Genomic DNA, 144,179 nt, shown 5'->3' on the forward strand with positions numbered 1-144,179 from the left:
GCATTATCCCCTCTGAGAGCAGATGGCCCACTAAAGTAGTCAGACTCTTTGTAAACACTCTGGGGCATATTCACAAGGAAGTACCTCTGATTTATCTCCACCTTAGCGCACCAAAAGTGGAGATAGAACTAACACCCCATTCACAAGCTGGTGCAAACAGCAGACATCATCAGAATTCCCGCGATAACAGCCTCAAAACCTAACACCACGGCAGACACCACAAACTAACGCTAATGAGATGCAGAGTAGGCGTTCCCATGCAGAAACACACGAAAAAACAGCAACACCACTTTCACAATGTACTGACAGATCTGCGAAGCGAACCGAAAACACGCGATAAGCCGCTTTAGCAGCAGGTATTTTACACTAGCCTCAATCAGGTGTAAAGAAGGACGACTACCTGCAGTAGGCAACGGAGCCCCACACACAGTCACATCCGAAGAACGAACAACAACCATGGACCTACTCATTATGCAGCTCGGAGCCCCAACAGGGCCATAACACCCACCGCCACCACCCCCAGGACTGCAACCACCCTCTGGACCTCCCCCCACCTTCGGATCACCACAGAGGCAGTGCAGAGGAAGACAGCGGACCTACCCAAAACGCACCACTCTCACAGACCTAATGCCAGAGTAAGTCAATTCCCACTACAGGCTCAAAAGGACAACCATTGTCCGCATCATGACCCACATCGCCCACAGGCTGACGGTCCCAACACAGCGGAGAACAAACATCTCTCTTCAGACGAAGCTGCTGGCTGTGCTGCACCTGTTGGCCTCTGGTACCTTCCAACCAACAACTGCCAGAGTCAGAGGGGCCTCACAGCCAGCCTTATCAAAGTTCATCCCCCCTGTCCTGGATGACATCCTCATCTTCATACCCCAGTACCTTCACTTCCTCAACACTGCGCAGGAACAGCTGAAGATAAAGCGAGGCTTCTACTCCATAGCCAGGTTCCTGGCAGTGTTGGGGCAATCGACTGCACACATGTCCCACTTGTGCCCCCTGCCAATACAGCACACCACTACTGCAACAGAAAGCATACGCATTCCATCAATGTGCAGGCAATAGTGGACCACTGGGGACTCTTCACCTATGTCGTCGCCAACTACCCAGGCAGTGCGCATGATTCCTTTATCTTCCAAAAGTCCATCATCAACCAGTGCTTTCCATATGGCACATATGGGACAGGACTGCTCGTTGGTAAGTACAAAGTCACCACACCACACATCACAAGGCCTCCTAAGCACAATTCACAACTGTGGGGATGCACACGTGACTAAACCACATTCAACATGTCAAACTACACAAACACCTACCAGACACGACCACAACACTCCATGGTCATCTTGGCCTACCCCTGCACCCTATACAGACTGGTGGCGTGGTTGCCTGCATAAGCTACTCCCTGCGGGCTGGCGAACACTCACCCCACACACAGCCAGCATTGGAATGGTGGTCCAGCCATTACATTTTGCCCAACCAAGTATTGACTCTTTTCTACCTGTACTGTCAAAGGTGATCAAGAATATGCACTCTTCCCTTGGATGATGACACCCCTCCAAGATCCGATCAGACCCGACAAGAGGCAGTACAATACCGCCCACATACATACCAGGGGCATAGTTGAACGCACATTTGGCGTATTGAAGTCACGTTTCAGGTGTCTGGACGGCACAGGTGGAAAGCTCCTGTACAGCCTGGACATCGTTTGCAAGCTGATCGTTGCATGTTGTGTGTTGCACAACATCTGTGTTCGCACCAGGGCCCGATGGATCCCAGTTCCAGAGGTACCGGACCCTAATGGTGGTGATGGCGCAGGCGGCCCACATCCCACTGCAGCAGCAGCAGGAATGGCCCATAGGAATGCCATCATTGACACTTACTACTCATGAGCATGTCACATTGTGACCGTCCATGGCAATCAAGCAACAGTAGTGAATGTCCAAATGCACTGCATGTGTGAATAATACATTTTTGCAGGTCTCAGCTTATACTTGCATTTTGTGATGTTACGTTTTCCTGCGTTCCAGTTGTGATTTGTCAGGTTGTGCACATTTGCTAAACCAGTTGTGTCCTGTGTTCAAATGTGGTGTAGGTGCTGTTTGACCCAGTATGTTGTCACTGACGGGGTAAACTCCTGATTGTGTGCGTATGCTACACGGTTGGTGTGTCGCTCCTGAGGCTCTGCTATGTCTGCCACTGGTGTCTTTCGTGCAGTGTACCTGTCGGTTCTGTTCTTCCACGGTGCTTGGATGTTGTGGTGTACATGTTGTCTTCTGCAGTTGGCTAGGGTACATTTGTCGTACTCCGCTGTTGATGATTTTTATTCAGTGGCATTTTCCGTGTGCTGTTCTTGTACTATTTTCCTGCATTGCGCGTGAGTATTGCTGCCCTCGCGCTGGTTGTCACTGTTTTCTTATCACGCTTTTGACCATGGCAGGTTTTGTCGCGTTGGGGTTTGTGCTTCTATCTCCATTGAGGTGGTTGTTTTGCGGACTTTGTCTGCGGTGTCGACAAACTATTGCATTCTACCGCAGTGTTTTGAATTCCACGTTGTCAGGGGTTACTTTCCCTTGATGGGCTGCAATGCTGAAGTTCTGTTACACTACTCTTGCGGTAGTTATCACACGTTCTTGTGAATATACCTTTCTGTGTTAAAAGGAAGTACTGCAACTTTTAATGTTGTACGCACATGGTGAACTGGAGAAACGTAATGCAAGAAGGTCATATTGGACATGTAGATAAGCATATTGTCTACTGATTTCATCTTAAGGGATATATATAGACACTACACAGTCAGGCATTAGAGATCTTAGACTAAAAGAAAACCACCTGAGCTAATGATGCCTTATCCTCTTTTTGGAACCAGAATTACAGCTTTTTTGTCTACCAGTGCCTGCAACCCTTCCTGTTCCCATTCAGCAGGTGTGTTGATTGTGCGTGAAAAACAAATGTTAAAGGAATGCAAATTCTATTGTAGTCCAATGTATACCTCATCTGTAAAGCTCTTCTGTTCCCCTCTCTGATTATCACAACTCTTCTGACAACCAAAGCTGACTTATTTGCATCATATCAACCGTAATTTGGGGAGAGTTTGAATCAAATTGCAGATCAGGTTATGAATTGTCCCGAAACAATAATTCAGTCTATCATTGCAATACATCTCAGAGGGATATCCTGAAAGGTGTCTTCCGTCTCAGCATATGTGCATATCTCATAATCATTTTTCAGGAGATATATGTCAGATTTGGATATCTTGTGAGTGATCTATTTGCAGTCCGGATTCTAGCCGGGGACTAGGACACATTCGCTGAGGAGGGGGGAGGAATAGTTTCACAATACCTTCACCCAAGTGCATGATTCACACCAGTCCTTCTATTACCTCAAAGGTTCAGGTCCTTTGCAGAGTTTTGTAGCAAAGGGCATTTATAAGATTAGTACTTGCTTTCTGGCTTTGAGGAAGTTGGTTCCCATTTTTGCTAAATCTGGTCACACAGTTTGCTCGGATTCTACCTCTAGTTTTACCTCTTTCTCCAGGGCTAGGACTGAGCATTCTGACAATAACAGTTTGGAGATGGTAGCATGTGGGACCCAAGATGGCTACTATGCTTTCATCTCTGCGCTTACCTGCAGGTACGAAGGGGATTCCAGATTACTGGGTTGCCTGTTGTCAGCAGTTTCAGGTGTTGTGAAACAGTTGTTGATCCTGTTAATGTGCTGCTCCATTTTTCTTGCTGCAACTTCATGGCCCTCTGGTGGCTCTGGTGCCCTTCTCACAAGTCATTTTCGGAGCTGTGTGATAATTCAGGGACAGTGGAGGTCGTCTTTCCTCACAGAGTTTCTTCCCACTTCTTATTAAGGGGATTTTTCTGTGGTGCTAATCCTTGACTGAATGGAAGGCAATGTCTCTGCTGTTTATTAAATATGATCTAACGGACATTGTAAATGCTTATTCAGCAAAGCGACATATTATCAGCCTGCCTGAATTATTCATACATAGACGAATGTTTAAGCTTAATATATTATTTATTGCAACAATATTAACTGTGAAATTATTTCTTAGCAATGTGTCACAGTTAAGCCTCTAATATTTGTTTTATTTTAGTATTCATTTTATTTGAGATTACTAATACAATACAAAATTATGTTTAGATCTATGCCTCTCTGCAGAGTCTCCCCATACTTTTGCCTTCCTTCCCTACACCCATTTTTGTTGACTTTCAGGACTTATACATCCCTAGCAAATGGTACTACATGTACCCAGGGCCTTTAAAATTAATTCTACTGGTGGCCTGCAGCATTCATTGTGCCACCCACTAAAGTAGAACTGTAAAACATGTCTCAGCTCTGCCACTTCAGTCTGTAGTGCAGTTTGAAACTGCTATTTCGTCTTTGCAAAAAAATGTGTTTGCCAGGCCGAACCTGTTCCTTTTTAACACTTATAAGTCAGCCCTAAGGTAGGAACTAAGAGCTCATAGGACAGGGTGCATGCTATTGTAAAAATAAGACATGTATGTATACATTTTAAATGTCCTGTGAAGTAAAATTCTTAGAGTCAGTTTTCATTCATGTACGGCTATCTCTCCTTTAGACTAACACTGGTTACCATATTATACTTTATGAGTGCTAACTTCAGTTTTTGACCAGATTGAGAAATGCTGTTTACACTCAGATGATTTATGATACTCTTTGATGGTAAATGTCAGTTACGTTACTATTTCAAAATTGCCACTTTTAGAAAGGTTGGCATGTTTCTTCCTAATCCAACTGAGCCTTTAAACCAGTGTCACATCACTGTGAATGTGTCTCCTGCTATGGGTGTGTATTGTTTTGAAACACTGAGGCAAAAGAGGTATTCAGGGAAGAGGGTATTCCTGTCCGGATTGTTAGAGAGAAGTTGTGTCCTTCCCTTATTGCACTTCTAAAGGCCTTACCTGCAGCACACACAGATCCACATGTTGATCCTTTAGGCACTATTTTTCACTAAGATTTTCTCAAATTTTCTAAATTGGTTTGGGAGTTTTCTTGTGTTGGTATTACTGTTTGTGTGCTACGTAAATACTTTACACTGTGCCTTTAATGTAAGCCTGATTGCTTTTGTGCCAAAACTACCAGATGGTTAAGCACAAATTAATTTAGTGAATTTTATGGTTCATCCTGACAAGGGTTGTGGTAGTTGCTTGAGTAATATTTTCACTCCCTCAACCAATAACGCAGTTTCTTACAGTAACATTTCTTCAGGAGGAACCTGCTCCCTGTATCTGACCTTTGCTCCATCATGGTCAACCTGAAATTCTGACCGTGCCCTGGACGAGCGCAACCAGATAACCACGAGTGGCAATTTATGCATTTTGGCACTATTTTCACCTAAACATTTTAAAACATATATCACTGGTCCTACAGATTGGATAGATGTTGTTTATTTATTCATATGACCTCTATTTTTGTAAATTGGTTTCTTGTGCGTATTGAGCTCCAACTCTATGATAAAAAGTAATTTCAATGGTGAATGAGCTCCTGAAAGCTTACAAACAAAGGGGCTTTATGAGCCCCTTGCAACACTTTTGCTCTGCTGTTACGTCACTTTTCGTGTAGCAGCAGCAACGTAAATAATGCGCCGAGTTGCGCCATATTCCGAAGTGACGTATCTAGGCAGATGCATCACTTTGTCAACCTCTGTACCACGTTATACATTCCTCAAGTATAATATATGCAGGGTGGGCATTCCCCCGCAAGAAAGCTTCAAATAAGTGGTGCAGTGAAATCTATCAGATTTCACAGCGCCAATTCTAGGACGCTACTGTGTCAAACCCTTGCACCTGCCTCATAGAAGGTGTAAGGGAGATGCAGTGCAATTGGTATAGGCCTCTCCCATGCATTGCTGTAGTTACATCATGCTTACGACACAACTCCAGCAATGAGTGAGGATTCCTGACGCATCTGTCAATCCTTGCAACATGGACTGCCGTACAGTAAATATGATGCATCCATGGTGTGGCAAGGAGAGTGCAGTGAAAAATGTTGCATCGCTGTTTTATTGAAGCACTTTTCGTAAATGAGGCCCATAGGGGCTAGGGCAAATTAATCAAAAAGACGGCACACTACTTTGAAAGAATTCAAGAAACTGCAGCCTCACCCATAACATTCTGGGGACCCTGAAAGGTGGTAATATGGGGTACGGATATAAGGTCTGTCTCATTCCACAAAAAAGAAAAATTACATTTACTAAATTAGCTTGAGGAAGATGTTCTGAAAGCAGAACAGAAATACAGATTTAATGCCAGAGACAATAACCTAGATAAACTCCAACGTAAAAAACTTCATCACAAACCGTTTAGTCAGAATATGGCCCACTGAACCTGACTAACAAGCCAGAGTACACTATATGATCTGGGTGATTAAACGGACAAGCCAATTCATTGGTTTGCCTGTAGGGAACCATGACCTTGAAATACACATCATATGTGCGATAGTGATGGTAGAAACTTGTCCTGTTCTAATGAACTGATCACTATCTTCACCCAGTACTAGCAGGTGTTGTATCAGGAAAGTGCCGTCCACACATACTACACCAATACCTGACATTCATATCCATGCAAAAACCTTCAGTTTAAGTCAATACACCCACTAATGTAGATGAAATCAAAGGAGTAACAAATCAATTTTTTAGTGGCAAATCCCTGGAAGTTTTTCAGTGAACTTTTTTAAATGCTTTGCCACCCTGCTGTTATGAAATTTGCTGGACGTGTTTGAGAGGTCCAGAAAACAAAGAAGATTTCCTAGTGAACTTTGGGAGGTACACTTTGTCAATGTGTTAAACCATAAAAACCACTAGATGAGCCAAGCTCTTTTACTGCCCAATATCCTTACTCGACATTGAACGCAAAATTTTCTCTAAAAGTTTGGCACAGAGATTGGCCACGCCAATGCCTAGTCTCATCCAGCTCTATGCCCCACCGGGTGACCAGGCATAACTTTTGCTGATTGTTTAACATATCAGCAACGAGTCGTCGATTAAGTGGGCCAACTACCTTGTAATTTATAGATTTCAAAAAGGCATCTAACAGTGTTTCCTGGGACTATCGCTTCGCTCTGATGACCTATGTGGGACTTGACTCTCGTTATATTGCTTACACTTGCCCAATATATGTGGGATGGATGGTCTGGGATAGAGTAGGAAAGACTGTTCATTCTACTAGATCTCAGGTGGGCGGTGCAACAGGGATGTGCCCTCACCCCCTTATTGTTTGCTCTGACACTATAGCCCCCAGCCTGTCCAATCCGCCAGTCTGAGTCCAAGGCTTCAGGTGGTCAGAGCATCTGGAGGACAAGATATATCGATCTATGCCACTGATCTCCTTATATATTTGTGCCACCTCCCAACATCTCACCCTGTAGTGATATAATTGCTAGACAAATTCAGTAACTGTGAAAGGTACTGAGACCTGGGAGCACAGTGGCAGCATTCTCAGCAACCCCTGATAAAATTAGTTTTTGATCTCTACTGATGAAGGATAAAATTCAGAAACACGTGTCTAGAGATGAACAGCACTCCCTGCAACAACTTTGGTTAATTACTACTACTAATATGCAGTTAAGCACTAATTGAGAACTGAATTTGCCATAGAGATGAACTGTGCTAGCATGTGAATCAGTGTGCTCCCATCCCCTTTCTGTTTAAAAAGGCTCTTATAAGCCAATGAGTTGATGAACTTTTGGAGATGCACCTGTGTGCCTGTGAGAGGTACTGAGACCTGGGAGGACTGTGGCAGTATTCGTAGCAACCCCAGATAAAATTTGTTTTTGATTTCTACTGATGAAAGATAAAATCCAAATGCAAAGAAGAACGACAAAATACCACAAAGCACAGAGTAGAGCTAAGAAGGCTAATTTTATCCATAGAATTGAAGAGAAAAGTAGCTTACAATAATTATTTAAAATAGTGAAGGAATTAGCTCAGCCCACTTGCCACTCCCAATCAACTCTCTACACAGAGGCCAATTATGAGAAATTAGGGAATTATTTTTCACATAAAATTGATTAAATGTAGTTGTACTTGGAGATCCAATCATCACCATATGATTATTTCCAGGCTCTGTCAGATCCCTATCCTGATGTCAACATACATCTGGGAGCCTTTAAACAATGTTCAGAAACACATGTACAGCAGTTGATGTTGTAGGTCAAATCCGGCTCCCCTTTTGACCCCGTCCCCATTTTATCAGTTCTAGATTAGCTACTATTTTACGTCCCTATTTTACTCATATTTGTAACCAGCAGAGGCAACCTATCCTGAAATCTGGAAGGAAGCAGTACTGCTACCCATGGCCAAAAAATCTGGCATTGATGAGTCTATCCCCTCCAACTATCAGACTATATCACACTTTCCTTACATGTCAAAAAACTCCAAACAAAAGGGTGAATAGCCAATTAACTAACATTCTAGAAAGTAATACGCAAGTATTATCCAAAAACCAGTCTACTGCTTCATGCCTTGCACGAGATGGGAAAATAACCGTCCAAATCTTAAAATCTCAGTATGTGGGCCCGGTGTGTGTATCAATATACTCAGTCGTCCAAATTCCGTCTTAATAGACACTCCCAATAATCCGTTAGAATCCGGATCCCGGTGTTCAATCCAATTCTTCACACCGCTGCCTGCTACCAAACTATTTCTTCTCTGCCAAAATCTAGATTCCGTGCCCCTTCTCACCCGAGTACAGGCGTGATAAGTGGTGTGCTACAAACAGTATTCTTATACGGTACTCAACCGTAAGGTTGTATGTAGGGAAGTAGGGTGTTCTCTTCTCTCAATTGGTCTGTAAGCACCCAACAGAATTGTTTTGTTAACGTCCATATGTGTGATTTCTATATGAGCGCTAGTATCTCCTGTACACCCAGTGTTAAATAATTTAGAAAGTAATACGCCTTTGGATCTTTTCCAGGCAGACTTTTATGCCAACAATAGTACCAAGTCCATGCTAGTAGCTTTATTGGACAATATAGGGTCAAGAGTTGATCAGGGCAAGGGCACGACAATGCTCCTAATTGACTTGTCTCCAGCTTTTGATGCTGCCTCACACAGTGTGTTGGGCACTCATAGATCCCGCTCCTTCACATTCAACTTTGGAGTCCTCCAAGGATCCTCTTTGAGCCCTACCCTTTTTTATATGTATGCATCTTCTCTAGAAACAATGTGGGAAAAGTGTTTTGAAGTCGTCTCCAATGCAGACAACACCCAGTTGATTATATCACTGGGGGAGAATCTTGAGAAGACCCAAGGCAAATTACGAGAGTTCCTCATCAAAGTGGCTGAATGGAAGACAAATAAATGATTAAAACTAAATGCAGATACAACTGAGATCCTGCTATTCGGAGGGGTGCACTTGATTTGGGATGCGCTTGGTGGCCAGCCTCTTTAGGGGATATGCCCACTCCCATGAAATTGGCTGATCATTTTGGGATCATTATCAATGATCGTCTTCCCATGCAAGAACATGTCAGGCTCACTTGCGGTAAGTGCTTCGGCATTCTCAATCTTCTGAGAAGACTATTCATTTGGATTCCAAAGTATGGCATAAATCCATAGTCCAGGCTAAGATAACAAGTAGACTGGACTAAGGTAATTCCCTCTTTGTAGGCATGGTGGACCACCTGTTCTCGAGATTACAGGCAGTCCAAAATGCTGCTGCCAGGCCAATCTATAACATGGACAGATTTAGCTCCACATCGGTTTGGTTAGCTTCTTTGCTTTGGATTCCTATTTGAAAAATGTCAAACTCTAATGGAACATGTACAAAGTCCTACCTAATACAGAACCTGAGATCTTACAGGCCAGTGTGGAATGTCAAAGGCCCACTCATGATTTAAGACCCTGCAATCTAACCCTCACCAGAACCAAACGCATTAGAAAAAGCAGAACAGGTGGCCAACCATTTTATTTTTTGGCTGCTGTCTAGTGGATATCTCTATGTCTGGCTATTTGTCTCATTGAGGCTAATGCTAGGTTCAGAAAGAAGTTAAAAACCTATTTGTTTCCAGACAAAGGTTTCCTTTCTTTGTGTCCTAGCTCAGGAGTGATCTCTCAGTGGATGGGGTGGGTAGTTGCCTAGCACCATGTTATCCCCCAAGGGGAAATGTAATGTGCTCTACAAATAAGTAAATAATAATAAATAATCTAGAAACACATGTGTCTGGAGATGAACAGCACTACCTGCACCAACTTTGGTGAAATACTACTACTAATATTCAAGTAAGCCCTAATGGTGAACTGCATTCATTAGAATGTTAGGGGGCAAACAGTGCTAGGATGTGAGACAATGTGCTCCCATTCCTTTTCTTTTTAAAATCGCTCCCTTGAGCTGGTGAGCTGACAAGCTTTTGGAGATGTGCCTTTGTGCCTGTAAAAGGTACTGTGACCTGAGAGAACTGTGGCAGCCGTCTCCGCAACCCCTTAGAAAATGTTTTTTTGATCTCTACTAATGAAGGTTAAAATCCAGAAACAGGTGCCTAGAGATGGCAGCACTACCTGTACCAACTTTGCTGAAATACTACTACTAATAATTTAGTTTGCTCTAATTGTGAACTGCATTCACCATAAAGCAAAGGGGTAAACTGTGCTGGGATGTAAGGCAGTGTGCTCCCACCCCGCTTCTGCTTAAATTCAGCAACTATTCTAGCCTTAGAATTACCTAGAACAAAATAACCCAATTCCCAGTGTCTCGCCCAGATTATTGTCGATCATGGATTCACTAGAGAAGTATCCGCGTCAAAACCCTCTGCATTAAATATTTCAGGATTAACCTTACACACAGGAAGACATAGCCTGCACTAAAAATATAATTTCTCTGTTATAAGGAATGCGCAGAGACATACAGACTTGGATGATGTTGCCCTTGTCAATGATGGAGAAATCGCCCCGTTAAAAATGATTATCCTACCTAAGATTTTGTATAGCCTGAAAAACTATCCCTTCAACCCACCCTTTGACTATCTCCTGGGCCTGGCCTTTACTGGGAATCTTTATATGGAATTAGAGCTGTCCTAGGATATCCTTCCCAAAATACTGTTAATCGACCTATGACGGTGGGCTTGCAATTATTGATTCAGCGTCATATTATGCAGTGGGTGACTTGGTAGTAGTGAACAGGATCCACTCACTACATATGGGAACAATAATAAATCCTGTGTACGCTGTGGAGGTCTGGGTCCAGTGGGACACATCTCTGATCCACTTCCTCTATGGACGAAGATTACCCCTACATCCACCACCAGTAATACGTGTAGTTTATGAAACTCAGAAAGTCTCCTTGCAGGTCGGGTTTGTGCGTCAGATCACAAAACTGACCTCTATGTGGATGGGGATTATTCTTCCAGAGGTGGCCGCCCTTAAGGACTTTGTGAGCTGGGTAGTCTCTGCACTTCAAGGTTAGGTAATGCAACCTAGGAATGGCACATGAAAACATCTGCGAGATTAGGGAGGAACAGAGGTTAGTTGAGACCCAGTTTTATAGATACCTTTAACTTCAGCAAGCGATGACACCATGTATAACTAACCTAAATGAGATCCCTAAGCACAGTTTCCTGGAGGTGAACCTGGTGACGTCTTTCCTGCCCCCAAAAGGGAAAGTATCCCATGTTTGCAATTCACTTGCAATTAACTTACCTGTGAACTGCAACAACATCAGGAAGGCCTGAGAATCAGAAATAGGCCTTTTAGAAAATTAAGCTCTCATGCTTCCACAGTAAACATCAATCACAAACAGACGTTGCCTCATACACTGTAAATACCTCCATACAATGTACCTGATACGCTAATGCCTTTTGCCCTTCTCAAAGGATCTGTATGATCCTTACATGGCAATCATGACAGAGACTGAAGGGTGCATTCAGGTATGTTTATTTACTATTGTCGCAGCGCGCCCATACACGTCTTCTTCCTGGTCACTTCCTGTGCAACTGTCCTCTGTCCCTGCGCTCACCGGAACTCATGTCCGGTTTCCTGTCCCCTCCCCTTGCTCCTGTGTCGGGTCCTAGTGCCCCATGTCCAGGGCACGACATCTCCCCCCTTGTTGCAAACAAAACATAGTTGTGACAATTCTTTGTTGTTACTCACATAGAGAGAGAGAATAAAGAGAGGGAGAGAGAGAGAGAGAAGGGGAGAGAGAGAGAGAGAGATAGATAGAGACAAAAAACTCTTTACATCACATTTCTTCAATCAGTCTCTTTGGCCTTTTGCTTTCTCGTTTCTGCCGTGTTTCTCCTTTGCCCATCTGCGCACCTTCATCCTGTCTGTTTTCTCCCGAAGCTGTGGCCTGGCTGTCTTCTTCATCACCTTTCAATTCCTTGAAGTGTGAGCTATTTCTTGTGATGTGGTATCGCCCTGCTGATGCTGTTATCATGGGCCCTTTCACCTCAGTCACCGTCAACGGCTCCTTCGAGAATGGGCTGTCTGACTTCCTCAGCTGTCTTTGTCGCAGTACCACTTTGTCTCCTTGTTTTAGTTGCGCCGGAGTGGCGTGCCTCTTTGCATCAGCATATGCCTTCATTTTTGCTTTTGCTTCCTGATCTTTAGTGGCGATGCTGTGTCGCTCTGGCTTCGCTACCGCTTCTAGCTGCGGTATCCTCGTCCTGCTCAAACAGCCCAGCACCAGCTCAGCTGGGCACTGTCCTGTGGAGCTGTGGGGAGTGTTTCTGTAGTCCCTTAGTATTTGGCACAAAGCCTGCCCTATCGATATTTGTGTCAGCTTAGCTCGTTGTACGGCCTTCTTTATCGTTCCCATGAACCTTTCTGCCATGCCATTTGCCTGTGACCATAACGGTGTTATTTTCCAGTGGCGGATCCCTAGGTAGTCCATGAATTTTCTGAACTCCTCCCCTGAGAAGGGCGGACCATTCTCAGTCTTTAGAGTTTGTGGAGAGCCCCATGCCGCAAAAACATCGTCCATAGCCGGCAGCATCGCGCTTGCTGATGTTGACGCCACCTGCCATACAATGGGAAATCGGGAGAATTCATCAATTATCACAAGCAGATAGTTTCCTGTCTCCAGGGGCCCATAGAAATCGGCTGCCAACTCAGTCCACACTGCCTTCGGGAGCTCCGACATCTTTAGTGGTTCCGGTTTTGTCAGTTGTCCTGTCGCTTGACAGATGTGGCAGTGTGCGACTGCGGCTTCTACCATGCTGTCTAGTCCTGGGAACCACACTTTTTCCCTTAGCATCTTCTTTGTTGCTACTATGCCTCTGTGTGATTTGTGCGCTAAGTCCACCGTTTGTCTCCTCAGCGCTCTTGGCATTACTATTCTCGTTCCTCTAATCATTATTCCTTTTTGGTCTCTGAGAATTCTTCATGGATTTTTTTGAATGCCAACATTTCTTCTTTGATCACCCCTTGTTCCATGATGCTGTTGTTGTTGACATGCCTCCACCTCTGCTGTCTTGTCACTGTTTTGATCGCTTGCATTGTTGGATCCTTCTCTGTTTCTTGTTCCAGTTCTTCCATCTTTATCGATGCCGGAGTATTATGTTTTAGTATGAAGTTCAGGTATTCCTCCCCCATTGATGTTGCCTCTGGTGCATGCTGTAGAGGGTGCCTTAACATGTAGTCTGCTGGGTTGTGCCCTTTTCCAGGTTTGTCTATGATCTTGAAGTTGTAGTCCATTAGTCTTATTCCCCACCTCTCTATTCGGGGCGGTATCTTCGCATTAGGGTTTCCGTAGCTCGTCACCAGTGCCTGGTGATCCGTTATGATGGTAAAAGGTTTCCCATAGATGAACATGTGATAGTGCTTGCATGCCCATACTACTGCCTCTTTTTCCGGCTGAGAGTATGCCCTCTCGATGTCAGACAGGCTCTTGCTTCCGCAGGCCAATATGCACCTTGGTGAGTCTTTGCCTGGCTTATGTTGTGCCAGTATCGCTCCCAACCCCACCGGGCAGGCGTCCACCGTCAATTCCGTGCATAGCAGTGGGTCAAAATAGGCAAGGTGGTCTACTGTTATCACTGCTTTTCTAATCACTTCAAAATGCTTTCTTGCAGTCTTCGGTCCATGTGAAGGTCTGGCCTTGTTTGGTCAGATCTCTCAATGGCGTACTCACCGTGGCAAAATCTTTTATATATCTTGCGCAGTAGCTGGCAAGCCCGAGGAATGACCTTACCTCTGCAACATTGCTTGGGTGTTTTGCTTTTTCTGGCGTGTCCACTTTGCTGCGATCTGGTTGCATCCCTTTTTTGGAGAAAATGTGTCCAAAGAACACCAATTCGTCTCGCCCAATTTCGCACTTCTCCTCGTTTAGCGTCAGCCCTGCTTGTTCTAGCTGTGAGCATACATCACGCAGAGCTTTGTCATGTTCATCATCTGGTTTGCCGAACACCAGAATGTCATCACTGTAGTTCAGACTGTTTTTTACCGGCCTTATTACCTGACGTATTGTCTCTTGGAATATTTCAGCCGCCGATGAGATTCCAAAGCTCAAGCGCTTGTATCGCAAGAGACCCATGTGCATGGAAAATGTAGTGATGTATCTGGACTGTGGGTCAAGTTCCAGCTAATGATATCCTTTGCACAGGTCCAGCTTTGAGAATCGTCTTGTACCTGTCAAGCAGCTGATCATGTCGTCAAGGTGTGGTCCCGTGTGTCTTTCACGTTCAATCGCTGTGTTCGGTATTCTCATGTCAACACAGATGCGGATTTTGTATGTGTTCTTCTTGGGCACGCCACTATTGGTGATACCCATGGCATCGGTCCCTCTGCTGGCTCTCTGATGTCCTGATTTAGCAACGTTTCATTTTCTTCCTCTACTTGTGGTTGTAGATGTATCGGTACTCACCTATGGTGTTGAGCCACCGATTTTACTGCTTCATTGATGTGCAGTGTTATTTGTCGTCCTTTCAGCTTCCCTAGCCCCTGTAGGATTCCTGGATACTCTCGCAGGATGGTTTTCTTCTCTGACATGTGGTATGTCATTGCAAGGAGGCCCATTACCTGCGCTGTGACATTGCTCAGTAGGCATGGTGCCGGAAAGTTACCATTTAGTACGTGTATGTCTTCCTTGATTGTTTGGCCTTTATACGCCAGGTTCTCTGTGAACTTTCCCATGTTCATCACGGGTTTTCTTGATCCCCACGTGAAGACATCAACTCTGGATGGCACTAGTATCGGCTTTACTTCCATCATCTCATATTCTGATACACACATGATGTTGCATGTGGCTCCGCTGTCTAACACAAACCTTGTCTTGTGCGGCCCCACCTCTATGGTCACGCTCTCTGTTGTTTTTTACTTAATTTTTTTCCCATCAGGTGGATGCTTTCTCGACTCATGTCTTCTTCGGTGGACACGGCAACAGCATCAGTCATGAGGTATAGGCGTTCTACCGTTTCTTCTTCCTCTTCTTCCCCTGATTCAGCCGATGAGCTTCTGTTGGTCGTTTCCATGTGCCTGGCATGCCTGCTCGTCGACGTGCTTGGTTTTCCCGGTCTTCCTCTCTCGCTTCTGAACTACAGTCCCAGGCATGCACTGGTGAAGTGATTGCTCCTATTGCACTTCCTGCATATCTGGCCCATTGCCGGGCATGCCCCAATGTCTGATTGCTTCCTTGCCGCCTGTTCATGGTATCCTTTCTTCCAGGTGTTTGTGCGGTTGTGCGGTGTGCTTGTTCTATTCACCTTTCCTTGCCTCGCTCCATTGGTTTTGCTTGCACTGTTGCTCTTGCCTCGGCCCTTGCCAATGACAGCATTTTCTCCAGTGATGCTGGCTCCTTCAGAATCCTCACAAGGAATTCCGTGTCACGACATCCTTCAATGATGCGCAGGCAAATTGCTTGTTCATTGTCAAACTTGTCGAATTCACAGTGTGTCACCAGCTTGAGCAGCCGTGTCGCGAAGTCATCGCGATTCATCCGTGTGCTGAAATGCTATTGTGAAAGTGTACCTTTCAAAGTCAATGTTTCTTTGTGGATCAAAATGTCTGAGAGACACTTTATTAGCCATTTGTACGTCGACGTCACTCCTTCCGGTAGTGTTACTAACAGGATGTCAACTTCATCGCCTACCAGATTTAGAAACAGATCCATTTGCTTGGCATGTGTTACATCCGTGGCGCGCATGTACCGCTCAAACTTTCTAATCCATCGCTCCCATCTGATCCCTACTTGCGGCTCTGAAAGGTTGAATGGGGCACTCTGTTTCTCACTCCTTTGTTCAGTCATCTTTGGGCTTGCAGTGCCTCTTTCCCACTTCTTCAGGTATTGCTTTCCTAGTTCCCTTTTTTTTCTGTGCTTCTTTTCAGTTCTCTTTGTAGTCTGCTTGGCTCTTTTTCCAACTTGTTTTCTCTTTTATTTATTTCGTTATTCTTTTCTTGCTTGCTTTTGCATTTGCCTTTGCTTCTTTGTCTTTCTCGTGCTCCTATTTGCACTTCTACTTCTTTTCCCCTTTAATTCCTGGCCTTAAAATGGCCGACGGGCCTCTCCCGCTCCCTATTGGTCACAATTGCCTGATTTAAAGATGGCTGCCAAAATCTCGCAGGATTTCGGGGCCAATCTGGACTTTGCCTGACTTAAAGATGGCCATCCGTTCTTCTGCAGTGCTGATTGGCCGAGCCGCCTGATTTCAAAATGGCCACTCCTGCTCTCGCAAGAGCCCACGCTAGATTTCCTTTAGTTCCTCTCGCTCTTCTTTTGTTTATTTAGGGATGTCGGCGGCTTCTTACCGGCTCTCTACTGTTGCCGGTTGATCGTCGCTTTGAGGTCCTGTTGTGGCCGGGGTGGGCTCCCGCGTCGTCACGTCTTGCGGCTCACTCGAACCATGTGGGCTCCTGGCTTCGGTTTTTCCGTTCTGGGCACCGGACACACATGTGCTTCCTTCCCGTGTTTGTCGCCAGTTGTATAATCCTTACGTGGCAATCACGAAGGAGACCGAAGGGTGCATTCAGGTATGTTTATTTACTATTGTCACAGCGCACCCATACACGTCTTCTTCCTGGTTACTTCCTCTGCAACTATCCTCTGTCCCTGTGCTGACCGGAACCCCTGTCCGGTTTCCTGCCCCCTCCCTTTGCTACTGTGTCGGGTCCTAGTGCCCATGTCCAGGGCACGACAGGATTCATGTCTGGAATGCCTACGCTGCCAGAAACTGAGTTAAAATGTTATACATATTGTGTGGACCTGCCCACGTCTGGAGTCTTTTTGATCAGAAGTATTTTTTACACTCCAGTCGATTGTGGAAAGGCCAGCAGAATAGTGCCAAAATCAGCTTTACTTAATATGCTGGAAGTCAATGCCTACACAACTGCAGAGAAAATATTTTTGAGAATCTGCTTAGCAGTAGCGTAAAATGACATGGATCAAACCTGGAGCAGCAAAATGCCTCCTACTGCCTTGGTGTGGATATGGGGCATTGAGTGATGTTGAATCTTTGAACTTCCAAGATATATGGCTGAAGGCTGCCCAAAAAGCATAAAAAGATATGGAACAAATATGTAGATTACTACACGGACAAGAGAGGTACCTTAGTCTCAAATTGAGCAGGCACTGGTTAACTGAACATGCAATCAGACCTCAGGGCATCTAACCCGGGCCTGAGTTCTGGTTCTGGTTCTGGCTTTGGGACCTCAAAGTACTGATTGCCAGGAAGCGCAGCAATTGCTTAAAGAAAAGTAACAATAAGCACTGCACAGTTAAGTAGATGATGTCAGGAAGACCCAGGATGGTCGTCCCCTCCAGGACGGGGGGAGAAAAGGGAAGAAACGTAATGCAAGTGCCAAATCATATCCCACAACAACAATCTTGGATCAAACAAACACACTAGCATTGACCAGGCCCAAGCATGCAACAGATCCACATCAACCCAAAATCTACACTAAATTCAGTTTCTTAAGGGACACAGGAAATGTTCTCTGCTCAAGCAACACTACTCTCAAGGGCCTGCAAACCACCCAGCAACCACTGCAGTTGCTGCCAGCATCAAGCATATCGGCATTATTAGCGGAACCTTGGCTCAAGATCCCCAAAGGGCCCCTCCGAGCACGACACCACCATGGCAAACTTGACTGACAATCAACAAATCAAAACTTTCAGATCAACACTTATTGAGGAGAGTAGTAGCAACAGCTCAACGTGTACGGCTGGACTCAAACAACTGGATTTGCCATCCAATACGGATACCAATTTGGCGCTAATGCAGTCACTGGCCCCCCTAGGATATACGATTTGGATGGACCAGATGCATCCGCAGAAGGAGAAAAAAAAAACTAAGTCCCAATTTTTTATAAATCCAGTGCCGGAACAAGTAGTAACAACATCTCCTCAGGCTCCTGAAAGGGGGGGGGGGGGGGGTGTGTTCCGGCTCCCCCTCAACAATAACTAGCCCACAGCGGACCCCCACACAGGAAGAACTGGACCACAGACAAATAACGCAACATTTACTGCCTGGGGACAAAGCTAACATCAAAAAAAGGTGTAGGTGATGCCACTGGAGATACAGGAAGCATGACAGAGGAACAATCCAAGAATACCAACATCAACCTCAGTCCCATACAGAAAAGGTTGACCAGCACTTACACCAACCCTGTAACAACTTTACAGCAAGGAAATCCAAATTTACCAACTACCTCATCACCCCCTGCGCACAAGAGAGTTCATTCACTCAGCAAGAGGACTAAGCATGGGGCCCTTGGACTCAACACAGCAAGAGGAAGGAACGGTGATCATCTCCCATCTGAACACTCAAGAGTGGGAAGATATGCTCGTCAAATAGTCGCCAGATCAGCCACAAAGACAACCCCGGCCCGAGCACCTCAACAGGAACCAGCACCCGCATTACTAACTAAAAACTAGTCAAAACAAAGTGAGCCCTTGAATGAACAAACTACCAGTACTTGGGCCTCTCTTCTAAATACAATTTAACTGGCTGTGGAAGTGTTTCAATACCAGTCAGAAAAGATGGAGATCCAACTCTCATTGTTGAACACCTTGGCACTATTCAAGTCAGGCATTGATGAAAAATTAGGGGATTTGAATGGCCTGATAAAGAGAGCCCAATCTGACGTACGCGTCAGCTGCAGCTGCAACCATATTGTTGATAAGCTCCCCACCATTCCCACAATGCTGACCAGTGTCCTAAATGCAACAAAATCTGCAACTGCTGGTCCCACAAGCAATGTTTAGAACAACCCAAATACTATGGGGGACACGAGCCAGGGTCAATTTGCAAAACCACTAAACAGTAAGTTGCCCCAAGATAACTCACAAGAGAATACTGAGAAGTCAGGTGGGCCTGAAAATAGAGATGTAAACAGAGAAATGTTGACAATCCAATTAGAAGGGGATAAAACTTCGAACCTCAACGCCAAACAACGCAGAAAACAAAAATGGAAAGGACGCCAACAAAAGGCCACTGTAAACCCGACAGCCTTCTGACCCATTTTCTCTGGAAATTACAACAAACGGGACATCAACTCTGGGGAACCAAGCCCACCAAAACAAACCTCGCGGCTGCAGAACAGTCCTACTTAGCTAGTGGAACAAGGAGGTACTCCATCTTTTCCAAATACAGCTAGGGCCCACGCGGAAAATAGGGAAGAAAAAGGACAAAGAACCATAATTAATCCATCGACTAAAAAATCAAGTAACAGCTATGATCATCAGCCACAGCACTGCCAAACTCCAATAGCTGAGTCCTGCATACCTTCTAAAACTCCTGAATGCAACCAACAGACAAATGCAACTGGGGAGCAACTCGAGGCACAGACCTTGGCAGAAATAACAGGCACAGGGGTTAATAAGAAATCAAGTAATGGGCAAAATGGAGATCATCTGGGCATCAGAACGGGGCTAACCAAGGATCAGGCTTACACAGAGGATAAACATGCCATCTCACTTGCTAACAACTGTTCGAGCTGGAGAAACCCACACAAGGTGAACCACCAAAGTGCCAATGGACATACTCTCCATAGAGTTTATCAATACAGCAAACTCACTAAGGTCAGAGGCCACAAAGGAAATGTGGAAATCAGGTAAAATAGCTGAGAAAATCCTAGCAGAACAGGTGACCTTCCAAGACTGGGGAATTGATATTTCGCCTTTTTAAAAAATAGGGTATCCATTTCCCTTATTACCACGAAATTCCAGCATGGTACCAACACTGCATCAAGCACACACATGTTCTGTGCTCAGAGGAGCTCTGGGAAGCTCCCCACAAAAAAATGCTAGTGGTACACGGACTCTCAAGAAAGATCATGAATAGCATCAGCCGCCCAGAGCCAATCAGCACATAAAGACCGAATCATTGGAACTCTAACTATGCGCTAAGAGGAGTGCTGACGCTACTCACAGTAGGAGACAGAGCAAAGGGGAATCCATTTCAATTCTGCTCTTGGTATATCAAAGGATTATCAACAAAGGATCCGTATTTCTGGGGATACGTTAACACTTTTGACATCATCATGCTGCAAGAAACCTGGCTCATGGACCCACAGCATTTACAGGGGTTCATGTGCTTTGTCACACCAGCAACAATGGGCGGCAAATTTGGTCACCAGTCTGGAGGGCTTGCCACCTATGTGTTTACAACAAGTATACCATCAGCGGCACTCCTGGACTAAATCTCGGCTTCAACTTTAGCAGTAAAAATCTACCTCCTCCTCCAGGGCGAAGAAACAGAGGTGGTCCTAATTAATACGTATATCCATCCCAAAGGAAAAGTAAAAGACATACAGAGCTAGTGATAAAGTATGCAACAGGGGCGAAAAATGCAACAATGGTCTTGTCAGGAGACTTAAACCAAAACCTCCTTGTCACTACAGTGGGAGAGGAGGTCTGCATATAAATGTAAACCTACAACATCCTCACGCAATGCGCACAAACTCGGGACAGATTTCCAAAAATAGCTACCTCCAGGCCGACTTAGAACACCCACGAGCGTTGAATGGCAGATTCACCCACGATTCACCACCTGTTGACTCATACAACTTGGCAACGAGTTCCGTACTGGACTATATCTTTGTAAGTCTTTCACTGTTTCCATACATCAAGGGGTTCAGAATGGGGGACAAGGGGTAGAGCGATCACCGCCCACAAGAACTGCAGTTAATAACTTCAGCATGTAGCTCTATTACGCAAGTCCTATCCATGGGGCCCATACACACCTCCAATTTAGGAAGGGCCAAATGCACCATAAATAACTGTTCCTTGGGCGGAAGCTGCAATCAAACTTTTTAATTCTCTTGCGACAGATTCAATGGATCAAATAGCTCAATGGGGACAATTATTAGATCGCTTTGCTGCTATTCCAACCAAAAAAGCCACTCTCAGGCCATGCATCAGAAATACAGAATTCCGAAAGGCCAAAGAGACTGTCTCAAGTCCCTCAAAAAAGCATTAAATAAAACAATGCACAGACTTAAAAGATTCCCGGGCAATGTTAACACTCGCTCACTCCTGAGGGACCAACGGATATCACTTAAAAAACTGAAATGGGATATCACTAAAGACAAAGAAAATGCAACTTGGGCAAAGCTGTCACATGATCTAAACCATAATTACAGCGCCCATTTTTGGAAAACTGTGAACGGGATAATTCATCCACACCATGAAGGCATATCATCACATATCTCAGAAGAAAGCTGGGTGGAATTCCTAACCATTCATTTCAATAACCAAAGGGGAGATGCCGGAACAGAAGATCTGAATCAGTGGCTAATAGAAGAACACTCCGCAGCGAGTGACACAGAGATCCAGGATACGAACTTATCAATGACAGAATTCACAGCACATTGTGCAGCTGGCATCCCATTGCTTCCTTTAATAAAAAAGCAGGGGCACCAGGACCAAATGGAATTCCTCCTGCACTGTTCAAAGCGAAGTCGGAGGAATGGCGAGGTATCCTGCAACCTCTTTTTTTAGAAGTCAGGCTCCTGAACAGATTACCGGAATCATGGAAGGGCTTGACAATCGTGCCAATCTACAAAAAAGGAGACAAGGCAGAGGCAAGAAACTATTGGCTAGTAGCCTTGATAGATAACGAAGCAAAATACTTTGCAGGTACAATTCTAGAAGAACTTACAACTTGGGCAGAGGCAAACAAGAAAATACCGGTAAATCAAACTGGCTTTCGTAAAATTGCAGGCACATCAACTAACATTCTCGCAATCTCACTATTGATAGAAGCAGCAAAAACATCAAACCTCCCCTTATACTTATGTTTCATTGAATTTAGATAATGTGGAGAGGGGCAGACACTGGGGGAAGCTGGCACACTGGTGAATTCCGCAGTCTATCATAAACATCCTGTGTCTTCCCCACACAGACACCTGGGTGCAGGTGAAACTCACCTCCCCTCTAAAGTCCCCAAAACCAACGGTTTGAAACAGAGTTGTGTTCTTGCTCCCACCATGTTAATTTTATTCATGGCCGACCTCCCCAAGGCACTCAATGCCTGCAATTCACATTCCCCGAAGCTGGGCGGAAAAACACTGACCAATATTATGTATGTAGACGACATAGTTCTGCTCAGCCACACTAAAGTAGGTCTCTAACCGAAATGCAAAACTATACCACAGAAAACAACTTAAAAATCAATCTCAGTAAGACTCAGTCAATGACAATAAACAACAAAAGAATCGGCAGAGGAATTGGTTTCTGAATGTTAATCAACTTGAATCATCGCAAGACTATGAATATCTAGGAGTCATAATTGATAAGGAAGGAACCTTCAAACGCCAAAAGAGGAAATAAGAAGGAGAGGGTTGGCAATAGCACTTTCAGTAAAAAATCTTGCTAACAAACTGACGGGGCCGACACTGAGCCCACTGCTGAAGTTAGTTCAGACCAAACTACTGCTGACGATCACCTATGGCAGAGAAGCACTGTGGGGGACTAGATTGTACACTGGTTCATGCATATAGAATCATGTTTTGCCTCCCGCCTTATACCTCACCGGCTCAAATAAGGTTGTAGTTTGGCCTCCTACATCAATCCCTGGCCAAGCAGGTGTCTTATGTTATGTGCTGGCACACAATTAAAAATGCCACTTCAAATACGCTGAACCTGTTAAAGATTGCAGGGATTTGTTAGCATGAGCTGAAAGCCATTTTGTATTTTGGCAGCCATTTTAGGTAGCCATGTGTAAGCCATGTGCTGTTTCCCTCTTCAGAGCCTTACACATGCTCAGAAGGGCCTAGCTAGTAGAATGCACCTGCTCCTCTTATAGAACTGTCAGGCTATTTTTGCTGCTGTATGGAGAAGTAACTCTCCTCCCACTTTGTTGAGCAAGCAGATCTTGTATGTCCACATTAGTCATTTTGCATGCTTACATGTGCCAGGACCTCCCCTTGGTCTTATGCTGACTATGTAACCCTAAGCATATATAAGGCCCCTGTTTTCTCTTCTCCTTAGACTGCCTTTTTCATTTGCTAAGGCTTCTGTGAGACGTAGTCTCCCTCATCTGTGGTGAATAAATATATTCTTTTTATATTTCAGCTTCTGTGCCAATTTCTTCTTTGTTGGTTTAAATGGACCAAGTATGAGTTAGACCCCTGAGAAGGTTTTTATTTTCTACAAATCAACTGCTGTGGCATGAAATCGAGCACAGGGAAACCTGCCAAGCAAGGCAATTTCTTCAGACATCTCTGGAAAGTACCAAGCTCACGATTCTTTGGAGTACTTAACTTGGTCTTTCAGTTTTCAAGAAATTGGCATGGAAATGTGTAAAACAAATTGGGGTGGTAGAGGACAAGGCAACCTTTTCCGGCAGATCCCGTGCCTGGATGACCTTGAGCTCTTATAAATCACTTGCAACACAAAAGTACTTTAATCAGGACATTCCTAAAGCACGGACTGGGCATCCTCCCGTGCATCCAGCATCTTCCACCAAGACTGAGGACTACAACTCAAAACACGTGTAGGCTGTGCAAATCTAAGCAAGGAGACATCTTACACCTAATCTGCACCTGTAACAATCTAAACCAATTCAATTCAATAAGCTTCATTAGGTACATATAAAACAACCATAAAAGCACAGAAAGAAAATACATCAGCAAACATTTGTTTTAAAATAAAAAGGCCAATACTCTACAATAAATAAATAAAATCCAAACAGATGGTCAGTGCTACTTAAAACATCAAACTTTTCTTTGCATCAATGGATTTAAGATTAAAAGATGCAGTAAAAAACATATGTCAGGTTCTCGCAATGTAAAAATCATCCTTATAGCTTCCTCCGTAGTAAAGGTACAATATTTTATAAACAATGGTTTTAAAAATACAATACGAAAGTTCAGGTACAAATCACAAATAAGGAGAAAGTGCAAAGTGCTTTTTTAGTGTGGCCGTCACATGGACAAGGGGAAGCAGGATACTTTTTTGCACGTGGGAAGGCTACCAAATGATGAGCCAGACCAAGTCTCATTCTTGTGAGTACATAACGATGTGAAGATCTGGTTACCTGGCTCAGGTAAGTTTGGAAACCCTCAAAATCTGAATATAAGTTGTAGAATTGGCATGTAGTTTGCTGCCCAATGTTACTTAGACGCCTCTTTTTTCTGTGTAACAAGAACATATTCCACATTTCTGTTTTGGGCAGTTCGTCTACAGCATTAGGGTTATCCAAAATGTTTAATTTAAAAACATCCTTAAAACTATGTGTAATGTAGTTGAGCCAGGGAATCTTAGGACAATTATCTAATCTAAGACACTCTTTGATATTCATTCTATTGAAGGCAGTCTCTTCCTTCCGCCATACAGATCTCCAGATCAGTAGGGGTCTAAAGGCTATTAAGTCCATCAGGAAGCTAATTCCTATTTCCCCATGGGATAATTCGGTGGACGCCGAGGATGGCAAACAGAGCAACTTTTTCAGGAACATATTTTCTACTGTATGTAATTTGCAGTTAGAGTTGTGACCCCAAACCCCCGCACCATAAAGTTCAATCGAGGTACATCTTTATTGAAAAATATGTGCCATATCTTTAATTTGTCGGTCACCTAACTGAGCTGCAAACCTAAAAACTCCATGGACGCTTTTTGCCATCTTCGCCCGGACATTCGACATCTCTTGTGACCAGGTGCCGTCACCAGAGAATGTTATCCCTAAATAGCAAAACTTATCCACTGTTTGGATTTTCTGCCCCTCTATAAAAAAGGATTAGTCCTCTTTCGTCTCGGGCCACAAACCATAGTATATGTTTTGGTCTTATTAATCTGCAACTTGCTCCTTGTAATAAAATCAACAAACTTATCTATTTATCCCTGGAGGCCAATAGGTGTTTTAGATAATAGCACAGCATCATCTGCATAAAGCAGTACCGGCACATCTTGGCCATCAGCCTGTGGTGCATCCGATTTTACTAATTTAAGTGCTGCGTCAACTTCATTGATAAAAAGTGTGAAGAGCAATGGAGCAAGGACACAGCCTTGACAGATGCCACATCTAACTTTAAATTTAGGGGTGCATTCGCCCCTGTGCCCATACCGTAACGATGTTGACAATCTTTCATAAAGCCTGGCCAAAAAAAATTATAGGCTCTGGGGCTCCGAACTCTGAGAGAGTTGGCCAGAGAATGGTATGATCCACTAGATCAAATGCGCTACTGAGGTCAGCAAAGCATAGAAAAAGGGACCCCTTGTTTAGCACATGTGTATTTTCCTATTAATAATTCTAAATTAATACACTGTTCAATGGTTTCTCGCCCTTTCCTAAAGCCATATTGTGTCTTTGTTAAAATCCCACTATCCTCAGCCCATTCTTCTAGCCTGACAAGTAGAATCCTACTCATGATTTTAATAGAGGAATCTAAGAGAGAAATTGGCCAGTGGTTTTTGGCATCGGATTTGACCACCTTCTTAAAAATGGGGATGATGATTGACTCTCCCCAAGTAGGAGGAACTCCCTCAGTTACTTCAGCATTAAAGGCTCTGTTTAATAAAGGTCCCCATAGGGCAGGTACAGCTTTATAAACATCTACAGTAACCTCATCTGGGCCCGGGGCCTTTCCTCCTTTGCTGCTTTTGATACCTTGTTCCACCTCTTCTAAGGTAATATTTAATGGTAAAATAGGCCAGGTACATGAATTAGTAGGATCATTAATAATGAGATTTCTTGAGTTAAAAATGCTGGAAAAATGAGCAAACCATGCCTCACTGCTAACATGGGACATAAATTCAGGAACAACGTTGTCTTTTAAGAAAGGAGAATTAACAGTTTCCCAGAACAATTGGTGTGTCCGTGGCCAGAGTTTGTTTATTCCAGGCCTCCTGCTGTAACTCTCTCTTCCTTAATTTGAGTCTGGATTTATAGTCCAATCCTAATTTCTTTACAAGCATCAAATCTCTGGTACTACTGGACAGTGCCTGTTTTAACTGGTTAAGTGAAAGGGTACAGGCATGGTTAAACCATCCTCTGTTCTGGGTAAATTTCTTGTTGGATGTCGTAGTCAGGATTAAATCAATAGTATTATTTATTTTACAAAAATTTGTTAAAATCAGTGCAGGCTCACTTTAGACATCCACATTCTCAGAAATCTCGACAAAGCTGTCTGTAACAATATTTTTCAATATTTTTTAACACCCTATCTGGGTTAACCCCTTTCCATTTGATTCTTGTACCGTTAGGTCTACATGGGGCAATGTTTCCCACTGTAATTGGTGTTATTACAGGTCGGTTTTCCCATACAGCTACTTTCATTATAATACAATATTGTCGCTAAGTAGGGATTCTTCGATCCTGGAGGTGGTACATAAGGGGATAATATTGGAAGATACCAAAACATGGTCGATGACTGAGTTTGCATTTCTACCTGTAAAGGTGGGTACCGGTTTCCGCATCCCATCTCTAGCACACAGCATTATATCCAAATCCAAATTCGCCATAAAGATGTTAAGTGTATCTCCATACATGTTATAGGGGAAATGCATGCAGTCATCTCCTGTATCATTTCTATACCCACAGACCCAGTGTTGGACAAAGGACATATAGGTGTGTTAAAATCTCCAACCCAAATTATGTGAAAACTAGCATCCTCTTCTGAGCCCAATTTGCCAATAACATTCTCCAGCTCTATACCTACTTTGTGCCGTATACAACCAAAGAGATTATTGTAGAAATGAATTAGGAAAACATCCCGCCCATTTTTTTGGTGTAACCATAGTACCTGTAAATGACACCCGATGTTAATAAAATGTTTACCTTCTACAGGTAGATTGATTGACAAGAGAATTAAAAGCCCACCCTTTGCTCTACCGGCCAAAGAACACAGAGCAGGTAAATCATAAGAGACGAACCCCTAAAAATTAACAAGGTCTTTGCACCAAGTCTATTGGAGACAAATAATATCATGGGTATGGAGAAAGTCCATCCACCCTAGCATATTCCTTTTTTTAGTCAGCCCAGCAATGTTCCAAGTGGCTATAGAGAACCCGCTAGCTTGACATGCAGGTTCTATTTCTATTGGTTGGCCTATATTACCCTCAGGAACTGCCCCTTCCTCTATGCCAAGATCCCTTTCGTCAGAGGTATACGTTACTCCCCATAAACTTGCCTGGCCCACTAGTCCCTGTCCCACAAAGGTTTCAGCCCCTAGTTTGCCTATAAACCTATTATTCGCCATTCCCACTGTATGGCGGTCTGGATCCTGTCAATCAATCTCCTCAAGGGTACTGAGTGATTGAAATCGATTGTATATAGGTAGGGTAAAATGCGGCTGGAGTGGTAAAGCCCAGTTGATTCTTTGGTGTTCCTGAGTTGGCCCTTTATTGGGCATTTGTTTTAAATAGCTATAAAAGAAACCAAGTGGGTGTATTGAAGTACTAGAATCATTAGCTGGCAGGGCTACTACTCTATTCAGAGAGATCCTGGCATAATGTGTGTTCTTGAAGTTGATACTAACACAGTCACCCTGTATAGATTTATTTAAAGGGCCTATCCAGTTGACTCTTCTTGTAGTAAGAATCTGATCTACACAATTGACCGGGTAGCCACAGTTATGGTTAAGCCAATGCACCGTTTTGTTTTAAAGAGATGCATTTGATTCATTTTGGGACATACTAAGAGGGGGGACATTCATCAGGACTGCCACATACGGGGGGCATTACGGAGGGAGATTGATGGTACTACTACGTTTTCCCTCCTCTGATTCTTTCTCTACCCAGATGTCAGTCCTTGGAATACTCTCCTTACTACTTTTATCCATGTTTCATACATCACAGGTCCGGTTACTCCCTGTCAATTGCTTTGAGTAGCCGAGAGGAGCTATATTATCGCCCGTAACTGGGACTTGTGCATTAGGGTTAATACTGACCCTCCCATTCCTATGGGTATCAGACACGGCTCCTAAGGCAACTGCCTTTCTTAGATTACTACCATTTTGAGAGCATTCCTGCCGTCTAATTGTAGTTAGTTTAAGTAGCTCATTATGATGGTTCAGTTCCCTGCTAAGTCTATATACTTCCCCATTTAATTTGTCTATTTTATTGTGTAGTGGTTTGAGGTATGTTTCAATTTTAACAGCCAGGACATTGATGATCTGATTCAACCGTATATCATTCAGTGACCCATACTAGATGGTTGCTCCCCTGTACAAACGGGGGATGCAATTTTAGTACCTTTTCTAATCGTCCCCGTTTTGGCTGTGGATTCTTACAACTCCTTTTCTTTCTTGGGGTAGGCACCTCATTAGTTACCGGCATGCAATGGGCTTCTCTACTTTCCGAAGAATTCAGAACAGGGTCTAAATTTACACAATCCACAATAGGGGTAATATCTTGCTCATTAGTCACATGAGACTCCACTTGTGAATCTATCGAGCTTACTGGATCCGGCAAATTGCCTAATCCTAGTGAAAGGTGGCGTTCAGCCCTATCTATTTCGACACTGATGGCGCTAAACGCCTTTACAAGGTACGTGTCAATGGTAGAACCTGTGGGCACAACTATATTTTTGTTTCCTTTGCATTTCGACATATTATGTGGGGCGTATGTAGCAAAATACTACTTGTACTAATATCGACAAGATGAGCTCAGACACCCATGTGTAAAGAAATGGGGATTACAAAAGACCTGCACCTTAAAACAACCAGGGAATCAAGCTTTGTTTCCAGCTAATAAAACAAAAACGATGCAGGGAGAAATATATAAGATGGGCGTGGATATCCTATTCACAATATCACAATATGAAAGCTTATTGATTGATGTAAAAAACCGTTAAAAATAACACAGATTAATGTCCCAATTGTACGACATCTGGTAGCCGTGTTTACCTACTGAGAGATAGACTATGTTGATCTATACAAGTCTAATCATATCCAGCTACTCACAGTGTCTCCAGCAGTCCAAGCCAAATAATTTGACACAAAATAATCGGACGGGCTCAGACGGACCCGCCCTTGGTCTGGGCTTCGTCCGCGCGCACGTCCCATGATGCAGGAGTGTGCAGGGCGATTTGCTGTGCCCCTGGCGCTCTCTGGTGATGTTGCGGCCATGCGCGGCAGTTTGGGGGCTCTGGTAACTGAAGTCCGCCCAGCAGCAACCGGCAAAATCGGGACCCGCGATGTGGGAGTGTGCAGGACGATTTGTAGTGCCCCAGGCGCTCTCTGGTGACGTTGCGGCCGTGCGCGGCCGTTCGGGGGCTCTGGTAACTGAAGTTCGCCCCGCAGCAACCGGCAAAATAGAGACCCTATGAAGCGGTGTTGGCTTGTTTCAATCCGGGAAATACGCAGCTGAACTGCAGATTAGTAAAATTCTTAAAGTTGGCCGAACAAAAAACACTTAGGGGGCTCATTAGTATAGCTCCAGGAAATGGGACTGCCCGCAATGCATGCAGCGGTCCCGCACATATAATTAGGATGCGCCCGCCACACTGGTGGGCGCATCTGGCATTTTTAACATTGCGGCGGGCGGTGCTGAAAACACTGCCCGCCGCAATGCCAAAAATTAAAGTTGTGCATTTGAATGCACAAGGTGACAGGCACTGCACGGTGCCTGCCACATTGTACATGCAAATGCAGGGGGGTACCATAAGGGCCCCCAATGTTAAAGACTGCATGCCTTTTCGTGGCGGTGTTGCCACCAGAGAAAGACAAATCCCTGCATGCATCCTGATATGGATGGCAGTGTCTAACTGAAACCGCCACCAATTTAACAGCTTTTCCACCCGGTCAACTCATCGACCAGGCGGAAAACCAGCGGACAGTCTTTCCTTCGGTTGGGGTCCTCCCCGCCATAGTAATATGGTGGGGGGAAATTTGCATGCAGCGAGACAGAATATCGGGCGGATTGCCACCGACATACGGGCGGTGGCGATCCGTCTGACATCCTAATGGGCCCCTTGATATTGGAATAGCCATGTAAGTAAGCCACACAAGGAAGAAGCCCTAGAGATGCAACTAACTAATTTATAATCCGGGACTGGTCCCCTTTATACGACAGAGCATTAGCTCTTTTCTTAAACAAAAAAATTACTGAGCAAGAACAAACAACAAGAACAATACAGACTAAAGAGCTCGATCAACACGCCCACGTCCAGTACCAGCTAGGAACAGCGAATGCACTGCACTTTATTTTGCAAAAAATTGAACCTTGGCATACCCTGTATAGCAAAATTTCTCTGCATAGTAATTGTGGTCCCTGTTTTATGGTTTTTACTATCTTACAATAATAAATGTAACATATTTTTAGTTTTCTTTTTAAGCACATGTTGCAATGGTGTTAAATAACTACGGAAAGTAACCTAATCTTAAGCATGGAACAAAAAACAAAAAAACAGTTGGCACAGTACAGCTATGGCCTCCATGAACCAGTGGCTAAAAGGAAACAAATGGTTTATTGTCAGGACGCAACACACTGTCATCAACACTGGAACCAGGGTCTGGGTGCCATGAGCTATAGGTGAGAAGCTGGAATCCAAGAGAAGGCCCTTGACTGGACCACGTCCTTCCTCTCCGGCAGAACCCTGAGTGTCCGCCTCCTGCCATTCTGATCCGAGGCCACTGACATCATCTGCGGTGTCCCCCAGGGCTCATCCCTCAGCCCGACGCTGTTTAACGTCTACATGGCCCCCTTCGCAGTGGCCCGCCAACACGACCTCAACATCATCTCCTACGCCGATGACACCCAGCTCATCCTCTCCCTCACCAAGGACCCTCACACCGCCAAAATCAACCTCCATGAGGGAATGAAGGTTGTCGCCAACTGGATGAAGAACAGCCGTGTGAAGCTGAACTCGGAAAAGACCGCGGTACTCATCCTCGGACTCACCCCCTCAGCCTGGGACGACTCCTGGTGGCCGATCTCACTGGGAACTGCACCGACACCCACCGACCATGCACGCAACCTAGGATTCATCCTCGACTCCTCCCTCTCCATGTCTAAACAGGTCAACGCCGTCTCCTCCTTAACCTCCTCCTGCTACAACACCCTCCGCATGCAGTGGATCCCGACTGAAACAAGAAGAACAGTGCCACAGGCCCTCATCAGCAGCAGACTGGACTACGGTAACGCACTCTACGCAGGAATCCCAGCCAAACACCTATGACGACTACAATGTATCCAAAACACCTCCGGCGACTGATCGTCAACGTCCCCCGCCGCAGCCACCTCACCCCCCACCTGAGAGATCTACACTGGCTCCCCGTCGCCAAGAGGATCACCTTCAAGCTCCTCACCCACGCACACAAGGCACTCCACAACGCCGGACCAGCCTACCTGAACAGCAGACTCAGCTTCTACTCCCCCACCCGACAGCTCTGCTCCTCCAGCCTCGCCCTCGCCGCTGTCCCCCGCATCCAACAAACAACCTCGGGCAGCAGATCCTTCTCCTACCTCGCTGCCAAGACCTGGTATGCCCTCCCTACCCACTTACAGCAGACCCAAGACCTGCTCGCCTTCCGAAGACTCCTCAAGACCTGGCTCTTCGAGCAGTAGCGGCACCCCCTCCCCTCAGCGCCTTAAGACCCTCACGGGTGAGTAGCGCGCTTTACAAGTACTCTGATTGATTGATTGATTGATTGATTGATTGATTGATTTGGTAGGTTTCCCTAGCTGCCCGTTGAGCACGAGACCAGAAATCCAGGTGACCCGCCCCTTGTAAAACCAGGTCGTTTTGTGATAGGCAATTTCGATGTCGCTTCAATACGTTTTGGGCCCTTGCCTGTCACAGGTACTTGTGCCTTCCACACGAGTGAGGCACCATTTTTATAAGGAGTAGTGGGGGAATCTGGGTGGTAGGAAATTTGTGTGAGGCCACAACTTTCCCACACAAAAATGTGTGGAAAAAGTGATTTTAATAGCAAAATTTGAGGTTTGTTGGTGATTCCGGGTAAGAAAACGTCGCCGGTCGCCGGTACTTGTGCCTCCCACAAGAGTGAGGCACCTTTTTTATCGGGAGACTTGGGAGGATGCTGCGTGGTAGGAAATTTGTGTCAGCCCTGTGATGCAACAACTTTATCACACAAAAATGTGTGACAAAAGTGATTTTTTTCAGCTAAATTTCAGGTTTGTTGGGGATTCTGCGTAAGAAAACATTTCCGGGCGCTGGTACTTGTGCCTCCCCCAAGAGTGAGGCACCTTTTTTTATCAGGAAACCTGGGGGAACGCTGGGTGGGAGGAAATTTGTGTCAGCCTAGTGATGCCACAACTTTCCTACACAAAAATGTGTGGAAAAAGTGATTTTTTTTTCAGCTAAATTTGAGGTTTACAGGGGATTCTGGGTAAGAAAACTTCAGGGGATCCATGAAAGCCATACCTCCCTGGAATCCCCCAGGTGTCTACTTTTCAGAAATGTGTCAGTTTGGTAGGTTTCCCTAGCTGCCCGCTAAGCACGGGGCTAGAATTCCAGGTGACCCCCCCTTGTAAAACCAGGTCGTTTTGGGATAGGCAATCTCGATGTTGCTTCAAAACGTTTTGGGCCCTTGCCTGTTGCAGATACTTGTGCCTCCCACACGAGTGAGGCACCATTTTTATCAGGAGTAGTGGGGGAATGCTGGGTGGTAAGAAATTTGTGTCAGCCTGGTGAGGCCACAACTTTCCCACACAAACATTTGTGGAAAAAGTGATTTTGGTGTCTAGTTTTCGGAGATGTGTGGGTTTGGTAGGTTTTCCTAGGTGGCCACAAAACTTCGGGCCAAAAATTCATGAGACCCCCCTTGCAAAACCAGGTCATTTTGTGATTGGCAATTTTGATGTTGCCTCAATACGTTTTGGGCACTTGCCTGTTGCGGGTACTTGGGCTTCCCACATGAGTGATGCCAAAGGGGATGATGTACAGAGTGCTTGAGCTCACTCCACCACCACAGTTCAGACATGGACATATGCAAATAAGTCTGAGCCTGTGCCTCATGGGAACAGACCAGCCCGAACTGCCAAGCCATGTCTTCCCTGGACCGGAATCAAGCACCCTGGGACCGGTTTTGGGTTCATAACCCTCATCAGCCAGGCAAACTTGAATCCAGTGGCAAAGTGAGCAAGGGACCCATGTCTGGGCATACCCTGCCAACTTAGAATGAACAAAGCGATACAAAAGGGGATGATGGACGGGGCTCTTGAGCAAAAAAAACACTCACCCCCAGTCAACAGATCTGAGCTTAATCCATCATCATTCTTTAGCTCACTCCACCACCCCAGTTCAGACATGGCCATATGCAAATCAGTCTGAGCTTGTGTCTCATGGGAACAGTCCCGTCTAACTGCCCAGCCATGTCTCTCCTGGACTGGAGACAAGCATCCTGGGACCAGTTTCGGGTTCATAACCCTCATCATCCAGGATATCTTGAATCCATTAGCAAAGTGAGCAAATGACCCACGTCTGGGCATACCCTGCCAACTTAGGGCTAACAAAGTGATACCAAAGGGGATGATCGAGGGAGCTCTTGAGCAAATCAAACACTCACCTCTAGTAAACAGATCTGTGTTTAATCCATCATCATTCTTTAGCTCACTCCACCACCACAGTTCAGATATGGCCATATGCAAATCAGTCTGATTCTGTGCCTCATGGGAACAGTCCAGCCCGAACTGCCAAGCCATTTCTTTCCTGGACCGGAAACAAGCATCCTGGGACCGGTTTCAGGTTCTTAACCCTCATCAGCCTGGCTATCTTGAATCCAGTGGCAAAGTGAGCAAGGGACCCATGTTTGGGCATACCCTGCCAACTTAAGGCGAACAATGCGATACCAAAGGGGATGATGAACGGCGCGCTTGAGCAAATCAAACACTCACCCCCAGTCAACAGATCTGGGTTTAATCCATCATCATTCTTTAGCTCAATCCACCACCCCAGTTCGGACATGGCCATATGCAAATCAGTCTGAGCCTGTGCCTCATGGGAACAGACCAGCCCGAACTGCCAAGCCATGTCTTCCCTGGACCCGAAACAAGCATCCGGGGAATGGTTTTGGGTTCATAACCCTCATCAGCCAGACAAACTTGAATCCAGTGGCAAAGTGAGCAAGGGACCCATGTCTGGGCATACCCTGCCAACTTAAGGCGAATAAAGCGATACCAAAGGGGATGAGGGACGGAGTGGCTGAGCAAATGAAACACTCACCCCAGTCAACAGATCTGGGTTTAATCAATCATCATTCTTTAGCTCACTCCACCACCCCAGTTCAGACATGACCATATGCAAATCAGTCTAAGTCTGTGCCTCATGGGAACAGTCAAGCCCGAACTGCCAAGCCATGTCTTCCCTGGACCGGAAACAAGCATCCTGGGACCGGTTTTGGGTTCATAACCCTCATCAGCCAGGCAAACTTGAATCCAGTAGCAAAGTGAGCAAGGGACCCACGTCTGGACATACCCTGCCAACTTAGGGTGAACAAAGCGATACCAAAGGGGATGATGGACGGAGCGCTTAAGCAAATGAAACACTCAACTCAGTCAACAGATCTGGGATTAATCCATCATCATTCTTTAGCTCACTACACCACCCCAGTTCAGACACGCCCATATGCAAATCAGTCTGAGCCTGTGCCTCATGGTAACAGTCCAACCCAAACTGCCAAGCCATGTCTTCCCTGGACCAGAAATGAGCATCCTGGAACGGTTTTGGGTTCATAACCCTCATCAGCCAGGCTATCTTGAATCCAGTGTCAAAGTAAGCAGTGGACCCACGTCTGTGCATACCCTGCCAACTTAAGGCGAACAAAGCTATAGCAAAGGGGATGATGGACGGAGCGCTTGAGCAAATCAAACACTCACCCCCAGTCAACAGATCTGGGTTTAATCCATCATCATTCTTTAGCTCACTCCAACACCCCAGTTCAGACATGGCCATATGCAAATCAGTCTGAGCCTTTGCCTCATGGGAACAGTCCAGCCAGAACTTCCAAGCCATATCTTTCCTGCACTGGAGCAAGTATCCTGGGACCGGTTTCAGGTTTATAACCCTCATCAGCCTGGCTATCTTGAATCCAGTGGCAAAGTGAGCAAGGGACCCACGTCTGGGCATACCCTTCTAACTTAGAGCGAACAAAGCGATACCAAAGGTGATGATGGACGGAGCACTTGACAAATCAAAAACTCCCCCCCTGTCAACAGATCTGGGTTTAATCTATCATCATTCTTTAGCTCACTCCACCACTCCACATGAGTGAGGCACCATTTTTATCGGGAGTAAGTATGGGTGAATTTTGCAGATCTGCGATCCGCAAATCTGCTCGAAATCAGCAAAAAAATCTGCGAGTTTGCAGAAAAATGTGCGAGCTTGCAGATTTTTAGAGTAGAGTAGAGTACTTTCTACTGGCTAATCAGTAAGTGCTACCTCGTTGGGTTAATGTATGGTGCTTTTCCTACACTACAGCTGCGTAAAGTGCCAAAAGAGTTGTCTCCAGTGACCATGTGTCTGTTACTATGCCATCGTGCCAAAGGGCGCAGGGGTCCCTTCAGTGAGCTGTCCATCATAGTGGGAAAATGGTAGGAAAATGGTGCACACATCTAGTGTGTGGGCGGGGCCAAACGGGCAGGCTTCTATGCGAATTCACATCCCTCTTGTGTGTAAAAAACAGGTCAGAGACCGATCAGAGCAGCAGATGAGGAGAAAGAAGCTCCTGGACACAGGAATTGCACTGGGATTGCGCTCCTGAAAGTGAAGGATGCAGAGGCCTCTATTCAGCATCACAGCTAATTTCCGACGGTCGATATGGGGAGAAAGCACTTCTGCCCAGTGCAGTGGTCCCTTGAGTGAGCTGTTCATCACAGTGGGTCAGTGCGGGAAAAGGGTGCACACCACTAGTGTGTGGACGGGGCCACCGAGCGGGGATTCTATGCAAGTTCACATGCCTCTTGTGTGTAAAAAACAGTTCAGAGACCGATCAGAGCAGCAGATGAGGAGAAAGAAGCTCCTGGACACAGGAACTGCACGGGGATTGCGCTCGTGAAAGTGAAGGATGCAGAGGCCTCTATTCAGCACCACAGCTAATTTCCGACGGTCGATATGGGGAGAAAGCACATATGCTCAGTGCCGTGGTCCCTTGAGTGAGCTGTCCATCATAGTGGGTCAGGGTGGGAAAATGGTGCACACCACTAGTGTGTGGGCGGGGCCAAAGAGCGGGGCTTCTATGTGAGTTCACATGCATCTTGTGGGGAGAAAGCACACCTGCCCAGCCTCGACAAAGCTCACGATTGTTTTTGGGCTGATGAATGCGTTACTGAACTTGAGCTTCAACTCGGGCACCTGCTTTAATTATATCTGTAAGTGCTTCCTGTTGAGGTTGCATTTTTGTGACAGGAGCATCATGCCAGAATGAACCCTGCCCTTCATATTTATCCAAGAAGATGGCATCCTTTTTTGTTATACCTCTACTCATACTTTCTACTGGCTAATCAGTAAGCGCTACCTCGTTGGGTAAATGTATAATGCTTTTCCTACAATACAGCTGCATAAAGTGCCAGAAGAGTTGTCTCCAGTGACCATGTGTGTGTTACTATCCCATCGTACTGAAGGGCGCAAGGGTCCCTTGAGTGAGCTGGCTATAAAAAAAAAAAATTAAAACGCCCGCTCGCGAATTTGCGAATTTTCTGCAATTTCGCGAGATTCGCGGATAGCGAAATTGCCGAAAATCTGCAAATTTCATGAGCGTAACGGAATTTTGGCCCATGCTTAATTGGGAAACCTGGGTGAACGCTGGGTGGTGGGAAATTTGTGTCAGCCCTGTGACCCCACACCTTTCCCATGCAGAAATGTGTGACAAAAATGATTTTTTTCAGCTAAATTTCAGGTTTACAGGGGATTCTGGGTAAGAAAACGTTGAGGGATCCACGCAAGCCATACCTCCCTGGAATTCTCCAGGTGTTTACTTTTCAGAAATGTGTGGGTTTGGTAGGTTTCAATAGGTGGCCACTGAGCACGGGGCCAAAAACCCAGGTGACCCCCCTTGCAAAACCATGTTGTTTTGTGATAGGCAATTTTGATGTTGCCTCAATACGTTTTGGGCCCTTGCTTGTCGCGTGTACTTGGGCCTCCCACATGAGTGAGGTACCATTATGGCATCAGCCTGCTGATGCCACAACTTTCCCACACAAAAATGTGAGAAAAAAGTGATTTTTCAACTTAATTTCAGGTTTGCTGGGGATTCTGGATAAGAAAACATTGAGGGATCCACGCAAGCCATATCTCCCTGGAATCCCCCAGTTGTGTAGTTTTCAGATATGTGTGGGTTTGGTAGGGTTCCCTAGATTGCCGCCGAGTCCTGGGCCAAAATGTCATGGGAACCGCCCATGAAAACCAGGTCATTTTGTGATAGGCAATTTTGATGTCACCTCAATATGTTTTGGGCCCTTGCCTGTCGCAGGTACTTGGGACTCCCATGAAAGTGAGGCACAATTTTTACCGGGAGACCTGGATAAATGCTGGGTGGTATGAAATTTGTGTCAGCCCAGTGATGCCACAACTTTCTCACACAAAAATGTGTGAAAAAAAGTGATTTTTTTCTGCTAAATTTAAGGTTTGCTGAGAAATCTGGGTAAGAAAACGTTGAGGGATCCATGCAAGCCATACCTCCCTGGAATCCCCCTGGTGTATAATTTTCAGAGATGTGTGGGTTTGGTAGGTTTCCCTAGGTGGCCGCCAAACCCTGGGCCAAAAAGTCATGGGACCCCCCTTGCAAAACCAGGTCATTTTGTGATCGGCTATTTTGATGTCACCTCAATACGTTTTGGGCCCTTGCCTGTCACAGGTACTAGTGCCTCCCACACGAGTGAGGCACTATTTCTTTTGGGAGACCTGGGGGAATGCTGGATGGTAGGAAAATGCCTATCTCCATCAAAAATTTCCTTCATAGAAAATGCAGAGGAGAGCTTTGCTTTTTGAAAAAGTCCCTTCCAGTCCCTAACTTGGCATTTCCATGAGCCAGTGATGTTGGGGTCGTTCTTTTTCGTGTTATATACCCAAAATGTTATCAGGTGGTGGTCAGACCATTCCACCAGCAGGGTGTCTACCCCTCCAACAGCGTGTTCTTCTGCAAAATTAGGTCCAGTATGTGCCCTCCCTTATATGTAGGTTCTGTGGCCTGTTGTGTTAAGTTCAGGTTCTTACAGGAGTTGATAAGATAATTGTAGTTTAAATCCAGACTCCCGTTACAACATAGGTTGAAATCCCCCATGATAAATAATCTAGATTGGGTAAGTGCCATATTAGTGAAAACGTCAATAATCACCTGCAGCTGTGCATGGCTGACTGCTTCAGGACTAATCTTGTGCTTTCAAGTATAAAGTCAGCATTAGCACCTCTACACTCTACAGGTCCCAGGATGTTCCTAAAGACAACTATAGTATCATCCTGGGATATATTCGTGTAGAGGGCTTCAATATCTAGGGTTAACAATATCTGAGAGTTATTGTTAACCACTTGGATGCCAAGGTGTTTTATGGCTTCACATGTAATTTCCATTGAAGTCAATGGAAACTCCATGACGAGTTACCCTTGTCATTAGCAGCGAAGGGGTTAAAGGTGGTACCCTCGATAATATTGATCATATGTGATCATAGGCGATAGAGCGAGGTGGTGGCAGCTCCTTGTTAATCGTTATTTGTGAAGCGAGCAGACTGCAAGGACTTCTCCTCTGCTCCTAACTTCTACCCCTGTCGCTTATCTGATTTAAAAGATATTTAAAAATACTTGCACTTGTCGCTTATCTGATTTTAAAAATACTTGCACATCATTTTAAAATTGCACATCATTTTAAAACTGTGGGGTGTTATTGTGTTGCGCTCTGTGGCCACTAACTGTACCTGTATTTTTAAACTGTTTGTTCCCGGTGTCCCTGTGCTCCACTGAGGCTTCCCTTGTGCCATTTGTAGTGGAAGCCAGGTTTGGGCGCCATTTTGGGTGAGGACTGTTCCCCTGCTCGACCGGAGCTAGTGGTCTAGTTGGGGGAGGGTCTTGCGCGATAAATAGACTGAGAGTCCGGGGGCCGGGGCGATAGAGCGAGGTGGTGGCAGCTCCTTGTTAATCGTTCTTTGTGAAGCGAGCAGACTGCGAGGACTTCTCCTCTGCTCCTAACTTCTACCCCTGTCGCTTATCTGATTTAAAAGATATTTAAAAATACTTGCACTTGTCGCTTATCTGATTTTAAAAATACTTGCACATCAGTTTAAAATTGCACATCATTTTAAAACTGTGGGGTGTTATTGTGTTGCGCTCTGTGGCCACTAACTGTACCTGTATTTTTAAACTGTTTGTTCCCGGTGTCCCTGTGCTCCACTGCGGCTTCCCTTGTGCCGTTTGTAGTGGAAGCCAGGTTTGGGCGCCATTTTGGGTGAGGACTGTTCCCCTGCTCGACCGGAGCTAGCGGTCTAGTTGGGGGAGGGCCATGCGCGATAAATAGCAATGCCTCCAAGAGTGCGCAGCGGTCGCGCGCAGAGGGCGCGCCTTCTGCGTGCCAAAGGAGTGCCAAAGGAGGGCCCGTCTGTGCCCGTTCGTGTCCCGGTCGGGCCCCGGCCTGGGGGCCCTGGCGATTGCCCAAGGCGCCTCCATTCCTCTAGACACAGAATCAGGTATTCTCGTGAGGAGCTTATTTCCCTCATGTGTCCGGCTGTGGGGCTGGTGCCCAGTGGAAGGTAGCCGACTCACCTTCCAAGGTGTGCGCAGCTTGTGAATTCCGTTTCCATTCGGCGCTGAGTGGCGCGGTGGAAATGGGTAGGGTTTCTACGGAGATCAGGGCAGGTTTAATTAATGCCAGATCTCTGGCGAAACATACTGCAGAGGTCTTTGATATCTTGATTCATAATGACTTTGACCTTTTGTTTGTTACTGAAACCTGGATGAATGACACGTGTGCCCCGGCTGTTGAATTAGCTATCCCAAGGGGCTATAAAATATTGAGGGCTGATTGTCCGTCTGGGCGAGGGGGTGGTGTGGCAGCTATCTTCCGAGATAAGTGGACCCTCATATGCGAACACCTGGATGTGACGATGGATGCTGAGCTGTTCCATTTTTTAGTGGTGCTCAGCCCCCACTTTACTTTGGGGGGGACGCTGGTGTATCGTCCTCAGGGCAGTCTGGGAAATTTGTTTGGAGCCCTTGAGGAGATTATTGTGCCACGTGCCCTTAGGTTCTCAAGATTTCTCCTGCTTGGGGACTTTAACGTTCATGTTGACACCCAGGACTCTGCTGAGACCACTAGGCTTGGAGAGGCCTTAACGATGGCACAGCTGAAGCAATGGGTGGATGCTCCTATGCATGTAGGGGGGCACATTCTAGACCTAGTTTGTTCAAATTTTGATCTACGAACGGATTGCCCAGAGTGGGTCACTTGGTCGGATCATGGCCTCATTAAATTTAGTTGGGCGTTGGAAAAAGGGTCGGGCCCTCGGGGCACGCCTTTGCTTGTTCACTCACACTGGGTCAACTTGGCTAAGTTTGCGGTCTTCCTTGATCATAGCCGCCCTTTGCCCCTGCTTGATATTGAGGAGGCTGTGAACACTTTTAATAGCTGGCTGCAAGAGGGTGAGAGTGCTTCTACTAAGGATGGTGGTATCCGTAGGATGCGGTCTTCTCCCTCCCAACCATGGTTTACCCATACCCTCCGGGAAATGAAGGGGCGCTGTAAGAAATTAGAACAAGCATGGCGAACCGCATATCTCCCAGAGGCCAAAAAAGCTTTACAAGTATCGTAAAAAAACTAGTATGCGGCGATTCGCTCAGCCAAGAGCCAATATTTTGCGGGGAGAATCACCAAGGCCAAAAATAGTTGCAAAGAAATTTTCACTATTGTACAAAGCTTCCTTTCGCCATGTGCAGAGCAACCGAGGCTGCCTTCCTCCTCTGAGTGGTGCGAGGAGCTTTCCTCGTATTTTGTAGGAAAAATAGATAGGATACAGTTAGACCTCCAGGCTGTGTGCAACAGTTTTAATTCCCCCCCGTCACTGCCTCTGTTTTCAGGGGTTGTATCTACTGCTCAGTTCACGGCCTTTTCCCCCCCCGGCTGAACTGGACATCCGGGAGATACTTGACACATTAAAGTCAGGCTCCCCCGCCGACCCTTGTCCGGCTAGAGTCCTGGGTGGGGTGGCTGCTATGATCTATAAAGAGGTCACCCAGATTGTCAACCTTTCACTGTTTTCCGCATGCGTTCCGGCATACTGGAAACAGGCTAAACTGTTGCCCCTTTTGAAAAAGTCCCCTTGGCCCCATCCAGCTACAGACACATTTCACTACTTCCAGCTTTGACCAAAGTATGTGAGAAGGTGGTCTTTAAACAGCTGGATCATTTGATCGAGTCCTCCCAGCTACTACACCCGTCTCAGTCAGGGTTCCGCACTGCGTACAGCACAGAGACGGCGCTGGTTGAAGTGTCTGAGGCTATCCGCGAGTGCCTGGACGGAGGTGGCAGAGCGGTCCTGATATTACTTGACCTCTCTGCCGCCTTCGATACGGTGCCACATGCCCAGCTCCTTACCCAACTGTCTGCTGTGGGCATCGCGGGGCCAGCATTGGACTGGTTATCGTCCTTTCTACAGGATAGATCGCAGGAGGTTTGGATGCCTCCCTTTTCATGTACCCCAAAGAGGCTTACGACTGGCGTCCCGCAGGGGTCCACGTTAAGTCCCCTTCTTTTTAATGTTTATCTGACCCCTTTGATCTACCTTGCTGAACAACTAGGGGCCAAGACAATGGCCTACGCTGATGATACTCAGCTCCTCTTTACCTCGCCTAAGGACAATGTTGACACATCATCAGTCCACCATTGTCTATCTTCCATTTTTCACTGGTTAGCGCTTGCCCAGCTAAAATGTAACGAAGAAAAATCTGAGGTCCTCTTTTACGGATCATTTCCTGACAATTTTAGGGACCTCCTATGGCCTCCAGACTTGCCCTCTCCTAAAAACATGGGCCGCTGTGAGGATATACTGTTTATGTGCAATGTATCTTTAAGAGCACAGTGTTCTCCACGAGCACCATGACGCTCGTGGAGTCTCCTGTGTTCTCATGAATGGAACTCCCGGACGGCAGTTGCTGCCGGGAGAGCTGTTGTCAGGACCTGAATAAAGGACTGTGCTTTCATCACCATAGTGTATCGTCTTCCTTTCACTGGCGACGATGGTCCTGCACTTCAACTCTCTCAAGAGTTGTCCGTAACTCATCTAAGGAAAACGGAGCACCCGCGACGTCTGGCAAGAGAGAAAGCAGAGGAAAAGAATTCCAAACGGAAAGACGTCAAACCCGTATATCATTGTAACGTGAGTCTTTGAATCTGCTGTGGCAAAATTGTACTGTGCTGTCACCCTCGAATTAAAGCGCATTAACGCTGTTAATTAATTAAAGCGCACTAACGCTCCTAAAAGGATTAGCGCGAGCTCTGCTTTTGAAGTCCAGCGCGAGCGCTGCTTGTGGACATTCTTGGAATTGACGCGTTTTACAAACGCGAGCGCTGCTTCCAAATGCTCAGAGCGAACGTCAATACAAGACAATCTCAATTCCATGCGTCCTTACCCTGAACTGCGCTACCATGGCAACATAAGCGCATTGTGACGTGCACATCGTGATAACAAAACAAAGCAAAGCGAATAACTTATATTACAGCCTGTTTTTCAATTAACTATCTGTTTTTCAATTAATTATCAATTAACAAGGGAAAACAAGGAAAAACATTTCTGCTGTTTCTAAAAAAAAGAGAAATATTAAAGAAGAAAAAAAAAAGAGAGAGAAAAAGAAAAATTAAAGGAAGAACACAACACAACAAGCATTATCTCAAAATAAATAAACAATTGCACAGCAGACATTCTCACAAACCACTAAATACCTCAAATATTTAGTACACCTAAATATAGACTTGAGTTACGTTGTTTAATTTTGAGGCAGCAGCTCCCCACGCAAATGGAAAAGGTAGCCTCGCCACCTCCCTTTTTGCAATCTCCAGGTCCTCCCCCCATGCCCTGGAAACAGTGGAAAGCTACATTTGACGCATATATTGAAGCCATCGATGGTGATACCTTCACATCAAAAAAGAAGAAGGCCTTATTAGTATATAATTTGGGACCTGAAGGAAGATCCATTCTAGAAACGTTACCTCTTGAAGAAGTGAGAATATCTATTTCTAGTGATGATGGCGATGCGCAAATATTAGACGAATATGCTTCTCTAGTCAAGACATTGGACAAAAGATTCAGTCCTAAACGGAACACTGTGTTGGAACGTCACAAATTTTTGCAACGTGCACAACTACCCGGAGAGTCCATAGATGATTTCGTTGCAGCCTTAAGGATCCTAGCAATCAACTGCAACTATAGAGAATTCAGAGATGAAATCATTAGGGATCAACTCATTGAACGCACTCATGATAGAAAAGTGCGGGAAAAACTCTTATCGTCTGGTGACCCTGATCTAGAAACTGCTTTGACTCTGGCCAAATCTGTTGAGCATTCACAATATTGCCTAAAAGAAATGAGTACTCCTACATCACCCCTGGCAACCCCACCAGAATCTTCTGACATTAGTGCCATCAGCACCAAAGCACCAGTCAGAATTCCAGAACGGAGGACATCTAACCCGAATCGTTCTCAAATTCCTTCATTTTCCAGTTCCAACAAGCCTAGGAGTGATGCGCAAGGATTATCCTGTTATCGATGTGGGAGTAGATCTCACTTAGGAAATTTCAAATTTTGTTTCGCTTTTAATCAATCTTGTTTTAAATGTGGCAAGAAGGGTCATTTAGCACGTATGTGTAAGGCAACAGGAGTTCAGAAGGGTTCTTCGCAAATGGTCAAAAGTATTGATGAACGCTTACATGTAGATGAAGAGGATGAACATTATGAATTGCTAATGTTGTCTTCTTCTCCTATGAATGCTGATGGTGTTGTTGAGATAGCAACTATGAATGGATCTCATAGACGAAAATCCCCTGTGTGTTCCATTAATATGAATGGCGTATTGATCAAATTTCTAGCAGATTCGGGTTCTCCATTCTCCATAGTTAATGTTAAAGACTTAGACATGTTAGATAATATTCTACTATCAAAATCTTTTATCAAAATGTTTGCATATGGGGGAAAAAGAGTAGAAGTATTAGGCAAGTTTAGAGGAGAGATTGATTTCAAAGGAGATTTTACATCCGCCATCATTTATGTTGTAAAAGATGGTACCAATTTATTGGGTTGGCATGAACAAGGTGAGCTTGGTATGATCCTTGATCCCAATCATCACGACATGGTTTTATCAAGACGTGAGGCCAAGCAGTATTATGCCTCTTTGCCTGATTTTGAGTTAATAAATTCCCTAAGTGTTTCTGGTGAAAGTGAATGGGTGCAGGAATTTCCAGAAGTTTTCTGCGACAAATTAGGAAAACTCAAAGGTTTCCAGCACCAGATTATTTTAAAAGAAGGAGTTAAAGCAGTTGCACACAAAGTTCGCAAGGTACCCCTAAGTATGCGAAGTGAGCTAAAGGCTGAACTGGAGAGATTGTGTCTCTTAGGTATAATTGAACCTATAGAGGCATCAGAATGGTTATCTCCTGTAGTTTTAGCCCGCAAGGCTGACAAGTCTCTTAGAATGTGTGTGGACTTGCGCGACTTGAATGCCTGCATTTGGATAGATCGGCAACCACTACCTAATATTAATGAGATGTTATCTACATTGGAGGGTGCCAGCTATTTCACTACCCTAGACATTTTTTCGGCATATCACCAAGTTGTTTTAAGCAAGGATTCAAGACACCTAACGTCTTTTGTAACTCCAGAAGGTGCTTTCCGCTATTTGAGGATGCCGTTCGGTCTGGCGTCGGCTTCCGCAGTTTTTCAACGTCTTATGGGAAATTTGTTCAGAAACACTGCGGGAGTCGTCTTCTTTCAAGACGACATTCTCATTTATGGCAAGTCTGTGAGTGAACACAACAACAGGGTAAGAACAGTTTTGAGAATTTTAAAAGATTTTGGGTTGACATTAAGGAAAGACAAATGCAAGTTTCTCAGGGATAGTGTAGATTATTTGGGTCATCACATCTCAGCCAAAGGAGTGGAACCCAAAATGAAGTTGTTGGATGCCATTCAGAATGCACCAGAACCATCCAACAAGGATCAACTACGTTCTTTCTTAGGGCTGATCGAATATTACGCCAAATTTGTTAGAAATTTTTCTGACAAGACTGTGTCTCTGAGAAATTTATTGAAGAAGAATGTTAAATATGTTTGGTCACAAGAATGTGCAAATGATTTTACCTTACTGAAAAATGCCATTGTACAAGCACATCCCCTCAAACTTTTTAATGTTAATGATCAAAATATTGTAATTACTGACGCCAGCAATGTGGGTCTGGGGGCAGTTCTTTCTCAAAAAAGAGTAGATGGTAAAGTAGAAGTAATTGCTTTTGCTTCCAGAACCTTACGCGGAGCTGAAGGCACGTATTCCACCATCGAGAAGGAGGCGTTGGCCTTATGGTGGGGCGTGCAACATTTCAGGAATTTTCTTTGGGGTAACCACGTAACACTCAAAACTGACCACAAGCCTCTAGTTGATCTTTTCACTACGAAAGGTGGTGGAAGGGCTACTCCTCGCATTGCTAAATGGCAATACAGACTTAGTGAGTTCGATTATCACCTAGAATATGTTCCTGGAATTAGAAACAATGTGGCTGATTGTTTATCCAGATTGCCTCTTCCCCATGATAAATTAGAGCAGAGTGATGAAGATTTGGAGATGGTGTGTGCAGTGAGTTCTGTATCTGAGGTTGACATCACCTTGTCAGAAGATGAGTGGAAGTCAGCGGTAACTGAGGATAAGAATTTATGTTGTGTAATGAATTACCTGATCAATGGTTGGCCTGATGACAAGATCCTTTCTTCAAATTTATTGCCTTTTAGGAGAGTTCGTGATGAATTGTCTTTGATTGATGGCATTTTACGTAGGACTGGTTTACTGGTGGTTCCAGAAGCTCTTTATGGAAAAGTTTTGGAATTGGCTCACGTTGGGCATTTGGGCATTCGGGCTATGAAAAGGAGGGTGCGTGAAGATTTTTGGTGGCCTTGAGTAGACAAAGCGATTGAACATTGTGTGCGTGATTGTGGTGCTTGTGTCCTCAGTGACAAGTCTCAAGTTACAAGTCCTTCTCCTGTGACTCCTGTACAGGTTAAAGAGCTGCCTTGGCACAAATTGGCATTTGATATTGCGGGTCCGTTTTACGATTTAGGAGTAACTCCAAAGTATGCTTTAGTTTTAATTGACTACATGTCAAAGTGGCCAGAAGTCAAATTTGTTGAGTGCATAAATTCTACTAATGTTATTGAATTCTTCAAAACAAAAAATCTTGGGGTCTGGTTTGGGAGTAACCTAAAATTTGAAGAGCACATAATAAACTAACGGGCATTTGCTTTGGTACTCTCAGGGCTTTACGCAGGTTTTTTCCTCTCCTTCCGAGAGAAGCAAAGGAAACTGTTTTGCGAGCCTTGATTTTGTCAAGACTCGATTATGCGAATGCCCTCTATAGTGGCCTTCCTGCCTACCTAATTCAGAGGCTCCAGGTGATCCAGAATTCTGCTGCGTGCCTTTTGTTGCAACTTCCCAGGAGATCCAGCGTTTGGTCTCATTTGCTGAGTCTCCACTGTCTACCCATGGCGCACAGGATTCTGTTTAAAACCCTAGTACTTACGTTCAGAGTAATTCATCAGACAGGCCCCAGTTATTTGAGGAAAAGATTTGCTCTATACATCCCATCCCGTTCCCTTCGGTCAGAGAATCAATGCCTAATGGCTGTCCCAAAAGTCAAATATGCCAGAATAGGAGGCCAATCGATCTCAGTTAGGGCGGCAAGGGCCTGGAACGCCCTTCCTCTCACACTTAGATCGGTTCAGTCAATCGAGATTTTTAAGAAAAGACTCAAAAACCACCTGTTTAAACTCTGGTAGTAGGCACCTGACTCTGATTTCTTTATCTTTCTCCTCCCCTAACAGTCTGCTTGTATTTCACATCCCGCGCCAGGATACTATTTCAGTAATTGAGCGCGCTACAAAAGCCTTTAATAATAATAATAATAATAATAATGTGCTGAGTCTTTTACATATAATTTTTTGTTTCTGCACTAGGGATTTAAAACTATCAATATATTTACTCAAAGGCTCCAATAAGGAGCCAATACTGCTCTCAATAGGTCTCAAAGGGGGTTTACTTTCAGTCTTGTGGATCTTGGGAAGACCATATATGGGTGGTATGATGGCATTATCATTAGCTAGAAACTTATATTCACTGTCTCTTATCCAGTCATTCTCCTTTGCTGTAGAGAGGAGAGCAATAATCTCTGTTTTTAAAGAAGTCCGTCTCCCCATGGGTATTTTGGAATAATGTTCCTCCACATTTAGGAGATCTAAAATTCTACATACATAGTCTAGAGTGTCAAAAATGACCACTCCTCCCTCTTCAGCGAACTTTATGGTAATACTTAAATCATTCTTAAGGGTTGTAATAGCCTCCTCTGTCTTTTGCTCATATTGTTGGTCACTGGTGCTGGATTGTCCCATATATGTAGTTTTTTTTACTCCACTATTTGTTCTAAAATATCAATATACCTAATGACTTGACTCATATTAGGGGTAAAAGTTGACTTTGGTCTTAAACCAGAAACATTATTTTCCTCTCTATAGTCTCAGTTTTCAAAAAAAGTTAGATTTTTCGAGAAAGGTTTCAAGATCCTTTTCGAGCATACATTTGGTGACATGTGCTGTTGTTGCAAAACTAAAACCTCTCTCTAAAATATCTAATTAAATCTTATTTAGTGACCTACAGGAATGGTTAATGATGGGATTTTTTTTTACTGCTCTCAATGGGCAACCAGGTAGGAGATCACCCTGGGCCTGTGATAGGCATGGCCAGTGGGGAAGTAGCCCAGGACCCCATAGTCAGCCCACCAACTTGGGGTCCTCAACAATGCCACAAAGTCAGATCATGGCATGAAAGAGATGAGGGGGCCTTAATTACCAGTTGCAAGAACAAACATTCTCCAGGTCTGTTTAGCAAATACGCCTCCACCCCATCCATGCAGAGGCACAGCTGGATGGCAGTTGCCCTGCTGTGTTGCTCCCTGACAGTTCCAACTCTCTCAGTAAACAATCAACCTTCAAGATGTGGTTGTACCCTAGGACTGTGAGGTTACAATGACACACTGCACACTGCTCCGCCAACAATTCCAACATGTGCACAAACCCTCTAGAAGGTAAAGCAACGTTGGAGTGGTGAACTACTCAGGAGAAATTTCTCAATAAGTCATGTGGGCTTGCTTTGTTGTGTCAATAAATTCTTTATTCTCAATGTCATCTGACAGTAAGAAGTTCCAGCCAAAGCATTTCGTTCATTTGAAAATGAACTTCTTCAGGGCAATGGATGGTGTGTGATCGGTGTTCTGCACCCTCCCACTGTAGAGCAGGGTCCCTTCCCTGTAACATGGGCCGCACCTGCTCTCAGGGTAGTACTACCATACTCAGCCAGGGACCCTAAAGATCCCGGCAAGGCCTGCACCACCACTTACGGGAAACACAGGTTCCCTCTCCTTTCAGATGGGTCCTTCCTGTGTTCACAGGGGTACCCCTAGAAGGCAACCCAGCCTGGACACTGATTACAGATGCCCTGCCTTCCAGGTCAGGCTACAACCCGAACCTGGCTTTCCCCTCCACAGGGAATGACCTCCAGAGGCCCCACAAATGGTCAAGCACTCTGGGCGGTCAAATGGCCAGCGAACCAGGACTTCACGGGGAGCACATATGCCCCCTTGGGGGTGACACATAACTAATGTGTTGTGTGACAGGCTGCCTGCCTCTAAGGATAGAAGTAGCATCACCATGGTCACTCACTGGTGGCTCAGCCCTTCTGGCTGGCACCTGACTGACTGGCTTTTCCACTGGTGCTGGTTGTCCCCCTCTCACCCCTCAACCAGGATTTCTGTACCCTCCACTTAGGAGCGGTACTGCCCAACACGAGGATCAGCAGAGTTTTGGTTACAGACACTCCCCGTTCTCTAGACACAGGAAGATCCTCCTCAAATGACCTGCCAGTACAGCCTAGGCCCCTGACCTGGCGCTCCCTTAGGGAACCCTCTAGGCCCTGAGACAGGGTTTCAGGAACATGGAGACATGCTGTCCCGCCCACTCCCTCTCCTCAGAGACAGGGCGTGGGGCCCTACACCCCTCCCATTATACTGGGACCTAGCTGGGCTGCACATGAACCTCTTCCCCCACACAGGACCAGAAGATACACAAGCCATTCCTTTTGGAATCACTCCCCAATGCCTCTGCAAGACCTCTAGCACACTGCCAGAGGTCCACCTTCTGTGCAAGCTTCTTATCACCAAAAGAACTCGCATCCACTCGTCCAGTGCCTCTGCAGGAGCTCCTGCACACCACCAGAGGTACACCTCATGTGTAAGATCCTTTTATCACCAGAATTGGGGAACACAAAAGTAGAATTCGTAATCAAACTACCACTTCCCCCTTAGTTGCTCACTGGTTAGATGCAGCACACACTATTCCCCAATTGAGGTTCACAATTTCAGAAAAAAATCACTCTCAGTCAGGTTTTGACATAAATGTCTCCCTGGCATGGAGGGAAACACACTGGATTAAAATATTGAGTACAGTTCATCCAGGGGGACTCAATGATCACTATGAACTGTTATGTTTTCTATAAAAGGGTATTATATGGATGATGTCAACTATCAGCTAACCTTTGTAAAGGATTTGCACTCCTTCTCATCTTCACCACACAGAAGAACGTTTTCTAGGCAGTCACTTTTTTGTTTCATTTACAATAGAGGTGGAGTATCGAATTTCCATGTAGTTGTTTCTGAGGCTATTATTGTTTGTATAACTCATGGCAGTAGAGCTTCTTTCATGAGTTGGGTATAGTACGGCACCATTCGTTTGATTATTGTTATCACGTACTACTCCTGAATAGAACTAAGTGACAGGAAACAGATAGAGCACGGATAGGATTTGATTTTCCCATTTTAGTTACATATTAGTACCCACTGAGCTCGCGGCTATTCAGTATTTTGCACACGCAAAGCTTGGTATTTATCAAATACTAATGGAATAAGGGCATCGCTAGTATTTATTTGGGGACTTGGACTGTATACTTGTTCTCTTTAAATAAAATTACATGCGGTTTGAATGGCAACGTTGGAGGTACGAGTACCTGAATACGTCAGGCCCCTTTAAATTTCAGTACGGAAGCTGTAGCATAGGGTACATGTGGTGACGCGCATGCGGTTAGCGTTCTCGGGCTATTCGTGCAACTAGTGGAGGTATCGGCAGCGGGTGAGTGTTTGGGTACTCAGAGGTATAGTTCAAAGGTTACGGCCGTGTAGTGAGATAAATGGCACATTAATCAGGAATCGCATCACTTGTTTTACAGATCTTCCTGACAAGATTTTGCGGGTGATTTTAAAACGACGTTACCCAGAGGCTTCACGCTCCATACGGGTAAGGTTAATGGCAGAGTACTGTTATATGGACTTCTACGGATGTCATTTTCAGAGCAGAACAAATATTCAACGTTCATGTTGTGTGTTTAGTTTTTCCAGTTCGCAAGAGTTCCTATCAGTTGCGATGTGGCTGTGGTAAGCCCTTTTTTAAATATGGTTCAAACACTGCTTCTGTGTTCTGGGCTTCGGGGGTTTAATTACTCACTTATGTGGTGTATATACCCAATATTCTTTTGAACCAATAGCTTGGTTTCGTTTAGCATGTTATGCACGGGCGAGGTACACAAGGTTGTTGAAATTACAGTTAGTTTATGTATGCACGTTTGGTAACGTGCACTTTAACACTTTCACGTATTTGGACAGTTATGTTGCACATAGGGGATTTGGTTTACAGCAATTTCATTTCACATATCAAACATGTTTCTTATCACCTTTTCCTGCACAAGTGCAAATCCTAATAATGTTTTTCACATGTACTCATCAGACTGGTATCGTCTCCAGTCATTTCCATTCATTGGCTTTTTAACATTGCGTTGCAGGTCCGCGAAGAGGACATGAAGATTTGAATAACTGTTTCGCATTGAATTACTGTATTTTCCCTGAAGAAGGGTTTGGATGAACCCGAAATACATTGGGAGCATTGTCATTAATTTAGTTTGTTAAAATATGTTTGTATATGTATATTCCATGAGGATTGAAATCATCATGGTGATGGACTTTTGAAATGCGAATGAATTGTAATTCTGTATTTTGACAATTCGTACAATTTATGATTTCTGATGTCATGTTGATCAAAACACTGATGAAACATTTATAAATATAAAACTTACAATCAGCAAAGAGTGTTGAATTTCTCCAGAGACACTAGGTGTCGTGAGCAGTGCATCATGTAGTCAGTGGTCTCCATTGTCTCTCATTGTTTAAAGTTTGCAGGGTTTTTGGGCTAAACCCTTCACACGTGATAGCACGCACTATCTGTTTTAAAATGTATTCAGAACGATTAAGATTAGAGTCATATGATCATATCGATGTGCAGGCCCAACATTTTTACTTATTAGTGTTGCTTTTAAGCCAGCAGGCAAACCTGCCAAAATAACCCTTTTTGGTTTTTAGATTGGGAAGCCTCCATCCTCCATGATCTTTGGGGAGCGTCAAGAATTTCATTGCGTGCCTGGGTTTTGAATAGGACCACACAAATTGGGAAGTTACAACATTTAATTTTTTTAAACATAGATTGCTTATTCTTAGTGGGATAGCCATAACATTTTTTAACCATCTTAGGGAAAAAAATCATTTTAATAACGCCAGGAATAAATGCAGGTTATTTAGCCTCAACAATTCTTTTTTAGCTTTTTGAATTAGAGGTTGAAAATTATCCCTAAGAATATCATCTACCTCAGTCGTGATAACTACTCCCCAGTAGGTTGCATTTAAAGACACCCGTGGGTCCTGCCAGGATATCTTGTTATTTACTAGAATTACAGTTTTATCCTTGTTAACCCTTTGACCTCGTCTGTAATTTCCCTGCGGTGCGTGAAAATTCAACGCGTGCGCAGATCGGACTGCTCTCGGCCGTTAGACGCAAACGCCCACCATGACGTCAGATGGCCAGGGGCCATCCGATGCATATAAGGGGTTAAAGAATAGCCCTAAATATTCTCAAATTCCCCTGCTTCTTTCTCAATTACTACCATTGCCATGACGGGCTTGGTCTCTGTTACCGCAATGTCGCATCCATATGCAAGTGTTTTAGTATCCCACCTGTTATATATCATCTGACAGATCATTTCATTGGCGTCTAGCTTACTAATTAAAGGGGTCAACATGGAGGGAAAACAACAATGGGGAGCAAGGGCAGCCCTGCCTCACCCCTCTTGTAATTGGTAATGATTCTGAAGAATCCCTGGCAACAAACACCCTGGCCTCCGGTTTGTAATACAGTGCCATAAGCGCTTGTCAAAATTCGCGCCCTACATTTATTTACTCGGGCACTTTTCACAGGTAGCACCAGGAGACCCTATCAAAAGCCTTCTCAGCATCTAAACAAATTAAGGCCATATGGTCTACTGATACCTGGGCAGCATCTAACAGCATTATTACCCACCTAATATGATCTATAGTATTCTTCCCGGGTACAAATTTGTGTTGCCCCGACTTACCACTTTTCTGATAACAAGACACAGCCGAGAAGCAAAAATTTCAGAGTATACTTTAGTATACCCATTTATAAGCGTGATCGTCCTATATGATCTAAGTTCCCTGACAGTTTTTTTTTTAGGGAAAAATACTATTTACACTTGAGACCAAGAAGGAGGGGGTTTATTACCTTCAAAAATATGTTTAACTTGTCTCACGAATCAATCCTTGAGCCCCAGAGCAAATGTTCTTAAGTAATTTGGTTGGGATGCCATCTTCACCCACTGCTTTCTCAGTCGCCATAGATGAAATAGCTGTAAGAATCTCTTCACATGGGGGAATCCCTTCTAATCCTGCCTGGTAGTCTTCATCAAATTTCAAGATTTTACTTAAATTTATATAGTTATTAAAATCTTCCTGATCCCAGGTACTAGTTTTGAAAAAGAATTTCTGATAAAATGTTGTAAATGCAGCACTTATCCTTGCTGGATCCAAAACAATACCCAGGTCAGGATCACTAAATTCCCTTACTTTGTTCTGACCATACTTTTGCTTTGTCTTTATGGCTAGCGCGCACCCCACTTGTTCTCCATATTCATAAGCTTGCTCACTGTAGGCAAAGTATTTTGCAGCTGTTTTCTTTATGGCAAATAAATCCTATCTGTTCTTCTGGGCACTTGCCCCCCTGTTGTGTAGCTGTTATTAATTTTCCTTCTTCTTGAACTAATAAGGTATTTAGCTCTTGCATCTTTTGCTTCTCCTGCTTTATCCTAGTCAGCGAGAACTGGAGGGATTCCCCATGAAACCCAGCCTTTAATGTATCCCAGACTATTTCTATGGAAGCACTACCAATATTCTCACAAAGGAACATTACAATCCAGGTTTTCATATGGGCTCCATAATCTTAATTTATCAACAATACCTGCTCAAAACTCCATTGCCTGCCACTTCAATGGGGTACCCCAACCTTAATCACCAACACTAGAGAGTTGTGGTATGACATGACCAGTGGGAAAAGTTTGATGTTGCAGTCTTGTATTATAGCATGTGACAAAAAATAATCGAGACGAGCATGTGATTGATGGGGTAAGGAAAAAATCGTGTAGCCATGTTCAGTTGGCCTCTTACTAACCCTGGTTGGTAAAATCCGCTCGCGGAGCTTGCAGATTTTTGGCAACTCCGTGTTCCGCGTAGAACATGGAGTTACCGAAAACTCCGCTCTCCACAGCGTAGCTGAGTTTTTTTTCTTCTTTGCACTTTCAAAATGCGTTTTCGCTCGTGTGTTGGTGACTTACCGGGATTCCTGCATTCGGCAATGAGATTTCCTATCTGTTCGCGTGAGCCACGAGATTTGATAGCCAGCCGCACAGTTCCGCAAGAGTGTGCTATAGCGAACACGTCATTCAGACACACCATCTGACTTCTGGCGGAAGTTCAGATAAGCTTGCGACCCAGAACATGCAAAATGTCCAATCTGGAGAAGAATATCGCTCGAGCAGCATAAAACCTTCTCGAAAATGATGATTTGGATGAAAAAAAACTCCTCAGATTGACATTTGGCTGTACTTTTTCATGCAAGGAGTCCATTTTCTATTTTCACTTTTTTTGGAGAGGAAGGAAGTACCTCAGTCACCAACTTCCTGTTCCTGTCCAGCAGGCTCCTCCCAGTTCTTTGTCCATGTCCTGCTCACTTTTAATTTGGATTTGGAGCTGGAAGGATCACTCGTTGTGTCTTCTGAATCATATATTGTTGGATTTGAGAAATTTTGGATTTGAGATTTTACAAGTAAGTAAGTGTTGTTTGCTTGATTGGGCTTTGCAATTGCTGCAACTACATGTATTGTACTTTTCATCATTTTTTATAAAATGTATTGTGGGTAGCCAGTAGGCCCAGAGCTACTTATGGGTGCATGAAACAACTGTTTCTGTGGTGTCTGTTGAATTTCAACATAATTTAGGGCATGGATGGCATAGGGTTGAATTGCAAAATGTGTTTTGGGGTATTTCACTTTTTTTGTGTGTGTTAAATAAATGCCTTTGTTGTAGGTATGTGGGTGTGTGTGTGGTGTGGTTGTTGTGTAACTTGCACACCTTGTTTAGCCCTCTGGATTTTCATTTTTGCTTTTTATTGCATTAAAGTTGTGTTGTTTAGCATGCCTTTTGTGCCTGGCCATTAAAGGCCTGTTTCAGTTCATTGTTTTTCAGGCCTCCTGCTTGTTGTGACTGTGAGTGACCATGTGGCTGGTGTCCATTTTGGGGTGGTAGTTTAGTAGTGTGCTGCTTTTGCAAATTAGCCCTGCATGTGTTTCCTTTGAATGTATGTCACTACAACGCACACTTTTACAACGCATACCTTTACACCACAAATTTTTACAACGCAACATCCATTTCAACGCATTCCATTACAACGCATACCATTACAACGAAAATTAAAAAACTACATTTACAACGCATTCCATTACAACGCATAATACCTTTACAACGCATACCATTACAACGCATAACATTACATTGCATGTTTAGGTAAGTATTTGATAGTGTAGGGGTAAAATTTACTATTCTAACTCCAGGGGGTGCAACAGTAGGGTAAGTGTTGGATAGTGTAGGGGTAAAAATTACTATTCTAACTCCAAGGGGTGCAACAGTAGGGTAAGTGTTGGATGGTAATGTTATGCGTTGTAATGGTATGCGTTGTAATGACTGCGTTGTAAAGACATGCGTTGTAGTGGTGTGCGTTGTAGTGTCATGCATTGTAATGGTATAATAGAGGTATGTACCAGTGTAGGAACACCTGCGCTGCTGAGTTACCTCACCCACAGGAAGGGGGTGCACAGGTGCCAAGTAGTGTCGGGTTTTGTCACGCAGGTCGATGGTGCCTGGAGATGAAGATGCTGCAGGCGGGTCGTCGAGGAGAGTTCCGGTGGATCCAAGGATGGATCTGAAGATGTGAAGACCTGAAAGCAGGGGGACAATGTTCAAAGCCAGTGACTACCGTGGAACCAGGCGATGTCGGGTGCAAACAGGCGATGAGGTGCAGCTTGTTTCTGCAGCCACGTGGACACGAAGAGTTCGAGGATTTTCAGGAGTCGATCACGAGCTGTCCCACAAAGGCTCTAGCTGATGGCGGTATCGGCAACTTGATTGGAGCAAACAGGCCCTGGATAATGCAAGCCACGCAGGAAATGAAGAAAGCTTAGTTCTCGGACCAGCAAGGTCAGAGGGGCTGCTCCTTTTTACAGGAGCGAGGGCCAGTCTGGAGCAACCAGACCAGCTGTTTAGATTGTAGATTTTGTCGCCAAGATGGCCACTAGCCGCGTTGCAAGTGATCGGGATGACGCGTCAAGTGGCAAAGTGCAAAAGGGCCCCACGCAGATCATGGAGATGCTGGGGGGCTGATCTTTAGTGCACGTGCTGCTCGGTGATGGGGCTTCTCAAACTCCAAAGCACAGCGTCGAGGGTGCCTCGGGTGCTGCGCAGTCAGCTTCTCGGGGGTCTTTCAAGATGGCTGGTCCCACGTCTCTCGATGCCTCCACGGGTCTCTTCTTTTCAGGGACTGTGGATCGGGCTGTGAGATGTCTGGGAATCCAGGTCTTGTCAGGCTCTGAGCTCGGGCTCCGGCGGGAAGTGGCGGCAAAGCAAACATTGAGTTGCTGGTTGGTGCCTGTATTCACAGGGTGGTCACTCCTTGGCCACAAGGGAGATTTTCTTCAGTCTTCTGTGCAGCAGAATGTCGAAGTCCAGTTTTCTTCTTAGTTTCAAGTCAAGTTCAGGATGATCTGAAGTCCTGGGACACAGCTCCTACTCTTATTCCAAATCTAGGGGCCGGATTACCTGCTAGGTCCCTCCTCTGGGTGGGACCAGGAAGGGAGGTGGTTACACCCCCTTTCCTTTGTCCAGTTTCGCGCCAGGACTGGGGCTGGAGAGCCCCAGAACTGGTTTGAACTGGCATATGCACAGGGACACCTTGTGTGCCCCAGGCCTGTCTCATTCTATTCAGCCCTGTCCTACCCAATACACAAAATCCTGTCTGGGGTGGTGCTAGCACCTCCCAAGGCAGGAAACCCTTTGTCCAAGCCTCCCTCGCTGGAAGGACTCCCAGCAGCAGGAGGTCAGACTTGTGTCTGTGGTGGCAGCATTCATTTTGTAATGCTGAGGCTCAGGTTTAACTTTACCCGGGTTTCATGTTATGTACATGTCGTGTACCTCTAGAAGGGTGGAATGCTAACCCCGTCACCAGAACTGGTGAGGGGGTAGTATTCCAATTCGTATGACACCTTACTTGACATGTTTTGATAAAACCAAACCAAAGATAGCATTTAACCGCGAGGTTCATAATGCACTTAAGAGTATATGGTATGGCAGTATCATGGAACAGCTAAAGGACGTGGTTCCGAAAGCTGCAGACAGGCTCAGCTCATGCTAGAGCACCATCTCACATATTTCCAAGCACTCTGCCTCCAGGATTGATGAGGCCTTCCATAGGAGTGGCTGATAGGAACATATGTGTCCATTTTAAATTAGATATAGACATACTATACCTAAGTAAGGGGTGATTACACCGACTTACCCCAGCTGAGTGATCAGCCAGTTGTGTCAAATATGGAGGCCAGGCCAGGGGTGGCATAATACATGCTGCAGCCCCTGGTAGGCCTTGGAAACACCTATGCCCTGGGCACCTGGGTACACTGTTACAGGGGCCAATAAGGTGAACCAGTTCCAATTCGTAATGCACCTGGTGTGCATTGGTTTTAATTTAGAGAAAGAACAGCAGGCTGTGGGTCTGATTAGCAGGCCCACAGCCACATTAAGTCATAAACCAGTGAAGCAAAAAGCAAAAATTTGGGGTGACCATAGGATAGCAGACCCTACTCTCCTACACTTGCCCTTTGCGATGTTCTGGTACTCGGGGTGCGGAAACGTAAAGGTAGGAATTAAAAAAGGAAGTAAAAGAAATGAAAGAAGCAAGTGATAGAAAAATAGTGAAAAAGTAGCGAAAAACATACAAAAAGTTGACAAAAACTCAAAATATCGAATCAGGAAAATAGAGAGCTAGATAATAAAAGAAAAGATTTTTTAAAAGTATCCAGAAACAAAGGCTTGAAAAGATAGAGGGAGGCTTAAAAAGCAGGCCTTGAACCAAAGCAAAAAATTTAAAAACAAGATGGCCACACTCATTGCGGCTGCATGGGCAAATTCATGCAGTATTTCCCCTGAGCACGCACAAAGCGTCACAAACATGCAATAAGCAATAAGCATTCCCAAGCAGGAAATACGCATCGCGAATGGGCAGGAACACGCAATACGCATTCCAGTGCAGGAAATACGCCTTGTGAACGAGCGGGACGAGTAAAAAACTAGATGGCCATGTCCATTGGCTACTGCATGGTCACGTTTACAAGATATTTCCCCCGAGCACACAAACAGCAAATTCGCAATACACATTCCCGAATGGGAAAAACGCATCACCAACAGGCAAAACAAGCAACTCCGTGCGCTTGCGGAATTCTGTGTTGTTCGCTGAGTTTTTTTACCTCTTCGCGGAACTCAGCGTACCTCGTCTATGTGAATTCCACCCAGGGTTGCATCTTACACTGCCACATGTCCATCAGGGCATAGTCTTTACATAGATTTTTAAGAGACTGAATTACCCAAGGTTTCCTACTATGGTATTTATAGTATTCCTCACATGACCAATTATTTGCTAATTTAATGTTGAAATCACCACAAAAAATAATGGTTGTTGGCCGAGACACAAGCTTTTTATTCAACCAGTCTTACAGCCCGTCGTCATCTAGAATTGGCGCATATAAAGAACATAATGTGAAAGTGCATACCTTAGACTGAAATTCCATCATGGCCCATCTCCCCGACTATTGGCATGAATTTTCGAGAAAAGCTGAGCCAGATCCCTTCTGGCCAACACGGCCACCCCACAAGTCCACATATTTTGACGTGTGCCTGCAAATAATTTAAAACTTAATGTTGTCCAATAGAGACAGCTGTGTTCCCTCTATATAGGTCTCTCGAAGACAAGCAATGTCTGCCTCTAATGCTTGCAGCTCCAAAGTTACCCTGGCCCTCTTTTTACTATCATTGAGACAACAAATGTTTACCATGCCAATTCGTAATTTAGACATTAGCCCATTCTCCTACTTCCCTTCTTACCCATCTCGCATGACCCTTTACCATTACTTACCAAAAAAGAACTTTCCCTATCCAAAACAGGGCAATCTCTTCCTGTATTCCCTACTTGCAGCACCCTCCCAACAGAACCCCCCTACCAGACCGCCCCTCCCCACCACACCAATAAGTAATCAGGCCAACAGCCTGAATGATGGCGCCTATGCAAGAGTGCCTCCCCAATCGCTCCTAACCCGGGCCCCCCCATAACTGATAAAGGACAGAAAATTTGAAATAAACACTGCCAAATAGAAGAAGGTTGCCCTAAAGCTTAAGAGTCCCCCCTAACCCCATTCAGTGAGAACTAAATCATCCTTGTAGCCCTAAGAATATTCAAATCCCTAATTAATTAAAAGTCTCTACATTTTGTCCGCCTATTTCTTTCAAATAATCCTGCAATCTAATTTCCAAAGTGAAACTTGATTTTGTCCTTCTTAAGTCACTTTTAAATGAGCTGGATTTAGGAGAAAAACATTTTCTCCATGCTGTTGGAATGGGTTGAACAGCTGTCGCATCTGCCACCACCTCTCCAATATAGCATGAGCAAAATCTGGTCTTATGTAAAATGAGATATCTTCGAACACTTTGCTTGCATTGGGATGGGATTGTTTGTGTATTTCTTGCCACAGGAGGGCATTTCCAAAATATATCAAGATCACCCTAGGTCTTTTAGTATTGTTAGATTGTGACTTCTTTATCATAAGGGGGAACCTGTAGGCACGCTTGTTCTCTGTACTCTAATCCCACTGACTTTTTACAGGGAAGGCACCTTTGAAGAGATGTTAAATATTAGATTACGATGTGAACATTACCGGCGCCATCTTGTCCCGCTTAGGCCTTTGCAAGCGCGTAAGCGGCAGCCATTCTAGACACTGTGGCCAGTTCGTAACATTGCCGATCGCCTGCACGTCTCCCCGACCTCGCAATCATCCCCCACGCACTGGCAGCCCCCAAGCACACATGCTAGAGTCATAAAGCATCCTCAGCGGGACCTTGCCCCGGAGCCACGTGTCGTGCCGAGCCCACATACCCTTTCATCCCTTGCGCACGAACAGGCCCTTCGATAATCTCCTTCCCTGCACCTGGCTGTTCGATCCGATCCCAGGCCATAACCAACCACTACGGATACAGTTTATTGCCCCATACAGTAGGATTTCGCCTCTCATCAAAGGAGCCGGTATTAATCAATGCCACAACCCCATGAGATCCGACCGATTGCGCGTATTTCAGCTCCTGCCGGACTGCCCAGCTGCGCGATAGCAATCACCTGCTGAGACCGGGGGTGGGGTACAGTACTGTTGATATGTGTGGGAACGGGCCTGAAGCGGGGATTCCAAAGATGGTTTATAATGCATCAAAGAAATGTCAGGAATGTGTTACACTGTAATAAAGAAATAAAACTGTGTATAAAAGGACAGGCCACAGAGATGCAGTTAGAGCACCTCGAAACAACGCCCTGTTCGTCAGTCCCTACGTGTTTTCCTTCGAAGAATAAATCTGTTTCCTGCTTTCCAATTTCCAATGCCCGCCTCTTTATTTGATAACCACGATTGAACTAGAGGTGACTAACGTCAAGTAGTGCTTGAGGATATCTGGGGAAAATCTGTTTCGTTCATCAATTGGCGTCCCAACGCGGGGCCCATCAGCGACACATGGGTCCAGTGAGAGAGGTCCTAACGACGGAGTGAACAAATGCAACGATCGGGAAAGAGCTCCTGCCCGATAGACCCTCGTCTGCCAGCCGATCATCCGACCTTCACTGATTCTGAACAGACCTCTCTCGAGTGATCTACGGTCCTGACTGGGATCCCACAGGAGTGCCGCGGCAACAACAGAGAATAGAGGACGATCGGGCGCTGGAAGTGGAAGACGAGAAACAGTCCATACGGTCTGAGTAAGGTCATGCAGCACGACTGTCTTTGATTGATTGATTGATTGATTGTTTGGAAAATACTAGCATTACTCATATTTATTGGTTCATTTAGCCTTCGTTGCTACTCGACATATTGGTTCTCTTGAGATATTCTCTGTTTGCAAACAACGAAGAATAGAAATATTCTGTCTAGTCTATGCAGTAAGTGAAGGATAGGTAGTGCGGACCTTTGTTCAACATTATTTGAGATCTTCACTTGTCCGATATACGTCATGCCTATCTTCTCCCCACTGATTGGAAATTGGTTCAACCCGGACTGTTTATTAGAGGTAGATCATCCAGCTCCATTGGTAGGCACCCCTAATAAGGACATGTATGTTAGATATGGACTAGTCGCCGTAGCTTACAGTAAACTATGGCATAAGAATACTAAAAAAGATCGAAAAAGTCAGTGGCCACTGATAGGATCTTTTGACCTCACAAAAATCGAAGCGCTAGAAATAACCCTTCGCAAAAATATAACCACGTCAACCATGCTTGATAGTCTCGGCACGTGGCGCAAAAAAGCAACGCAAAGTAAAAAGAGAGATGAAGCAAAAAGCGATAAAGAACTACGAAAAGCAGCTCACGTAGCTGGTAAAAAGTTGAAAGAGGAATTGAAGGAAAGAGAAAATGCAAAGAAAGAACGAGAATCAGAAACCTCAGGCCAATGCCTTGTCAGAACACCCTCAGCGCTTTACCCTGAACTACCATCAAAGCACAGGACGGACGATGATTTACTCCTAGGTCCCCCAATCATCTACATGCCTCCTCCTTATGCCCCTGCCCACCCCTTAGTACAGCACCTAGAACCCCAGAACTTAACTGAAGGTAGGGCCAGGGCCTCGGTACCCAGGGCCTCCACGCCGACCGAGCCTCTCGTACTAAACACCTCATCAAAAGGCACCTCAGAAAAGATTGAAACCCAAGAGAAAGAACCGGCGAGAATTCCCTGTTTGAGCACAACTGAGTGGGCCGGCATCGACAGAGTAGTGAAGACCTTAGTTGATAGGAAGGAAACCGAAGAGCATATCACAGACACATGTAGCTCGTACGTTGGCAATTACACACCACATTTCGTCGTGCGTTTTTGTTATCACACCCTCACAGCGTACGAAGAAAAATATAAGGAAACAGGATCTGACCGTCTCATGGCTCTATAAAGGAAGGTGGACACAGGGGATAAGAGTGAATATAATGCAGCCAAACTCTTCTCCTACACTTTAGAAGTCTTCCGCCACCTCGTTGAAAAGGGACAAATAGTTAAGAGCGTCACGCCTGTGATAACTGAACCCCCGGTAGAAAGATTTGACAACATGATGCCCATAAAAGAAGCTGCCCCCTACTGGGTTCCCCCAAGAGGGTCGGGAACTAATGACGACATAAATCACCAGGACGCAAAAGGAAGAGTAGTATACAACTGGGTATATCAGCCTTGGGAGAGACAGGACATCCTGACGTTCCGCAAATCCTTGCCGGACTTGCGAAAGAATCCCACCACGTTCTATACGGAACTAGGTACCGCCATGGGATCAACGATCAGGACCCTTGCCGACATTGACTTGTTCTTTGGGCTATGTCTGCCAGCTGACGTGTGGAAGCAAATCCGGAAAGTCGACTACACTGATCTGTTCGGGCATACCTGGGAACAATTCGGCAGCCTAGATAAACAGCGAAACCCTGGACAGAAGCCCCTAAAAGCAATATTAGACCTCCCAGATAAAATCGTACAAAAAGTAAAGACTCTAATCCCCGAGAAAAAGGTAGACTGGTCTATAGTGACGGCTTGCCGCCAAAAACCCTAAGAAGATGTCTCCGAATACTTCTCCCGGTTCGAAACGGTGTTTTCCGATTACAGTGGACAGGACATGACCACTGCGACCGGACATCACTTGTTCGTACAAAATTATGTTAAAGGTCTGTTACCGGAGGTTTTGCAGAAATTGCAAACTAGTGAAAGCAGTTGGGCTGCCTCAAAGCCCGCGGCCATCCTCCAAATGGCTCAGTATTATGAGCACCAAAAGAATGAAAGCGATAGAGCTTCCGAAAGGAAAAAGAAGGATTTAAAAGAACAGGTTATGATAGCCCAATTACAAGGCGTGAGTATAGGGAAAGAACAGTACAAGGGAGTTTATCAACAGAATACCCCTACAATTCTACCACCCCGAAACAATGCACTTACACCCTACGCTGGACGTAGAGACTTAGGCGAGAACCAATGTGCTTTTTGTAAAGAGTACGGGCATTGGAAGTCTCAATGGCCGGTCCTGTTAGAAATGAATAGGAACAAAGAAGCAAGAGAACTAGCAAGTGAGTGGACCGAGAAATAGAGGACGTGGACGAGGATACACAAACGACACTAGTGACGAAAGGCCAGGTAGAACGAATACATTTGACCGTCCCCGACAGAATCAGTACCAACAGTCTGACTGCGACAACGCATACGACTATGCATAGAACTGCCAAGGGCAAGGGGGGGTTCCAGTCGAGCTCTATGGTGACTGGCAAGGCCCTTATGTTACCGCAAAGGTCCTAGGCACGAAGTCTCCATTTCTGGTAGACACAGGAGCAACGCGTAGTGCATTATCCAAACGACTGATTCCAAGGGCACCCCTGTCTGGCTCACACGTGACATCAATAGGATTTGATGGTACGCCCTCCACCAACCCCTTGTCCAAACTGATCCCTTTTGATCTTGAAGACAATATCATTGACACAACATTTCTCCTCTCCTCCAATACCCTGGACGCCATTATGGGTCTTGACTTGCTGAAGTATTTTTGAGCAACTATTAGATGCTCGCCCGACGGAGTTTGAGTCCTCCTATATGACAACCCTGGCCTACTCTGATCTTGCCATCCACGACACATGTACCCCATTGCTGACGCAGACATATCCCTACTTGATAGCTTGCCATCGCACTTATGGGCGAAAGCTGACTCAGACGTAGGACGAATGATGATAGACCCAATGCATGTGACTGTGCGACAGGACGCAACCCTTCCGAAAGTACCCCAGTACAAGATATCACCAGAAGGCGAGAAAGCACTAATTGAAATAATACAGTCGCTAGTAGATGCAGGAGTAGTAGAAGAAGCAGTTAGCAACATCTGCAACAGCCCAATTCTACCGATCATCAAAAGACAGGGAGAGGGAGACGAGAAAGCATACCGCTTCATTATCGACCTACGAGAGGTCAACAAGATAGCTGTGCCACAGTACCCTGTAGTCTCTGACATCACCACCATCCTGACCCTGATCACTTCCACTGCCACCACCTTCACTGTAATTGATCTCAAAAACGCCTTCTTCTCCATACCCATTCACCCAGGCAGCCGCTACCTCTTCAGATTTACCCTAAGATCCAGCTCATATAGATTCTGTCGAGCACCCCAGGGGTACACCGAAAGTCCGAGTATCTATAGCCAGGCACTCAAGAGACAGTTAGACGCAGTTCAATTACCGGACGGAGTAGTGTTAATACAGTATGTCGATGATATCCTTTTAGCAGCTGACACCGCTCCACTTGCAGTCACAGCCACCATCCAGCTCCTACAATTCCATGCAGAGAATGATCACAAAGTTTCCTGAAAGAAGTTGCAGTTTTGTAAATCCCAAGTGACACATCTAGGACACCTCTTATCAAACGAAGGAAGGAAACTCACACCTGACAGAATCCAGACTATCCTAGATACTCCCGTCCCTAAGAACCAGAAGCAAGTCCGCTCTCTGGTAGGCCTCACCTCATCCTGTCGACAGTGGTTGCCGAACTTTAGTCTCATTGTTAAACCCCTACTTTCCCTCCTAGCCAAAGATGTTCCCTTTCCCCTCCCTTGAACCCCTGAATGCCAGACCGCGTTCAAAGTATTGCGAGACGCCCTTTGTTCGGCACCCGATCTAGGCTCCCCAAACTACTCCAAACCATTCTCCCTTTTCACACACGAAATAGAGGGATGTACACTATCTGTCCTGACCCAATCGATTGGCCTCAAACAGCGCCCTTGCGCCTATTTCTCAGCAACTCTTGACCCCGTAGCAAGAGCATTACCAGCTTGCCTACGAGCTGTCGCAGCCGCAGCAGTCTCGATACGACAGAGTGAAGGAATTGTGCTTTCCAACTCCCTTACAGTGTTAGTACCCCTTGCTGTTGACACCCTCCTGAACAAACCAAGACCCAACACCTGACTAGTGCACGACTGAACGGGTATGAGCTGACCCTATTGGCACCACACATTACTCTGAAACGATGCACCACTCTGAACCCAGCAACCTTGTTACCACTGCCTGAAAACGACCCTAATGTAACTCCCCTACATGACTGTGTGACCCTCACTGACGAACAGACAAAGAGTAGAGTAGACCTCCGAGACACTGCCTTCCCAGAACCTGACGGAGAACTATGGGTAGATGGCTCGTGCATCAAACTCCCCGATGGCACCACTTCAGCTGCATATGCCGTCACCACAGCCCGAACCATTATTGAAACAGCCCGAATTGACCAGCAATCCGCACAGGCGGCAGAACTGATTGCCCTCACATGAGCATGTATCTTAGCAGCAGGGACGACAGTAAACATTTACACGGACAGCCAGTATGCCTTCGGGGTAGTTCACCATTTTGGACTCCTTTGGAGGGAAAGGAGATATAGTCACCGCCCTGACTGAAGCAGTCCTTCTCCCCAAACAGCTAGCAGTAATTAAACGCCAAGCACATAAGAAGGTAATGGATATTATAGGACCGAGAAATGCGTTAGCTGACGTTACTGCCCGAGCCTCAGCTGAAAACAGAATGACGACACAGCTGTATGTGACCAGGTCACAAGCAGAGAAATAGACAGATGCTAGGACCACCATTAGGGATATCCAACTGGCGAGTACATCACACAAACTGACTGAATGGGCTCGGGTGGGACTAAAAGACGAAGAAGGCTGCTGGAGGACAAAGGACAAAGACAAATGGCTGTTACCCAATGCATATTTGATCCCCATATTGACCATGGCACACTTACAGGCACACATAGGTTCCGCTCCCATGACCGAACTGATCACTAGAGTATGGCATAATGACAGGATAGCAGACTCAGCAAAATGCCTAGTTCAGCAATGCATGATATGCCTGCAACACAATCCAGGGAAAGGGACAGTAGTTCCACGGGGAGGGTTTGGGGTCCCCAAACATCCGTTTTAAGTCCTCCAAATGGATTACATACAGTTAGAAAGGTGCCATGGGCTGAAATACGTCCTAGTTTTTGTATGTGCATTCAGCAAATGGGTAGAAGCTTACCCCACCCGCGACAACACCGCCACCACTACTGCAAAGGTGTTGTTAAAAGAGTTTTTCCCACGCTACGGCCTTTGCCGAATTTTATGGAGCGCCAATGGCCCCCACTTCGTAGCCGAAGTTATCCAACTCATATTGAAAGGGTTGGGAGTAATTGAAAAGTTCCACGCAGTTTTCCACCCCCAATCTGCAGGCCTAGTAGAAAGACACAACGCCACACTGAAGCTAAAACTAGCAAAAATAGTTGCCACCACAGGACTGAAATGGCCTGACGCCCTCTCACTAGCATTGATATCAATGCGGTCCACCCCAACCAGGCACCACTTGACTCCGTAGGAGGTTGTCTTTGGCCGGCCAATGAACATTTGGGCTGCGCCGAAGCCAACCTCCATCCACGATATCCCGGACATCCTAATGTCAGATCATTTGCCTACCCTTACCAAAGAACTAACTGTTATCCACCAACAGGTGCAGCAAGCCATACCAGACGCATCCAGGGGCCCCGGACACGACATCAAACCTGGCGAGTACATCCTGATCAAAAACTTTCAGAGATCGGAGAGTTTGGAACCCAGGTGGACGGGCCCCTGGCAAGTCTTGATCACCACCCGAACTGCACTTCGAGTGGAAGGGAAGACAAATTGGCTGCACGCACATCACTGCAAGAGAATATCCCCAACACTGGCAACGAATGAAGACGTGGACACCCAAGAAGAGCTCCTGAACAAAGACAGAACAGCCCTGAGTTGTTACCCAGAATCAGAGATACTCAAATTGGCAGAATTTCCCGATCCCACTGTGCCATCCAGAAAAGGGTACAACTTGCGATGAAAGGAGAGTGCCTCGACAAAGCAGACCACTAACTGAGTCAAAAATCTCAGAGCGGTAGCTAACACTACAAAGGCTACCAGGAGAGACGCCAGACAAATTATGTGGTCCTGCCAGTCACCAAGCCTCTTGAAGGTGATGGAAGATCCCGAATGACTGAAGACCCACCCCAAAGACCCCAAGACTGCCAAACTGCATAGCACAAAGACAATTGTACTTTTCATCATATCCCTCATCTGCCTCTTGCTAATGATCACAGTCTGGATCATAGAAGAGAGCACAACTGCTCACCAGACAATTTCACCCACTATGCAGCCCACCACCAAGAAAGAACATTATCTGGTCTCACTATCACCCCATCTCCGAGAAAAATGCAAAGAAATTTGGAACAACTCCTTCGTACAACTGCTGCATCAACACAACCTTGCTGCCAATACCACAAACTGTTGGATCTGTGGGCTGCTACCACATGCCACCGAACATTCCATTCCCTTCATCCCTTCACCCTTCTCTGTTCATGGGTCCTGCCTTGCCTGGCTAATGCTCCTGCAAGAGAGCTACAAGGACAATGCTACATCCGACGGAACAATCACACAGTTCTACAACGAGTTCCGGCTGAACAGAATTGGACGAACCTCTGCTCCCTTTTGCCCTCTGGCCTCAAACACTACCTTTCAAATGAACATTCCGGAAAAAGAACGAATCGGAATGCAAGAGTTCAACAACCCAACCAGACCCACCTTCTCATATCTACGAAAACGGACTGCTGCAACTCTGACTGTGGCCCTATCCGTGGTGAACGTCTCAGGCCTTATTTGCATTGAGGGCCGTGGGACGAAAAACGTGGGCCACAGCTCCTGCCCAATCAAAAAGACTCTGAACACTGCCGATCCCCCTCCATTTGTTGCATCACCAAATATGTACTTTGTCTGCGGTACAAAGGCTTACACCTGGCCCCCGAAAGGCTGGGGGGGCACATGCTACATCGGTTTTGTCCTTCCTCCAACATACGTGGCACCAGCAGCCTATCACAGACAGAAACGCTCAAAAGACATAGAGCAAGCAGACTCCACCTCATCACAGTTCCTCGATGCAGCAAAAGGACTCATCCCTTTCTGCGGTCCGATGGCAAACAGTCGAGCCATCCGACATCTGACCCAAGCAGTCGAAACAGCTTTAAACATCACGGCTGGCATCTTCACTAACAACACAGCTGAGTTGCAGGCGGTCCGCCTTGTGGCTTTGCAGAACCGCCCTATACTTGACGTGGTACTGGCGGATCTTGGAGGAGCATGCCGCATCATCGGTGCCAGCTGTTGCAACTTTGTCCCAGACTATTCACCTTCCGTCTACAAAGCAATAAAACACCTTCATAAACTAACATCGGAGATCCGCCAGGAACAAGAAGGCTGGACACTCGAAAGCTGGTTTTGGAACATTTTGAAAGACTGGGGCTGGAAGCTGTTGATAATAATATTGGTGCCAGTTTTTGTAATATGTGAGTGCTGCCTGGGGATACAATGCATACCACCCTGGTGCTCGCTTTTAATGAATTTGATATGCCCTAGAAACATGGACACTAAATTTGAAAATATGAAAGCATTGTAAGACAAAGAAATACACAGTATCATGAACATTGACATAGATTGACAAGATGCCGTGGCATGTTCAAAGGAAGGACTGTTAAATATTAGATTACGATGTGTACATTACCGGCGCCATCTTGTCCCGCTTAGGCTTTTGCAAACGCATAAGCGGCAGCCATTTTAGACACTGTGACCAGCTCGTAACATTGCCAATCGCCTGCACGTCTCCCCGACCTCACAATCATCCCTCACGCACTGGCAGCCCCCAAGCACACATGCTAGAGTCATAAAGCATCCTCAGCGCGACACTGCCCCAGAGGCACTTCCCGTGCCGAGCCCACATACCCTTTCATCCAGTGCGCACAAACAGGCCCTTCGATAATCTCCTCCCCTGCACCTGGCTGTTCGATCCGATCCCAGGCCATAACCAACCCCTACAGATACAGTTTATTGCCCCATACAGTAGGATTCTGCCTCTCATCACAGGAGCCGGAATTAATCAATGCCACAACCCCATGAGATTCGACCGATTGCGTGTATTTTAGCTCCTGCCGGAATGCCCAGCTGCGCGATAGCAATCACCTACTGAGACCAGGGGTGGGGTACAGTACTGTTGATCTGTGTGGGAACGGGCCTGAAGCGGGGATTCCAAAGATGGTTTTTAATGCATCAAAGAAATGTCAGGAATGTGTTACACTGTAATAAAGAAATAAAACTGTGTATAAAAGGCCAGGCCACAGAGATGCAGTTAGCGCACCTCGAAACGACGTCCCCTCAGAAACCCCCAGGACTCTCAAGTTGTTACATCTTTGCCTATTCTCGTATTCTTCAAATTTCCATAAGACATCTGCCATTGTCGTTGCCTGTGAAGCTTCTTGCATTTTTATAGCCTTGACATTGGATTCCAGATGCTCTATGCATTCCTCCACCATGGACAATTTGCCAGCAATATCAGAACAAGATTTATTGATCTTTTTTACAGTCCCATGTAGCTTCTTGGTGGCAAGTCTTGCCCGGCGGCTCGAGCTCCTGGCTTCACCTTGAACTTGTGTTATGGTATGAAGGATTGTCACCAGAGACCTTTCTATCGATGGGGATTCTGGTTGTGGATCACCTGTACCCGTAGCACCCTCTTTGACCGGTCTTTCTGGTTCCCCTCCTGAAAATGCAAGCAGTGAAGCAGAGTAGTCCCAGCGAATATTTCCCAGGGAGCCATCCTCACTACTTCCTTTAAAGCCTTCTCCACTTGCTTACCCTTTTCCCAAGAGCCTCTCCCAAACCACCTCTGTTGGGTTGCATAAGCAGTCTTCTGGGGCCTCACTGGAAGAAGACTCTGAAACAGTAACATTGATTAAGGAGGATGATGATTTGCAAATGTTCAAGAGTTCTGACTCATCTGTCAGTGAAAAGAACTTATCTCCACCATCAGGTGATTAAGCTGTGGATGGGATTGATTTATCTACAGTCTTCCCAAGATCCAACACTGGATCCACGGCGTCCCAGGAGCTATTTTTTATTAGGGACCTTGAAGTAGCATGTATTCGCAGGTTGAGTCAGGCATCGTGCTTCCTTATGTTTTCCGCTTGCTTGCGTCTGCTTCCTTCCATCTCGAGCCTGTGCCCCATTATCATTCCCTTTTTCAAAACCCTCTCCTTTAGTAGCCTCTATGGTCACTATCACACCAATAGCAGGATGGTAAGTCTCACTCAGCCCACTGCTGATGTTGTTTACAATCCCCAATGCCAAAATAGCCTCTGGGAGGCTCCTCCTTCAGTTTTGCCAGCTAGAGCTCCCCCTTGCCCCTTACTTGCTTTTTGGTCCATTTGCATTGCCGCTACTGGAAAACTGAGTAGTGATTAGAGACTGTCCATGTGCCCCATGTGTCCCAGACTTCCCTGGCTGGGACTTAGTATCACTCTCCAGTACCACTCTCCAGGTCGTTACCATTGATCACCCTCTGATCGACAGCCCCTTCTTGCATTGGATTTCTCCCCACCCCTTGCCCCTTTACCAGTGACTGGGGAGGAGCAGGAGGAAGGAGGACACCCCGGGACTCTTGTGTTCGGGCCGGTTTTTCATGATCCACGGCTGGGCACCTTGATGTTCTAGAGCGAGTAGCTGATTCCACTGCTACATTGTAGCAAGAAACACTGAACCCTTAGCAGAAGCGCCGGAAGCCGCACATCATCAGAGAGACAACCAGTCAGCGTCTGCGACCCTGGCTTCGTTTACAGTGCGTCTCTCGAAACGGATCGCAGGTAAAATCTGATGTCATACTCCAGTAGGGCGATTTTTCCCTTCATTTACTAGCCTCTGGGGAGCATTGCTGGCTGAGCGGTCCAGTTTGCTTCCTACTCAGGCGCCATCTTGCTTCCTCGTAGGACAATGCTTTTTTTGGCAGGAATTGAATTGTATGAATTTGATGGCAGGGCAATGCGATTAGGTGGGGGGTTATTTTCCTGGGGATAACACCGAGGTTCTAATGTGTTTTCCATCATGTATTAAGAATTGCAAATGACAATAAAAATATTTAAATAAAAAATAAAAATGTTAGACCTTGCCTGCCTCAAGCTTTAGTAGGTTAATTAGCCTTAGCCTGCCTACAATTGCCCTTTTCAGTGCTTTCCATTTAATAAGGAAGGACAATGAGCAGAAACAATGGCTTAGGACTTTTGGTATGAAGTCCTAGGAGTAAGAAATGTTCCACATCTTCGCACAGTAAGGACATCTGGTGAGGGTTCAGGAAATGCATTCATTAGAAAGGGACCCTTTGGGAATTGTTAGACATGACACCCTTGGCGTGGTCTTCCTCCAAACGTTTTGCCTGTTTGACTACAATTTTTGCTGATTCTTTTTGTTGGCCATAGGACTCTGAGCAGGACCAGTACATGTACTTTTTATGGTTTGCATGTCCTGGTAGTGGATAACTCCCAAACATATTTCACTACTTAGGGCCCGATTCCGGAGTCATTCGGAAGCCCTCCAAATCAGATTTGGCTTTCCCAGATCCGATTTGTAGCCCTTGTTTATGACTGAATTGTACACAGGTCCGAACAACCAAGTATGATGTGAAGATTGCGTATGCGCCGACCGACCAAATCATTTCCGGGACCCAAACCTGTATGTGTGACTCGTTCATAGCCGAATTGTGCCGGGCTATGGAGCCGGATTCCGACCAAGCGACAGACGCTTCTCCTCGGTCTCAGCCAGATGAAACGACTGTTGGAAGCATACTTTTGGGGGGCCGTAGCAGGCCCCCTTCACCCAGGGCCTTCAATTCAGTCACAGGGGTGTACCCATGGGTCTCCCTGATCCAGACATCCACAGTGTGGCGGGCAACATGGGGTGCCGGCACCAGGATGTACGCTTTTCCCCATCTCTTTTCTGCTATGGGAACCTGTATATGCATCTGTCCACAGGCTCCCATAGAGTTTAAAAGAAGTCTGAGCAAACCAAGTCCATAAGCATTCAACGCAAAAGAAGTATAGGAGGCCCCCTGAGATATGGTCTGGGACCAGGGGAATGAAATGGAAAGATTACAATGTCCCTGAACGCAACGATACCTGAAGGAGTGATCATCCAAGGTTAAGTCCCCACTGTACTAATATGATTCCTAAACACAACCACCAGTTGTCTCCGATAATGTTGTCTGAATTACATCAAATCATGTATCTAACAGTTTTCATACACTAATATGGATCTCTCAGTGACAATTTTATGAACAAAAAATGTTCTTGTGACAGGTTAAAACATTACAACGAAAAGTAAAATTTAAACATAGGTTTATTGCACATAGTGAGTAGGTTAAAACAATTTACTTATAGCAGTGAAGTACATCATGTTAAAACACTTGTTGTACAATTCTTACACAATACATAAAAAATGTTCGTGAGAACACGAGTCGACGCGGCGTTTCGGTTAAAAAACCTTCATCAGGACCATATTCTAAAAAGAAACACAAAATTACTACACACATAATGGAACATATCCACAATATCTAAATGCATTTATCTAATAAGCGTCACTGTCACTAAGTATATAGGGAGGAGTTGTTTATTCTATGGACTACAACATCTAATTCTCACTGGGCTGTATTATCATTATCATTCCTTTTCCTTTTGGCAAATCAGACATTCCTAAGTTGACATTTCTAACAAATGACGGTATTATAATTGCGTGAGGGTCATGGTAAAGGTTTCTTTTGTACTGGTGGTTGTGCCGGTAATCAAGTGGGAAACGGAAAGTAAGTTATGTGACATCGAATATACAAAAGTTGTGGTGACTTTAGTGGTCTTTGTTATATATCACCCAATATATACTAGGGTTTTCTTGCGTGGTCTTTGTTATATATGACCTAATATATACTAGGGGTTTCTTACCTCAAGGTATAAATAACTAACATACTCAGATGTTCATTCTGAGTTCTTTGACTTTCAAAAACGAACGAGGTGTCCTGTTTTTTGGTCCACAACCCATTTACTTCTTTAAAATTTTACTACTTCTATACACTTTGGGCACAGGGTACCTTTTTGTCAGGTCTGTCAATTTTTCACTGTGTCGGAGGGGCCACCGTTTGGTGTATTATGTACTGAAAATAAAATATGAAACAGACTATAATGACTCATTGTATGGAATATATATTAATAAGTATACGCTAATACGCGGTCCATTGAACTCACCAAAAGGACTGCTTATGGAATCGCTGTAGCCGCATGCTAAGTTTGCTTCGTCAGCTAAATCTGATCACCACGATCTTAAAGAATGTCTGTAAATCTGTAAATCGATAAATGCATTTTTCCTTATTTATAATCTGAGTTGCATGAACGGTTTTCTAATTGATTGTCTGTGGTTCTTATTAATTGTACAACATAAACTATATTATACTTTCTATTGTCTGTTGCTCGACATTTGCTTTATTGTAAGTCAATGTTTAACATTAGAACAAACATTGACCTATGTCAATGTGGCAATTAGTCTCGTATGGAGAATAATATTCATGCTTATGAAACAATGGTAAGTATTAGTGATTTTACTATGAATTAGGTATACCTATATTTAACCTTTACTCGTGGCAGTATTCGATTTATTGGAAAGAGTGTTAGTTCTCATGTATATGAGAGCTGCGCCTGAATGCCCAGCTGCGCGATAGCAATCACCTACTGAGACCAGGGGTGGGGTACAGTACTGTTGATCTGTGTGGGAACGGGCCTGAAGCGGGGATTCCAAAGATGGTTTTTAATGCATCAAAGAAATATCAGGAATGTGTTACACTGTAATAAAGAAATAAAACTGTGTATAAAAGGCCAGGCCACAGAGATGCAGTTAGCGCACCTCGAAACGACGCCCTGTTCGTCAGTCCCGACGTGTTTTCCTTCGAAGAATAAATCCGTTTCCTGTTTTCCAATTTCCAGCGCCCACATCTTTATTTGATAACCAAGATTGAACTAGAGGCGACTAACGCCAAGCAGTGCTTGAGGATATCTGGGGAAAATCTGCTTCGTTCATCAGAGAGATATAATATAGGCGCACACATCAGAGCCTTTCACCCCCTCAGAAACCCCCAGGACTCTCAAGTTGTTACATCTTTGCCTATTCTCGTATTCTTCAAATTTCCATAAGACATCTGCCATTGTCGTTGCCTGTGAAGCTTCTTGCATTTTTATAGCCTTGACATTGGATTCCAGATGCTCTGTGCATTCCTCCACCATGGACAATTTGCCAGCAATATCAGAACAAGATTTATTGATCTTTTTTACAGTCCCATGTAGCTTCTTGGTGGCAAGTCTTGCCCGGCGGCTCGAGCTCCTGGCTTCACCTTGAACTTGTGTTATGGTATGAAGGATTGTCACCAGAGACCTTTCTATCGATGGGGATTCTGGTTGTGGATCACCTGTACCCGTAGCACCCTCTTTGACCGGTCTTTCTGGTTCCCCTCCTGAAAATGCAAGCAGTGAAGCAGAGTAGTCCCAGCGAATATTTCCCAGGGAGCCATCCTCACTACTTCCTTTAAAGCCTTCTCCACTTGCTTACCCTTTTCCCAAGAGCCTCTCCCAAACCACCTCTGTTGGGTTGCATAAGCAGTCTTCTGGGGCCTCACTGGAAGAAGACTCTGAAACAGTAACATTGATTAAGGAGGATGATGATTTGCCAATGTACAAGAGTTCTGACTCATCTGTCAGTGAAAAGAACTTATCTTCACCATCAGGTGATTTAGCTGTGGATGGGATTGATTTATCTACAGTCTTCCCAAGATCCAACACTGGATCCACGGCGTCCCAGGAGCTATTTTTTATTAGGGACCTTGAAGTAGCATGTATTCGCAGGTTGAGTCAGGCATCGTGCTTCCTTATGTTTTCCGCTTGCTTGCGTCTGCTTCCTTCCATCTCGAGCCTGTGCCCCATTATCATTCCCTTTTTCAAAACCCTCTCCTTTAGTAGCCTCTATGGTCACTATCACACCAATAGCCGGATGTTAAGTCTCACTCAGCCCACTGCTGATGTTGTTTACAATCCCCAATGCCAAAATAGCCTCTGGGAGGCTCCTCCTTCAGTTTTGCCAGCTAGAGCTCCCCCTTGCCCCTTACTTGCTTTTTGGTCCATTTGCATTGCCGCTACTGGAAAACTGAGTAGTGATTAGAGACTGTCCATGTGCCCCATGTGTCCCAGTCTTCCCTGGCTGGGACTTAGTATCACTCTCCAGTACCACTCTCCAGGTCGTTACCATTGATCACCCTCTGATCGACAGCCCCTTCTTGCATTGGATTTCTCCCCACCCCTTGCCCCTTTACCAGTGACTGGGGAGGAGCAGGAGGAAGGAGGACACCCCGGGACTCTTGTGTTCGGGCTGGTTTTTCATGATCCACGGCTGGGCACCTTGATGTTCTAGAGCGAGTAGCTGATTCCACTGCTACATTGTAGCAAGAAACACTGAACCCTTAGCAGAAGCGCCGGAAGCCGCACATCATCAGAGAGAAAACCAGTCAGCGTCTGCGACCCTGGCTTCGTTTACAGTGCGTCTCTCGAAACGGATCGCAGGTAAAATCTGATGTCATACTCCAGTAGGGCGATTTTTGCCCTTCATTTACTAGCCTCTGGGGAGCATTGCTGGCTGAGCGGTCCAGTTTGCTTCCTACTCAGGCGCCATCTTGCTTCCTCGTAGGACAATGCTTTTTTTGGCAGGAATTGAATTGTATGAATTTGATGGCAGGGCAATGCGATCAGGTGGGGGGTTATTTTCCTGGGGATAACACCGAGGTTCTAATGTGTTTTCCATCATGTATTAAGAATTGCAAATGACAATAAAAATATTTAAATAAAAAATAAAAATGTTAGACCTTGCCTGCCTCAAGCTTTAGTAGGTTAATTAGCCTTAGCCTGCCTACAATTGCCCTTTTCAGTGCTTTCCATTTAATAAGGAAGGACAATGAGCAGAAACAATGGCTTAGGACTTTTGGTATGAAGTCCTAGGAGTAAGAAATGTTCCACATCTTCGCACAGTAAGGACATCTGGTGAGGGTTCAGGAAATGCATTCATTAGAAAGGGACCATTTGGGAATTGTTAGACATGACACCCTTGGCGTGGTCTTCCTCCAAACGTTTTGCCTGTTTGACTACAATTTTTGCTGATTCTTTTTGTTGGCCATAGGACTCTGAGCAGGACCAGTACATGTACTTTTTATGGTTTGCATGTCCTGGTAGTGGATAACTCCCAAACATATTTCACTACTTAGGGCCCGATTCCGGAGTCATTCGGAAGCCCTCCAAATCAGATTTCGCTTTCCCAGATCCGATTTGTAGCCCTTGTTTATGACTGAATTGTACACAGGTCCGAACAACCAAGTATGATGTGAAGATTGCGTATGCGCCGACCGACCAAATCATTTCCGGGACCCAAACCTGTATGTGTGACTCGTTCATAGCCGAATTGTGCCGGGCTATGGAGCCGGATTCCGACCAAGCGACAGACGCTTCTCCTCGGTCTCAGCCAGATGAAACGTCTGTTGGAAGCATACTTTTGGGGGGCCGTAGCAGGCCCCCTTCACCCAGGGCCTTCAATTCAGTCACAGGGGTGTACCCATGGGTCTCCCTGATCCAGACATCCACAGTGTGGCGGGCAACATGGGGTGCCGGCACGAGGATGTACGCTTTTCCCCATCTCTTTTCTGCTATGGGAACCTGTATATGCATCTGTCCACAGGCTCCCATAGAGTTTAAAAGAAGTCTGAGCAAACCAAGTCCATAAGCATTCAACGCAAAAGAAGTATAGGAGGCCCCCTGAGATATGGTCTGGGACCAGGGGAATGAAATGGAAAGATTACAATGTCCCTGAACGCAACGATACCTGAAGGAGTGATCACCCAAGGTTAAGTCCCCACTGTACTAATATGATTCCTAAACACAACCACCAGTTGTCTCAGATAATGTTGTCTGAATTACATCAAATCATGTATCTAACAGTTTTCATACACTAATATGGATCTCTCAGTGACAATTTTATGAACAAAAAATGTTCTTGTGACAGGTTAAAACATTACAACGAAAAGTAAAATTTAAACATAGGTTTATTGCACATAGTGAGTAGGTTAAAACAATTTACTTATAGCAGTGAAGTACATCATGTTAAAACACTTGTTGTACAATTCTTACACAATACATAAAAAATGTTCGTGAGAACACGAGTCGACGCGGCGTTTCGGTTAAAAAACCTTCATCAGGACCATATTCTAAAAAGAAACACAAAATTACTACACACATAATGGAACATATCCACAATATCTAAATGCATTTATCTAATAAGCGTCACTGTCACTAAGTATATAGGGAGGAGTTGTTTATTCTATGGACTACAACATCTAATTCTCACTGGGCTGTATTATCATTATCATTCCTTTTCCTTTTGGCAAATCAGACATTCCTAAGTTGACATTTCTAACAAATGACGGTATTATATTTGCGTGAGGGTCATGGTAAAGGTTTCTTTTGTACTGGTGGTTGTGCCGGTAATCAAGTGGGAAACGGAAAGTAAGTTATGTGACATCGAATATACAAAAGTTGTGGTGACTTTAGTGGTCTTTGTTATATATCACCCAATATATACTAGGGTTTTCTTGCGTGGTCTTTGTTATATATGACCTAATATATACTAGGGGTTTCTTACCTCAAGGTATAAATAACTAACATACTCAGATGTTCATTCTGAGTTCTTTGACTTTCAAAAACGAACGAGGTGTCCTGTTTTTTGGTCCACACTCTGAATTACACAGAACACTTTTGTCTCATCAGGGTCTGGTAATATTTAATATTATCTGTGAAATGCAAAGAAAATAGAAAGAGGGGGTACGTTAAAAACGACCCATTTACTTCTTTAAATTTTTACTACTTCTATACACTTTGGGTACAGGGTACCTTTTTGTCAGGTCTGTCAATTTTTCACTGTGTCGGAGGGGCCACCGCTTGGTGTATTATGTACTGAAAATAAAATATGAAACAGACTATAATGACTCATTGTATGGAATATATATTAATAAGTATACGCGAATACGCGGTCCATTGAACTCACCAAAAGGACTGCTTATGGAATCGCTGTAGCCGCGTGCTAAGTTTGCTTCGTCAGCTAAATCTGATCACCACGATCTCAAAGTATGTCTGTAAATCTGTAAATCGATAAATGCATTTTTCCTTATTTATAATCTGAGTTGCATGAACGGTTTTCTAATTGATTGTCTGTGATTCTTATTAATTGTACAACATAAACTATACTATACTTTCTATTGTCTGTTGCTCGACGTTTGCTTTATTGTAAGTCAATGTTTAACATTAGAACAAACATTGACCTATGTCAATGTGGCAATTAGTCTCGTATGGAGAATAATATTCATGCTAATGAAACAATGGTAAGTATTAGTGATTTTACTATGAATTAGGTATACCTATATTTAACCTTTACTCGTGGCAGTATTCGATTTATTGGAAAGAGTGTTAGTTCTCATGTATATAACCTCTATTTGTGGCCGTCTTCGATTTCTTACGGATAGTAATTTTGTGTTTCTTTTTATTACGGATAATAAATCGAAGACGGCCACAAATAGAGGTTATATACATGAGAACTAACACTCTTTCCAATAAATCGAATACTGCCACGAGTAAAGGTTAAATATAGGTATACCTAATTCATAGTAAAATCACTAATACTTACCATTGTTTCATAAGCATGAATATTATTCTCCATACGAGACTAATTGCCACATTGACATAGGTCAATGTTTGTTCTAATGTTAAACATTGACTTACAATAAAGCAAATGTCGAGCAACAGACAATAGAAAGTATAATATAGTTTATGTTGTACAATTAATAAGAACCACAGACAATCAATTAGAAAACCGTTCATGCAACTCAGATTATAAATAAGGAAAAATGCATTTATCGATTTACAGATTTACAGACATACTTTAAGATCGTGGTGATCAGATTTAGCTGACGAAGCAAACTTAGCATGCGGCTACAGCGATTCCATAAGCAGTCCTTTTGGTGAGTTCAATGGACCGCGTATTAGCGTATACTTATTAATATATATTCCATACGAGTCATTATAGTCTGTTTCATATTTTATTTTCAGTACATAATACACCAAACGGTGGCCCCTCCGACACAGTGAAAAATTGACAGACCTGACAAAAAGGTACCCTGTGCCCAAAGTGTATAGAAGTAGTAAAAATTTAAAGAAGTAAATGGGTTGTTTTTAACGTACCCCCTCTTTCTATTTTCTTTGCATTTCACAGATAATATTAAATATTACCAGACCCTGATGAGACAAAAGTGTTCTGTGTAATTCAGAGTGTGGACCAAAAAACAGGACACCTCGTTCGTTTTTGAAAGTCAAAGAACTCAGAATGAACATCTGAGTACGTTAGTTATATATACCTTGAGGTAAGAAACCCCTGGTATATATTAGGTTATATATAACAAAGACCACGTAAGAAACCCCTAGTATATATTGGGTCATATATAACAAAGACCACAAAAGTCACCACAACTTTTGTATATTCGATGTCACATAACTTACTTTCCGTTTCCCACTTGATTACCGGCACAACCACCATTACAAAAGAAACCTTTACCATGACCCTCACGCAATTATAATACCGTCATGTGTTAGAAATGTCAATTTAGGAATGTCTGATTTGCCAAAAGGAAAAGGAATGATAATGATAATACAGCCCCGTGGGAATTAGATGTTGTAGTCCATAGAATAAACAACTCCTCCCTATATACTTAGTGACAGTGACGCTTATTAGATAAATGCATTTAGATATTGTGGGTATGTTCCATTATGTGTGTTGTAATTTTTTTTTTTTTTTTAGAATATGGTCCTGATGAAGGTTTTTTAACCGAAACGCCGCGTCGACTCGTGTTCTCACGAACATTTTTAATGTATAGTGTAAGAATTGTATAACAAGTGTTTTAACATGATGTACTTCACTACTATAAGTAAATTGTTTTAACCTACTCACTATGTGCAATAAACCTATGTTTAAATTTTACTTTTCGTTGTAATGTTTTAACCTGTCACAAGAACATTTTTTGTTCATAAAATTGTCACTGAGAGATCCATATTAGTGTATGAAAACTGTTAGATACATGATTTGATGTAATTCAGACAACATTATCTGAGACAACTGGTGGTTGTGTTTAGGAATCATATTAGTACAGTGGGGACTTAACCCTGGGTGATCACTCCTTCGGGTATCGTTGAGTTCAGGGACATTGTAATCTTTCCATAAGCATTCAACAGCATAGTACTCGCCGATCGGACTCCCGGAGCAGGTCTCTCTTGGAAAGCCCTCCAGATCCGAGTTGTATGGAGGGCTTTCCAAGTGAGATCCTACCCCTTGCATAGATTAACATTGTGAATTCATTATTACATTTAATAAGCTGTAATTCCAAATTGGGAGACGGTAGAGTTGTCATGTTTAGTTCCTCTGGAATGGTAATGGCAAATCCTTTTTCATGGTAAAGTTGGATTTGTAGTTACCTTTCTGAAGATGCCACTTTTAGAAAGCTGTACGTTTTCTCTCTCTTAGCCTTTTGGTGTATGCTGCCTGTCTCTGACCACAGGCCTGACTGGATGAAAGTTTACTTTGTGTATTCTAGCTGAACAGTCCCACACAAAGGAAGGCTGGTATGACTTCCTGCATCTTCCTGGGGGAGAAAGGAGTTGGGCACAGCCTCACACTTACACCTGAATAGGCTGGGCCCTGTCCACACACAAAGGGCTGCATACCCTCTTTAGTGAGTTTGGAGCCAGAGCAGGAAGAAATGACGTCTGTGCATTCAAAGTCCCTTCATTGAAGTCCCCCCACTTCAATGGGTATAATTACTAGACATCTGACCGTACCAACTGAGTAAACTTCTGGATCTGAAACCATCTACCAAGAAAAAGACTGCTGTGCTTACGGGCCACCACTCTTCAGGACTGCTGCCCTAGAAGACTGCTGCCTTGCTTTGTTGCCCTTCTTCCTGCTGCTCCCTCTAACTGGACCCAGAGTGACTTCAAGTGCTAGTTGACTAGCCTCCTTTGCTTCAAAGCCTCAGGGACCTCAAAGTCTTTCACCCTGCTCCAGTGTCTGGTCCATTGGAAGTTATCCCAGGTGCTTGCTCCAGCAGAACCAATGGATCCTTAGCTGCATGAGCAGAATTGACACTGTTGCAGGAACTGAACTGGCTCATTGTGCTTCGAACCAGTGCATCACCATTGGTAGCAATGCATAGCCACCACTGCAGAGTGACCTGTCACAATCCGGTTTCAGAAAAAAACACAGCACAGAAACTGCCATCCTCGCCACAACAGACAACATCTGCTCCCTACTGGACAAAGGAAAAAAAGTAGCACTCACCCTACTCAACCTCTAAGCGGCCTTCGACACGGTATCCCACCTCACCCTAATTTTCAGACTCCATGATGCAGGTATCCGGGACAAGGCCCTCTACTTGATATACTCCTTCCTCTCCAGCAGAACGCCACGGGTCAGACTCCCCCCTTCCTCTCAGACCCTACACCAACCACCTGTGGAGTCCCCCAGGGGTTTTCCCGCAGCCCATCGTGCCTTAACGTCCCCTCGCCCCCATCGTCATAACCTACGATCTCAACATTGTCTCTTACGCGGACGACACCCAACTCATCCTCTTACTTTCCAAAGAAGTCAACACAGCCAAACACAACTTCCAAGAAGGCATGGAAGCTGTTGCCAAATGGATGAAAAGCAGCTGCTTACAACTCAACACCGAGAAAACAGAAGTACTCATCATGGGCCCACACCCCGATGCCTGGAACAACACCTGGTGGCCAACTGCCCTCGGCAGCCCACCCAACCCCGTAGAACGTGCACGCAACCTTGGAATCATAATGGACTCAAAGCTCAAAATGGGCTGACAAATCAACTCTGTCATATCCTCCTGTTTCCACATCCTCCGCCTCCTACGTAAGACCTTCAAATGGATCCCCCTCCAGCACAGAAAAAACGTCACCCGTGCCCTCGTCATTAGCAGACTCAACTACGGCAACACACTCTATGCTGGAATAAACAAAAACCTCCCCCGCATGCTACAATGCATCAAGAACACCGCCGCAAGACTGATCCTCAACTTACCACGACACGGCCACATCTCCCAACACCTGCACACACTCCACTGGCTCCCCATCGAGGCACGAATCACCTTCAAGATCCTCACCCACGCACCCATAGCCCACCACAACACCAGACCAGCATACCTCAACAGCTGTATCAGCTTCCACCCACCCCAAAGAACCCTACGATCAGCCCAGCTCTCCCATGCCATGGTCCTCCGTGCCAGAAAGAACAGATCAGGAGGCAGGAGTGTATGGAACTCGCCACCACTCCTTCTCAAAGCGATACAAAAGGGGATGATGGACGGAGCGTTTGAACAAATCAAACACTCACCCCCAGTCAACTGATCTGGGTTTAATCCATCACCTTTCTTTAGTTCACTCAGCCACCCCAGTTCAGACATGGCTATATGCAAATCAGTCTGACCCTGTGCCTCATGGGAACAGTCCAGCCTGAACTGCCAAGCCATGTCTTCCCTGGACTGGAAACAAGCATCCTGGGACCGGTTTCGGATTCATAATCCTCATCAGCCAGGCTATCTTGAGTCCAGTGGCCAAGTGAACAAGGGACTCACGTCTGAGCATACCCTGCCACACTTAGGGTGAACAAAGCAATACAAAAGGGGATGATGGACGGAGCATTTGAACAAATCAAACACTCACCCCCAGTCAACTGGTCTGGGTTTAATCCATCACCATTCTTTAGTTCACTGAGCCACCCCAGTTCAGACATGGCTATATGCAAATCAGTCTGACCGTGTGCCTCATGGGAACAGTCCAGCCCGAACTGCCAAGCCATGTCTTCCCTGGACCGGAAACAAGCATCCTGGGACCGGTTTCGGATTCCTAATACTCATCAGCCAGGCTATCTTGAATCCAATGGATAAGTGAACAAGGGACTCACGTCTGAGCATACCCTGCCACACTTAGGGCGAACAAAGCGATACAAAAGGGGATGATGGACGGAGCGTTTGAACAAATCAAACACTCACCCCCAGTCAACTGATCTGGGTTTAATCCATCACCATTCTTTAGTTCACTCAGCCACCCCAGTTCAGACATGGCTATATGCAAATCAGTCTGACCCCACTCCTTCTCAGGCAGACAACATCACTCCCCACCTTCATGAGAAACTTCAAGACCTGGCTCTTCGATAGAACCCCTCCTTGATGGGCTCGAACCCCCACCCCCCTCCTCCCCAGTGCCTTGAGACCCATATGGGTGAGTAGTCATGCTTTAACAAACCCATGATTCATTGAGATGAACGGCGCATCCCCTCAACTGCGTGGATAAACTGGGTGCATCAGCTTTGAAACCAACGCATCTTAGATCCAATGCTTTGTCATCAGAACCAGTGCATTGCCATTGCTGCATGGAGAAAATTGATGCATCTCCTCAACTGTGGTATTGACACCAACGCCTCCCTTGGCTGCACCACGCATCTCTTGTTTGCGACTGGGATTTAAGTACTGTTGCTCAGCGGGCCCTGCGTGGGTCCTGTATCTGGCCCACGCTCCATTGCATTTCGACTGAACTCTTGACGTTGTCCCGGTCCAGTGCAACCAGATAACTCTTTCGGCACTTATTACTTCTAAGCACTATTTTTACATTTAATCTGAAAAAATTCATATCTTGAGTTCTACTAATTTAATTTTTTTGTGGTGGTCGTGTTTCATTTATAAAATCATATTCTATTTTTCTAAACTGATGTGGAGTCTTTTGTGATGTTTTTACTGCTGTTTGATGTGTTGCACAAATACTTTACTCATTGCCTCTAAATGAAGGTTGCCTGCTAAATGCCGACCTACCAGAGGGTACCCACAGGCTAATTTATGGTGTGTTTCTGACATACTCTAACTAGGGTTATGAGTCCTGCTTGGACAGGGTGCATACATATGCCAATCAGAAACCCAACCTCTAACAGGAATATGTGAATAAAGTTCTGCAGGTATTTGTGGAGTGTGCATACATGAGAACATTGGTATACATTCTCTATACAGACCATACCGCATAAAATTGGTCATTGCATATTTGACTTCTGTATTATCCAGAAAGGCATGGGCCAGGGATGCCTATTATCAGCTTTGCTATTTGCTTTGGCTAAAGCCATTCGTTTCCTATTTTTGCCTACTTGGAGCACACTGTTATATAGAGAGACCTGGGCAGCCTCTAGATGCTGATAACATTCTTATATATACAGCAGATCTCTACAGCACAACACATATATTGGAAGACTTTGAGCCCATAAATTGACTCCGTGTTAAATGGGCTAAATCCTTTATTTTCCCTATCAATGCATAGTATACCCCATTGTTACTCCTATATTAGATGGCCAATTAGAATGGGGAACTACAACATTCGTTGTTTAGGAATTAATGTTCATCATATGGCACATGAGATGAGAGACATCAACCTTGGCAGAGCACTGTGAGGCCAAATGACACAAGCAGCATTTTTGGACCTCACTATTTTTTGTCTCTGATAGGGCTGGTGACCCTAGTTAACTAGTTTCTGCTTCCATACTTGTTATATGTTTTTGTAAACATCCCCATCTTGCCTGAGTCCTTCATGAAGACCTGGATCACCTGATCACTCACTCAACATGGACAGGGGTGGTTCTAGATACTCTAATTGTTGATGCAGGAGACCTTGGTCTACCAAATATTGGTTAGGGACCCAACTACTATGGGTGAGTAATTAGCTTTCTGCATTTTTTCCTCAGAAACTGGGTAACAACAAGGGGTATGCAGTTCTTAAAGAAATAAACATGTTGATCAACTCACACATTTTCATATGAGGTGACACAGACCATTACTTCTGGTATTAACTTAGACAAGGGGACCCACTGAATACAAACATTATTAGGAAACTCCTTAGCCAATGTTAAGTTACTTATACCAATCTGCACTTGAGAGCCCATCCACATACACCTTTAGGTTCACATATGGCAAAAAACAAAAGACCTTCTGTGAAGAGCCCCCTTGGGGGTGCCAGTTGGCCATTGTAGTGCTGGTGCGAAGAGGAGCAATGCCCTATGATGGAACATGACGCCCATCTAGGTGTTTGAGGGCTCTTGTTCCTGAGCATTCAGACGCCGTCCATCTGGGTACTCAGGGTTTAAGCACCAACCTGTTTGCATTTCGTTCTCCATTTTTTTAGGAACTGCATACCACTTGTTGTTTCCCAGATAATATTTGGAGAATGTATGCTGGACCTCCATGCGCTCCATGTCCTTCCTGTGTACATAGTTCCTGAGCAAGACAGGATACAACTGGGGAAGTTAACAGATGGCACATTACATAGGAGACTGTACCTAAGGAAGGAGCCTACAGTTGGGATGCCTGTTCTACTGCATACGGCCTTGGTGTATCTAAAACATGGTTTTGCACTGACTGAACCTATCCTCCCTTAGATTCCTGCCACGCAAATATTAGGACTCCCTATTCATGCATGTTAGCTGAACCTAACCCAACCGCTCCATTGGGTTGGGCATTGTTGTTGAAGTGGCATCCACATGAGTTTGAGACATTAGTACAAGATTATATTAGTACACGATTACAATATTCCAAATGGGCAACAGGACACTTTCCAGAGAGTTAAACATGCACTTCAAGGACTATTGAATATACAATCAACTGCACCACCTACACATGCAGTCTTCCAAACACTGAATACTATGAGCAATGACAGGCACCTAGTTAAGTGGCTTTATAGTGCATTCATGCAAAACTGCATTGTATCACACAGTAATATCAACACAGAAAAGGAAGGTATTTTATCCAGGCCTTTACATATTTCAAAATGGACAAAAATACTCGCCTAAATAAATGATTGCACTATAAGTGTTTAAAAAGTATTCAGTTTCCTGTCGTTTATTGTTGATGTACTGGAAATGGATCACAAATGCACTCCCTACCATCAATGGCTATGAAGTTCATAATACACTGGAGGAGTATGTACTTGGCGTTTCCACTCAACCGAAAAGGGATAACGCTTTTAAGAAGTGTATTACTTAAGCATTATTGTTGTCTCGCTGAAATATAATCATTTTTAGGAGAAATGCCACAAGTTGCAAGTCACTAGCTGTGCAATGATTGGAAGTCAAAAGTGGCCTCTTACAAATGAAGGAATGTGCAAGTTTGAGGAAATCTTTCATTTCCCAAAGCTGGGATACTATGTTGGAAACACTAAAATCCTATAGAAAACAACATTGAACTACCTCCATGTACACCCGTATAATTTCCCCTTCCTCCTTAGACAAATATGTCAACAACATATGCTAAAGCGATGACTCATTTCCTGTACAGATACATAGTACTCTTTGTAGCACTCATGTTGAACTCCATGAGTTTTGAAAGAAACAATGTATTAGTTATTTTAAAATGGGTGAGGAAAGAGGGTGTGAGATAATCTTACGTATGATAACAAGATATAACATTGTAAAATGGCATGATGATAATTATGCAATCATATGCCATTGTCGTACTACGCCATATTTAAGAAGCCATAAAATCACAATGTAACTGACATAATATTTTATGTAAATATGCAACTGCTGAAAATCAAAATATATTATAAAAGAAATTGAAACAGAACAGTGGGGCTTATTAGGATGGCAGGCGGACTGAAGTATGCCTGCCACCTGGCTGCCATCGATGCCGCATAGACAATTAGGGTGGCGGTCACATTCCGCATCATTAACATCGCGGCAGGTGCTGCTGTAAGCAGCACCCGCCCCAATGCCAATGAGGCATGCTGAGCATTGCCATGCACAACGTAACAGGTACCATGCGGTGCCTGCCATCTTGTGCATGGCAATGAAGGGGGGTACCATAGGTACCCCCAACTGCAGCCCCCCACCCCCCTGGGGCCCGAAAACAGGGCCCAAAAGCAATACTCGCCAGCCTTTCCAGGACTTGTCCGCCCGTCAACATAATATGGTTGGTGGTGCCTGGAAGAAACCGCCACCATGTTATGCCCCAGGACTGCCCAGGAGTCCATCGTAACGATTGCAGACCAGCGGAAAAGCGGGGGATGGACTTTCCGCCCGCCACAGTGCCCCACAATGCTAATGTGGAGGGGATTAATCATGTTGTGATGGTGGGCCGATCACTACCACTGGCCTGGCAGTGGCGATCCTTCCGCCATCATAATGACCCCCATTGTGAGGTCTGCATGTTCATAGTTAAGAGTAGAGGGTGTTCTGTAGACGAGAATGCTTTGTTCCCAGGGGCATCTGTAGGTAGCTGGCAGCAACCCAGTGGGAGGTGAAGCTGGTCCCAGAAAACAATTTATGTGATTGAGTAGGAGGTGAACACTCATTTCCATAGACACACTCTTGGCTGGGATAGCATCCACCTCCAAGGGCAAAAGGGTTCCGCTATGTTGGACTTATCTCAAAATATTGCATAGTAGGGCAGTTTGCAGTAAATGCTGCAAAGGTGGAAACATTTGCCCTTCATTCTTTTTTTTCATTGGATAGGAAGCGTCTAAGAAACATCCCAAACACTTTCTACTGAATCCTATAAAAGTGGCACTGTCAGCTCATAAGGACTCTTTCTTAACCTAATGAAGAACAGAAGAGGACTGGACCTGCTGTCCATGACATGTGTGGAAACGTAGGCACTGGATCTATCAGAACGTGTACGCAGGATTGAGGCATAGAAGATGTTTCCCAGCATCTAAAGAACATTGGGACTTTTTGGAGCACAGAAGCTCCAAGACAAGCACCAATGCTTCCCAAAAAAAGATGCAAACCTGGAAGCCAAAGGTTCAAGGCTAATGTCATGAAGAAGTCAACAACCTTGTGGAGTTCTTGTCGGTTACAGCAGCGCTGGATCTTGCACACTGAAGGAGTCTGAGAACCAAAAAGGTTCCTAAAGTGTGAAATTAAAAATCTTGGGGCATATTATCAAGACAGGGGATAAAATTAACGCCGTTTTAGAGGCAGAAAACTGCTGCTAAACTGGCGATAATGGGCTTGATAATATGCTCTACGTAATACTAATTGAAGCCCAAGTTAGATGTGAAGGACATCTAACTTTTGCTTCAACTGGAATACCATAGAGCATATTATCAAGCCCATTATTGCCGTTTTAGCGGCAGTTTTCTGCCTCTAAAGTGGCGATAATGTTATCGCCTGTCTAGATAGTATGCCGCCTTGACCTAAAATCATGAAGGTGTTTTAAAATCTGCTGCATCCTATTCTGCCTGAAATCACAGCATGGTCTTGCTCAAATGCACCATTGACTAGTATTGGAAATTCTTGTTTACTTTGCACAGTTTGGCTTCAAAATCTAATAATATATTTTTTCTCGTAATCGGATGTTGACTTTTTGTGTCAATTTGTTTATTACATGTTCATCAGGTTCCTTCCATAATTTTATAGTTTGCTCTTCTGGCTCTTTTATTGCTTTGGTTCTTCTTAAAAGCTTGGCAATCATTTCTCTGAGGAAAAGACTGTTTCTATAAGACATGTGTATCACAGTTCGACTGCTCATTCTGCCACTTTGTCAGTCCCCCTTTAGATGGTGTAATAAGAGCTACTTTCAGTGAAATATGGACTACTATGACCCAAACAAACCTCGTGGCCCATCGTGGTCATGGCGTTCTGTAGCGTGAGGCTGGTTTGAATATTTTTGCCAGGGCTGATTTTGGTTTCCAGTTCAGCTTCCAAACACAGAAATGGTTAAGTCCATATTTTCTCAGTGAAAGTGTGATTTGGTCAACAAGATATTGGAAGGGGTGGACGGAACTTGCGGAGTTTCGAGCCATGATATTTCACGGACTTACAGAAAAACTCAGTGAAATTTCACAGAATGGGCTCATGCTCCAATTTAGTGCCGGTAGCGAGAACAGCCTGAAAATCAGTGCAAAAGGAACAATGCTATGCGCAAGAGTGCACAGCCATTCGCGTTGATTTTGCTGCCACTCAAGTACAAAACCTACACTAGCGGCAGCAAATCTACTCGAACTGCAGACCACTCGCGAACACCAGCGACTGCACGCATTAGAAAAACGCTCATTCAACTAGTATATTCTGTAGACATGTATGAGAAAAATTACACCACATGGCGATTAGCTGAATTTGGCCAGAACGCCATGTTGAAGAGTAACATGGAGTGGCCAAAATGTTGCCAATTCCAGGGTGGAACTGAACATTCTGCCCTCCCCTAGATATTGGAGTATTGTGGTAGTCAGGCACATTATTCCAATATAATAATGCTAAATATGACAATGACCGCTAAACACTTTAGACTCCCATGTCGCTGCAAACAAACACATTGTTTCCCCTATATATGTGTTACACTTAACCTTCTTGCTTTTGTTTACAAGATGTTAGAGGCCGTCTATTCTTTTTTTAATCCTTTTGAGTGCTGTTGGATAGGTGCACTACTTTGAAGGATGGTTTATGGTGTTTTTTGATTGGCAGCCAGAATGTTCCCCTAGGTCATGGCATACACTAGCACTGGACACATGGTGAGGGGGAAGACAGCTTTAGAACCATTCACTGTCCTGCGCAAAAGGCTGAATATGTACTTGAAAATGTTTTTCATCTTTGTTCCTGTAATACATGCATACCTAAACACAGTTCTTTCCATTTGGTCATATCATGTATTTAAATTGTTCAAAGTTTTTTTAAATTGTGTTGGCCATAAAGTTTTTGAGTGTTTTAAAATGGTAGCCTTATTGCTCTATCTGACTTACAATGTTACTTATTTTAATATGTATTTTAATGAACTTTGGTTTAAAATATGTACAGAGCAACATTTTTTATTGAAAAAATAAATATATATTTTGTTATGTGTTTTATCATTCCGTGCATTTAATTAGCATTAAATATATTTATAAGCTAACGAAAATTCATGCAGAGAGATGCAGCTACTGACAAACATTTATGCGGCCAACCTACCTGCTACCTGAACCTCAACAAAAAAAATCTACTCTCATAAATTTAGATTGAAGATTTCAGTAACAAACTTTTACGTCTATCAAAATGTTACTATTTTAAAATTAAGGAGGTATTAAGTGACGGGTGATGGCTAGTTTGAGAAAAGACGTGGGAAGGCGATGCTGAACTTATCTTGGGATAAGTAACTAATTTTAGACCTTCAAGATATACTAGGTCATAAAAGACTAACGTCCCATAGAGTCCTCACTTTTTTTAAACAGCTGGCATATTTCCATGAACTCCTTAATGCTTATTTACTTCATTCTGCTTTGTAGCAAAGGCCTTAAACTCAACATCTCCTAGTAAATCAAGACAGTGTAAAAGTGTGCCTCACATTAGCCATGGATCTAGGATGCAAGCTTCAGTAGAAAACTGGGCAATCAGCTGGCAACGTTGTTGCAATGTTTAGAGCACGTCAGACTTACGGGCATGAAGAAGATGTTAGTGAATCTACAGAAAACATATACTGGAGCATATTTACAAACCCCTTGAGCCACTTTTGCGTCACTTTTCCCATGTTAAAAATGACGCAAAAGTGGTACAAGGGTCTTGTAAATAAGCCCCCCTCAAGTTAGCATCTGGAGCACAAATCATAATTTCCATGAGGGAAATTCAAGAGAAAACTGCTTTCTTTCAAAGATGGTGCATGAAATCTCAGTATAGGATCAGAATTTTTCATAAGGTGAAATTACATTTGAACTTGTCACAATTTCAGAAATTAGTGTAGTACCACCAATAAGTTATTTATACTGAGAAAAAAATCTATTATCACTCTTTCCATGGGTTCCTTTTTGTGACCCTAGCAAATAGACATTCACTGCAATACATATCTATAGGACATAAATTGTGGTGCCTTAGCACACACGAAAATAATTCCAACAGGAATGCTTCATGTAGATATTCAATCAATCAATAAATCATGTATAAAGCAGGGCAAATCACCAGTGGTGCGCACAATGTGCTGGAAAGTTAGGTTGCGTGGTGAACTTCAATCGAACATTCAGGCCTTCAAGTTCCTTCCTGAATTGCTGTAGTGATGGGCCAGTCCTGATGTGCAGGGGAAGGTTATTCCATGTCCTGGCTGTGGGGGTGTCTGCGAGGAAGAAGGGGACAGATTGGACCTGTCTGTTTGGTTGTTGGAAGGTCAGGCATTAGTTGAGGTATTCTGGTGCTTCGTTGTGCAGGGCTTTGTAGGCGTGTGTTAGCATATTGAACTGGTATCACATCTGTATAAGGTGAATGTTGCTTCCTGGGGTGGGGCAGTTGTGGAAAATTAGTACGGTTTGGTAAACATTATCTGCGCCATCTTGCCTTTTTCCCCGGATGCCACACTTTTTGTCGTGTGCACCCGCCATTTTAGGTGCCTCGATCAGAACCACCCTCTGCACGCCACTGGCCCCCAGCATAGCCCTTCGCCCTCGCAAAGTCCGCACGCTGACAACCCCCACACTCGCATGCCTTGGGTCATAAACCCCCCCTTCAACGCAGCTCTGCCTCAGAACCCCATCCTGTTCCGAGCGCGACACCTCCCTTCATTCCTTTTCATGGTCCCAGGCCCTTTGATACCAACCCCCCCCCCCTTTTTCCTGTGTGCCCGTTTGTCTTCCTCTTTCCCAGGCCGACACCTAGCTCTGCCGATACTGTTTATTGCCCCTCCCCGTACAGTAGAAAGCTTCCCTCATCAAAGGACCCCCGAGTTGATCAAAGCCCCCACCCTATGAGATCCGATCAAACCCCCACATTCCGTGAATCGGCGGAATGTCCAGCTGCGCGATAATCATCACCTGTTGTGACCGGGGTGGGGACTTCAACTGTAAATGTGTGTTGGAACGGGCCTGTAGGGGAGATTCAGAGGATGTCCTTTCATACTTCAAAGCATTACAAGACTGTGTTACCTGCAATAAAATTCATTTAACTGTGTATAAGAGGCCAGGCCTCAGAGATGCGGTTAGAGCACCTCGTGACGATACTGGCTGTCTGAACTGATGTGTTCTCCTCCGGAGAGAATAAACCTTGTTTCCTGCCTTCCAGTCTCCAGCGCCTGCCTCTTCATTGGTTAATATTTTGTGGGTTAAAGAGCCGATACTGCCGGGCAAATATTGATTGTCCATTGACCTTAGTTTTAACAATTGGCGTCCCAAGCGTGGGGCCCATCAGTGACTCGTGGATCCAGTGGGAGAGGTCCTGACGACAGAGTGAACAACTGCAACGATCGGGAGAGCTCTTGCCCAATAGACCCTCGTCTGGCAGCCGATCATCCGAACTTCACTGGCTCCGAACAGACCTCTCTCGAGTGATCTACGGTCCTGACTGGGAACCATCAGGAGTGCCGCGAGGAATACGAGGAAAGGAGGACGATCGGGCGCTGGATTCGGAAGATAAGAAACTGTCCATACGGTCCGGGTAAGGTCGTGTAGACACGACGAATTGCGAAATAGTTGTTTAATTGTTCAGAAAATACTAGTATTACTCTTTGTTGACCTATTTGGAGATTCACTGTCTGCAAACGGAGAAACAGTAGGCTCTTTCTCTTTGCAAACAGTGAAGGATAAGTAACGCAGCCAGCGTGCCTATCTTTCTCCCCCACTGATTGATTATTTATTCACGAATTGTTTTCGGGAGATTCCCTCTCCCACACTGATTAACTGTTTTTTTTACCCCGAGCTACTGTTCGCAGATTGTTTTCTGGAGATTCTCTGTCTACAAACAGGAAAGAACAGGTTCCCCTTTGCAGATAGTGAAAGGGTAGAGGACGCAGACCTTTGCGGATCTACTTATTCTTCCCACTGGTCGTTTATTTATTGTTTTGATATTGGTTCATGAGGTATTCACTGCCTGCAAACAACGTAGAATAGAAATATTCTGTCTAGTCTTTGCACGCAGTGATAAGATAGGCAGTGCTGACTTTTTGTCCTCTTCGCGAGCCGTCATGTCTGTCTTCTACCCACTGGTCGATAGTTGGTTCAGCCCGGACCGTTTATTAGAGGTGGATCATCTAGCTCCGCTGGAAGGCACCCCTAATAAAGACATGTTCATAAACTATGGATTAGTTACCATAGCCTACAGTAAACTGTGGCACAGGTATACCAAAGAAAATCAAGAGAAACAGTGGCCACTGATAGGATCCTTCGATCTTGATAAAATAGAAACGTTAGAAATAGCCCTTCGTAATAATAAGACAACGCCTATTATGCTCGACAGTCTCGGTATGTGGCGCAAAGAAGCAATGCAACGAAAGAAAAGAGACGAGGACAGAGTAGGTAAAGGAATATATCGACAGGACAACCCCAGGACACAACAACCCGAAAGTAATCCCCCGACACTGCGCACAGGGCGACCAGACTTAGGGCAAAACCAATGTGCTTTTTGTAAATATGCCAGGCACTGGAAAGCCCAATGTCCGACTCTACTGAACGAGAGTAGGAGCAGAGGGCCGACAGGAATAACAGGCCGGCAGAAAGGGAAAAGGCGCGAGACAAAGATGAATCAGACCGACATGGACAGGCCAGATAGAACCACCACGTTCGATTATGCCCGATGGCACAGATTTCGCCAGGCCGATTTCAGCGACATGTTCGAGTCCTCATAGATCAAACAACGCTAAGACGGGAAACCCAGTCTAGCTCTAAATTAACCACGACAAACCCCGAATAAAGCAAAAAGAATAATGTACACACGTGATCAAGCATTCTTACGTTTAGCCAAGTAGGGAAAAGTTTAGGGTATTTCGAGGTAAGGGTTACACGAGTATCCTCCGCCGAGAGGACTAGGGATATTGCCAATATTTGAAAACCTCCTACCTCCTTTTCCGCATCCTTATAGGCATATAACTAAAAGCTGCCCCATTGCTCTCCAATTGACACCAACGGTTTGTCTCAGCCTGGAAAGGTACTTGCTAAAGTGACTCGAAAAAAAAAAAAAAAAAACCTCTGTGAACATTAGTCCGACTAGGTTAGTTCATGACCAGTTGCCAAAGGCGTAAGTGCGTACAATCAAAGCCACCAGAAAAAGGCAGCCAACTAATAAAAAGACAAGAAACAGGTAAAAAGAACTCAGAACAATAAGTATGCGCAGCATACAGAAAAAGATAATTATGGCCAATAACTGTTTTATGTTTGTCTTGGGTCTTTGTATATAATACTTGTACTGTCTCCCCGTCTGAGTTTGTGTGTACGTGATGCATGAATCTACGTCATCCCTCTGCCTGTGTTTCCGTGTTACTTAACTTCTGTTATCAGAAGCTTTAGCATGAAACAACCTGGAAAGAAAGGAATGGGAAAACGAAATCAGTAGGCCACTGATGAACATGAACTTTTATTTAACATAACGAGCAAGAAACAATAACAATACGTAATAATAACACCTATTAATGCCCTAACAACAGGAAACGTTAGAAACAAGAACGGTAAACTGTAGAAAATGAAAGTCAGCAGAACATCCCCCCCCACTCTGGAAACTTCCAAGGTGGGGCAGGGTTGCGGCTACGCCCAGCCGGCAGCAACCCATATAAGGCGGGTCCTGCTGCCAACAGTCGGCCAGGAAATCGTAACATAGGGTGGAGCCGGAGGAGAGACAGGGGCCAGCGGGACCCAGCCAGGGGATCGCCTTGACCACACTGGAGAGTTGTAAGGGGGGGAATGTCTATGTCCTCGACCCTCCTCCCTCTCTCTCCCAGTCCGGCCGCGGTGGCACGTGATAGTTGCAGATAGTCCCGCCACATGCTCCCCCGGTCCGGCCACCAATGGCCGGGGACTGGGGCCAACTGGATCCGGCTGCAGCCGATGAGCCAAGGAACCCGTTCATGGGGCCAGAGCAAGGGGCGTCCGGCCGACATCCACCGGAAGTCCGGCCCAGAGACGGACGGGACATTTTTTCCTTTTCTCCTTCGTAATGGCAGCGACAACACGCCAGGCGCCACTTCTTTCTTTTCTCCTCCGTAATGGCAGCAGCAACACGCCAGGCGCCACTTCTTTCTTGAATAATGGCTGCAACAACTCTGGGGGGGGGGGGGATGTCTTGTACATACCTCCGCAAAAATTAGTCCAGGTCGGGCTGGGAGGGAGAGGCGACGCGGACGAGCCTCTCCCACCTCCACGGATAGGAGGCTTCCCAGCCCCAGTCCGGCCATCACAAATACCTCTGCAGAAATTTGTCCAGGTTGGGCTGGGAGGGAGAGGCGACGCGGACGAGCCTCTCCCACCTCCACGGGTAGGAGGCTTCCCAGCCCCCGGCCCGGCACCGAAATCCTCCAGCCGGGCGGCGCCGATACTTGCGCAGCACCGAACATGCAACGGTGCCGATACTTGCGCAGCACCGAACATGCAACGGTGCCGATACTTGCGCAGCACCGAACATGCAACGGCTGCGCCAATACTCGCACAGCACCGAACATGCACCGCAGGTGGCCATACTTCCGCAGCACTGGACATGGGACTTGAGGAACACGGGATGTGGAGTGGCCATCATGCATGCCCATGAAAGAGAGCAGCGTGGGGTACACCGGGAGAGGGAGACGGCGCGAACGAGTCTCCCTCGCCCCCCCAGGTGGGGGCACCACAGCTGCACCCTAGCCGAATGTCCTGCTCCTACGACACAGAGTTCCTTTTCTTTCACTCCAAAAGGTCTCCTCCACTCTTGCAGACTCGACGAAGGGCGGCTGCTGCAGGCCTCAAAATGGCGTCTGGGCCCCCTGGAAGGCGGGTCTAGGCCGCTAGAGTAACTTTGACCAGCAATATAACTCGGACGCTTGTCCACCGGGGCACGAGCCCCCACCTCCGACAGCATCCCCACAGCCTTGAAGATTCTACAAAAGTCCCAGGAGCCCTCGGCCCCTGCCGGCTCCCGGTGAGGAACGACTGCCTTGGTCGCTAACGAAAATAACCACGACATAGCCACCCCTTCTGTTAGCACGAGTGTTTGAACTGCCGAAGAGGACTCTGGTCCAACCGCCGGTTATGGGAAACATTTTGTCTCTGATGCTACTTCCGGACTAACCCGGCCCGCCCAAAATGGCGCCGGAATCAATGAGAACTTGCGAACGCCTCGTGGTGTTTTTTTTAGCTAAAAAGACTCGATGTTCTGAAATATGTATATGATCCCTTGTACACTTGACGAAAAAGAGGGAGGGTTCACTCGACGAACATGTAAAAGGGTCCCGTGAAAAGTGTTTTTTTTCAAATGTACAATTTATTATGATGTTTATTGTAGCCGATACATAACCTCGCTTACGACACACACCCACGGTATACATATAGGAAATTTGATTGCAACTAGTCCAACTGTACTGCCAACTATGAAATGAAGGCCCCTTGATCCCTCAACTATCGATAGACATTTTAGTCCCCTGCAAATGAATGAATAAGCCTTTTTAATATTTTTAATATTCCCAATACTGCAAAATAACCCCCCTACTGTACGCACTTTAGCCATTGCCGTGCCCGGCCAAATACGATTGCACTGTCATATCTACATGCTGAACGATTGTGCAAATAAAGGTTTTCCGAACTATGAAATGGGTATTGCATGCTTTTTTTTTTTTTTTTTTTAAATGTGGGGTCAGCGGGAGAGTTTTTTGTGCACCCTGCTTTGTTCTCTTTTTAAGGTTATTAGAAGATGGTTGCTCAGCTCCAGAGGGAGGATCGAATCTAAGACACGATACTCTGCCTCCAAGTATGCGACTGGCTCTGGAACTAACGCATGGAGAAGGACCTCGACTTCTGAGGACGGGTAACGTGAAGCGGTGTAAATGATAGAACGTTATGAAGGTACGACACTCAAAGGTACTAGGGAACAGAGTTGGCCGAAGAGCTGGTATGCCTTAGACCATCACAGCATTGGAAAAGATTTAAGGGCCCCGATAGCTAGATACATCTACCAACTAGATACCCCGCACTAAGAGCCCCTGATTTTTAACGTTTCCCTACACGCGACCTATAAGGACACACTGCCCCTTTTTCCCCCCCCTGGCTTCAGAAACCAAGACCCCAGGGATTCTATCCCGAGGAGACAAGACGAGTATGAGGTAAGTAAAGAACTTTCGTGCCCATGCATTTGAAATGCGCGAATGTTGTCCCCCTCCCTTCCCCTCTTTTCCTCCCCCTACAGGTTACACTGGAGATCACGACCGAGGTATGGTGAAGATCTGAAGCCCCGCCATGTCTGATACACGAAGCGGACTAACGTTGCCAGATGGCACCTAAGCACACCCACAAACTGCTCTTGTAACGAAAGAGCTAATAAGTTGTATAATATGATAAAACACGGTCACCCCTAATCCGTGTTGCGTGAATGGGCACGTGTCACGTATGTCTGAAAACACGGTCACCCCTAATCCGTGCTGTGCGAATGGACACGTGTCACGTATGTCTGAAACTATGAGAACATATTTTTGTGCGACTGAGGCGCTGACTTGACTGGTCGGCGGACCAAGAGTGCGAGAAGTGCGATACAATGGTGTCTTTTACTCAATGTATGCCCCCTCTACCCTGCCTAATGCTCGTCCGTCCCAAACTGCATGTTTTCGAAATTCTAACACGGACCCGTAATGTCTTATGTTGTGTAATGCGCTGAATAGCCTATCTTAATACACGGCCACCCCCCATGTCACACGTGTACTATTTAGCCTATTGTTGCACATCTCTCTCTCTCTCTCTCTCTCTCTCTCTCTCTCTCTCCCCTCCACACTCTCACTCTTCCGAACGACTAGCACCAAAATTGGCAAACCGCCACCCCTAGTGCACCCCCCAATTGGCTCCAAATACCGCAAGTATTTGCACAAAATTTGTCTTAAATATAATCACCCTGATGCCGTGTCACTACCTCTCCTTTCTGCTAAATATTGATGAAACCTAGAATTGGCCAAATGGGAAAGGACAGGTAAGACGACTAAGGTTCCCTAATCTGGCCCGTAATAAGGGAACTACATGTCAGTGGCTTCTATAAAAAAATTGCCTCAGGATAATGCGACCTTCCCCATCCCGAATTGTCGCAATCCCCGAACAGTAAAAAGTGATCGAAACATCCCCGTCTTCCCAGAACCCCCTCAGTTTTGTATCAGCTGCCCCGGACGAGAGTTTTAAAAATGTCCCTCACCCCCTGTTGTAGGAAACAAGTCGACTTACAACTAACACGGGCCAGCCGTTGTTCCTAGAAATGATCTGTTGGTGAGCAAGCTACGGAGTTTTAGAATTCGAGAAATGTCACTGAACGCTTACCAACTGAACTGTGGCCTTCTGCTAAATAACGCCCTTATGACACAGAGCAAGATGATAGTCCCTAACCACAGTTTGCTATGTCCCTAGTTGTTTCCATAAGACCCCGTTTTTTTTTTAATAAAGTAATAAGGTTGTAAGAGGCTATGTAGGAACTAGACTGATGTTTGCGAAGTTAAAGATTAGGCCGAAATGAAGAAATCGTTACAATTAACCCTGTTGAAAGTAAAATGTTTAGCTGAAAGGTAGGATGCATTTATAGGATGGAAAAATGTTTAGCCTATGTTCGTCCCTCAGAAAGATACCCATCAGACCATGGTGATAGCACGTTGCACTTTTTTTGAAAAATATAAAGTCCTGGAGAACGGTATAGCTTTGTAAGGCACGTACTAGGAAGGTGGGTCTCTGTCAGAAGATCTGACGTAACTGTAATACAAAAATACGATGAATAGGCACCAGATTTCGTACCACGACAATAAATGTAACGCCAACAAGCACCAAAGAAATAGTTACGAAGGAAAGTTATAGGAAATCCAACGAGCCCATCATCAATTATTTATATGATGGTTGTGAACCCCAATGTAACGGATGTTTCTCATTTGCGTGGAGCTGGGAGAGAAATAGACTTATGTGATTACCTTCCTCTGCCAATTCTCTAAAGACTGTCTTTTCAAACTCATTTAAGGGTACCGCTGTCGGAGGAAAGAGAGACCGGATGTGGGAGCACGTGGCCTGACTACGGATGTATGACGTTACAACGCATACTTTTACCACGCATACCTTTACAACGCGGTATTTACAACGAATACCGTTACAACGCATAGCGCTTTGGGGTGCTGGATAGTGGTAAGTATAATTTTCTATTCCAACTCCAGTCCCCGTGGACACTAGGGAAGGTGTTGGATAGAAAATTAAACTTATTACTTACCCTAGAGCGCCCCCCAGCGCAATGCGTTGTAATGGTATGCGTGGTAATACCTGCGTTGTAATGGTAGTGCGTTGTAAAAATTTCGTTGTAAACGTTGCATACCCCTGACTACAGATCGTGGAACATCTGCGACATTGGCCAAGGCGAGACCGCGACAGAAAGGAGTTGCAGGACGAGGCACTGTTTCCGACAAAATGAGAGGAAAGGGCTGACCTGATGCCCCTGCTCAATGTTCAACGTGTGCCGAAAAGTCCCCGCTCTCTGAATTTGGTCATGAACCCGCCTACCTGAAATTTTCCGTCCCCCTGGTCTGTTCCCGATTTGGCCCTGCTCCATCCCCCCTTTTTTTTCTCCGACCTACCCTATGGACTACTTACACACACTCTTCTTCCACCTGAACTTTTTGACAATCGACTCCAAAGGACACAGGGCGAAAAGGACCTTCTTGACCAGGAAAGCGAGGAAAAGATCATGCCCTGCAACACGGAGCTCAGAAGAGAGCTGGACTCATCGCTCCACCGTGCCAACAGAAGACGACAAAGAATGCTGAGAACTCACTAATAACGGTCCATGACAATAGGACCTCCCCTTCGAACAATGGCGCCTCTGATTATCGTTTTTACTACGTCTCATTTCTCTCCCAACCACCATTGTATTGATCATGCTCCAACTAAAAATGAACAGAACTTACATATGTAATAACCTATCAGTTCACATTCCGAATGACCACAAGTATCTATGAAATGTACTCAATGATCACACTACAGAATCGTTTTGTCCGATATTGCATTACTATGACCTTCCAGCAAACGAGTTTATCGATAGACCCGCCTCCTAAGACAAAATATTTTAAATGTAATGTTTATAGCTTCTTCACCTGGGTTCCCATTTCTTTACTTATGACCGCCACAGTAGACATGGATAAGAAATAGGCCAGCAAGATGTCTTGGATATGTTAAAGGGAGGACTGTGGAAAATTAGTACGGTTTGGTAAACATTATCTGCGCCATCTTGCCTTTTTCCCCAGATGCCACACTTTTTGTCGTGTGCACCCGCCATTTTAGGTGCCTCGATCAGAACCACCCTCTGCACGCCACTGGCCCCCAGCATAGCCCTTCGCCCTCGCAAAGCCCGCACGCTGACAACCCCCACACTCGCATGCCTTGGGTCATAAACCCCCCCTTCAACGCAGCTCTGCCTCAGAACCCCATCCTGTTCCCAGCGCGACACCTCCCTTCATTCCTTTTCATGGTCCCAGGCCCTTTGATACCAACCCCCCCCCCCTTTTTCCTGTGTGCCCGTTTGTCTTCCTCTTTCCCAGGCCGACACCTAGCTCTGCCGATACTGTTTATTGCCCCTCCCTGTACAGTAGAAAGCTTCCCTCATCAAAGGACCCCCGAGTTGATCAAAGCCCCCACCCTATGAGATCCGATCAAACCCCCACATTCCGTGAATCGGCGGAATGTCCAGCTGCGCGATAATCATCACCTGTTGTGACCGGGGTGGGGACTTCAACTGTAAATGTGTGTGGGAACGGGCCTGTAGGGGAGATTCAGAGGATGTCCTTTCATACTTCAAAGCATTACAAGACTGTGTTACCTGCAATAAAATTCATTTAACTGTGTATAAGAGGCCAGGCCTCAGAGATGCGGTTAGAGCACCTCGTGACGATACTGGCTGTCTGAACTGATGTGTTCTCCTCCGGAGAGAATAAACCTTGTTTCCTGCCTTCCAGTCTCCAGCGCCTGCCTCTTCATTGATTAATATTTTGTGGGTTAAAGAGGCGATACTGCCGGGCAAATATTGATTGTCCATTGACCTTAGTTTTAACACAGTGATGTGGGTCCTTCTGGGGAGATGGAGTCTGAGTCTGGCTGCTGTGATTTGTATTATCAAAAGTCTCTTCAGGTGGCGTGCCGGGTGGGTTTCCGTGGTCCAGTCTGGTTGTGGCGAGAGCCTGCACGACAGTCATTCTGGTGTTGGCTGAGAGCCACCTGAAGATCTTTTGGAGCATGCAGAGGGTGTGGAAACAGGCAGAGGAGAAAGCATTGCCCTGCTTTTTCATCTTGAGCTTTCTGTCCTGGATGGTGCTGAGGTTGCAGGTGTGGTCTTTCGGTCCGGGGTGGGCGAGTTCCACGGCTACATTGGGAGATGTTCCCGAAGATGAGGACTTCCATCTCAACCATTCAGCGATGTTCAACATGCAGGTGTGTGTGTGGAAGTTGGCCCTGGTGGTGTGGGCTCTACCTAATGGTACCTTGAAAAATATAACTAAGGGGCAGATTTACGAGCCCCTTGCGCCACCCATACCTCACTTTTTTCATGTTAAAAATGATGCAAAAGTGGCGCAAGCGGCTTGTAAATAAGCCCCTCACAATTTTCTGACTTTCCCCCCAAATTTTATGGGTCTGGTTTACACTAGTAATAATATTCAAATTGGAAGGCACGTCCAAGTAATACTATCCATGTAGGAGGGCACTTCCAAGTAAAAATATTATTCAAGCAGGATGGCACTCTCTGGTGGTAACCAGGTGGGGGGAGAGAGTAGGGTGTGATGCTGTGCTAGTCAATGGCTACTTACTGAATTAGAGGTTTGAATACTATTCTTTCTAATCGCACAGACAGGTAGGTATCTGTGACTTAAAGATTGTTGGGGGAATTTCTTGAATGCTATTGAAGGTTTTAAGAGATGTCTGATAACATATTTTAAATAATTGCACGTACATAAAGGTTCACTGTGAGAGTGTTAGAGTTAATGATAGTTTGCTAGCTCTGGATGGTTTCAAGTATGTGGTTTCCAGGCCTGAAACATGAATAACATACTTTTAGTTCAGAGACTTAGCCAACAAGAAACACCACATTTGGAATCTGCTTGGGCATAGCCATTGCCCATCGAAAGAATTAACATGCATATAAAGGGGGTTGCGTACCTATTCATCCTTTTGCTTTGGCATTCTGGGATGTGGACACTTTCTTTCTCGAAGCAGGGACAATATTTGCCTTTCTGTAAGAAAAAGCATTCATCTGAAACACAGATATCACATCGGACAGGTGAAAGCAACAACATAGAAGCCAGATCAATATATTATAGCGATTGCAATTCTGTACACCACAGTCTATTCCCACTGGGCTGTAAAGCACCACACACTTGTGTTCCACATCCATCAGAAAAAAACAAGACAAGAACAAAGATAAGATGGGAAGAAAAAATAGCTCCAATCAGCGCCACCCACATGCGAACTCTGATTTCACGTACTATTTTCCTTCATGGAAACAATGCCGCCTTTTGCATCAACAAGAAAATGAGAAAGGAGTGATTAATCTTATTGCTGGCCGCCGTTATGGTCATAGTCGTGTCCCAGAGTTGTTCTGTGTTCTGCTTTCAGAGTCCATTAATTGCCTTTTTAAGACACCAACACTCTACTCTGCCCTTCCAGTTACTGTAGAAATCACTTACGTGAAGTTTAGCAAGCTATGCGATTTGAAATAGATTTCTATGGCGCCCTACTGCCACCTTCCGGTAAAATAACGTTAATTCTGCTGTTGGAAAATAAAACCTAATCATAGCACTGCCACTATTGATGAACGAGGTTTAAATGGTGGTGCTTCACTTACTGTACTTGATTTATTTGATCTCACGCACGTTATTCTCAAGTTAAAACGGTCGTAGAACAGGTACTGAAAAAGGACGGCCCTACACTGACTTGAAGACACCATTTGTATATCACATGAAAACATGAAGCCTAGATCCGAATATTATTTGGAAAGAATACCGAAATACTTTTGGGTTACCCCTAAAAACACAATTGCCTCTTCAAAACCCTCCTCCGGTTTTGGTATAAACAGGCATGTGTATTCCAAGTCTAGTCGACTAATGGAGGTATGTGCATGAAAGAGATGACATGGAATGTGGCAGATATGGTTAAGATGAAGGCTCGGGAGGAAAAACCTAAGGGGGGAGGGGGGCGGGGGGCAGGCCATTGAAGAGCAGAAGAGATGTCAGCTTACAAGGTATCTTAGGGGCTCGCAGTAACTTTCCCCACACTGAGCCGTGACAAGTTTGAGCTACTCTGGGCTAGAAGGATACTCATAAACACACCTTCCTTACTTAAAGCATAAGAATTGAAGGAGCTCTTTAGAGTCAAAATTAAAGATGCGTAAAGGCAAGCCATTTTAATAGTGGATGTGTCGCCAAACGTATTAGACTGAGAAGCTCAAGTGAGGGCAGATAATAAAATGCAGACATACACATTGCAACAAAAAAAAGACAAAGATGAAGAGTCATTTACCTGAGTGGCGATGTGTCTTCAAATGAGACCTGGGTTTCTCCGGTCAGGTGTCTGGAAAAGTCTGAGACCTCATGAACACATTTCCTTCATGAGAGCAAAATTGAGTTTTTTGGGGTGTGGTGGGTTGTGAAGTATAAGGGAAGTCCGATAGTGAACTTGTGTCTGGCTACTTAGGGCCACTCAGCCTTAATGTGGTACTGATGAGCCATGCAAGTTTTCCGGAGATCGCACAGCTCCACACCTGCCTGTCTAGTGACCACATATCATCCAAGGCACCTTCAGCTGCTTTATGGATTTTTAGCCAACAGCACTTTGATTGCTTTGCTTTGTAATTTTATATATAATGATACATAAAAAAACAGAACCCTCAAATGAGAAAGTGCTGAGGCTGAAAATGACAAAGTATTACATGGTCCCAAGTTGTATAGGGCCAATTGGCAGATTCATACTGTGGGGCGCCCAAAAAAGCTGATTGCAGCATGATGGGGGGCAGCAGGCATGGTAAACATGTAGGGCCTCATTTATGAGGCCGTGCATTACTTTTACGCCGCCAGTGCGTCATTTTGTGTGACGCACCAGCAGTGTAAAAAATGTGCCTTGCTGCACCATATTTCCAAAGTGACACATCTAGGTAGATGTGTCACTTTGTAAACCCCTGCGCTACATTATACCTGCGCCAGGTATAATGTATGAAGGGGGGTGTTCTGATGCAAGAAAGGGTCATAGAAGTGACGCAGTGAAATCTATAAGATTTCACTGGCCACTTCTAGGACGCAAATGCATGAATGTCTTCCGCCTGCCTCACAGCAGGCGTAAGACTGACGCAGGCCCTTTCACATGGGGCTTGCCCCATGTGAAAGGACACATTGCTGGAGTTGCGTCACTTACTTTTGTGACACACTCCAACAATCCGTCACTTTTGCGCCATACAGATACGTCAGAAATACTGACGTATCTGTAACTCCTTGCGCAATGATGCGTCATACTGTAAATATGACGCTTCATTGGTGTTGCAAGGTGGGCGCAATGAATAGTGACGCATCGCTGTTTTCACGCAACGATGCGTCACTTTTCATAAATGAGGCCCGTAGGGTGATGGCCGATTGTGAGCTTGCTGTGCCACTGGGTAGCTACAAATCAGCTTTTGGCATTGGGGATTTAAAATGGGAATCTTGTGGCACTGGGAAGAATAATAATGAGCAAATTGTGAGGAACGCGAGCTCCAGTACAGAGCATAGGGAAGTGTTAGTGTGCGATAGCTACCTGGCCAGATGTGCTTACTTTCTCCCAGACGGATGCTGGTGTTCAACAAAAATGACATGTACAGTGGGAGCTGCAATGGTGAGATATTTATCTGGGTGTGTAGATGTGACTGGACACCCACGACTAAAATTACAGGGAGAAAATAAAAGAAGGAAGCTTAGGTTTCAGGAGCTTGGAAGGTAGGGGCTGACAACAGTGCTGGAGCCTTCTTCAGTGCAGATTACCATAGAGAGTATGTCTTAATCAATCCAGCTTAGCTGGACCAATTCTTTTTCTTAAAGCACAGGACGATGTGATTCTAAAGAACATCTTCTGGATTTACCTTGAAAATGGTTAAATCATGCGCTGCAGTCTCCTGGGTTTCCTATTATAATGTGGGTCTGCTTTCTAGAAGGGTGTGGTAGAATGTTGCAACAGTAGTGATTAATAAAATTGGCCAGAGTAATATGATCATCTATTTGGACTCTGGAGAAGGTCCAAGACTTGTTAAAAATGAGATACCCATTGGGTGTTTCAAAGGTTGGAGGGACAACTTTATACTCCTTCAGTCTGAAGGGCTCAAACTCACTCTCAATGAGGGGGGGGGGGGGGGATTCACAAGCAGTATCGGTCGGTGGTGGGAGTAGCTGCCGGGCGGTGACGTGGGGAGGGGGAGGAGCAGGGTGGGGGGTAGTAATCTATGGATTACAGGTAAGTAAACATATAGATAAATAAAACAAGTTTTGTTGCGTGCACTGCATTGCATTTGGGGATGCAGAGCGCGCAAGGAAATTCGATTTATTTATTTATGTTTACTTACCTGTAATCCTCCATAATCCATAGATTACTTCCCCCCACCCTGCCTCTCCCCCCCCCACGTCACCGCATGGCAGCTACTCCACCAGCGAATGCTACTGGTCACAAGAAAGAAGGCACAGCCCTCAAAGTGAAGGGGGCTAATATGAACGAGGAGGCCAAAGAACACCTGTTCACAGTCTTCCTTTATGGCTACCCAAAATCAGTCCATCACCACCCCCTTTTGCACCGCTTTGGCCGCCATAAGTGTGGCAGGGTATGCTCAGACGTGAGTCCCTTGCTCACTTTGCCACTGGATTCAAGCAAGCCGGGCTGAAGACGGCTGGAATGCCAGAAAGCGGTCCTCGGAGACGTGTTTCCGGTCCAGGGAAGGCATGGCTTGGGTGTTCGGGCTGGACGGTTCCCATGAGGCACAGGGTCAGACTGATTTGCATATAGCCATGTCTGAACTGGGGTGGCGGAGTGGGCTAAAGAACGGTTATGGATCAAACCCAGATCTTTTGACTGGGTGTGAGTGTTTGATTGGTTCAGATGCTCCGTCCATCACCACCCCCTTTTGTACCCAAAATCACCAGCAAGAGAAAGCAACCTAAGTGCGTCTAAAACACAAATTTATGCAGCACAGCCATGGATAAGCGGAGACTGTGCCTCCCTACTTGTGACCCCCCTAAATGAGAGTGAATTTGAGGCCTTCAGACTGAAGGATCCACTGTTCAGTACATAGCTGGATCTGACGATATTACAGAAGGACTGCCTTGTTTCTAGAGGACTGCTGTAAGGAATTTCTTTACTGGTTGAGTGGAGTGAAACCCTTCTCATGCAGCAGCCACAATTATTATCAGGATGAATTCACAAGCAAATCCTAAATTGCTCAATCCTTGGGTAGCTTGGCACAGAGCACTAAGGCTTAACTCCATGGCAATGTGTACAATATTTGTGCATCACTTTAAACAGTAACACAATGAAAACACTCCACAAGAGAATCACACGTAGGTTTGGAAAAACAGACTCATTTTTAATTAAAAAAAACAAGAGAAAAAAATACAACAATCTAATTAGTAGAACCGGATATAATTGATTCTAAACAATTTAGTTAGAATAGCTCCAAAAAGCGTCAAGCCCAACTGTGAATATCTGATTGCACCGGATCAGGACAAAATTGCAAGTTTAGGGCGACCATGATGGATCACGGACCAGCTACAGGGACACAGTTAGGCCCACTGAACAAAGTACTTTAAATCCTGGTTTTTGGAGCCTTGCGAGGATCCGCAAAGATGCATAATGCAGCCAAAATGATCTTTGTGTTCTGAGATGCAGAGAGATTGCCGTGTGTGGTACTGCATCGTCATCACGGATTCTGCCAACCAGGGCTTGCGATGTGAAGTCTGGAGTCAAGGATGTGACGCACAGTAGGTGCGATTTGTCGACTCTTAGAAGCTGCAAGACTGTGTTACAGAGTCGGGCATCATGGTTGAGGCTGCCGTTGATGAGTGATGCAAGGGCCTGTGCCAAGAATGTGTTGCGCAGCCGCCGTTCCAATGTGGCGATGCGATGTGGGTCTTTGCAATGGTTCTGATAAATGCAGTAGCGGTGTTGTGTTTGATCTGCTCTGCGTTGCGCCACCCAGCAGATGAGATGCATACTTTTCACTGGAACCACAGAGGCTAGCAAAGCACCTTATGCTCACTTGCAAGGGTCCAGGGCTGTGGTGGAGCCACTTGCCAGGGCAGGCTCACAGATGGCAGAGTCCAGGTGCACTGCAAGGTAGTTGCAGCCTTCTGACCCTGAAGCTTGAGTCAGGGGGCCATCCAACTAGCCTTTGGAGTCACTCTGGGGTTCTGGGTTCAAGAGATGCAGGTCCAATCCTTCTCACACACTCAAGAGGGCAGCAGGTCAGCATAACAGGAGTCCAGAAGGCTGGTAGTCCAGCAAAGTGGCAGTCCTTTCAACAACACAGCAGTCCTTCCTCCAGGCAGATTGTCCACAGGTCCAGAAGTGTACTGATGTGGTAGGTCTGAGGTCAACTATTTATACCCAATTGTGCCTTTGAAGTGGGGGAGAAGCTTCTAGAGGTTCCCTTTTGCAGTCCCCAAGGATTCTGCCTTCCCTTTCCTGGCTGCATGCTAACTATAGGGGGTATGCAACCCTTTGTGTGCAGGCAGGACACTGCCTTATCAAGTATAAGTGGTGCTGTGCCCAGGTCCTTCACCCCATTCTGCATGCAATGGTACATCCAGGCACACCTAAGCCCTCTATTTTGTGTGGCTGTCTAGGAGGAATACACAGAGGTCAACTGTAAGCTACATCCAGTCATGTGACCCAAATACATGCACTAAAAAGCTAAGGAAGGAAAATTCTAAATTTCTAAAAGTTTACTTATATTCCAGGGCAAAGCAATATTACCCCCGGTAACTAGGTAATCAATGTACACCACGGTGGTGGAGCCCTGACGCACAATAATTAGCGCATACCAGCTAATATGCAGGGTTACGCCAGTTATTGTAAATCTGCCCCTTAGTCCTGATGATGGTGTTTGGGACCATGTGGCCATAAGAGACCTAAACTTTCTAAAAGTGGCCTTTTCACAATTATAATTTAAATTTCAACTTCACAGTAAGTTAGTATTTTTAATTACAATTCCAAAGTCACCAAACATGTACTAATTACCTGCTCCCAGACTTTTTTCCTACCAGTACATATACAATTTAAAATGACATGTCATACATTTTGAATACATATCACCCTCCCTCTGGGCTTTCCCAGGCCTACCCAATGGTGGCTTACATGAATTAAAAAGGAAGGTTTGGGCCTGGCAAAAGGTTTATTTTGCCAGGTTGAAAGGGCAGTTTAAAACTACCAATGCCGGCTGCAATGCCAAGCCTCAGACATACTTTCAGAAGTGGGTTCCACAATCAGTGCTACAGGCCCTGGTTACATGTAGTACCACTTTACTAGTGACATATAAGTAAATTAAAGACAATTCTACCATGTTTAGAGGGTAGAAGACAAACACGTTAACAATGTTAAGCAGTGTTTAAGTGTGTAGAGACCCAAGGCCAGAAAAAACAAGATCAGCAAAAAGTGGAGGAGGAAGGCAAAAGGTTTGGGGGTACCACCCTGTGGCTAACAAGTCTAACAACTGTCATTCTGCTTGAGGCCTGCCTTGTTCCTCAGAGGGCTGCCCTACCGCTACCAGAAGACTGCCTGCTGCTTGAGGCCTACTTTGTTCGCCAGAGAACAGCCCTGCTGTAGGAGGCCTGTCCTGCTGCTTGAGGCCTGCACTGCTCTGTGAGAAGGAATTCTGAGTAGGCTCAGTTTATCCCAGGCTAACCTGAGTGACTCCAAAGGACACTTGAATTAGCCCCTGTTCTGAGCTATGGGGAAACAATAAGCCCCAAAGGCCTCCCTGCACCTGCCCAGCTGACCTGCTGCACTGGACCTGCATCTGAACCTGCCTGAGCCCTGCTGGCTTCTGCTAGAGTGAGTCTCTGATCCCCAAGAGGTGATTACTCAAGTCTTCGACCCTCGGCTGGCATCAGAGTGCACACCTCTTCAAGAAAAGCAGAAATTCTGAAGTTGTGGCCTCTTCACAACCATGAGCGGGCCCGTTTGTGCTGAAACTCTGCTGCCTGTGATGACCGTTAATGTGAGGATCTGGTAATCCCAACCTTTTATACTACAGCGACGCTCAGCAGCCACCATCAATACAAGATCATCAGTTTCCTCTAAAGGAAAGACAGCCCACGGTGATCGACAACATGCTCTTCCAGTAACGATTGTCCAGAACGCCTGACAGGATCTTCACGCTACAGTGATGATGGCCCAGGTTGCCAGGCATTCTAGTCATGCTACAGTTTTGACCATAAGACACACAATTGATGGACAAAATGCAGAACAAATAAAAACATTCACCCCCAGTCAAGAGATCTGGGTTAAATCCATCTTTATTTTGCTCACCATGCCACCACAGTTTAGACCTGGCCATATGCAAATCAGTCTTGACCCTGTGCCTCATGGGAACAGTCCAGCATGAACTGCCAAGCAAGGTCCTCCCTGGACTGGAAATAGGCATCCTAGGGCTGGTTTCAGGGTTTCACCACTCTTAGCCAGGATAGCTTGATTCCAATGGCACAGTGAGCCCCGGACCCATATCTGGGTATACTTGGTGCACTTAGGGTGAGAAAGCAAAAGACACACAATTGATGGACAGACTGCAGAACAAATCAAAATATTCACCCCAGTCAAGAGATCTAGGTTAAATCCATCATTCTTTTGCTCACCATGTAACCCCAGTTTCGACCTGGCTATATGCAAATCAGTCTTGACCCTGTGCCTCGTGGGAAAAGTCTGGGCCGAACTGCAAAGCCAGGTCCTCCCTGGTCCAGAAACAAGCCTCCTAGGACCGGTTTTGGGCTTTCACCCATCTTCAGCCAGGAAAGCTTGATTCCAGTGGCACGGTGAGCCCATGACCCATTTCTGGGTATAACTGGTGCACTTAGAAAGCAAAAGACACACAATTGATGGACGGAATGCAGAACAACTCAAAACATTCACCCCAGTCAGGAGATCTCGGTTAAATCCATCATTCTTTTGCTCACCATGCCACCCCAGTTTAGACCTGGCCATATGCAAATCAGTCTTGATCCTGTGCCTCATGGGAACAGCCCAGCCCGAACTGCCAAGCCAGGTCCTCCCAGGACCGGAAGCAAGCATCCTAGGGCCGGTTTTGGGGTTTCACCCATCTTCAGCCAGGATAGCTTAATTCCAGTGGCACAGTGAGCCCTGGACCCATGTCTGGGCAGAACAAATCAAAACATTCACCCCCAGTCAAGAGATCTAGGTTAAATCCATCATTCTTTTGCTCACCATGCCACCCCAGTTTAGACCTAGCTATATGCAAATCAGTCTTGACCCTCTGCCTCATAGAAACAGTCCAGCCCGAACTGCCAATCCAGGTCCTCCCTGGACTGGAAACAAGCCTCCTAGGACTGGTCTTGGGGTTTCACCCCTCTTCTGCCAGGATAGCTTTATTCCAGTGGCACAGTGAGTCCAGGACTCACCTCTGGGCATACCTGGTGCACTTAGGGCGAGGAAGCAAAAGACACACAATTGATGGACAGAATGGAAAACAAATCAAAAAATTCACCCCCAGTCAAGAGATCTGGTTTAAATCCATCATTATTTTGCTCACCCTGCTACCCAGTTTAGACCTGGCCATATGCAAATCAGTCTTGACCCTGTGCCTAATGGGAACAGTCCAGCCCGAGTAGCCAAGCCAGGTCCTCCTTGGACCAGAAACATGCATCCTAGGACCGGTTTCAGGGTTTCACTCCTCTTCAGCCAGGATAGCTTGATTCCAGTGGCACAGTGAGCCCAGGAACCTAGTCTGGGCATACCTGGCACACTTAGGGCAAGAAAGCAAAAGACATACCATTGACGGACGAATGCAGAACATATCAAAACATTCACCCCCAGTCAAGAGTTCTGGGTTAACTCCATCATCCTTTTGCTTACCATGCCACCCTAGTTTAGACTTGCCCATATGCAAATCAGTCCTAACCCTGTGCCTCATAGAAACAGTCCAGCCCGAACTGCCAAGCCAGGTCCGCCCTGGACAGGAAACAATCATCCTAGGACCGGTTTAAGGGTTCACCCCTCTTCAGCCTGGATAGCTTGATTCCAGTGGCACAGTGAACCGAGGACCAACATCTGGGCATAACTGGTGCACTTAGGGCGAGAAAGCAAAAGACACACAATTAATGGAAGGAATGCAGAACAAATCAAAACATTCACCCCCAGTCAAGGGATCTAGGTTAAATCCATCATTCTTTTGCTCACAATGCCATTCCAGTTTGGACCCAGCCATATGCAAATCAGACTTGACCCTGTGCCCAATGGGAACAGTCCTGCCGGAACTGCCAGGCCTGGTCCTCCCTTGACTGGAAACAAGCATCCCAGGAAAAAGAACAATTGATGGACAAAATGCAGAACAATGTCAAACATTCATCCCAGTACATAGATCTGGTTCCAAACTGGAATGGAACTGTTCATCAAGTGTTGTTTTTTGCATTTGTCACCCCGAGTGTGACGGTTATGCCCAGACATGGGTCCCGTGCTCTCCATGCCACTCGAGTCAAGCTATCTTGGCTGATGAGTGCTGAAAGCCCAAAACCAGTCCTAGGAGGCTTGTTTCCAGTCCAGGGAGGACCTGGCCTGGCAGTTTGGGCTGGACTGTTCCCAATGGGTGCAGAGTCAAGACTCATTTGCATAAGAATGGGTCCAATCTAGAATGGCATGGTGAGCAAAAAACGATTGATTTAGACCCAGATCTTTGTACTGGGGCGAATGCTTGACATTTCTCTGCATTCTGTCCATCAATTGTTGTTTTTACAGTGTTGACCATAGGCAACTCTCTCCCTGCTCCTCACAGTTTCCTCCACCAGACACAGACACAGAAATCTCCTAGCTGGACTTTAAGAAGGTAACATTTTTAGCTGGAGTAACCTGATCCCTGATCCCTGTATCTGTTCTCTTCTCCATCGCAGTCGGCCTTAACTTGTGACTTATCCCCAGTCTAGCACGATCAGATGACCGAGTGGCACTTTGTGGTATTAGGTGCTATACTTTCCTAAAATGTTTTATTTTTTATTCTACTGATTGGATTTTTGTCATTTTGGTATCATTTTATTTATTAAAAATTACTCTATTTTTCAAAACAAGTTTGGCATTTTTTTGTGTTGTGGTTTCACTTTATTACTGTTTGAGTGCTGCATAAAAATGTACACATTGCCTCTAAGTTAAGCATGACTGCCTTTTTGCCAAGCTTCTAGGGGGTTAAGCAGAGTTTTATCTAGTGAATTGTGTGGTTCACCCTGACAAGTTTTGTTGTTGTTCCTTGAGTAGAGTTAGCACCCCCTCAATTAATAACCTAAGTTCTTTCACCTTTCCACTGCACTGTGGAGCTGGCCAGTAAGTTAATTAAAAAGAGCAATGATAAGAGTTAGCATTGGAGCAAGAAGGAGAAACTGAAGAAAGTGAGGATCGAGTGTGTTCTTACAGTCAGGCACATTCTCCTGGTAACCTTTTAGTTCAAAAAGAATTTATTGAAGAATATATGTATGTAATAAATGTGATTAAGCAACAAACATTGGGCAACAATTAATGCAATACAGTTGTATTCCAGCATAAATATCTGAATAATAATAAGGAACAGTAGCATCCATAATAGGTAAACAAGGGAAATATAATAAATGAATTACAAAAGAAAGCGAAGGAAGTTAGAGAATTGTGATTCCTTAAATGCAATGTATGAGTCCCAGAAAAAGTGCAATTTGGCCATAAGGAATCACAAATTACCACCAACTTCAAGTTGGTGGTAATTTGCGATTACTTTGAAAAATGCACTTTTTTGCATTTTTCAAAGTGCCATGTGGCACCCATACATGCACTTAGGGCATGTAGGTGTGTCACATGGGCACACATGCACATTTGAGGAGTGAAATAGGGTGTTCTTTTGACACCTTGGCACCATTGAAATTGCATTCTCAATTTGCGATTCTCTAATTGAGAATCACAATTTCAGAAACGGCTAGGGCGCTCGACCTCGGACCTGGGGATCTGGGTTCAAGTCTCGGTAACAACGCCAAAACCTCCTGTGATTCTGGGCAAATCACTTAATCTCCCCGTGCCTAAAATGAAAGTGTGTCCTCATGTAACGTAACTGGAAAATATGTAAAGCGCTCTGATACCTGATTCGGTTCGGGTCTAGTTCGCGCTATATAAAAAAAATATTTTAAAAAAAAGAGAATGCCTTCCCATTCATTCCTATGGGCCTCTAGGCCCATAGGAATGAATGGGGAGGTATTCCTTAATTCGCAATTAAGGAATATGTAGGATCTCGAAAATTATTTGCAAATCCTACATACATAGCATTTTGCGATTCTCAAATAGCGATTCACTAAAAATCGCTATTTGAGAATCGCAAAACGTAAGTTTCATAGATATGCCCCATAGTGTTTTGTTAGGGATAAATGATACTTTAGAGTTCCTATCTATAAAAGGATCAAAAACCTGATTACAGTCTCCCGCCGAAATAAAATTATCTTCCATGTGAAGAGTGATGCGCTTGGCCACAAAACGACAAAAGGAAGAGTCACCACCTGGGGCATAAACAATGAAAAAAGAGAGCATCAATTTAACATTAAGCCAAGAGCCATCTATATCAGAGTCTTGTGAGATGAATTTAACACAACATCATAACTCCATTACGTTTACCATCTCCACTGGAATAAAATAAGTCTCCCACCCAACCTTTTTTTAATTTTAACGACTCATCTTCTGTCAGATGAGTCTCTTGCAGGAATACTATGTCAGCATTTAACCTAGCCAAATGAGTTAGTATTCTCTGCCTTTATATAGGAGAATTGAGTCCTCTTACATTCCATGAAACTAGCTTTAACGACACGACAGGTTAGGAGAAGTAAGGGATATCCAAAAACATACCAAAATCTGCTGGAGAAAATAGATTATAAGAAGGAGCATATGAAAACCAAGTCAAATCGGGAATACAAGAAGCATTGATAGGAAATATCACAAAGGAAATAATATCAATAGCACCTATGAACAAGAAAAGGAGAATAGTTATGAAAAAAAAGAAAGAAAAGGACATAGAGAAAACTAGAGGAGAAATGCAGGGGGATAACGTACCTACATGGGAAAAGAACAGGTAGACATGGAGGGGGGATGGAACCACATGGGAAGGGCGACACATCCAAGGTCAGCAGAACGAGGAACCAAGGAGAAAGCATTAGACAAAGGCAAAGATCCTGTGGAGGTAAAGGAAAATAACAGAAAGAATGAATTGGAACATACAATAACAGTAAGTAATGACAACAAGTCATAAGAAGCAACTATCTAGAAGTGTAGGCTGTTGGCAAAATATATGAAACAAAATTCAATAAGCATTTATAGAAAAGAGCTGCATTGGAGGTCAATCAGTAAACGAAGGAGAAGGTCCAGAAGAATCCATGGTAGAAGTCTTGCATGAATTTATAAAAAGTTGCAGACGCACCTCATATGTAGTCGTTCTAGTGTTGTAAATAACTTTAAACAAACAGGGATGGAAAAGGACATATCTAGCCCCCATCGAGCGAAGCTCATCTCTCATATTCAGAAAGGCCTTCTGCCGATTAGCAGTGGCTTTAGCATAGTCTTGAGCAAAAAACAAAGAGGAGCCCTACCATGTAATTTTTGGGGAAGATTTAACAGCTGCCAGAACTTTTAGGATATCTGTGGACTCTAAGAAGTACAGAATGACACCTCTCGACCTTTGTGAAGAAGATGCGAGAGGAGGCAGTCGACCTAATCGGTGGGCACGTTGAATATTGAGTATTGTACCTTCTGGTAGATGAAGCAGCTTAGGAAGGAAAGATTTGAAGAAAGTGAGTGGGTCAGAACCTTCAAGACCTTCTGCCAGACCATAAATACGTAGATCGTTTAGTCAATTACGATTTTCCAAGTCCTCACCCTGTTTTTGTAGAGTAGACATTTGAGAGTGAAGATGGGATACATTAGCGCACGTTTCTTTAAAAGACGTAACAGACTGTTCAACTGAGGATACCCTTGTCTCTAATTGTGACCAAATATCTGTTAGGACTTGGAGTTTGGTGTTGGTTTCTTCAATGAAAGGACGAAGAGCTCTGATTTCCTCCAACAATAATTCCATAGAAACAGGCGACGTTTGTTTAGGGGGTAAGGGAGAGTGTATTTTTAATCGAAGTTTCCATGGTTGTCTCTGAACTTGAAGAAGTTAGGGAGTCTTCTAATTTGGCAAATTCAGAGAAGACCCTTGAATTCTTCACGAAAGTACTCTTTGCTGTATGGGACGATGGGGATAATGTCTTGGTTTTGCCCATAAATCTTATCTCACGCCGCTTATCCTGGAGCGTAATTAGATAAATATGTCACTGTGCAATAGAAGTCACAACAAATGAATGTATAGTTTCATGAATAAGACGTGGTGATAGGTAGCTGTGCGTATATCTGGGAGCTTAGGAACGCAAAAGACTCATATTTGAATGAAATGGTCACATCGGAGGTATTCTCTTGACTGACCTAATGCAAGTTCAAAATGAGATGCACATCAAATGAATGAGGAGATATAGCTAAACGGTATCCACAATAGAGCAAGGATAAGGCTGAGATGAGGCCAAGATGGTCACCACATGGCTTTACTTGTCAGCAATGCAGCTGAAGTAAAATGATGAAAAATGACATCATAAGAATAAGTTGCAGCTTGAAAAAAAAAACACAAGTGAAAAATATGAAAGTGACATAATCCAAACAAATGCAGGGAATCAAACACGTTGTTGATAAGAATCCCATCAGCAGTGAGCATTATTATGTACTCTGAAAGCAATGTTCCTGAAATGGCCGCTCCTCAAAATGCAGCAAGAAGAAAAGGCATGCTGATATATGCAGTCTAGCATATAATAACTCCGTAATTGCAAGTAAAATGCTCACATTTAGAATTCCCCAACTATTATTGGAAAGAAAAAGCAGCTCCTCTCGCTGGTAAATGAAGTGAGAGGTCACAAGTGGAAAATGTGGAGAGGCGCAAGAGCGGCACAAAATGGTGGCCGTACTTGTGACGGGACCGCAAAAACTCACTGCGACGTGTTGTTGCTTTTAAAGTTCACCGAGACGAGTCCCAAGCGTTGCGAATGATCCTGGCCCATTCCAATAACAGTACATGTCCTCCAAGCAGGAAAAGACGGTAAGGAGTTTCAGGGCTCCCGGGTCATCATGGAGCCTCACACGATCGCCGCCATTACCCTCGGGCGCCAAGCCCAGTCAGGCACATTCTTAATGAGGGATCGTAGGACATTAAGAGAGGGGTTAATGTCAAGGAGAGACTTTCCACACAGGATGTTGTCTCTACGAGGCCTGTAGAGAAGATTTGTTCTCCCTTGCAAAGCGCCATGGTTTTTGAAAACTTGCCATGCATAACAAAGGAACTTTGAAGCTTATTCATAGAGTCTTTTTGTAATACTTAAAGAAGCAGTCCTGAAATACTGTTTACCTACTCTTACATGTATTAGTGATTTGGCCCCAAAACATTGAAAAAGAGAAGAAAGTAGAAATATCTCGAAAATGTTCATGAACAATGAGTAAAAAAAAAGAAACAACTGTTCCCCTGTGATACTTTTGCTACCAGGGAGATTCAGGCTGATTCACAAAGGCAATTAAGAATAAATACAAATTAAATCTTCTAGTATTATTTAAGGTACTCATAACTTACTTTGTGAGACGACCCTATTGCTTTTAAATGGTAATATGCCACAAAACACTTTCTGACGAAGATCGGCAGCGCTACTAAACCCAAACATAAAACTAGTGAAAATTGACATTTAAAAGACACAGCCTGTAATTGAATGTGAAAGATCAGGGGAAAATAAATCGACAAAGAGTGTGTGACTGCAGATGGATCACAGGAGGTTAACTCTGTAACATTTCAGTCGGTCATCTTTAAGATGTATATGAATCAAGAAATATTTTTGGCTTGCGGTGCAAAATGCAGGTAACTTGATGTCCTGTAAAAATATTATTGTTTTAAGAATTACAAAAAGTAGTGGGTAAGGTCAAGCATGTGAAATGTTAAAGCCACTACATCTTGTGCTGGGAAAGCTAGACGTGCACTCTTTGGGGAATATTTTCAAGAACATGCGATAATCATAGCCAAAATCGGTTAACGCAATGTTTCATATCGCCATCTATAGCGGGAAAATAACTCTGTGTTAACGTCCTATTCACAACACGGCTGTAACATGAGATAGTCTCCCAATAACATCGCAAATGTCTGCGATAAAGTCACCGGGACGGCAATAAAAATCTAAACCCCAGCGTGAAAAAAGTTGTGATGGGCCCAACTGCGATAACAAAATTATCGCAAAACTGCGCCAGGCCTGCAATTCACACATGTCAGGCAGGGAAAATCACTATAAAAGTAGAGAAAAAAAAACGAAAGCAAAACAACTGAGAAGGACAATAGAGGTAGCCGGAGGAAGTACAGAGGACAACCAGAACACCACAAGCCCCCCTGAGGACCAGCATGGGACCTAGGGCTCAGGGAACGGCAAGGACAAGAAGAAGAGGAAGGCGAAGTTCCGTCCGCAGGAAAACAGGATCCTGATAACAGAGGTGATAGAACACCATCAGCTACTGTTCGTCACCTCCACCGTATCATTGGCAACAAAAAATGGAACATGACATTTCATCGTGGACAAGGTGAATGTAGTCGGAGTGCTGAAGAGGACAATGGAAGAGGTCAAGAGGCGCTGGAATGATGTGAAGCGCAAAACCAAGCAGAAACTTGGCAACAACCAGAAGACAGCATTGAAGATTGGAGGTGGGAGTCCAGCGCCACAGGAGGAGCTGGATGAGATGGTGTCCACAGTCATCAGTGTGGAGACTGTGGTGTGAGAAATTGGCCTTGCACATGATGTCCACTATTCTAGTGGGCACCTTGCACCAGTCCAAATGACCCTTATTGCTGGTAGGTTAAAGACAACCTTATAGAAAGCTATCCTAGTGGTAGCTGTGGAGAGCAGCCTTCAGGCTAAGTCTTGAAGGAATGTAAAGCAGCTTGTTTTACCAATCTCTTGAATGATCAAATGAAAGTACACCACACAAGGTATATATATAAACAAATATGTATTTATTCTAAACACAACACCTCTAGTCTCTTTATGAGGCCAAAGGCCAAAGTATAATACAAGAACTTAAGTAGCACACAGTAAATAGCACAGTATACGTTTTGCCCTAGGGGTCTCACAAACCATATACTAAAAAAGTAGTATAAGAAGGGAATTGATTCCAGGATTTGGCCTGCTGACCTCTATTGTGACAGATTGTGACTCACAATTTAAAAATATGATTTTACAATTGATTTGTATACCACTCCGAAATGACAAGCGGTTCAATTGCAGTAATTATCCTCAATCTTCTGGAATAGTTGAGAGAATTATTGAAACCATAACAAACAAAGTGGCCAAAATATGTTTTTCCACTGGTTTGAAATAACCAGATGCTCTTCTTCCTTTCTTGATGGGTATCAGAAGTACTCCTGACAAAAAGACTGGTCTCTCACCTCATGAAATATTAATGGGAAGAGAAATGAGATTGTCTTTTACTTCTTCAGTTACAATTGTTTCAATTTCTAATGGCATTACTCTAGATTACTGCAAAGGTCTAGCTGATATGTCGAAATATGTTTTTCAACAGATGAACTTGGCTACAATACCAGCCAAAGAAATTCAAACTCAGGCAATTGAATGGTCGGAAGAATTGTCTTGAGGAAAGGTATCAAATCTCTTATTGAGTTGTACTAGTGACTAACACTGTGGGAAGTGTGCCAGAATTCCAAAGTGGATCCACATCACTGGCATGAAAATAGTGAAGGCGATGGATGAAGAAGTAGTGAAAACAACTAATGATTCTGCAGAGTCAAGCTCAGGTTTGCAGCGTAGATCCAGGGGGGTGAAATATTTGAAAGTGAAATTAGTGAAGATAACCAAACATAAGTTCTTGTTGGTCAAAGTGAAGCTCCTGGAGAAGGTATCAGCAATAATGTCTAGTTTCAATGCACAGGTACGAGTGAAGAGCTGTCACAATGTCAAAGGCATGGGTGGCAGCAAGAAGTATTCTGATCCAAAAAGTGGAAGACCTCAGTTGAACATTTAAGTAATAAGCACCCCTGAGGAAGAACAGAATTCACTGTAGATCATGCTACTGATGCTGATCGAAATTCAAGTCATAAGTAAGTAGAGAAGATTCAGCAGTGGTCATAAAATAGAAGGTATATGACAACCAAGTCACCCAAAAGAATCTGTAAAAGAAAGCAATGGCAGTATTTGAAGTAGACTCAGAGAGTAGGAAAAGTGAATCCCCAGCTGCTAAAAGACCTAATGGAAAGTATGCCTTACCTGAGTATATGTATGTAGCAGTAGTATCTGAGAAACAAGAAGAAAGATAGTCAAAACCAGAAACATACAGTCAAATCAAATTTTGCCATTACACTTTTGAAAGAGCACCCGAAGAAGAAAGAAATTTAGAATTCTTAACAGTATTAAAGAATAAATACAATTTTAGGAATTTTCAAACCGAATGTAGGAAGAAGGTGCATTAATTTGAGAGCATGAACTCAATGAACTGAGAAAAACATAGTTTACATTTTGTTTTGATTCTTGATTATTTCTTATTGAAGAAATAAGATGGAAGGAAGAAAGGTTTCTTATTATTATTCTAAAATCAATTGTTTGAATTTTGAAGATCTGCAATCAATTTTAGTTGTTTTTCCCTCAAGGTTCATAGGAACATTAAATCCCAGTTGCCCCTTCACATTGTCTATTTTAATCATTCCGACCCAACCCGCTAATAAAGGGAAACCTTTGGAGTAGATAAGGAATTTTTAAAGTTAACTCCCCCGACGTTTCATATACAAAGAATTCCTTGGAATATGACCTTGAGGAATTAGGGTGAACTGATTGATGAAGCATATAACAACTTTTCCATTGATTTAGAACTAATTTATTGAGAGACCCCATTTATTCATTTGATTGTAGTCTTCAAATGTTGATTGATTGGGAGGAGCCTTAAAATGGGAATACATTGTCTCATGAAATTGAGGTTTAACACTGTCCCTGCGACAGTGTATGTGGGCATTGTGGTTGAGATAAAATGTTGGGGTGTATAAAAGATCAGTGTAACCCATGCCCAGTGGAGTCCTTCTATTTTTTTGTGTCCCTAAAGCAGACACGTACAAGGCTAACAACTTCACCTTTGGAAACCACTTTAATTCCTTACGATTCATGATTTAGGGGTCCTTGAAGTCTTGGTAGAGTTCCCTATTTCAAGGGGGGGGGGGTGTCAAGACTCAGGCGTCTTCTTCCAATAGAGGTTTCTTCTTTCATAGAGATTCCTCAGCTCCAGGAATATTTAAGGGGGTGAGGTGCCAGATTTATCCTGTGTACTCATCCGAAATTCGAGAAATTTGGCCACCCAATCCTATCTATTTTCTCTTTGTCCCCCACCTATTTTTTGTAACTCATCACCTTTGCCTTACTGTACTATTATCCAGGAGCAGCTGTTTTTTTTTAAGTGCAGAATAATTTTATTAAATTTTCAGAAAGAATGACATAAAGAGACAACACAGGAAATGTTAGCATGGGCAACAATACCTAAACAATTGATAAATGAAAATTATTAGCAAAAAATGAAATAGGACATTAAATTCAAGAAATAATAATCAATAGAAGGACAAAAAAAAGAAGAGTAGTAGAAAGGGAAGGGAAAAGGGAACGGAAGGAAGGGTACATACTATATCATCTTATATATAAACTAGAGTTACTAATAATATACAGATAATGCAAATACAAAAATTGTACAGTGAAACAAAGTAAATATTGGAAAATGCTATTCATATCAACAAATATGAATCTATAGTTGACCAAAAGGATTGATAAGAATGAGAGTTATGATTAATTCCATGTAGGGATAAGTGTGCACCTCTTCTTGTATAGATGATCCAAGACCACAAAGCATGAACAGATAGAGATGGTGCATCTTTCCAACAAAAGTGATTGATTTTAAAGCAGCCGAAATTAAGACATTAAACAACTTTTCTTCTGAGTCATTAAGATGATATACAAGAGCAACCGATCTACAAATTAACAGTATATATGAAAAAACATCTTGAATAGGTAATATTTTTAGCATAATATCTCAAACTTCATACCAAAAATTGGAAATTAAAGGGCAATCAAATAGCAAATGTTATAAGGACCCAGGGTGCAATTTGCAATGCCAGAAAGTATCATATGGAAGTAATTTAGCAGGTAATGGGGTCCATAAAGAATTGAATAAGATGTACGCATCTGTCTGGTATAGAGACACAGGCAGCCAACCAGAAATGCTATTAAGAAGAATAACTTTCCAAGAGTCAATAGATAGAGAAAGGGAAAGTTACTTATTCAAAAAGGTTGAAATTACATTAAGATTGGTACCTATGGAAGTAGCTAATTTTTTATACAAAATAGAGACTGCATTGGAAGATGCAGATACAGCTTGAATATAAATTATCAAATCCGTTGCAACAGTAGATGGGATACCATGCGGGAAGGAATCCAAAATTGAATTACATAAAGCCTGATATTTAATAAAATCAGCATTAGGTAACTGAAACTTTGATTGTAAAATGTCAAAAGGAATAAAGACATTATCACAAAATAAATCTTTAAGATAAAATATACCAGCCTTATTCCAAGAAGACCAAAAATTGACATTTCTATTCAATTTAATAACAGAACTATGCCATAATGATAAATCTGCAGTAGTATTTATAGGAGAAACAAAATTTGAGTCTAAATCATTAAATATTAATTTCGAAGATTTGATAATAACAGAATGGTGTATAACAGTAGACTTATGAGACATAGTAAGCAAGGTGGGTAATGGGAAAGGATTAACAAGTGATTTTTCTATATTAAACCAAATAGGAGGTTTAAGTATAGAGGAAGAATTAAACCATAGAGAACTTTGTTTCAATATAAATACTTTATGATATAAAAGAAAGTCAGGTAGGCCGAAACCTGCATGACATTTTGGCATTTTTAGTTTTTTGTAACAAATTTGAGGTGGTTTATTATTCCAGAGAAATTTACATAACATTTTATCAACATCTTTATAAAATTTTGATGGAAACTGAGTAGGGTTCGTAGCACGGGAGTAAAAGATTTTAGGAGCAATATTCATACTCCATTCTCCCCCACCAAGTGAGATGAAGGGAAGACCATTTAGATGTTTTATTCTTAATAAAATCAAGAATAAAATTACTGTTTAATTTTAATGTTGTTGGGATGGAGGACGAAAACAAAATACCAAGATACTTCAATTTATTTTTTTGCCAAATAATATCTGCCAAAGGTAACATATCTGGGTACAAAAAATATGTAAGGGGCAAAATTCTGTTTTATTAACATTAAGTTTGTAACCCGAGACTGTGGAATATTTGGTAATAATTTCTAATAAGGACGGGATTGAGGTAATTGGATCACTCATAAATAACAACACATCATCAGCGTAGGCTAGGGTTTTGATAGTAACATCCTTTATCGTAATACCTTTAATATCATCACATTTTCTTATATGATTAAGAAAAGGTTCAATTCCAAACAGAAATAAAAGTGGGGAAAGGGGACAACCTTGCCGCGCTCCTCTAAAAAGGGAAAATTGTGTAGATATTTGGCCATTGATAAATAACCGAGCAGTGGGAGCAAAATACAAGGCAGAAATCATACGGATAAACGAGGGACCAAAATTAAATGACTAGAAAGTCTGGAATAAAAATTGCCAATGGATTTAATCAAAGGCTTTTTCTGCATCTAAAGCCATAATTCCAGAGGGAGCAAGTAGAGTAGGACTCAGTTCAATTACATGCAATAAGGTCCTCGTGTTGTTAGCAGAATACCTATGCTTCATATATCCTGATTGATCTGGGTGGACAATAGAGTGAAGTACAGGGGCTAATCTAGAGGCAAGAATTTTAGCATATAATTTACAGTCCTGATTGATTAAAGATACAGGACGATAATTTGAAACAAGGGTAGGATCTTTATCAGGCTTGGGAAGTACAATAATTAAAGCATCAGCAAAAGGACCTGAAACAGTCCCAGAAGAACTGAAAAAAGTACAAAGTTGAAATAGGTATTGCAAAAGATGACCCTGGAATTCCTTATAAAATTCAGCTGGAATACCATCAGGGCCTGGAGACTTATTTTTTTGAAGAGATTTTATGGATGTTAAAATGTCATCAGTAGTAATGGGTAAATATAATCCAAGTCTATCCGATCGTGAAATTTTGGGCAAATCACAAGTATTAAAAAAGTGTCACTTAATGAATTATCATGAAAATCTGGCTTGTTATATAGATTTGAGTAAAAATCCAGAAATTCTTTAACAATATCATTATGGGATAGTGCAATCTTGCCTTGAGGACCATGAATAGAGGTAATCTGTGTTTTATCTCTTTTGATACGCAGATAATTTGCGAGGAGTTTCCCAGACCTATTGGCATTGAAACAAAAACTAGCATTAGATTTAGAGATTTGGACACCAGCTCTTTTACTGAGGATAGAGTTAAATTCATAACAAAGCTTTTGTAGTTTAACTCGGTGTTGAGGATTATTGGATGTAATGAATAACCATACAAATTTCGCTATTTGCTTCTCTAGGTGTTTGATATTAGCATTGAAGGACTTGTTCTCGTAAGCCATAATAGAAATTGTAGCACCTCTAGTGTAGGCTTTAAAGGCATCCATCTATTGACTATAGAAGTAGAGTCCTCCGGATTACACAAAAAATAATCTTGAATGGCTTTTAATAGTTACGGTTTATTATGCTCATTAAGAACAATACCAGTATTCATACGTCATCTGGTTTGTTTAGTAAAAGTGGAAGATATATTTAAAACAAAAGAAATTAAGGCATGATCAGATATATCAATAATACCAATGATAGGGTTAGTTGCAGATTGGATAAGTGGTGTAGAAAGTAAAAAATAATCAATTCTGGAGTGTGAATTATGGATATTTGAAAAAAAGGTAAAACGTTTATCAGTAGGGAAGTGCAGTCGTTAAATGTCAGCTAACTTGGTGGTATGAATAAATGATTTAAAAGCATGAAAAACCTTAGGAGGACGAAATTTTATACTAGACAAACTATCTAATAATGGGTCAGCAATGACATTAAAATTACCCCAACAATCAATGGAACTTTACCCAACTTTAAGACTTCTGTAGTAATATTAGACCAAAAAGTAGTGTCATCAGCAGTAGGATCATAAATATTAAGCAGAAATAAAGTCGAATCATGAAGTTTAAATTTGACTATTATATATCTACCCTCTGAATCTGAAATTTTACTTAAAACTTGACAGTGAAATTTTTTTGCAAAGAAGATAGCAACACCATTTTTCTTACCATTCGCAGGAGACGATACAATAGTATCGACCCATTTCTTTTTCATATAATGTAAAATGTTATCATCATTATGAGTCTCTTGAGCAAAACAAATGTCCGCTTTACAACTTCCTAAATAATCCAAAATGTTTGTATGTTTAACTGGGTGTCTCAAACCTCTCACATTTAGAGAAATAACTTTAATATTATGAACATTAGCCATTATGAAGAAAAGAGCAAAGGTAGAAAAGCAATAGAACAAGAAGAGGTGAAAAAAGCATAGCTGAAAAATAGAAGAAAAACAGTAACTCTAAATTTGAAAAAAGGACAGGGAAAAAAGAAAACAGGGAGAAAAAGACAAACAGAGTACATAAATATCAAGAAAGAAACGCACATGCGTTCTACAAGGATGACCGATACCGCTGGGGCCCGATGTAAATAACTACAGTAACCATGTCAGGGTATAAGAAAATGGTTAAATTCAAGTATTTGAATCATGAGTATCCATGGAAGGGGCGTGGCTTTGGAGCCGATGGGACAGGCTGTGTGAGCACTGAGCTCCGCACCCGATCCCCGACTTTCTCCTGAAAAGCGGAGTCTCTCTGACCCCCTGTTGGCTCCGAGAGTGCTGAGGGCGTCCCTGAACTCCATGGCGCTGAAGACTGCCTTTCGCCGGGTGTAGAACGAGCGCGGCGACTGCTCGGCCGGCTGGAGGATCTGGCCGCCAGAAAACACAAGATGGCGCCGGTCCCCTTTGTTTAATCGGGACCCTGGTGGCAGCGATGATCGTCGAGATTGTAGGTGGAATGTCGCTGTGGGGGAGGTGCTGAAGACCGGGGTGCGGAGCCCTGGGGACGGCTTATCTGGCCATAGCGGTGCCAAACTGTAGAGGAACGCTCTGGCCTGAGGCATGCTGGTGGCCAGGGCATCTTGGACACAGGAGGACCAGAACCGGTAGCTTGCTTCTCCAAGTTTGCGGAGGTCGCGTAGGAGCTCCGGAGCTGTGCGGGAGGGGCAGCCTGCCTCACGGTGATATCGGTGTCAGCCCCGGACTGGTTGAGTGCAGGAGTGTGAGTGTGGGTCCCGGCCGGCGAGGCTGTTGCGAAGGACTGCACTGGGGGCCTGAGATCGGCGGATGTCGGGGGCCCGCCCCGGTTGCTCCCCGCGTGTCTGTGGGACTAAGGACTGGGTGTAGGATAGGACTCTGGGGCCCGGGTGGGCAGTGGTGATGCCCATGAGCCTGCGGAGTGGGACCCAAAACTGCATACACTGAGTGGCCATACTCAAGATGGAGGTGCCCCCAATTTCAAGAGCTTTTGGGCAGCGGCGCAGGCGGTAGCCTGGTGAGGTGTTGTTGGGCGCCTTGCACCCCGGGGTGAGGCCATACCGGTGCAGCTTCTGTTTCTGGGGGCTGCGGGGCCAGTTGGATGATCTAGGGGGGCCCGAGCTGAGCACTGCGGAATGATCATGAGCGGAGGGGGGCGTGGCCAAGAGCGCGATGTAAGCAGACGTGCCCGGGTAGAGCTCCGAGCGAAGCTCCCCTTCCACGGGCGATTTCTCCTCCAATTCCTGTGCATTCGGGCCCAAACTCGGACCGAGTGCACCCGGGGTCCTGCCCAGCCATCCCTAGAAATTTCAAGAGGATCGGAGTACCGGCCCCTCCGACCGTCAGTTGCCGCTGCATCTGCCCGCCCAGGGCTCACTTCCGGTCGGCGGCCCCAACTACCCAGGACCGGGGATTCGGCCCAACGAGGTAGGCCGCAACACGAGGGCACTCCCCGGCGCAATCCGGAGGGGAGGGAGATCGCGCCGCGACGCCGGCCGCCCACCAGCGCTCCGGCCGTGCAGGGGCCCCAGATTCAACTGCAAGGCATCCGACCCTGGCCCACGACGGCAGCGTAATCAACCCGCCCTGCCGACCGACCCTGGAGGCATCCAACCAGGCCCAGTGAGCACCGGAGAGGGGGAACACTCGGACGCCTGGGGGTCCATTTGGTCGGCGTTACCCCTGGCTCCCAGCAGGTCACAGTGAGCACAGACCCGCTTTGCCCCCTGGCCCCTCACACTCGCCCGCCGCCTTGTCACAGGCCCAGCGAGGGGGACGAGACATTACCACAGCGCCCGGTACCCCCGGTGCACCCACGGCGCGGGGATCCCAGAGGCTACGAGCTGGCACGCCACACTGACCCGCGGCGCCCTGCACTGCTGACCCGCCCTGCCTGCCGGCGCTGGGGGCTTCCCGCCGAACCTGGCGGGAGCTGGAGGACAACCGCACTCCACTGCTTGGAGGCCCGCACCGTCGACGTCGTCCCTGGGCCTGAGTGATCGACGACGGTAGCTGGGTGGCCCCACCTCCTGGACACCAGAACCCACCCGCTGTTCAGATACAACCGCTGGACAACGTTGGACCCATCCAATACTGAAGAGCCCGGCCCGCGCGGCACACGGACCGTGGCCGCGTCGAGACAGCCCATCTCACAATTGGCCTTACACCAGGGGACCTGCCCAGGCCCACGCGGGTGAGCGCCCAGTACACCCCCGCGTTCTCCACCTCGGCCAATCCGGCACTGAGCTCCACGGTGCCCCACGCAACGTCGGGTGGCACCCAGGATCCCGCGCACCGCCCGGCACGGGCTGTGCTGACGACCTGGCCAGGAGAGGCTAGTACGCACAGGCCCCAACAGTGTTCACCGAGAAAGCCTGCCTGACCGGCTGCCTCCCCGTGACGACCACCCACATGTCAGGGGGGACCAGAGCAAAGACCGGCACCGGTGGGACACTGAGCAAAGGAAAGATGGTGAAGAACACAGACGCTGACCAAACCGCCTCCAAACTGGACACAATGCTGGCGGCCATGGAACGTCTGGAGGAATCCATGCAACTAACCCGTACGTCGCTGGAGAACAGGATCGATAAAGTGGCTGTGGACTTAACGCTCCTTCGAGCGGACCACAAGAAACTATCCGACCGCACCACAGCCTTGGAGCAAACGATGGCAGAGACCACTCCCAAGCTGACGCAAACAGATAAGCACGTCCGTGACCTACTCAACCGGGTGGAGTTCCTCGAGGACAGAGCGGAGGATGCTGAAGGACGGGCCAGAAGAAACAATGTACGCATAGTGGGCCTTCCGGAACGGTGGGAACGGAGGGAGACAGCGGAACATATGGAGACCTGGCTCAGAGAGCTCCTGCCTGAAGGCACACTGTCACCACATTTTGTGGTGGAAAGAGCGCACAGAGTGCCGTCCCGTCCACCCCCAGAAGGCTCCAACCCGAGGCCAATGCTCATGCGGGTGCTGAACTACCGTGACCGGGACGCCATTCTCCGCGAAACGCGGAAACTGTCGGACATACAGGTGGACAACGCCAAGGTGATGTTCTTCCCTGATTACACCATTCAGGTCCAACGCCGGCGTCAATCGTTCCTTGAGGTGAAACAACGGCTCAGGCGCCTGGCTCTCAAGTACTCCTTGCTGTTCCCGGCACGTCTCAGAGTGGTGGCGCAGGACAAAACCCACTTCTTCGACACTCCGGAGGCGGCGGCGGCCTGGCTGGATTCGGGAGTGGATGCGAACTACGTACCTGCGCCGAAGGAGCAGCGCCGAAATCGAGGTACCCGCAGGCGGAGACAACGGCACGCCTCGAGGCCCGGGTCGCCGACCACAGACGCAGAAATCGGACCTACCCCAGAGCAAATACTGATTGAACATCGGGAGGCCATCCGGAGAACGGCTGAGATTAGTGGATCACAATCGCCCATCCTGATCTCCAACGCAAGCCCAAGATCACGCGGGAGCGAGGACGACGACTTCATATACGGACTGCCAGATGATCCGACCACTGAGGGCTTACCGGTTGTCACACCCCAAACATCGGATCTGATAGCATAAATGACCCTCCTCAACCTAGCCCAGGCCTGGGCATTGCGATTGGCATCCTGGGACGGTTTGGTCGATTTCTAAGCTGACCTGTCCGGAGGTCCACAACAACACTTCCGAGACCCACGGCGGCTACATGCAGCCCCATCTCCATGATCTGAGCTCCACTCCTGATCCCCCTGCCTACCGGCCCGGCCCAGCCCGCCGTGACACCGAGAGAGGGGCAGGAGCGGTCCCGTTGGTACGTCACTGGGAGCAAGCATCTGGCGGGGTGGAGGGGCCCCTAGAGGTGAGTGACCCCCCCTGAGGCGGTAGCAGATGGGATCCCCCCCCGGGGGTGGACTGTCCAAGACCAGCGTCATTGGGAACCCTAACGTGTCTGCGGACACTGCCACTGACATTTGGTGCCCCTAGACACACCGCCCGTGGTGGGGAGCCGCCACAGCTCCCTTGGCGACTTGAACTGACTTGCAGTACTCACGTGCTGAACTTTGGCATCCCCCCATTGAACTCACGGATTGATTAAGCTCGATAGAGCATTTGGGCGGCGACTCGTTTTGCCGTTGCCCTTTTGGTATTATGTTTCTGTTAAAGTTCTTCCTTTTGAGACTAGTGTGGACATTGCAATGCTGCTACGTGCATCCCTGGGACTGTGGGAGTGGGCGTGGGGTAACATTGGCTACTGTCCGCGGCCGCTGTGTGTGTGCGGGTGGGGTGGGCTGGGGGTTGGGGGGGGGGCCGGGTGCTTGGGCGCGATGCATGCTATGATGACTACGGTTAAATTCTGTACCTGGAATGTCAGGGGCATGCACACACCCTCACGTAGATACCAGGTGTACTCATACCTTAGGCGACATCAGGTCCAGATTGCACTACTACAGGAGACACACCTGGTCGCTGCTGAGGTGCCGCACTTCGCCGCCGGTGGAGGGGGCAGATATACGCCATGACCTTTTCAGCGTTTGCGCGGGGGACCCTGATCTGGGTCAGACCTGGGGTTCCATTCGCACTAACACACAGCAACATCGACACCGAGGGACGCTATGTCTTCATACAGGGCAGACTAGACGGGCAGCAAATTGTCATAGCCTCCATATACGCACCCAATGTGGAACAGGGGAAATTCTTCATGCGCTTGTCGGCAGTAATTGCGCCCTGGCCAGACGTACCCTTGATGGTGGGTGGGGATTACAACTGCGTACTAGATGTCTCCCTTGACCGCTCGTCCCCCCCAGCAGCAATCGCCCCTGCGCAAGCGACATCCAAGGCCCTGACCGATTGGGCGACGCAATGGAACCTGCACGATGCCTGGCGAGTCAGGAATCCCACCGCCCGGGTGTATTCCTATTACTCGGGAGCCCATTCTCTGCATGTTAGGTTGGACCGATACCTGCTGTCTCGCGACCTGCTTTCCTCCGTGACTGACGCTGACTATCTGGGACGGACGCACTCGGACCATAACCCGCACACACTGGTCTATGGATGGCGGCGCCCACGTCCGCCAATACCCACATGGCGCTTGCAGCCGGACCTCCTACTCGACCCGCCATTCCGGGAGGAGATGTCCAGGAGAATCTTACAATATTTTGAAGACAACACCGACTCGGCCTCCTCCCCGAGAATTGAGTGGGACGCCTTCAAGGCAGTCACCCGGGGAGGCTGCCTTAGCGTGCAGGCGGACCTACGAAGTCAGGTGGAGAGGGATCTGATAAGGGCGGAGGAGGCGCTACTGGATAAAGAACGGGAGGCGACGGGAGGCGATGATTCCCAGCTGATCTCGGCCAGGGCGGATCACGCTGCGTTGATGGAGCGCCTAAAGAACATTAACTTTGCGGCCCACTCCGCACGCACTCACAACGCGGGAGACAAACCTGGCAGACTGCTGTCATGGCTGATACGGCAGGACACGCGGTCTGCGCCGGTCCTGTCGATCCGTACGACACAAGGCGTCGAGGTCTACACCCAGACACAGATCCACGAGGCGTTCACGTCACATTATAAGTCCCTGTATAGCACACGGCTGCGGGCCACCGTGGTGGAGATCGAGGACTATCTAGCGACTCTACGGCTCCCGACAGCTACTGCTGCCCACCAAGCGGAGCTAGGTGCTGCAATTACCGGTGAGGAATTACGGGACGTGATTTTCTCCCTTTCCAATAGCAAAGCGCCGGGCCCTGACGGGCTCCCGGCGGAGTTCTATAAAGCCTACTCACTGGTGCTGATACCTGAACTGTTGAGAATGTATAAGGCGGCATTGGAAGATGCTGAGCTCCCGGCGTCCCTAAACGAAGCTAACGTGGTCTCTCTGCTGAAACCAGGTAGGGAGGCGACAGACCTTGGCTCGTACCGACCATTAGCACTCCTCAACACCGATTACAAAATATTGGCCGCGACCCTCGCCCGGAGACTTGCACCGTTGGTCCCCACGCTGGTGCACGCTGATCAAAATGGCTTTGTGCCCACCCGGAGCACGTCCTACAACCTACGCCGGTTTTTTAAGATCCAACGGTATGCGACCCCTACCTGGCCGCGTTCAGGGTGCATCGTGCTCGATCTGGAAAAAGCGTTTGACTCGGTGGAATGGCCGTATCTCCTCCGAGTCCTCGAGAAATACGAACTAGGCGACGCCTATATCCAGATGGTGGGGCTCCTCTATCAGGCGCCCGAAGTGCGTGTCCGGACTGGGCGGTTGTTTTCCGACAGGATCCGCATTGGGCAGGGTACCAGACAGGGCTGCCCCCTCTCCCCTATGATATTCGCCCTGGCGATGGAGCCATTAGCGGAGCTGCTCCGCGCCTCCGGCGCCGCATGGGGCATCCCACTAGCGGACGGCATGCACTCGGTGTCTCTCTATGCCGATGATCTCCTACTGTATGTCAGAGATCTCACATGCATACCTGAGGCGATCGCGGGCATCTTCCGCACCTTTGGAGATATGTCGGGGCTCCATGTTAACTGGGCCAAATCGGGGACCTTCGCATTCAGTAGCGAGATGCCGCAATGTGAAGTGCGCATGATGGGGGAGACGCTCCGATGGCACCCGACGGTATTCAGGTACCTCGGGATCTTGATATATCGAGACCCCGTGGATCTCCTGGAGGGTAACCTGGTGAGGGCTATATCCTCGCTCACGGCCCAGGTCACGTTCTGGAACTCCCTCCCGCTGAATGTGCCGGCCAGAGTGGCACTGACCAAAATGATTATGCTCCCCCGGCTCCTCTATTATTATGCTAACCTGCCAGTGTATGTGCCAGCGCGCATATTCAGAGAGCTGGAAACCCTCACCAGGCGCCTTATTTGGAACAAAGGGAGACCCCGGGTAGCGTTAAAGACTCTATATGCAGCCACGGACGCTGGAGGCTTGGCCGTCCCCAACCAAGAGCTGTATTACTTGGCGGCCCAGCTACAATGGGTCGCTTACTGGCTGAGCGGCAAGAACCTGATAGACACGGCCACGACTGATACCACTCTGTCCCCCGTGCAGGTGCTCACACTCTTCCACCCCCTAACGCAGGAGCGACACCCCGCCCAAGTCCATGTGGCGATCGCGAAGTAGTGCTTTGTGCGGGCCCTCAAACTTACCAAAGGTACAGTGCCCTACGCCCCGAACCTACCTCTACTGGGAACTCCCTTGGGCACTAGCATACTGTCCTCGACTGCGCTACGCTGCTGGACGGCGGCAGACCTGGACGACCTGAGCGGCCTATATAGCGACGGAGTGCTGCTGCCCTTCGGGACCCTGTCCACAGACACCGGGCTACCAGTGGGTCAATTCCTGGCGCACGCCGGACTCCTACATGAACTGACGAAGGCATGGGGTGACATGGGCCAGGAACCGCCCACTCATCTTCTCATCCAGTACCTACACGTGATGGGCGATGGGTCTCATATAGTGCACTGGCTAGCGCAGGCACTGCACACCCTCACTCAATTCTCCTCCCAAAGGCTGAGGGGGAAGTGGGCGACCGACCGGGGCTCCGACTGGACGGACAAACAATGGACCGCAATATTAGCGGGCGCTAGAAATGTTCCCCGCAACGCGCAATTTAAAACCATCCAATATTATATCATTCATCGAGCATATTTGTCTCCTGACAAACTGAATCGCTATTTCGGACTCACTTCATCGGCATGTCCCAGATGCGGCCTCCCAGACTCAGATTTCCTGCACGCACTCTGGAACTGCGCCCACCTCGCCTCGTACTGGTCAGCGGTCACTGACACGCTGACGGCGGCCTCGGGCGAAACCCTCCCCAAGACGGGAAGTATGCCTACTGGGGCTCTACAGTAGAACCAAGCAAACCAAGCTGCGGGCACGCTTTTGGGACTTAGGCCTCATTACGGCTAAACGCCTCATTACGAGACGGTGGAAAAACGCCAACCCACCGCGCCCTGCAGACTGGCGCCGCTCTTTTAGCAACTGGGCCAGTGCGGAGAGCGTGTCCCTACACAGAGAGGAGACCGCTGGCCTACGGACATACCCGATCGCCCAAGACTGGGACGCTGCCCTGATCGCGTACCACAGGGCTTGCGCCCGGGCCGGTATAGAATGCCAACCTGACGCGGACTAGAAGGGGCCCTGTCGCTTGCTGTCCATATAGAACACGGAATTTGCCCCCCCCTCCGCTGCCGCGTCCTCCCCCCCCCCACTGGCGCCCCCCCCTTCCCCCCCTGCCGCCAGCCCCGCCTACAGAGATCTTCCACAACGAACGATGTCCCCTGCCGCTCCCCGCCGCTCCCCTTCCCCCCCCTCCACTGCCCCCTCCCTCCCCTCCCCGCCCCCGCCCGGCGACCGCGGCGACACCACATCCTCGACCACCCCCGCCCCTGCGCAGCCCACACAGGGTACACCACACACAGCCAGGATTCAAGACACACTACCACATGCACGAACACTAGTCCAGCAGTTGTTGAAATGTTTCTCCCTCCCCCTCCTCTTTTAATTCCCAGTTATACCTTTTGGTTAACGCAGAGACTGTTGATTTTGTACACGCGCTGATGCTCGACCCACCCCCTCCCTGTTTACGTATCATACAATGGCACCTGGGTGTTCTCATGTACAGGCAGCGGAAGCCCAGCGATCCATGTAACGGCGGGGGATACGATCCTGCTCTAGCTCGCTACTGTACTGAACAGGGAACATAACTTAATGCAATGACTGTTGGATTTCTTTCAGCACCCTGGTCCTAGCGCAGTGCCATGAGCCACATGCGCTGCGGCACGAGACATTTACTAGCACCGCTACTTGTGAACTAATGCATTACCACTAGCTACTGTTTATTTTCACTCGCATTCCATTGGCATGTCATTATGTACTGATAGCCGAGTACCGCTTGTAGTAGTGGTTTATTGTTATGACACTGTGTGACTGCTGTTTATCTTATCTGTGAAACTAAATAAAGTTTGGGACCGTTGGTCTTAAAAAAAAAAAAAAGATCATGAGCGGAGGACTTCTATGTATTCCCCTATGCAGGACTTCGGTGAATTGGGGGTGTCCTTGCTTGGAGGTGCGCTAGGGGAGATTTGAGGGACGGAGGCCCTGGCCGAAGGGGACCCTGCACAACCACGCGGAAACCCACCTGAACGTCACGCCAGGAATGGGGTTTTCTTCGGAGGTGCTCCTGCTCAGTCCTCCGTTACGCCCCGGGATGGGGGGGCGTGGATAGCGTGGACAGTGGACCCTGCCTACTATAGCCCACTCATGCTGCTGTGGATTTTGCGGCGAAGCGGCCAGGCCTGCTGACCATGTGGTGAGCAGTGGGCGATTCTGAACTGTGCAGTGTTAAGGGGGGCTGACCCTAGGACTAGTTTGGAGGGTATCGAGGGGCTCTGCAGCACGGCATTGGCGTTACCTGACGGTTGCAGCTATGGGCAAGCCCCGTGCAAGGAAGGAGGAAGACCCACCACCCTCTGATGCTGAATCCCCGCCTCAGGAAGCTAGAGATGGGCAGGAATTACCGCAGGCTCCGGGACTCCAGCTCCAATTGGATAAAATTCTGGCAGCCATAGCGGACTCTCGAGTCTCCCTCCAGCAGGACATTGCGCAGGTGGCGACGGGACTGGGCCTGCTGCGAGCTGACCACTCGAAGCTGTCTGATTGGGTGAAACAAGCTGAAACTAAGCTTCGTCTAACGGTACTGAAACGGCGGGCGGAGGACGCGGAAGGCAGGAACAGGCGGAACAACATACGCGTGGTGGGGCTGCCGGAAAAGATTGAAGGATCGGACGTGGTGAGCTACCTGGAAACTTGGCTTAAAACAGTGGTGGCCCCTGAGGGGCTGTCAAGCTGCTACACCTTGGAACGAGCACATCGTGTCCCTGCTAGGCCCCCGCAACAGGGTCGCCCTGCGCGGCCGGTGGTGGCGAGGCTCTTACAATTTAGGGACCGTGATCTGCTCCTTCAGAGAGCTCGTAGTGATGGCGCCTTCCAGGTTGATAACAGCAATGTTACTCTCTTCCCAGATTAATCAATTGACACTCAGCGGCGCCGCATGTCCTTCCAAGCTGTTAAGAAAGAATTGCGTGCTGAGGGGATTCAGTACTCTTTGTTCTTCCCAGCCAAGTTGTGCATCGTGCTAGATGGAAAGACCTGTTTTCATGACACGCCAGAGGATGCGTGGGTTTGGCTGGAATGTTATAGGGCTGACAAGGATGGCCAGGAAGTGGAGGCGCTGGAGCTGGCTGGGCACTCACAGCCTCGCAGATCGCAGCGGCTGAGGCGCCGAAGGCGGGGGCCACGGAAGCCGTCGACCTCGCAGATGGCGATAGAGCGCAAGGGAGTGCTGGATGCAGTGACGGCAATCTCCAGAGAACTGCTAAGGACTTCGCCCACAGCCTCGGAACTGGGAAGCGACAAGGACCACTCGGAGGCGGAGACCTCTGCTTCGGACCTAGCATGTTTACCGCTGGTTACTCTTGGAACGGCGGATGGACTGCTGGATGAGTAGACTTTGTGCTATTGCTGGGGTTGGATGTTCTGTTATGGTTAAATATATTGTGGTGCTTGTTTTCGAGGGGGATTCTAGCAGTGCACTAGCTGTGTGTTGGGAGTTTTGTTTGGCCTTGATTGGGATGGAGGAGGCAACGGTGTGGTTGTGGGGGCTCCGGTGGGGCAGGTGGGTGTTGCATTTCTGGGGGATTCTGGGGCGGGCGATTTTTGTGATTCTGCTTTATCGTAAGCTCTACCCAACCCCCACCGGATGGTACTAGTTAGTTTGCCTTAGCTTTGCTGAGGCACGTAGTTGGGGCAGTTTGGATGGGATTCACTATGTTGGTGCCTGTTCTTGGGTGGGAGGGTGGCGTTGTGGGTGGGGTGGGACGGTTTGGGGACGGGACTAGTTTGATTTGGGAATGTTGCCTGCCGTGTTTATTTGTGAATGTGGAGCTACTCAGGGTTGTGCATTTGTGTAATGGGTCCACTACCTGTCACTCAGGGGAGGTGGGCTTTTTCCCGTGGTTTGCGCATCATTGTAATGGGTTTGTTGCCTGATGTGAAATGCGTGACCTCGAATGTTCGGGGATTGCACTCCATGCAGCGTAGATACAAAGTTCACTCCTATATGGCACGTAGGGGCGTGCAGGTGGCTTTTCTACAAGAAACTCATTTGACCAAGACAGAGGGGCTAGCGCTGCAGCGTAGATGGAGGGGTCAGGTTAATTACACCACTTACTCAGCCTTTGCACGGGGGGGTTTTGATTTGGGTTAGGGCCGGGGTTCTCTTCCAGATGATTGAACAGTTGATAGATCCTGTTGGCTGCTATGTCCCAGTTAGAAGCCGTGTTTATGGGCAGGAGGTGACCCTCTTTAGTGTCTGTGCTCCTAACGTAGACCAAGTATCCTTCCTGGACACTTTATCGTCTGCCCTCGCGGATTATTTTACGACACCGGTGCTGATGGGGGGAGACTTTAACTCAGTTGTTGATGTAACTATGGACAAATCCCACCCTCCATTGCCCACGGCTCCGATTAATAGGTTAGCAAAGGTACCGGTTGATAAAGATTACTCATAATATTCGGCTTTGCATGACCTGCATGTGCGGTTGGATGCCATTTTGTGTAGCACCGGCCTGGTATCAATGGCGGTTGGCAGCGAGTACTTATCGCGAACCATATCGGATCACAATCCGTTGTTGGTGAGTTTCTGCTGGGTGGCAGAGCGTACCAGGGTCCCTACCTGGAGATTGCGCTCGGAGATGTTGGAGGATCAGGCATTTCGCGCGGAGTTGGGGGATGGGGTGGAGCACTTCTTTGCGGAGAATGCAGGATCCGCCACGACAACGGCCCTGGAATGGGATACCTTCAAAGTGGTGGTCCGAGGGATTTGTATTGTCAAGTGGGTAGGAGTAAGGAAGCTGTTACTACAGGAAGTTGAGGCGAGCGATCTGGCCCTACGAGACACGGAGAGAGCTCACTCAGATGGCTCTGGGATGCGCTACGCGGTTCAATCCAAAAAGGAGGCGGTAGCGGTGTAGTGGATCGCTTACGGTGCTTCGACTATAGAGCTTACTTGGCCCGCACGCACACAGAACGGGACAAGGTGGGCACATTGCTGGCTTGGTTGGCGGACCCCGCTCCTAGGTGTATACCTATCTTGGCTTCAACCTCACCCTCAGGGCGCTTGGAATACACGCAGCATTACATTAATGACCGATTTAGATCTTTCTATGCGAGTCTTTACACCAGCCAGTTGCAGACTAGTGAAGGGGACACCTGCGTTTCTAGAGGGCCTGGAGCTGCCTGCAGTTGGAGAGGAGGACGCCGAGGTCCTCGGGCAGGATATTACGTTGACTGAAATTCGCTGCGCCATTATGCAATTGGCACGCAATAAAACGCCGGGTAGCGATGGCTTGTCTATCGAATTCTATCTAACATATATTGATCTCCTAGCTCCCAGGCTATTAGCGGTGTACAGGGAGGCTAGAAGGACGGGGATACTCCCGGCCTCTACTAGGGAGGCTATTATTGTCCCTCTTCCCAAGCTGGGGAAATCCCCGACTGACCCAGCTGCATATGCTATGCTTACCACTGACTATAAAATCCTGAGCCGAGTGCTGACCACTAGACTCCTCCCCTGTATGACGCAATTGGTGCATTCTGATCAGGCCGGCTTTATCCCGACTCGCAATACCGCCAGCAGCATACGTCGGTTGATAGGTCTCTTGGATGCGGACTGTGGGGTGGCAGGGCAGGCGATGGTCCTTTCCGTTGATATTGCTAAGGCATTCGACAGCCTGGAGTTGCCATACCTGTTCTCGGTCATGACAGCCTTTGGACTCGGGGCTGGTTATGTCCGCTGGACTGAAATTCTGTACTTGTCGGCGACCGCTAGGGTTCGGTTTGGTAGAGTTGTTTCTTTCTATTATCCTGTGGGGCGGGGCACTAGACAGGGCTGCCCATTATCCCCGTTGTTGTTTGCTCTTGCGATAGAACCATTGGCGGCGCGGGCTAGGATGGGTGGGGCGTACCGTGGCTTGCGACTTCACGACCAGGCGCACTATATTTTGCTTTATGCGGATGACCTTTTAATGTTTCTGGGGGATGCGGGGGAGGCCCTGGAAGGGGCACGCTCCCTTCTCGATGGCTTTGGTGACATCTCGGGACTGCGGGTTAACTGGGAAAAGACTTGTGTGTTCCCGGTGTCTAGGTGCATTCCTTACTTCGGAACGCATGTGTATCATGCTCAGGAGGATCTCCTGGAAGGTAACATTGGTAGAGCCAATTTATTATTATTTTGCCCTTGACTGGCTGTGTTGCTGGGTCAATGTCGATGGTTATTTTATTATTAACTGTTGTTTATTTTGCACTGCTGGTGATCTGGCCTCCTGTCTATTTGTATTTGTATTTTGAAACAATAAAAAAAAATGAGTATCCATGGAATGATGTGAATGCTGATCTAGGAAATTACGTAAATCATCAGGATGCTGAAAAGTTTTAGAGATGCTGTCTTTCCAGATGCGCATAGTCGAAGGGTCAAAAAGACCATATTTGAACCCAAGACTTCTCAATTGGGGACGCAGCATAGGACATTATTTGCGAGTAGCAACAGTTTCCTTTGCAAAATCCCGGTGTATAAAAATGTTATTCCCATTGACCATCAAGGAGAGGATGTCCCTTGCAGCTTTGCGTATCAAAACCAGATGGTGGTGACGCAGAAATTTAAAAATCATTTGCCGAGGTTTAGAAAGCTTAGGATTGCAATGTGAAGGAATCCTATGGCCCTTGTCATTCTCAATTTTTTCCGAAAATTTAATTTGTAAAAGACCTGAAATCAAGTTTTCTAAATACAATCTGCCGTAATCACCTTCAACTCCTCTGGCAAATTGAAAATGCGCAAATTGTATTGCCTATTACGGTTTTCCATGTCAAGAAGTTGTTTAGACATTGAAGATATTTTGGCAACCAGTGGATGAATAGAGTCAAGTTTGGCCTTGTTATCCTGACTCTTAATGGCATTATCAGAGATTTTCATCAATAAACTCGCCATATCTTTTCGAACATTTTTAATTTCTGAGGCAGTAGAGTAAGTATTACTACGAAGAGCTTGAATTTCTTCCAAAATCAGAACTAATGAAGGTTCTGATGAATCAATCGCCGTAGATTTAATTGGAGGAGGTGAAACTTGCTGTTTTCTTTTAGAAGGTATAGAATATTTAGTTTACATTTCAATAATGCAAAGAAAGTCAAAGAATTCAATGAGAAAATGGATAATATGTTTAAAGTTATAAGGCAGCAAAAGGAAATACTCAATAAAGCAGGTGCAGCATCTAAAATGAGTTATGGGTGTGGCTAGGCCAAAGCCAGGCCCTTTCTTGAAGGGTTGCCCCGCCCCTCTGACTGACTGACCTGGCTGTTCCTGGAAGCAGAGCTGAGAGTAGAAGCAGGATCGAAGAAAAATGCTGCTCCATGGACGAAAATCATTCAAAAGCATGCAAACCTGAAAGGTATTGCCTTCAAAACATAAATAAATGTAATTTCGCCATGTTTCTGACAAAAAATTGGCGTTAAAACTACAAAAATCGGGTCCGACGCGCCTGTGCTCTCTAGGCGGCGGCCATCTTGTATCGCGCACTCGCGCGTCTCCTGGAGTGGCTATTTATTTGTGGCAGAACCCTTCAGTCACCAGGCAGGCCTATCTTCAATTCCTTGGCTCCTCTCTGTTAAATTGAGTTCTCCTCCCAGCTGGCAGGGTCCAAACTGGGTTTCACCCACTACTGTGACTGGAGCCAAGCTGTCTGGGATGGGCTAAGAGCAATAGGGGAAGCCGTTCCAGGGATCTCCTGTCAAATGAGATAGTGCCAAAGGTGTCCTTTGTTTTATTCACTGTTTATTTCTACTGCTAGATAGCTACTCCCTGGTAAGTGGGCATGAGTTAGCACAAATTTACTTTTCCTAGGATCAGAGGCAGCAAATTATCCTCTGATCCAGGGACTTCAACTGTCCCAGCTAAGGAAGTGTATTCCAGCTCTGGAGGAGCTGAATGGCACAAATGGTTTTAGAGCACTTTTGGCTTTAATAGCACAAAGTTCATTTTTATAGAGTTACTTTTCCACTGATGTTATAAAACATCAGATGCCACCATTAAGTCAAGTTTGAAATACCTTTGACACATTTTGCTAGCTTTTGTCCAAGTGAAAATAGGAACATTTTCCACATTTATGTCTGTTCGTGGAAAGGTTTAGCAACATCTACACAGTAAAATAGCTTCTATGTTTTATTTCACTTTGAGAGCACACTAATATATGTAGTGCACTCTTTTGTTAGATATTGCCAGGCTGCCCAATGGCTTACGAGGCACATTTTAGGGATGACTTATGAATATATTAAAAAAAGGCTTTTCCATTTATGGCAAAGACAGTTTTACTTGCCACCTATCACTACAAGTATTTTAAGTGGGGGACTGCATTTTGACTGGGGGGCTTGCACGACCCGTTGTGCCCCACAGAGGTCTTGCCGCCTCACACACGCCTGTGTCTTGCTCTCCCCCGCCGCCGCTCTGCCATAGCGGCCGCCGAGAGGGGGGAGTGCTTACCGGCGTGTTCACTTGCCTGCCTGGCTGACTACAAATCCCAACTGCCAGTGCTGAGAACCTAACTTAGTGGGTTTCAATCTGAAACAAGAAATGGTTATTATGAATATAACAAACAACCTGCTTTATGAATTGCAACAAAGTTTTTAATTCTTTTTCAATGTTTAAACCATATACTTTTTTTGTGCATGGAAATACAAAAATGTTTATATACACAATATACAACAAAGTGAATAAACGCCACAATTAAACATAACAATTTTGACCATTTATACAATTCACACACTCTTGGCCATTTAATCATACTCCATTCAAAAACACAAACATACTATGATCTCGGTGTCGATGTCCCTTTATACTTGTCAAACAGATGAATATTTCTTGTTGTAATTCTATATACAATTCTTTTATAGTCCACCAAATTTATCAATGAGATTTTTCACTCTATTTATAACACAAGCTTTGTTTAGAGATAAATGCTTTGAAGACCCGAGATCAGGTCGGTCTACGCGTTTCAAACCCCGTTAGTAACCGGGGTTCTCCTCAGGACCAAAATGTCACTAAAAAAGACAAACAAAAACATGGCTTTAGGAAACAAACTAAGAGACACACTGCTCCCCTGTTATCTACATTGGCCGTCTCTGCCTACCTTGCCTTGTGAGCCAGGGCTCCCCTTACAACTTAGATTGAAGATCCTCGTGACAATGCGCGGCAGGGCTGGGGAGGGAACAGAGACAAACAGATCTCGCTTTTAGGTGCTGCCATCCACACTCATACACACACATACTTGTGGCCTCTCCGTTTGTACTTACCCGCTGTTGGCTGGCGGTGTCCTCGTTTGGTTAAGTCTGTGAAAACAATCCTCTCAACCGGCGGTAGCTTTGGGTGTGGCGGGTCCGCTAGGAAGGAAAGTGAAAGTATGTTAAATTGCGCGTCCCGCTGCAGAACGATCCAATTCTTGATGAATGGGCAGGGAATCTCTTAAGCATACCGAAATCGTCCGCTGAATGGACGTTGCTGAAGGAGACTGGATGCTTCTCCTTCGCGCATTCAATGCAAGTGAATGACGCGGAGGCGACTTCCTGGTTGTTAAAGAAGACCCAAAATGGAATTGTGGGACTTGTAGTTCCTTTGAGTGAAGAGACTCCCTGGGATAGCAATTCAGGGTTTGGACTTAGCCTCACTTGGATGTTGATGTGAAAAAATGGGACTTATAATACCCAAAAGCGGGGGGTCCGCCTGGATTAGCTCAATTGGGTGATTATGGGGTCTAAAGTTGAACAACAGTTCATCCTTGGCCCCGCTTGGATCACAATGTGCGGATGTTGCCAGAAGGGGGTCGCTCAAGCACTAGGTCTATAAATTTCAGAAATCTCATTCAAGCCTCTTGTGGCAGTATTAAATTTCATAATTAAAAGCGCTTCTCGCTGGTTTAACTTAGCCTCAACGTCACCACCCCTTGCGTCCCTTTCAATTTTTGAAAGTACTGTCCATTTCAGGTCAGATTGCTCATGGTTTTTGACCGATCAATGGTTGACTAGAGGGGCATTTTCCACCTTTTTTCTGATCCTTGATTTGTGCTGGGTTATTCTTTGTCGTACTTCTTGCGATGTTTTACCTATGTATAACATAGGGCAAGGGCATACAATAGCATAGACTACGTTTCGAGTTTTACAATTCGTAAAAGTATCGTGTTTCCAATGGATGTTATCGAAGGTAAACACTGAGGCTTCCATTGTATCATTACAGCAGGAGCAGGTGCCACATTGGTGGTGGCCTGTTGTGGCCGGAAGGACAAACAGGCTTCTTACTGTTGGAGCTTTCTTAATTGGAAGTGCTGCTCTGATGATATGGTTAGCCACGCTTTTCTCTTTTTTGTAGGCAAACAGGGGAGGTGTTGTAAAATCCTCATGGAGATCCTTCAACAAATGCCAATTAGATGTTTTTAACTTCTTATGTTGGTTAGCTGCTGGGCAGAAGGTAGTAACGCAAACCAATCTTTTTAAATCCTGTTTGACTCTCTTCTCCAATAGTGTCTCTCGCGTTGTCCACCACGCTCTTTTGAGGGAATTTTTCAATAGTTTTTTTGGGTAGCCTCTCTGGATGAGGCGATCCTTTAACAGGCCAGCGTGTTTAAAATAATCCTGTTTACCTGAGCAGTTCCTCCGAATCCTTAGGAATTGCCCGAACGGGAGGTTCTGTCTCAAGCTGCGTGGGTGGTTGCTTGTATAGTGCAAGGCTTTGTTTCTGTCGGTAGTTTTCCGAAATAGAGTGGTACTTAGGCCTCCTTCATTAGGTTCAACTTTAACATCCAAAAAGGTAATTGATTCGTTAGATGCCGTACAAGTGAACTTAATGTCATTGGTCCTCGAGTCTAGCCAGCCCACGAACTCGTTCAGTTCCTCATGTCCTCCTGTCCAAATGAGGAACACGTCATCAATGTATCGCATATAACTAGATATGCGATTACTGTAGGGATTGTTGTTGTATATGAATTTTTCTTCAAATAATCCCATGAACATTACTGCTAATTCCGGTGCGAAGGGACAGCCCATCGCTACTCCCTTTATTTGATAAAAAAACTCGGAATCAAAGGTGAAAAAGTTTTTTTGCAAGGCAAAAGCAGCTAGCTCTAAAATGAAGTTCGTCGGTACTCTCATTGGTCTTTCCCTAGTGTCCAGGAAGGCTGTCAGCGTCTCCAAGGCTTTTTCTTGTGGGATCTGGGTATAAAGCGAGACCACGTCAAGAGTCACTAGAAGTTGTGAATTATGATCAAAACGTGTTGTAGCTATTCTATTGAGGAAGGCCGTGGTGTCTTTAAGGTGTGCTGGAATAGTTTCAATGAACGGTTTCAGGAAGAAGTCGATGTACTTTGCCACTGGTTCCAAAAGGGACTCGCAGCCCGACACTATGGGTCGGCCTGGCGGGTTGTGCTCATCTTTGTGCATTTTAGGCAGCACATAAAACACTGGGGTCCGAGGGTTTTTGTTCTGTAAAAATGACAGTTCCTTTGGTCCGACAAAGCCTTGGTCAAAGCCCTTTTGAATCAAATCAAAAAGCTGATTTTTTTGTTCCAAAGTGGGATCTTTACCGATGCGTCTGTAGCAATTATTGTCATTGAGTTGTCGATGGACTTCGGTTTTATATTTATTAATGTCCCAAATGACGACAGCTCCACCCTTGTCGGCCTGTTTCACTACCAATGTTTTATCATTCTTAATAGTTGATAAGGCGTCCTTTTCCGCTTTGGTAGAATTGTCGCCGGGTCCTCATCTCCCATGGCTGGGCAAAGCGTATCCTGCCATGGGAGATGAGGACCCGGCGACAATTCTACAAAAATGAGACAACTTACCGATCTTTAATTTGTCTGAGATGGTCCTAACATCAGCTGAA

The sequence above is a fragment of the Lissotriton helveticus genome, chromosome 4_1 (genome assembly GCF_964261635.1).
Source record: "Lissotriton helveticus chromosome 4_1, aLisHel1.1, whole genome shotgun sequence".
NCBI classification, from domain to species: Eukaryota; Metazoa; Chordata; class Amphibia; order Caudata; family Salamandridae; genus Lissotriton; species Lissotriton helveticus.